At 32.2% G+C, this 144,179-nt stretch overlaps 10 protein-coding genes and 5 long non-coding RNA genes across 21 annotated transcripts in view; 11 read left to right on the top strand and 4 right to left on the bottom strand.

Moving 5' to 3' along the window:
• Window positions 1-2,101, top strand: part of LOC126780425 (uncharacterized) — a 3,113-nt gene extending 1,012 nt beyond the window's left edge. The window contains exons 2-7 of one of the 2 annotated variants that reach the window (XM_050504906.1): window positions 559-657; window positions 1,072-1,271; window positions 1,340-1,427; window positions 1,511-1,561; window positions 1,632-1,751; window positions 1,963-2,101. In XM_050504906.1, coding sequence (XP_050360863.1) covers window positions 1,086-1,271; window positions 1,340-1,427; window positions 1,511-1,561; window positions 1,632-1,705 — 399 coding nt within the window. In that variant the 5' untranslated portion in view covers window positions 559-657; window positions 1,072-1,085 and the 3' untranslated portion in view covers window positions 1,706-1,751; window positions 1,963-2,101. Of the gene's footprint in view, window positions 1-551; window positions 658-1,071; window positions 1,272-1,339; window positions 1,428-1,510; window positions 1,562-1,631; window positions 1,752-1,962 lie in introns of those variants that run through there. The other variant, XM_050504907.1, reaches the window with a different exon arrangement.
• A 14,372-nt stretch (window positions 2,102-16,473) lies between these two features.
• LOC126780424 (uncharacterized) lies at window positions 16,474-17,897 on the top strand. The gene is made up of 6 exons (XM_050504905.1): window positions 16,474-16,574; window positions 16,982-17,105; window positions 17,182-17,263; window positions 17,336-17,374; window positions 17,446-17,546; window positions 17,705-17,897. Exons 2-6 carry the CDS (start codon window positions 17,004-17,006, stop codon window positions 17,780-17,782), a joined length of 402 nt encoding a protein of 133 aa, XP_050360862.1. The 5' UTR covers window positions 16,474-16,574; window positions 16,982-17,003; the 3' UTR covers window positions 17,783-17,897.
• Window positions 17,898-23,596: 5,699 nt separating this feature from the next.
• LOC126780411 (uncharacterized) lies at window positions 23,597-25,719 on the top strand. The gene is made up of 8 exons (XM_050504884.1): window positions 23,597-23,704; window positions 24,393-24,446; window positions 24,520-24,632; window positions 24,708-24,806; window positions 24,886-24,979; window positions 25,066-25,166; window positions 25,245-25,487; window positions 25,575-25,719. Exons 2-8 carry the CDS (start codon window positions 24,425-24,427, stop codon window positions 25,596-25,598), a joined length of 696 nt encoding a protein of 231 aa, XP_050360841.1. The 5' UTR covers window positions 23,597-23,704; window positions 24,393-24,424; the 3' UTR covers window positions 25,599-25,719.
• Window positions 25,720-31,987: 6,268 nt separating this feature from the next.
• On the top strand, window positions 31,988-33,845 carry LOC126780426 (uncharacterized). The gene is made up of 5 exons (XM_050504908.1): window positions 31,988-32,080; window positions 33,217-33,267; window positions 33,352-33,446; window positions 33,529-33,624; window positions 33,715-33,845. Exons 2-5 carry the CDS (start codon window positions 33,240-33,242, stop codon window positions 33,817-33,819), a joined length of 324 nt encoding a protein of 107 aa, XP_050360865.1. The 5' UTR covers window positions 31,988-32,080; window positions 33,217-33,239; the 3' UTR covers window positions 33,820-33,845.
• A 4,362-nt stretch (window positions 33,846-38,207) lies between these two features.
• LOC126780428 (uncharacterized) lies at window positions 38,208-63,518 on the top strand. Of its 2 annotated transcripts, none has more exons than XR_007670494.1 (5): window positions 38,208-38,369; window positions 38,518-38,637; window positions 62,437-62,559; window positions 62,673-62,800; window positions 62,917-63,518. It is a non-coding gene; the product is annotated as an uncharacterized LOC126780428 (long non-coding RNA). The 2 variants fall into 2 exon arrangements; XR_007670495.1 differs by lacking the exons at window positions 38,208-38,369; window positions 38,518-38,637 and adding exons at window positions 61,531-61,680; window positions 62,216-62,335.
• Window positions 38,742-39,815, top strand: LOC126780430 (uncharacterized). Its single transcript, XR_007670498.1, has 3 exons — window positions 38,742-38,855; window positions 38,969-39,096; window positions 39,213-39,815. It is a non-coding gene; the product is annotated as an uncharacterized LOC126780430 (long non-coding RNA).
• LOC126780427 (uncharacterized) lies at window positions 42,723-51,301 on the top strand. Its single transcript, XM_050504910.1, has 6 exons — window positions 42,723-42,765; window positions 45,399-45,500; window positions 49,789-49,836; window positions 49,919-50,007; window positions 50,891-50,986; window positions 51,073-51,301. Exons 3-6 carry the CDS (start codon window positions 49,812-49,814, stop codon window positions 51,172-51,174), a joined length of 312 nt encoding a protein of 103 aa, XP_050360867.1. The 5' UTR covers window positions 42,723-42,765; window positions 45,399-45,500; window positions 49,789-49,811; the 3' UTR covers window positions 51,175-51,301.
• Window positions 63,519-68,830: 5,312 nt separating the features above from the next.
• On the bottom strand, window positions 68,831-71,339 carry LOC126780417 (uncharacterized). The gene is made up of 10 exons (XM_050504892.1): window positions 71,234-71,339; window positions 70,413-70,550; window positions 70,265-70,337; window positions 70,094-70,192; window positions 69,777-69,868; window positions 69,633-69,696; window positions 69,445-69,488; window positions 69,257-69,323; window positions 69,036-69,112; window positions 68,831-68,930 (listed from the first exon to the last, which is right to left on the bottom strand). Exons 2-9 carry the CDS (start codon window positions 70,485-70,487, stop codon window positions 69,072-69,074), a joined length of 555 nt encoding a protein of 184 aa, XP_050360849.1. The 5' UTR covers window positions 70,488-70,550; window positions 71,234-71,339; the 3' UTR covers window positions 68,831-68,930; window positions 69,036-69,071.
• A 7,872-nt stretch (window positions 71,340-79,211) lies between these two features.
• Window positions 79,212-79,966, bottom strand: LOC126780433 (uncharacterized). Its single transcript, XR_007670501.1, has 3 exons — window positions 79,846-79,966; window positions 79,478-79,589; window positions 79,212-79,399 (listed from the first exon to the last, which is right to left on the bottom strand). It is a non-coding gene; the product is annotated as an uncharacterized LOC126780433 (long non-coding RNA).
• A 2,747-nt stretch (window positions 79,967-82,713) lies between these two features.
• LOC126780431 (uncharacterized) lies at window positions 82,714-84,422 on the bottom strand. Its single transcript, XR_007670499.1, has 5 exons — window positions 84,290-84,422; window positions 83,942-84,053; window positions 83,627-83,740; window positions 83,414-83,523; window positions 82,714-83,290 (listed from the first exon to the last, which is right to left on the bottom strand). It is a non-coding gene; the product is annotated as an uncharacterized LOC126780431 (long non-coding RNA).
• Window positions 84,423-88,173: 3,751 nt separating this feature from the next.
• On the bottom strand, window positions 88,174-89,580 carry LOC126780429 (uncharacterized). Of its 2 annotated transcripts, XR_007670496.1 has the most exons (5): window positions 89,441-89,580; window positions 89,151-89,263; window positions 88,963-89,074; window positions 88,574-88,694; window positions 88,174-88,470 (listed from the first exon to the last, which is right to left on the bottom strand). It is a non-coding gene; the product is annotated as an uncharacterized LOC126780429 (long non-coding RNA). The 2 variants fall into 2 exon arrangements; XR_007670497.1 differs by lacking the exon at window positions 89,151-89,263.
• Window positions 89,581-94,135: 4,555 nt separating this feature from the next.
• On the top strand, window positions 94,136-99,167 carry LOC126780416 (uncharacterized). Its single transcript, XM_050504891.1, has 7 exons — window positions 94,136-94,267; window positions 95,248-95,395; window positions 96,131-96,209; window positions 96,295-96,375; window positions 96,463-96,554; window positions 96,662-96,754; window positions 97,111-99,167. The coding sequence occupies exons 2-7, from the start codon at window positions 95,273-95,275 to the stop codon at window positions 97,195-97,197; spliced, it is 555 nt and encodes a 184-aa protein (XP_050360848.1). The 5' UTR covers window positions 94,136-94,267; window positions 95,248-95,272; the 3' UTR covers window positions 97,198-99,167.
• Window positions 99,168-107,116: 7,949 nt separating this feature from the next.
• On the top strand, window positions 107,117-109,488 carry LOC126780421 (uncharacterized). Its single transcript, XM_050504902.1, has 7 exons — window positions 107,117-107,247; window positions 108,135-108,266; window positions 108,358-108,409; window positions 108,491-108,547; window positions 108,682-108,791; window positions 108,871-108,954; window positions 109,041-109,488. The coding sequence occupies exons 2-7, from the start codon at window positions 108,159-108,161 to the stop codon at window positions 109,104-109,106; spliced, it is 477 nt and encodes a 158-aa protein (XP_050360859.1). The 5' UTR covers window positions 107,117-107,247; window positions 108,135-108,158; the 3' UTR covers window positions 109,107-109,488.
• A 12,755-nt stretch (window positions 109,489-122,243) lies between these two features.
• LOC126780420 (uncharacterized) lies at window positions 122,244-124,028 on the top strand. 3 transcript variants are annotated; one of them, XM_050504900.1, is made up of 6 exons: window positions 122,244-122,308; window positions 122,934-123,054; window positions 123,141-123,221; window positions 123,295-123,419; window positions 123,501-123,587; window positions 123,698-124,028. In XM_050504900.1, exons 2-6 carry the CDS (start codon window positions 122,946-122,948, stop codon window positions 123,779-123,781), a joined length of 486 nt encoding a protein of 161 aa, XP_050360857.1. In that variant the 5' UTR covers window positions 122,244-122,308; window positions 122,934-122,945; the 3' UTR covers window positions 123,782-124,028. The 3 variants fall into 3 exon arrangements, with proteins under 3 accessions (XP_050360857.1, XP_050360858.1, XP_050360856.1); XM_050504901.1 differs by having other exon boundaries at window positions 122,263-122,423; window positions 122,916-123,054; XM_050504899.1 differs by having other exon boundaries at window positions 122,263-122,423.
• A 4,996-nt stretch (window positions 124,029-129,024) lies between these two features.
• On the top strand, window positions 129,025-131,024 carry LOC126780419 (uncharacterized). Of its 2 annotated transcripts, none has more exons than XM_050504897.1 (6): window positions 129,025-129,110; window positions 129,988-130,108; window positions 130,193-130,276; window positions 130,360-130,487; window positions 130,572-130,658; window positions 130,756-131,024. In XM_050504897.1, the coding sequence occupies exons 2-6, from the start codon at window positions 130,000-130,002 to the stop codon at window positions 130,852-130,854; spliced, it is 507 nt and encodes a 168-aa protein (XP_050360854.1). In that variant the 5' UTR covers window positions 129,025-129,110; window positions 129,988-129,999; the 3' UTR covers window positions 130,855-131,024. The 2 variants fall into 2 exon arrangements, with proteins under 2 accessions (XP_050360854.1, XP_050360855.1); XM_050504898.1 differs by having other exon boundaries at window positions 130,193-130,270.
• Window positions 131,025-144,179: the final 13,155 nt, after the last annotated feature.

Below are 144,179 nucleotides of genomic sequence, written 5' to 3' on the forward strand. Positions count from 1 at the left end.
ATTTTTAAGCAATTATATGTGTATACTTATTATATATAGTAATAAAATACGTATAGAACAAAACATAACAATATTTCTAAGCCACTAATAAAAAAATTAATTTTTTTTTGTTAATTGTCATTTGTTAATCGTTAATTGTCAAATAAAATTGGGATACCGTTTTTAATAATTAACTCAGCTTTTGAATATTTTAAACGAGAATTATATTATATTATTTTAAATAAAATTTAATTTTTTACCCAATTTGTGTCGTTTTGTATTGTTTTGTTGATATTTTTGTCGATATCACTATTTATTTGAATATATTAATTTAGCATTTTCAATGGGAGTAAGGTTTTACATTCATTGGCTCATCAAAAAAGAGACCAATTTGAAAAATAATAATAGAAAATATTAATATTGATTATATAAATCCCTCACAATTTTCTTAATAGAATAAGAAATAAATGTTTTCATAATCACTTTTGCGAATTAATAAAAAAAATTTTTGACGTCAACCCGAAAATCAATACATCTCGTTGTCCATGTTACGCAAAATAGTCATATTTTTGCATCCAGGCGAGTGCGACGTATCTTGTGATATAAAGCTTTTTCATATTAAAGTGCAGTTTGTATTAAAAGTGAAAAAAAATCAAATTTAGTTTTGATCGCTGTACCGTAAGTAATGAATTTCTACTCAATTTTATTTTATGAATGTTATAATTAATCTTCAGTATTAAATTTGTTTTATTTTATATATTATTGTTTCTATCTGGTCAAGTGATAATATCTTAATATTTTTGTTACATTGGTTGATTCGAGACATAAATTTCTATAATAATGTTCATAATAATGTTTTCCTTCGATAGTTACAACGATTGAGCCTGTGATCTCCTTGATCTAGTTACGAATAATTTATTGATTTCGAGGACGATATAGGGCATGTTATCTGCGCAGGTACCATACCTGGCGAGTGCATTTATTAGCTTGTAATAGCTCACTGTTTCTGTGTGAGAACTTATTATATTAATAAAAATAACTTTTGATTACAGTTTTTTAAAAGAAATATAAAATTGTTTTCCTAATTAACAGAATAAAAACAAACAATGAGCAACAACGACGAGCAAAAGAAGAATGAAGTTTCAGAAAAAGATGAGTCCGCGGAAGTGTCCTCCACTTCCCCGGATTCTCCAGTAGCAGAGGATTCGGAAGAATCCAAAGATACTGAAAAAGCTGAATCATGTTCGTCACCCGATCAAGTTCCGGATCCTACCGTTAACGGCAAAAAAATGGTACGTGCAAGTTTTTATTTACTATAATTGAATTAATATAAGAAATATTCTAATTTTTTTTTTTGCAGAATGACTCATTGATCGATAAAAATGACGAACCGTCACAGTCGCAACTAAACAGAGAATCTGACCCAAGCATGACCAACTCTGGACCTGGTTAGCAATGATTCTTTAAAACATATATCAACAATTCTAAAAACAAAATCGGATAAAAATTAAACTTTAAACTTTCATTTCAGGTGAAATTACTAAGCCTTTTATAATAGAGATCTCAGACGATGAAAGCGATAGTAAGTCTCTTGTACATTATACATAGTGTAATACGCAATTGTATGTTAATTCTCTTATTATTTTGTGTAGCTTCGCCGGAATCTTCACCGGAATCTTCACCGGAACCTTCGCCAATATCAGATGGACCTCAGCTTTTTCAATAAAGCAATTCATTGTATGAAAAAATATATTAAGAAGTCGAAAAAAGAGGTAACTACATTTTTAACTTTGATTATCAAAAAGTAAGTGAAATGATTCTACATTGAATAAGTCAATTTGAGTTTAATGATCAGCTTTACATTACTAAGCACACACAACTCGGATCAGACTTGTAATTTTAACTTACAAATTGTGTTACTTTTTTTTTAAATAGCTTATCATAAAATATTTTTATTCCAAAGCAAATTTTGTCTTTTTACAGAAGTAATTTTCTTGGAGAGATTTCCCTGATACGGTCCTAATGAAACAGATCATCAGACTTTTCATAATGCTTGATATAGCATTAATTATGATTAATTATTTATAGTTTAGGTGCAATTTTAGTTATCTTTATGTCTGCCTACATGGTAACTGTTATTAGTATATTAAAATTAATGTTGTAAAATTTTAATAAATAATTTATGAATATTTCTATAAATTGATTATACAGTATTTATGGTATTTACAGTTTCATTTTGACAATTCAAATAATTTTTAAAATGTTTTGTTAGTGTTAATATTCAATTCGCTCAAATTATTTCAAAATGTTTATTATGTTACGAAACTACATTGATCTTTTTTATTGCATATGTCAAACTGTACCTTATTAATACGATATTAAGTTGTAGTAACTACTTTGAAAAACATTTTTTATTTGGTATCTTTTCTTGGAGTTTAATATAATAATTGATGTATTTATTTTATACTGTAACTGATACCGGTACTTGTAGGCTAATTACTTGTAGGAAATAATTTAATTAATGTGATTAGATTTTCCGCCACATCAAAGATGTCTGTGTAAATAAAATAACTAGAAACATTGTTTCGAATTTGGATATAGGAATTTCGCTTCTTTGGAGATGTCCATTATAATATATGTCTGAATATTAAAAGAAAATATTTTTATCAATATATTAACTATTCCGTCACTGTTTTAATAAATTTCGTAGTACACAACACACTGGAGCGATGTATAATTGATGAAAGATAAGGTTTCTTCACTACAGCCTATTCCAACGTCAAGAGGAGTAAGCCCAAATAAACAACTTTGACACCGAATTGACGCGATAGTGGTCGAGATCTTGAAGAATCTATGATATTCACTATGGATTCGCAAAAAAATGGTATTTTCAATGTCCGCCAAGTTGTACTCGGAACTTCGAAAGATAAATAATCTTTACTCCTTTTAAGGTTGGAATAGGTTATAGATATTTTTATATTTATGTTAGTTAATATAACTAGAATAAGAACGGATTGATGCAAGGTATTTTGAGGTCGTATGAGACCATAATTCGATTCATGAATTGCCAGAGTAAATATTATGCTTTTTCTGAATTAGTGACATCTCAATAAAATATGATAATGATAATCAGCATCACAGTATTTACATCTGAAATGTAAAATGTATCTCTTTAAATTTAAATATGGAAAAAATAAAATGACTTATAAAGTAACCTTGTTTGTGTTCAAAATAATACTGTTAAGATGTAACTAATATTAGGACAATTTAAATTTTGTTTGAACATATGTGGAACAGTGTAGTGTGTAATTAAATGTGTTACTACTACTATCTATCACTAAGTTATAATCAAAGGCTATTATTGTTAGTCTTCTCGTCCCTTAGGTCCCTTTTAAATTGGTTATTAACTCTCGAGGTTGTACTTAATAAGCTTGCTGACTTACTGATGAAACGAATTAATATAGAGAGAGTTCATAACCCAAATTCTCTTTCTATCTTGAATAAGTTTTACAAGAATCCTCTATTTCATTTTTTTTACCGGTATATTATTATGTGTATAACATATAATAATAATGTAATATTTAACTTGAAAACTAAGTTTACTCGGTCTTGTTGGCATATAGAGGTTTTAATGCAGACAATTCCGTAGGCAGATCGGCGAGTCAGCAATTTACTCTCATACCGATTTTTATATCTATACTTCGATATGTTTTTGATATTTAAATAGTTATAAGAAGATATTTTTTTAATTATATTATGTTGCTTGAGTGTACGAGCTTTTTATAATATGAATATTAAAAATTAAACATTATCTTGTACAGTCAAAAAATAGGAGACTGGGAATGTTAGGTTATGTATAAATAAATGTTTTAAATTTTAAATTGTTTCAATCCAAATTCAATTCAATAGCTGCAAAATTGTAATTATTTAAAACAGAAACAAACCAGCGACAATACGTCTTTGTAAACGATCGTAGAATAAGAGCTACCCCGCATTGCGAAAAATACCATACTCATGAATATACACGCAATGGCGATTTAATATTTGCGCAAATAAAAAAAGCAATACAAAATTTAACGCGCTGCGGTGCGGATTTAATAAGCGTGAATGTTTGCGTGGCATATGGCGTTCGTTTCTCAAAGCATTGCGAAAAAAAATAAGCTCACTTGTATTCTACTATTTATAAGAGGATGTGCTTTCCTCTGCTGCTTTGTTGGCGTCAGTACCAGAAAAAAGACTTAAGGTATTGTTTTTTAACAACTTTTTTATGTTATACGTAGGCGGACGTGCATATGGGTCTCCTGATGGTAAGAGGTCACCAACGCCCATAGACATTGGCATTGTAAAAAATGTTAACCATGGCTTACATAGCCAATGCGCCACCAACCTTGGGAACTAAGATTAAGTTATGTCCCTTGCGCCTGTACAAACAATAATATTCATCATTCATAAAACAAATAGACGTCACAGCTTTCTATGATGTGATTTATGCAACGAGCCTTGAGTGTATTACCTAGTCCAGGGAGCTGGCAAGCAAAATGATCTGCTCATGAAACAGGAATTATTAATATTGATAATTGTGCCACAAGGAACATTTACCAAGCATCTACCAAGAATCCTTCTGAAAAATCGAAGAGGATGAAACAAAAATTCAGGGCTCTGACTTTTGTAGTAATCGATTATTCGTTTTTTTTATATGGTCACACTTGGCAGATCAAAAGTTTAATTAGTGATATTCTGAAGGATCACGGAAAATAGTCTGCGAGTTTGTTGCTTCTGTGTTATCAATTGACAGCGCTTTAATACCGAAATTCATGGACTCGTTGTGCACATCCACAGTCCTTCAGATTCCGTGCTGCAGCAAATCCCATCCGTACAGATTATGACTCTCGGTGACCTGAATGCCCACCCTGAATAATTTGGAACTCCTACCAACTTCTCGAATTCAAAATTTTATCCATCTACGAATATAAATATTTTCTAACAAGATTATCGTGCTACAAGAAAAGGATTACATTTATTTGTGTATGTTTTAAAATTTTATGATGACAACACTTTTATTTCATTAATACTTTTAATCAAAGTATAATTTGGATATTGTAATGTTTGTCTTCTACTTTTGAATTAGTTTTTTTTTTAATTTTATGAACATTATTATACCTAAATTGTGAACACGTAGAAATGTCGTTTTAGAATTAGTAAATCCGTTAAACTCCGAATTCAATGATATGTTTGATATAATGTGCTTAGAGTTTTAACACCTAAATTGGTAATTTTTTACTTTATATAATTTATTTCTTGTAAATGGCCACGAAAAAAAAACATTAAAATAAAAGTAGAACTTCCGTTCAAGTATGTTTGCCATTCCGAAAGTTCAAAACCTGGCTTTCAATAATTGATATTAATTGTCGTAGGTTGTCATATGATGTACAGGTGATCATTTTTTTTATTGACTAATTTTTACAACCTTGATATAGATCTTAAAGTTATCTAACATTATAATATTATTTATCAATCTACGTCATTTAATAATATTACTATTTAAAGAAATTCGGTAATTAATACTATATTCAAATCTGCAATTTTGTGATATAAATTATGATATTTAAATAGTTCCGAGAGAGTGAAGTGGACGACTTTTTCGTCTGAAAATTTTCATTAATTTTTAATCAGTTGGATCACGTTTGGATAAAAAATAAAAAAATTAGAACCATTTTGATAAAATGGTAGAATAATAATAAATGTCTCATTTTCGAATATTTTGTTTCAGTTCTTTTTCAATCGTATAATATGAGAATTTTTAGACGACATCCCTATAATTGATAGTCATTGTTGATGCATGCATTCTGTTCTCGCTTTCAGGTTAGAGTGACGTCATGTGAAATTAATATTTTGTGCATATTTTATGTGCAGTTTGTAATAAAGGTAACAAAGTTTAACTTTGTCTTGATCGTTGCTTATAAAGAATATTTGTAAGTAATGCATTTCTGTTCGATTATCTTTTATGAATATTATTTTTATTCGCATTAATTAATCTGTTTTGTCATTTATATTAATAATATAATTATTATTATTATTATAATTAGAAACATCACTTGTTCCGAATAAAATTAGATTTAATTAATAATGTATAAGTATATGATATATATATTTATTTATTATTTCATTGATTCGATACATATATGAGTTTAATAATGTTCATATTCGATGTTGACTAGATTTAAACCTGAAATGAAATTGTTCTCATTCATTTGAGGTTAATATTATAGGAACAGAAAGTATTGATCTGAGCAGATGCAACTTATGTTAAAAATACAAAACATCTAATTTTCAGTAGATGCCTATTTGTGTTTATAAAAAAATAATATAAGCGTTGAATTTGCAATTTTGTATTGTATAGAGGTTTTACCACTGATCATGACATTATCACACATTTTTTTGGAGAAAAATAATAAAAGCAATTTTATTACAACCTCTAATTGAGTAAAATAAAAAGAAATCGTAATTTCATCATCGTGAGGGCAGGAAAGCAAACATAATTTTGTTTAAATGAATTACTGTTCTTTTGCTTGTAATTTTTTTTTTATATGTCCGGGATGGCAAATGACTCTACTCCACCTGATGGTAAGTGGTAGTAGAGTCCAAACGCGACGACGGCCAGTACAGTCGGGAAGAATGTTCTGCACTAGCCGTCACCGCCTTGCCGGCCCACAAGATGCCTCTTAAATGTAAATGTTAAATTAAGATGAATGCTGTCACAGAATCGAATTGGCTGATCTGAATTCCATGTAATCTTCTTTGCACTATCCCTAGAGTGTTCTTTTAAGCCGGAGATGCGGAGTGAAGACAGCCTTCCCACGCACTAATAAACCCAACTTGTTAATTAATCTAGTTTTTACAAACATTGGAATATGATAGAATTATACAGACTAGTTAAGCAGTTTGCAAAAAGGAAAAAATGACAATTATTGTTTTAGACAAAATGTCAATTATTGATTAAGGCAAAATGTCAATTATCACTATCAATAAACTACTTTTTTTTTAAATATAATTGTCTTAAGGCACTAAAGGTGCCTTTATTGGTGACCGGAGGGCTGGCTTATTTTTCGCCCAGAGAATCGCAATTGCGAACCAAAGGAGAAACCCTGCTAGCAATCTTGCCACGGTCACTATTTGTACAGTACTAGTATTTTATAATTTTATTTGTATATATTTAAGTCTTTAATGTCAATTCTGTCTCTTCATAAGAAAAAAAATAACATCTCATATTTATCAATTATCAATAACAACTGATATCATACCTTGAGCAACTAACCTCACGGTAGACAATAATATTTTCAGATTGCGTGTAAATGTTGATATGGTGCGGCTATTAACTTAACTCGATCGTCGATGTAATTCAACAAAGTCTGTGCGCCTAGTACGAGTTTCAAAAAAATATGCCAATAACTTTACTTTCTGACTGGCCCTCTCGACGCACGAACTATTTTCTATCTACAACGGCGATGTGTTGTATGTATTTTTTTCCCGTTGAACGTATCTTAAAATGTATTATGATGAGTATGGTATCGTTCTTTTAATAACAATATGTATAATTATCGATTCAGCTGCGGCTTTACCCGCGTCATGTCATAATCAAAAATCAATATATCAACAAAAATACATACATTTCTATAACTTTTAATAGACTCAACCGATTTTGATGAAATAAAGACTAAACGGAAGCTTGAAATACTTCTTATTATTTAATTATTCATTTATGAAATATTTGTAATTTATGTATGTATGTAAATATTTACTATTTCAAAGATTAACCTGGACAAAGACAAATCTTTAAAAAAATATTGTTTTGTTTTTGGTAACTCGCAAATAGCTCGCTAATATTAAATTTAAAAGAGGCAATAATTTTGAAATCACAGATAGACACTTGTATTTATTTGTACCGATAGTTAATAAAAATTTTAATGCGCTGTTTTTATCATTTTTTCCGTGACTCTCTTCTGAACAGCGACAGATTTAAGAAACGAATGTATGTCTGGAGTTCGAGTGACGAGTGATAGGAGATGTATTTTTTCGCAGATAGAAAATGTACTAAACGCCATAAGCTTTTTTTAAAAATTTCTATAAAAATAAAACCAAAGGGTTTTACAAAGCACTTCTAGTGACAGCCCTAGAATATATATAAATATAATTAATTATCCAGTTTTGTCTCAATACCCATTACGAGCTTAAACCAGAGAAATATATAAAGATTTCGTTTTTTTTATTATCTAGTGTAGTGTAGTAGTTTATTAACTTGTGTTTTCATGTTTATGTTCAGACGCAACCCTTGAAAATATAATGCAGTTTACATACAGTATTTTTAGCTTTCAATTCGGATTTACACATACAAGATCAAATAAAAGATTGCCTTTATACTCCTGGGTAAGTGGTGCAGCCGAAAACTTACATACACATATACACACATTAATAGTTATACATATAATAAAAAAATAATATAATTATTACTATTTATACACTAATAACTATTTTAAAATAATAGAATAAATATTGTTTAGATAACACTTTTTAACCGAATATTGGAACATATAGAATAATTTGGATTTTTATAATGTTTTTTTGAAGAGCTATTTATGGTCTGTACGGTTAAGAAGTTATTAAAAAAACGGTTTTATGCGCAGGCATGGTCCGCGTACATCTTAATATGGAAGGGTAACTAAGAAATTATATATAATATATATTATATCACGTAGAAAAAAAACTTGACACGCCAAAATGGTCACATTGACCCAGCGTCAGCGATTTCGAATTAATAAAAATTATTTGTTAAGCTATCACATTTATTTCGAAATTGAAACCAGTATCTTCTGTTCGATTTACTTTCAAACGTAAGCATTTGGTCATTCTAATTAAATCTATAAAAACAATACCAAATAAGGACTTCTGACAGAGGCATGACAGCAAACCTAAGCGCATAGTATATTTAAAAGAAAATTAATGATATTCATTAAAGTATTTTGATAAGATGCCAGTCATCATTGCTAAACTCAACTGTATTAGCCGTTGGATATGAAATTACAAGCCACAAAAAAAAACTAAACATATATATATATATAAAAAGTTGATCTCTCTTAAAGAACACCTTTTTCACATTAAATTTTTTGAAATTTTTGAAAAAAAAATAATTTACTTTTTCATGGTTCCTGTGTCGCGGTCCATCTCGTACGCGCTCTTCTAGCTACGAAGGATAGCGCATTATTATAATAATTATATAAAGAAATATAAACAAGATAATGATCTCTTTAATATTGTCAGCTTCACGTTACTAAGCTCATACAATTGTGTACATACTTGTCATGCTAATTTTATAATAAGATGCTTGTGATATGCATTTTTAAATGATTTATTGTAAATTAATTTTATCCAAAGCAATGTTTGATTTTTTTCAGAAGGCATGCAAGGGGTGAGATGGTGATCAACGTGAGCATCGCTTACCTAATACTGACGCAGATCAGGCTTACTGTAAGCCGATTGGCTCGTTCTTGTAGACTCAACGCTTGTCTTTGATCACGTATAATTTATTAATATTGGTTTTGAAACCAATTTTAATTATTTGTCATTTGTTATCATTTCATACGTATATATTTTGTTTGTTAGCAAAACAATATCATTCAATAACAATATTATTTAAACAATATTGATTATATTATTTTGCTTAAATTTAGTTTTATATATTGTCATCTTGAAACAAGTTAATCGTAATGTATATTCGTTTAATCTTTTAAATGTAAAATGTGCCATTGATAAATACGTCTCTATAAACACATATATGTATATTGCGAAAAATACTATGATTTCCAATTCTATGATTGAATATTTGCACTATAAAAATTATTATACAAATTTGAGATTAAAGTACAAGTTACCTACATATTGTATTTTAGCAGGTCTTAATCCTTACTAATATTGTAAACGCGAAAGTGGGTCTTTTGTTTTTTTTTCGCTTTCACGTTTTTATTGCTGATAAAATCTTCATGAAATTTTACATACGTGTTGTCGGGAGTATAGCGTTACATTGTACCTTTGTGTTATAGGTATGGTGGCTACTAGCAAGCAGCCTGTTTGCCTGCTAGTAGCCACCATGCCTTTTTTCAATAGAACAACGGCATGTTTGCTACTTATAATAATAATAATAATATCCTGGGACCTTATTCACACACGGCCATCAGATCCCAAACTAAGCGGAGCTTGTACTATGGATACCAGACAGCTGATATAGTACATATATTACTTTACTTTTTTAAATACATAGTGATAAAGATAATTACACCCAGACTCAGGACAAACAGACATGTTCATGCACACAAATGTCTGTCTGGGTGGGAATCGAACCCACAACCTTCGACGTGAAAGGCAAGTATCTACAAACCACGCCGACCGGCCCGTTATTCTTCAAGTAACAATTTTTTTAACGTTTTTATTGAGTAAAACTACACATACTGTTTCTTGTTTTTGTTAATTGCGAAGTAAAAATTACTAACCATTAGAAGTAGTGGTACTTGATTAGTGGTTTAATAATGGTTGTTCCTTTTGCCATGAAAACAAAATATAATTAAATAAATGTAAGAAATAATGTAATATTATATTTTTTTGGAGAGCCAAAATTGAAAAAAAAGAAATGACGGACTGTCAACAGTCAAGGTTCAAAAGAACCTATATAAAATAAACGTATTTTATATAATTCTCCTGTTATTTTGTGCAGCGTCCTCAGAACCTTTTTCACTAGCATCAAATCACCACGACATTTTGTAAAGCGCAACGCTAATATGCAACGCTATGGAACCTTTGAATCATTATTTTTTTCTGACAAAATTGCAATAATTTTTAAACGATTTTTTAACATTGATATTGAATTCGCTCGCTAATTGTTTTGCAATGTTAATACTGATATGAAATTACGTTAATCTATCTTTGTTAATACGATTTAAGGTTATTATAACTACTTTATATGTATGTAAGTACTAATATTATTTAGTATAGTTTTAAATAGCATATACTATATTTATAATATATTATAAAACTGTAGCTGTTTTTAGTAGCATACGTATAAATAATAAATTATACAAATTTCATCAAAAATAATGTGAGTAGATTTTTCACCCAGTAAAGACTCTGTTAATATTAAGTTCTCTTATTCCCTAGAAGATTTCGGAGTTTAGCTGCTGTGTAGATAACTATCCTATATATAAGTAAATATCTGAATATTTATGGAAAATATTTTCTAAGTGTGCCTAAGTGATGTAGGATCAGTAGAGCTATTCGATAGGAATACCGCAAGAAACCAAATTAAAATGTCAGAAATTGAAATGTGACATTGACCATAATGATTATGACATTTCATGAAAATACATCAAGTAGTATATCACCATAAATCGTTGTCAATATATAACGGACGAGCAAGTGAGTTCTTACAAAATAGCACTAAAGATTTTTTTACTAAAGGTAACTTTGTAGCTCCTATTTGCTTTGTAGCTCCTAATTCCTCCTATTCGCAAATATATTAATATGTTTTGTTAAATGTTGGAAGAACCGTTTTGTTATTCCCTATAAGAACGGAGTATTACAAGATATTTTAAGGTCGTATTGATATAAAGCAACATCTATGTAACTGTAATGTAAAATGTACTATGTATGTAAAATGTGTATGTATATCATCACCAGACTCAGAAGTCCGGTGATGATATATTTTTATATTAAACCAGAGTATAATATAAAAATATATTCGTCTTTTAATTCGAAGCGAACTACATGTTGTTCATATAAACAAACAGAATTATGAGAAAACAAAAAGAAAAAACTATACAGTCGTGGCCAACTAAATAGGGACAATGTTTTAATGTCGTCAGCATTACTTAGCTCATACAGTTTTATATATATTTTTTTATACTTGTTATGTTAATTGAGACTTGTGATGTGCGTTTTGAAATGATTTATCGTGAATTCATTTTATTCCAAAGCGTTGTTTGATTTTTTACAGAATTGGAGAAATCAAGGTGATCAAAGTGAGCAACGCTGGCCTAATACTGACAAAGATCACACTCATTGCAAACAAGGATAATAAGATTCTTCGTACGAGTAATGGATGTTTTAAGTTTAAAACAAATATTATATTCATACGTCTTTATGTATATCTAGTAGTTATATGTAATAAACTGGTAGCTATAATTTTTTAAATATTCTGTATGTAGTAGTACTTCTATGAATATATATCTATGGTATGGATTGTATTTATAGTTTTATTTTTTGCAGTTAAAATTGTAATTATTATTTAAACGATTTTTTAATATTAATATTTAATTGTTTCGGAATGTTAATCATGTAATGACTTTTCTGGTTCATCTATTTTCGTTAATATGATTTAAAGTTATTTTAAATACTTCATTTATATGTAACTATTATTATTTGGTATAATTTTAAGAAGCTATACTATATTGCTAATATATTACATAATTATAGCTATTTATGCGCTTAGTAGTATTCTTATAGGATAATTTTTGACGAATAAAATCAAATAAGAATAATGTGATTCGATTTTTCGCTAAGAAAATATGACATTTATAAGCATAATATTTAAAGAAAGTATTTTTTTAAATATTTAAATTTGCGTCATATTGTTCGTTCACTTCTATAATCCACTAGAATAACTGGCAACGAACTTGTGACTAATTAATAATTAATGTCCACTAACATAGATTGTAAGCATTTATTTCTTATTCTTAACCCAATATGGATGCTACTCATCTGAAATAAAGTTTTATTTATTTTAAATTGGAAGACGTTTTCAAGACGCTGGATTGGACTAGGTATGGAGTCAATGTAAATGGCGAGTACATCTCACACCTACGATTTGCCGACTATATCGTCATCATAGCAGAGTCGCTGGAACAACTCACCGAAATGCTGCGTAGCCTAGGCGAGTCTTCCCGGTGTGTCGGTCTCGGTATAAACTTGGACAAAACCAAGGTCATGTTCAATAGGCATGTCGTGCCGGGACTGATATACGTCGAGGGGAAACCTCTCGAAGTTGTTAGTGAACATACCTACCTAGGACAGATAATACAAGTCGGTAGGAACAGCTTCGAGAAGGAAGCCGATCGAACAATTCGCTTGGGATGGGCAGCATTTGGCAACCTTCGTCAAGTCCTCAAGTCGTCTATACCGCAATGTTTGAAGACGAAAGTCTTCAACCAATGCGTCTTACCTGCCATGACATACGGTGCCGAAACGTTGTCCACGTTACTAATTGCGGGACTAGTCCACAAATTCAAAGTCGCTCAGCGTGCTATGGAGCGAGCTATGCTCGGAGTATCTTTGAAGGATAAGATCAGAAATGAGATTATCCGGAAAAGAACCGGAGTCACCGACATAGCTTGCAAAATTAGCAGGCTGAAGTGGCAGTGGGCTGGTCACGTATGTCGAAGGACCGATGGCCGTTGGAGCAGACGAGTCCTAGAGTGGAGACCGCGAATCGGCAAGCGCAGCGTAGGGCGCCCTCCAGCCAGGTGGACCAACGACCTTAAGAAGGTGGCGGGCACCAACTGGATGCGGAAGGCGGAGGACAGGGAGTTTTGGCGCACCTTGGGAGAGGCCTATGTTCAGCAGTGGACAACGATTGGCTGTTGTTTTTTTTTTATTTTATTTTAAATTATCCCGTTCATGATTATCGTAGCAATGACAACAAGTGTCTTGCTGATATAGTATCAGCTTGCTTCACTAGATATAACTTTGTAGCTCCTGTTTTTGATTCGTAAATAATTCTATATGAAATAAGAACTTTCTGAAATCCACTAGAATGAGAACGGAATAATACAAGATATTTTGGACGTCGTATTGATGTGAGGACATTATAACAATACAGAATGTTCGTATTGTATCATGATATTATACGATTAATACAATTTGATTAGAAAATTGATAGAGTAAATATTATGCTGTTTTCGGATTCGTGAAATTTCTGTTAAATATGACGTAACACTATTTATAACTGTAATGTACGTGTATGTACTCTTTAAATTTGGAATACGGAAAATTTTAAAATGACTTTTAAAGTAAACTGTTAAGTCTAATTGTTAAATAAAGTTTAAGTTGATTATTTTAAAAATAGTAAAAATTTACAAATTGCCTACATAAAATAGTGTATCTTTAATTGATTATCTTTAACGAGCTCTTTACGCAGTCCAGAAAATTCACGTAACAAACTTTTATATTGTTTATCGCAGTGTCATACCAGATATGATCATTTTCAGAGGATTTTAATTCATATTCAAGTTCTTCATATATTTTTTTTACTTTACTTTTTTATACTTTCAAATATTAATAATGGATGGGTTAACTAAAAAACTATAAGTAATATTTTTCTAACTTGGTACTTACACTAATTTTGATACGTTTCATTATTTTTAATTTTATATAAATTTAAAATAAAGGGTAAAGGAACGCAATTTTTCCCAGATGTAAAAACTTTTAAACCATTTAAACGGTATTGAAGATCAAGAATAAATAGTCGACACATATTTCATCCGAAATAATGCTGGCGATGAAGTTAAAAATCTTGTAAAGGACATGTTGAAGCGTCTTGTCAGCAAAATCGTTAAGCCCTTGAGACGGGATTTTTAAAATAATATACATAGAATTTAGCTAAGAAAGTCACGGAAAGATGAACAATTTAACTGGGTTTATACTTTTTCAATATCAGTTATTTCAGTTTGGCTTCTATTTTCAGATCTTGCTTCACAAGATCCATTAATGTCATTGTTATGTCGGAATAGATGAGTGAATATATCAGGAGCAAGAGAGGCGCTAGGGTGAGGAATATTATTATATTATTAAACAAAGGGTGATATGGATGTACATGGAGCAGTTGGAAAATAAACAGGGAGAATGAAAATCTGATTGGCAGTTTCTGCATAATTTGCAAACTGGAATTCTGCGAACTTGAAGTGACTGGAAGATCCATTTATGCATCTTACAAGTTACAAGCAAAATAAAAAAATATATAGACAATCGATCATCATAATTACTTTGACAACTGACATTATACATAATATTAAACTATTGTTATTCAAATCATAAGTTTACAAGCAATTAGCAAATTTTTGTATAAATTGAATTTCAACATTAGGTACTTGAATATAATAGTCTTATAATTTTATGTGTCTACTACTTTCTTCATTTTGACGTGTATTATTAAGCGTAAAACGACATTCACCTTCATGTACAGATGTCGTTTCAGAAACAATAAATCCGCTGTCACTAAGGTAAACTACGGCAACAATGACGTTCACTGCGGCTGCGTAGAAGGTAGTTCGGCGGCGTGTATGCTTGGTAAAAATACGTAAATGTGATAGTTTTTTAGTACGCAAAATACCTATAGGCAGTACTCTTTCATAAGTGCTAAGTGTCTTTAAAAGTAAACCTCTATAAAAAAATAGAAAGTAGGATGCCCATTCTTCAAAACATTCTTCACTACTTCAAAACTTTATATTAAATTGCTTTTATATTTTTTCATGACAGATATTTAAAACAACCTTTAGGTGAAATAAATTTAAATGCTTAAAAAAAATTTGAGGCAATAAAATTACTATAATTGGAGAATACAGATCTAATACATAACCTAAAAAATGTCAGGAACATACGAAGAATTAAGTGGTCTTAAAGAACAGTGATAAACCACACTAGGTACCTGGGAAAACGACTGACGTGATTTTGCATATTTAATGTATTTTAAACTTTTATAAATGGTTAACTAATTGGTATAAGTTCTGTCCTGTTCAAGTACAAAAATAAGAACTCTATTATATATATTGATTTTTTTTTTTAAATATTTAGAAGACGAAGATAGAACCTTAGTAAACTCTAAAATTATTAATTTTGTTTCGTAACCCGGTGGCAGTCGAAAAATTTTTTAAATTTTTCAACTTAAGTCAATACTACTGTAAATGGTCACAAATGACGTAATAAGTCTATATTTAATAACAAGTAATTATAAAACATTCTTGTCAATTGTCAGTTGTCATCAGTGGTCAAATAAAGTAGGGATACCGTTATTAATAATTCTCTTGACTTGACAATTTAAGGCAATTTGTTTTATGTTTATATCATGTGATAAAATTTAATTGTTCATGTAAACAATGTTTGAATATAAATATATAATTATTTAAAAACTACATCAACTATCAATCAATATTTATAACAGGTATACGCAAAATTACTGGTGAATTTAGTTAAGCTATTTCTCGTTGGTACATATTAATATTTTTATATTCAGGTAAATATTAATAACATAAAGCTTCGTAGAGACTGAGTTTTGATAAACAGGAAATTTTTTACAATAAATAAAATAAATTACTAAAATCTGCATTTTTTTAGACGACATCCCCAACGAAAATCATTGTTGTGTTTGCAATGCACTCTGGATGTTGGAGCCAGACAAGAGCGACGTATCATGTAAAGTAAATATTTTGAAGATAATAAATTATTGGTGAAAAATTAATCTCAATTAGTGTTGAACGACAATTTATAAGGGAATCGTACGAGTAAGTAATGCACATATATACATTAAATTTCTTTTCTTAATGCTATTTTTAGTCCAGCGTGTTTAATTTGTTTTTCATATATGTGTATTTGCGTTTAGTATATAATGTAATATTAAGGCGAATTTTTTGTTTCTATTATAATAATGTTTACATATTGTAATTTTAACATTTATACATGTCATCCTATGACCTATGATTATTGACTTCGAGGATAATTTAAAAATAGAAAAGGATGTAGCGATCTGCGCAGATGCGAAACCCGGCGAGGTGGGGAACTGCATTTCCCTTGCAATAGCTATGCGCGTAGTTTTATTGATATTGGTTAAATATATTTCACTGTTAGAACTTTTCGTCAACGGAATCGTTTAAGAATTGTAATCAAATTAACATAACATTTTTTTTCTAAGTTTGAAGACGAAAATAAATAAAATGAGCAACAATGATGAGCAAAACAATGAGAAGGCTGGGGGAGCTGAACCAAGCTCTTCACCCCCTCATCTCTCGGATCCAAACATCATCAGCAAGGCATTGGTATGTGGAATTAATGATTTTTTTTTTCAATAACATTAACTTAAAGGAAGAAATATTCAAATGTTGTTTTTTGTAGATTGCCAAATTGATCGATAAAAGTGACGGACCAATGCAGTTACGCATGAAACGAAAATCGCGCACAAATAAAAACATTTCTGGTAAGGATAATAATATAAATAATTAAAATTTTAATAATAAAATCAAATAACAATTGAACACTTTGATTTTAGGTCAACACACTATAATTCAGATCTCTGACGACGATAGCAGTAAGTCTTTTGTGTATTATTGTATACATTTTGTGAAATGCAAAGATATGTAATTATATTATTTTTTACAGCGTCCTCTGGACAGTCATCCCCGGCGCCAAATGCACCTAAGCCTTTCGAAAAGAGTAACGTTTTGTATGAAAGGAAATGTGTAAAGAAATACAAACAAGAGGTAATAAAATATTTAATGTCGTCAGCTTTACTTTTATAAGCTCATACAGCTTTAAGCATACTTGTTATGTTAATTTGAAAATAAAAGACTTTGTAGTGCGTTTTAAAAAAATATAGTAAATATTTTTTTATAATAAAGCAATTTTTCTTTTTGTATAGAAGGAAGATTGGTGGAGGGATGACGATGACGAACGTGATCAACGCTTGCCTCGTACGGACACAAACACAAAGAACTGAATACTGAACTTAACAATCAAACAAGTCGGGGATGTCGTCAAAATTATGAATTTATTTTAAGCCTTAAGTTCTTTCTTGAAGACCGATCGATCCTCGATGGATATTTATATTTTAAAAACCAAACTTAATTATACGTCTTTATTTATTTATGCCTACAGAGTTATTATATGTATATAAAATTGATTGTGAGTTTTATAGAAATATTAGTACATTAAAAGTCTTAAAAAATTTTGAATGTACTAGTATTTTTATAACAATGTTTCAAATGGTTGTTATTACTGCATTTTTTTGGACTTAAAGTCCCAATAGTATGAAATATGTGTTCGATCTTAATAGGTCTATCTATATAAATAACGGAACATTATACTATATTATTGAACAATGTAATTCGAGAACTGACACAGTAAATGTTATTCTGTTTTGTGGTAAGTGACATTTCAGCTAAATATGACGTAAAGACAATCAGCGTCGCAGTATTTATAGCTGTAAAGGACAATGTAACTTTAAATTTGGAAATCGGAAAATGAAACGGATATTTAAAGTAAATTTGTCTGTTCTAAAAATAATATGATTACACAAGATTTAAATAATATTAGAAGCATTATAATATTGTTCGAAACTATGTGGATCAAAGTAGTGTGTAACTAAATGTGTTACTATAACTATCTATCGATAAATTACAATCAAAGGCTATTTATTGAATTGTTTATATTCCAGTTGTATTTCTAAAAGACTATTATTATTACCGGTGAAAGAGTTTTCTCGATCCCCTTTAGATTAGTTAGATCTTCTTGCGGTTAAACTAAAACTCTAGAAAGACAATTTTCCTACTACAAACTCAAATGATCTTCACGGAGGCCCTTCAGGTATCCGCTTTACATATTTTATTTCATTAACGGTTTATTTTTTAATATTTATTATGTTTAATTGACAACAGCATATCCGTTAACTTGTAGTTTATTGTCTTTAATATTAAATATATCGATGTTTTAATGTATCGCTTGTAGTTTTTAGTCGGCACAGTTAGAAAATTCAACTTATGTCTGTATTCGATGTGAGCGTTTAGATTCAGATTATTGAAATATGTCAAAGCTATCATTTAAGAAAAACGATTACATGAAGGGGAAAGAAGAAATGAGAAAGACTTCTTTATATTATTATAAAGTTTTATATGTATATTTATTATTAGAAATAAATATTTTAATATATTTATTTTTTAAATAGGATTTTTGACATTTATATTGTTTTAACTAAAACAATTACTATACTAATTTAATATGTTACTAATAATATTATTTTTCTAGAATGTTATTTTAAACAACTATTTTGAATTTTTTCTATATCTTGTACTTAACTATATTGATGGAATGTGGACAGGGAATAGAATTTTAAGTTTTAATAAATGTGTTACATTAAAATTTGTTTTAATTACAACAAAGTTTTTCAACATTTAACAAGCTCGACGTCAGTTCGATAAATCGATACATGTGACCCAATTTAATTTGACTTATGTAATGTACAGGTAACATCGCGATGTTTCGTTATCGCCGCTTACAAAATGATGCACCCATAATCACGTAGGAGACCAGATATGATTTGAAATGTGACAAATAGCTTTTAATATTCAATTCATTGATTTTCCTATAGCCGATTGCTAAAACTTGAATGAGAATGCCTCAACGATGCTTAAATTGTGCATGACATAGTAATATCTATGAATACTTTACCTTGCAATTCATTATTTAGTTGCATTAAGTGATCTTAATGAAAGTAAAACAATAAATGACGTCATAATAACATAATAATTTTACTCAAGTATGTTAAAATTGTCTAAACATATTCAATTTGTTTCTCTTACTTTTCGTTATCATATATATATCATATATAAAATATATATATATATATATATATATATATATATATATATATATATATATATATCATATATATATATATATATATATATATATATATATATATATATATCATATATATATATTTTCTCATATATATATATATATGAGAAAATAAAGATTTTATCTTGTATTTTTTAATCAATAAAATATAAACTTCTGTCAATAGATCTATTCGCTCATATAGCACAGTGCCAATGGCATATAATAAGATATATGCATAAAGCACGGTATACCACGCCCTTAATATTTTTTCAAGCATTCATTTATTATTATGTTCTTATGCTCTGTTCTATTCTGGCTTACGGTTTCAATGTGTAAGTGGTGGGTCATCATACATTCATTTCAAATTGTGATAGACCTCATGAACGACTTGATCCGTTATTTGTTTTTTTTTTTATAATAGTCGTAAGGTAAAATGCTGTAAGTGTTAACAGTCGAAGGAAACCGGGTTGTAAAAGGAGGGGAACACGTGAGCTGGTAAAGAATTCCATTTTTTAGAAGTGCGACAGTTGCCAAATTTGTGTGCGATGAAATTATGTCACAGTTAGGCGTACATTAGAACATCAATACATCAGTATACGACCAATAATTATTATTAGCAACTCTAATTAGAGCAACTTTCAAATGCAGTTTTAGAAAAAAATATTTCAAAATATATATTAATTTTGCACTTGATAAAATTATAGCAAAAAAACACGTAGGTAGGTAGGTAGTATAAGTAAAACAACAACATTGGAGTGACATTAAAATACAATTTTATTTTGACAATCAATTTTTGTACAGTCAGCCCAAACTAAGTCAATATGGACCTAAGTTATTAATAAGCATGTACAACAACAAATATTAAATCAACATAGGTTGCATAAAAATGAAAATAAAATGGGTGACCCTGACACCCCGAGATGAGAAATGAAAACTATTAAATACAATTTAAATCGATTTAAAAAAAAATGTTATTTTACTTTTTTAGTTTTATTATTTTTACTAAAACAGCTGTGTATATTCGCAATATTGAATAATAAGAACATAATATTTGAATGATAATAAATCAAATTGTTATGAACAAAAGAGAATTGAGCCTGGTTGTAATAAAAAAAATTTAACAGTTAAAATAATTTTAAATAAAGCAATGAACGAATAAAGCTTGCTTTATTCGTTCTTTGAACATTAAATTGTATTTACCTAATATTATCTTTTTATATTCTGATAAGTGTTATGTTATGTTTGAAACATTCCAAAGTTCATGAATGTTGGAGATCTACATTAATTTTTCTATTAGTTCTTCTTATTATAAGTCACTTAAAATAATTGTCGACGATAAGAAAATTCTTGAATATATGATTGTCGGACGGGTTATGTTGTTTATAAAGTCACTCATTAATAAAATGAAAATTAATGCGGTGGCATTATTTTGGTCAGTTGCAGACATGTCTGTTAGTCATAATGGAGTACCATCAAAGAATTTGTAATAATAAAACTGTGCGTTTATAAGTCATATTTATTACGTGTTGTTGAATTGATTGTTCTTAATAACTTGGAGAAAGTTTCATAATTTTGAGTGTTTCAACAATTGTCGAAGCATGTAATGTGTGGTATATTACATTGGCCTCCGAGATAGAATCGAAGTAGATTCTTCAGACGTAGACGTGGAGAAATTTTTGATCCATATTGTTTTTTTTTTATATTTTTCTTCATTTTAACATAAGATTCTCCATAATAGCAGTATATAAATAAATATTCACTGATTTAACTAAAGAAAACGAAGGGTATCGATCTTCTAAATAAAGTAGAAATAATATTATGAGTGTCTTAAAGAAACGGTATACGTTGAGACAAATATTTTACTAAGATTTTTAACGATTGATGTTCTGTCAGACATTATTAATATTAACCATATATATAAATATATATATCATGTTATATTATAAATATTAACAATTACATTATGTAATTGATATGAATAATATTTAATTGTTACTTTAAAAAGGTGATTGTTATACAGTATTGTCATTCTTGTCACTTATTGTTCTATTACTTGCTGTTACTTTTATTCTTGAAAAATGAAAATAATATAAACCTTATATGATATAACACAAAATTACTAAATGAAGAAACGCTGTGGTCGTGGCGCGAAAGGCAACGTTACGGAGGCAGTGCTGGCCGAACACGAGCATTTTTTAGTTACACGTAATTTAGAAACAGTTTCTATACCTTATAAATTATTCATTCCAACGGTAAAGAGTAAAAGACAATTTTAATCTTTATTAAATCTTCAAGGTAACTAACATAATTATATGATTATGTTTATTGATGAATTCGAGTTAATAGCTTCGCAAAAAACCTATTTTTTTTACTTATTTTTAAAAGATAAACATTGTGAGTGAACCATAGAAGGTACTTACACGGGTAGGCAGTGTAATCCCTTGGCTCACACTGGCTCACTATTTACCGGAACATAACTAAGTACTAAGTGTTGCTGTTTGGCCGTAGAATATCTGATGAGTGGATGGTTGCTACTCAAACGGACTTGCAAAAAGCCGTTATTATAAGTTATAAGTTTTTGTCAGTAGCAGTCGAGTCTAAAAGTTGACAGTGCTCACCCTCCCTTGCCTCTGAAAGAACGTAAAGCCGTTAGTCCTGCGACTGAACATTCCATCGGTTTATGAGAGTGCACACACAATTGTTCACTATAATATGTCCTACGCAGCATTACGACTCCTCTATTAAGAGTGGCCGCTGTTGCCGAAATTGGTCAGGAAAAGAGTCTTACTTACTCGTAGTTTGCTTAAGCGACGATTTTTAGAACACGTATATGATGCGAGTACTTTTATTTAAATAATATATATAAATTATATTACAAACTCAAAGCGCTTTCCTTAATGTTTTTAATGACACAATAATCAATTTTGCTTATCACATGAACAAAGCACTTAGAAATTTTGCTCGTCATCAATCAAGTATAATTATAGAAAAGATGCATTGGAGTAATCCCCGCCGACGTTCTTCGACGAATACATAACATATATACATACCAGTATCTATATCAGTATTATAACTAATATTATAAATGTAAAAGTGAGTTTCTTTGTTTGTTACGCATTCACGTATCAACTACTCGTTCGTACTCGTACACGTTGTCAGGGCTACGGAAAAGGATATAGGGTACCTATCACCTGCCCCAAACACGGGAGACGGTCCCGTGCCCCGAACGCTCTCTCCCCTACCCTCACTTGCAGGTAAAACCAAGAAACCAGTACTTAATATAAATATTATAAGCTTATTGTACAGTATTTTAGGTTCGGTTAATTTACAAGGTCAGTTAAACCTTAAAATATCTTTGTAATTAGGTAATACTATTGTATTGTTTGGTTCAGTATAGTTAATAGCAGAGAATATTTAAGCCTATCAATTATTTATCCAATATCTAATATTTATTTCTAAATGTATAAAAAATACGTTATTTATATTAACGAAATAGCGTGATTTTATATTATAGACACTAACCTTTTTCGATAAAAAGCCTAACTTAACAAAAAAAAACTGTGTTCAAACAAAGAAACTAATCAGCTTTATAATCGTAAAGAAACTTTTAAAAACTAAATATATCCAAGTATCTAAAAATACAAGTACACTATTTTAATTTAAGCAATTTGACGCAATCACCCTGTGATTATTATAATTAGCGTACATAATATTATGTACCGTTCGTATTTATTGTTGGACAAATTGAAACGGGGATAAATTGGATGTGCAATGGAACATTCTAGAACTTTCTCGCGGGTTTGATCCTTTGTTATCGATTGAAAGTTAGACATGCGCAGATAGGCGGCCTGGATCTAGCTTGCTGGGCCCGGAAAAATCTAGATGTTGCTTGTTATACAGTACGGTGACACACATATTGGAGCATGTTTAAAATAAAGTGAAAATTATTTAATAATAACATAAATTCAACGAAGTTATCTAATTTAACGTTCTGTGCCGACTGGAAGGGATTTCAAATATTATTGTAAGTAAATATGCAAGACATTGTTTTAAAAATAAATGAAAATTTAATACATATCATATACATATATCTATATAATATATTTATATGTTTGGTGTTTAATATACCATTGCGAATTTTATATACCCATGCAAAAAACATGCGAAGTATTTTTAGCTTTTATATAATATTTGATTTATAAATTGAATCTTTCCACCTGAGGTCTTTATCCAGAATCCTGTTGTATCTAGTCAAAGATCATGATACGCACACAATTTTAATTATCCCAATAACTTACTTTATTATTTTTTATATAAAATTATATGAAGTATATATACTGCTGGGCTAAAGGCCTCCTCTCCTCTTTTTTGAGGAGAAGGTTTTGGAGCTTATTCCACCACGCTGCTCCAATGCTTATATACTTAATATTTCTATTTTTGGCAATAATGTTATTTGTAAAATCGAGTTCTGTTTATACGTGCGCATGCATACTCAATAAAAACAGCTTAGCTTAGGGCACTTGTTGCGTATTTGTTTATATCACTGAACCATATGTATCAGGCAAACTGGCAAATGGACCGTCTGATGCTAAGTGGTCACCACCGTCTATAGATATTACCTCTGTAAGAAATATATTATATTTAACGTTATTATGTGTACGTTATGTTTACGTTACCTCTATGCAATCCTGATTGCAATGGACTTCTTTCAGCAAACGCTACCAAATAGGGTTTGGCGTTGAAGATGGACCCGGCGAAGCCAAATGGTATGTACATGTTTTTTAATAAAGTATTTTTAAATAGGAATGAAACAAGAATTAACACGGATTACAATTTCAGATCCAGTTGCTGGTGCATCGTCTTCATCAGATGGACTACCCCCTGGAATGGGTATTGACGATCCAGCGGACTTACAAAGAATACTCTGTATATTCAAAACTCTGGAAACAATAGTATGGTTCTATTTTTATTACTATTGTCTCAATTAATTATAAGATAATTAATTGATGTTTTTGTTTTTTTTTCAGATTAAGCCGATAAAAACGCAGGCCGATATTATGCGAAATAGGAAATATTATCTTGCCACCCATTTTCATCGATACAAATATATAAGTGGAGTTGCAAAGGTAACTTATTTATTTTATTATCGATTTGATTTTATTAAATTTTACACTTATTTATATTTTTATAATTTTTGTATTACAGATACCAAAGCCTTTTCCGACTTCTGGGACATCTTACTTCTTGCGCCCGTATGGCTATTGGGTACGAGATCCAGATTATAATGCTCCTCCTCCAGGTAAAACATATAATTTTTATTTATTTAGAAGTTTAGATACATATTTACAATAAAACAATAAGTTACCATTATTATCACTGTTTCAGACACCTCAACAGTGCCCATGCCGTTTGAAATAAGAGAGGGGTTGGACCGAACAGTCGCAACTGAAAATATACGTAAATTGTTCAAAGAATTGGATGATATAGTATGGCATATCTTATTATCTCTGTCACATGTATATTAAGATATGGAGATAGTTTATAATATTATGAATGTTTTACAGCTAAGTAAGCGGGGTAAGACTACAAGCGGACCTGAGTCCGAGGCAAATAAAGAAACTCAGTATGACAGACATCCAGAGAGAGTGCAAGACACACCGGAAGACACATCGAAAGACAAACCGCAAGACGCATCGGAAGACACACCGCAAGACGCATCGGAAGACACACCGCAAGATGCATCGCAAGACACACCGCAAGACACACCAAAAGACGGTGAACAGGACTATGAAAAACATTTGGCAAAGGTATTGTATAATGTGGATACGTACACAATATATGTGCGTTAAGGGTATAAAACGCGTACCAATTGAATCAATACATTTTTTTTTCAGTTACTAAAGGGTACGAAGATGTAATTTTTTTGTTCAAGAAATTCTAATTGCTGACAGAAAAGTCGCGAAGAACATCATCACTCTTATTACCATCGATGAAGTTATATCTACTCATGAAAACAATAACGTTGAATGAAACCGAGGAATAAATGGAAAAAAAATATTTTTGTAAAAAAAAAAAATCTACAAAATTTTGATTGAATGAAGTTTACCTTTAACTTTAATAAATGTCTATACAATACTACGACTATTTAAAATATGAAAAATAAAATTACCCGTAAAAAATATTTAAATTTTATCTTATAAATATATTTTACGAAATCTTTCGCAATTATGTAATTTACGTCAATATAGTATTTTATTCTAGCAGATTTGAATGAATGACGTCATCGTTTTATTGAAACTTCGTGCCATTTACTTGCGTCTTGATTCTTGTTAACTTATATATCTTAATCTTTTATCGGTGTTTAGTGTGTAGTTCTAGTTATGTAGTTTGTTCAAATCGATTTTCGTGTTCATATTAGACTAACGGCCAGTTTCTGAAGAGACATTCAATTTGTCTAACACCAAACGCATTTGATTAGACTTTAATATTTGTATTAAAATTAAATTCAATAAATTCTTATTAGTTTCATTAATGCAATAACGTTTGAGAAACGATCATAATATTTTTCTAAGCTAATCGGTGTTTCGGTTACAAATTTTTAATTTTTTAATTTTAAATGATCTTTTCTGAACATGACCATTAGTCAAGAATTATAAATGTCTGTCTTCGATGTGTAATTTGTAGACGTCTTTGTTATTTGGTGACCTTAGATTAGATAAATTTTAATTACCTTAATTATTGTTATTCAAATATGTAATAATGACACTATATTTAAAAAAATTAAAAATACAAAATGCACAAAAAAAAACAACGAAAAAAAAAGTAGTATATCACAGAATTGTACATAGCTATGCGCCATTGAAGTCTAATTTTTTTTAAATGACATATTGTTTAAATTATCTCTATCTTTGCTTTATTAATTTTAATAATTTATTATCATGCCATTCTGTTAAGATATTTAAAAATTTATGATATAGTTTTCTTTTCTACCTTTCTACTGTATGTATATATTTGTAACAATAAAGGTTTTAATCTCTGTGTGTAAATTTGCGTTTCTTTCTACTTTAATTATACCCGTTTCTTTTCTTTTTTTTGTGTAGCGACTATTGAAGATCTTTAATGTTATCAATAAAAACTCGAAAATAGGACTAGAAACAAACTCAGGAACATGAAAATTCATATAAAATCATGTTAACCTCTAATTTTCAGAAATAGTTTTCGTCAAATTTCGACCAGTGGGTGACTAATAGCTTAGTTTATTTTCAACAGTATCATCATCATTCACCATCATCATAACCAACCAATAGTGTTTATTTTAATGATAGTTCGAAGTAACTTTATTGAATCTCATACAAAGAACAATGACATGTCACTTAAAAGTAAGTGGAATTCTAATAAAGTTAACTAATGTAAGTTTTTCTGGCAGTTCGGTCATATCTCACTGATTTGTATATTAATACTATATTTGTTGTGCGACAGTTTTAATTTTACGACTAGCTACTCAAAAATCCAGCTAAACGGTATAAAAAGCTCATAATTATGTCTATTCGTTTTAACTACTTAAGTTAATTTTTTTGTTTTGAATTTTGTAGATTATTACTTTTTACTTTCAAAGTTACCTATTACTTAGTAGTAAGGTTTAATAAAGTTTGCATTGAATTATTTAGTTTTGACCTTATTTACAGTTTATTAGATTAGAAGGGTTATTTTTTCTATAATTTTTAAATATATTTTCTTTATCATTAATTATAATGGTCCGGGAGGTAGCGTTGCATTTTAGGTAGAGATTTTACGCAGATCGATTGCCATCATTTTCGACAGATCTCTCGAATGACTAATAAGTGAACCGTGCGTCAGCTGACGCACCCGCGGTGGGTTTGGCTGTAGGAGGTTGCGAAAGTGGCAAATTAAAAAAAGGGAATAGTACGTCGGTTGAAACTTTCTTCATGAATAGTCAACATCATACTGAGCTGGAAAAATATCGTCAGCTGCACAGTAGAGGGGGTTTTGCGTCAGCTGACCAGCTGAACTTGTAAAAAAATATGAAAAATAAAGTCATAGTATGTCGGATAAAACTTTACTACGTCATTGCTTAAATATTTGAAAATACGAAAGCAATCGTCAGCCGCCTGGGTAGTGGTGGAAAGACCGTCAGTTGACGCAGTAAAGATTTGGTCGAAAGGTAACGATGCAAATACAAAAGTCATAGTAAGCCGGCTGATGTTGATGTCAACGGAGAGTGATCTTATATAGCTAATAAGCAAACCGACCGTGATCTATCTATGAGTCAGAAAGTGTACTGGTGGTCGTTAATAGCTAGTGCTGCAGTGGTGGTGACCTTACTTGGTCACCAAGAGTCGAGTTAGATGCGAATACAGAGCCCAAAAGATCAGTTTTCTTCTTCACGGTAAGGGTTAACGAGTCATCACTTCTGTGTAGAAATGTAAGGGAAGATAGATGGCTGACAGCCTACTAAGACAGATTTAGCGAGAGAGTTCTCGAAGGAATCTATCGTCAACCCTGCCAATATACTCTGACTTCGCCTTAGCTGTTGCCAAGTTTTGAATGTTGTAGAGGCATAGTTGTATTCTTTTTTAAATGTGCTGGTATTTACATCAATTGATTGAATTAGGTTTTTAAAAAATAGAACACCAAATTATACAAATTAGTGTGAAATAAGCACGTAATAACTCGTAAAAATACAAATAACGCATTTAACAAAACACAAGTCGCACCAATAATTAATTAATTACTTTATCTTTCTGTCCACCAAGGAAATAGCGAAATATTTCTTTTAGCGTTGTTAAATATTTATTTAAATTAGTTGTTGGTATAAAATGGTATCTCCGAACTATATTTATATGTAAATAAATACTTAAACACGGTCGTTTGTTCATAAGGTAGGCAACAACACAACAACTTTTATCATATATATTAGGTCCTTACATATGAAATTAGCGTTTTGTCGTACTGACCACTTTGATCTGAAATATCTTCGCTTTGGTTAAGAATTCCAAATTCAAATTTATAAATTCATTTAGCTGGTACATTTGAGTTTTGAAATCAGTCATTCATTTGTTTTTTCCTCATTATTTTTTTCTTTGGCGTCGCTTATTACCGCACAATGGAAAACATGAAATATCGGTATATTTACGAGTACGAGTTCTACCGTGGCACCAGTGCTGCAAAAACAGCTCGAAGGATTAATGATGTGTACGGCGCTGGTGTCGCAAAAGAAAGCACTGCTTGTATAAAGCCCTACCTCAAAATGAAACATGTGCAAAATTATGTATTATATTTTGTTCAACATTGAGTACAATTTTTCTGTGGCAATGTAGCAAGTTCTCCTTCTACCGTTCACAATCTATATAGAGTTTCAAGGCCGTTTCGAGTACTAATGAAGACGACTAATTAAGTGGCACATCTGACAATAATAGAAATATGTTTTATTTATACAAGTTCACTATGTTAGTAAAGTTTTTATAAAAAAAAAGCATTACTTGGAGATATTAATATTAAAAGTTTGTGTATTTTAAATGTTGTTACTTGTACCCAGAAGTATGTGTATGAAGTTGTTTTGGGGAATATGTACATACAAACATTCACTCTTCAAAAAGAAGCAGATCAGACTTATTTTTTCATTTTCATACTAGTGTTTCCACCCCATTTCTCCCGTTTGAGGTTGAATATCTGAAAACGACGAAATACGTATGCTTTTATTTCTTCTCACACGCTTTAATATTAAATATCATTCTTATTATATCAAAAATGGCGGAGTTCCCATACAGATTTTCTACCATTATTTTAACCTTTTAGGGGGCAGATTGTCAAAAACGCTGATATAAATGTTTATTTATTTCTGTTTGTACATGAAATTTCATGCCTGTAACTTTGAAAATGACGGGTTTCCATACCACGGCTTATCCCTTATTTTAACCCTTTAGGGGGTCCTTTAGGGGTGGGTGAATGTGCAGAAATCCTTCCTTAGTGGCTGTTAACTTAAAAAATGCATCAATTGTGTCTATTTATGGGTGCATCACTCAAGTCTAGGGAACTACCTAAAACGCTAGGATTCATTGTTGTGATCAAATGTGATTCTATTGTTCAAATATGCAATAATGCCACACAATAAGCTACTTACTTAAACTTTTACTTAGCGTTTGATGACAGTTAAGAAGATGATGTTATCGAAAACTTATAAAGTTTAATGAATGGCTCTGAATATTTTTATTTATTATAACTGCCTTCTCCACAGATAGTATTAGGACAAAAATTATGTCATGGCATTCAAATGATTTCTAATTACACTCATCACTCACTTACGTCTAAGACGAAGTCAGTGAATGATATCTAGAATAGAATCATACATATATTTTTATACAAAATCGTCATGTTTTGTTAGATTTATGAGTCAGTTATTAAATTTTTGTTTCAATAATGCTGTGTATTTAACCCATTAAACACGATCACTGGTTGCAAATGAAACCCTCTAAAAATTTAGGGACTTCAACGTATACGTATAAAAGCTTTCTAGTGGATAAGTGGATACTTGGACTAAGCTACCTTTTTTATAAGCTAAGATTTTATAGATATAAGATTACATTTTAGTAAACATACTCCGCCATACTCTATACCTAGATCTACTCGCGTATATAATTATAATCAATTACTTCCATTATTATATAAAACTTAAAATAGATAAAAAATAGAAAACATATTTATAATATAGAACTATTTATTTTGTTTTACGAAACATTTTTTTAAATATTTTTAGTTAGATGATAAATTGAAATTATATAGTTTATAAAGTAACGCTGAAGGCGTTATATAAATAAGTACGTATTATTTCAAATATATATCAAAATATATATACATATTCAATCGCCAAGTACACTAGTATTGTTGTATTCCGGTTTGAAGGGTAAGTTCGCCAAAGTAATTACATCTTAGTTTCCAAGGTTGGTGTCGCTAATGTGGTGATGATGTAAGGAATAATTAATAATCCTTGCAGGCGCCAATAGACATGGGCAAAGGTGGCCGATGTACCCTACCGCAGTCCTATTTTATTAAAAAAAATACAGAACATGAGAATGTACTTTTTTATTATTCTCTGTAAAGACACACTAATTTTCGAAACTACTAGACGGTTTTTTTTTGCGTTTTGAATGGATAGATTAAGCTCAACTAGGGACAACATTCCGAATTTTTTCATTGAAATTGGATGACAGTGAAATAAGTTATCATCATTTAAAAATAATTTAAACGTCATTTATAATAGTATCATAATATAATAGATTTATCAAAAAACAAGTGTAAGAGATATAAAAACAGTAGCAGAATATGTTAATGCATTTTTTAATATATCGTAATAAAAGCGACTTTCACGCGCCTCGTAACATATATATAGTGGGTGGTTTCAGTCCAGTCTAGCTTGCAAAAAGCCACCAAGTAAATATTGTACTGATGAACAGAATGCATTGTATTGGGGTAAGACATTATTTTTGACTGTTGTTAAACCGATTTGCTTAGTAATGCATAGCTCTTAACGGGCTAAGATTTGGGACTTAACGTTATATTAACTTTTATTCACCTTAAAAATACCTATCCAACAATGTATTAAATGGCATCATCCTCTTTATAATATTAATATAGATATATTATTGCGCGAGCGAATCCGCGGGCAACAGCTTTTATGTATACAAAATCCGTTCTTAGTAAGCGTGTACTTAGGGGAAGAATTAACTGTGACAAATTTTAAGTTTATCGGGCGGTGGGAAATCTCTTATATATATATATATATTACTAGACTATATATAATTGATATATACATTAGTAATTAATTAAAGGAAGAATAGAAATTAATAAAATTATGTTTATAGTTATTATAATATTAGGATTTTTAAATAATATTTTAGACTCATTTTAGGGTATTTAAAAAGGAAAAACTTTTCCATAACATTTCGCATTCGACATTTTTATAGTTTTCAATTTCCGTTAATTAATAATCAATTTAAAATTGAGAAAATCTATGCAATAACTTGATGTTTGCTTTCATTATACAAGTACATTATCATCATAAATTTGTGCAAAGTACATATTAATATTTATAAATATCACTAGAAAGGGTGCGGGTGGACACACCCACATCCCTACTACTCCCTATTCTCACCCCAATATCCAACTTTATTGTGTATTGATTCTAGAATAAACATGCGCAGATAGCTGATCTGGGTCTAGCTCGCTGGACCCGGTATAAATCTAGGCATTGCATTTTCTGCATTCATCTTATGAGGACATATTTTGCGTAACGAGTTTTGAGATAATTGCATCAAGTGATTAATGTTTTAATTCTTTTCTAAATTATCTCAGTGTGACGTGAAGTGATAGTTAGATATATAAAGTAAGTATGATACATTTAATTTTTAATAAATAAAAATATTTGTAATTTTATTGTATATAATATATTTAAATAAGAATTATTTACATTTTTGTTTATATTATAATTGTTTAATGTTAGCTGAATTGTCGAATGTCGAATTCTTATAACATTTTTGACAAAGCTTCTAAAGTTAGCATAAGCGACTGATTATAATCGTCAATAATCATAATTGCTCTGCTAATCTCGATTTAAAGAAAAGGGTTCCAATGCGAAACAAAATGTAGTTGATGATATTAATATTGATTTTGTATCGGTAGCCACCCTCCCTCCTCTAACCAACTGAGGCAAACAGGAGCGAGGGCAATCGGGACCCCTTGGTGCAGGGGTGCGCTGAGCACATAATGCAGCTTGCGCGCGCATGGCATTTGAGAAGGATACACATATATAATGTAATAGCTTAAGCTTATATGTTCTTGTGCGTAAATTTATGATGGTAAATAATAAAAATAATCTACATATCATATTCGGAATTGCTATTCAGTGTGTTAGAATTGTTGCCCCTATTTCAGGCGGGCAATATTTGTACAGTGGCTATTTTTAATTATCGCATATACCTATTTATTTACTTTATGTAAATAATTCTTATTATTAAAATTTTAAGCTTATTATTAATAAAAACGTTGAGTTTTTCTAATGCTTAGCGAATAAGTAAAGTCATATATAAATTGACCAACTCGCACTGGCGCAGCGTGGTGGAATTCCTCAAAAAGGAGAGGAGATCTTACCCCAAATAGTGGGACATTTACAGGCTCTTACTTTACTTTTTATACTCTAAATATAAATCAAACTTATAAGAACTCCCATCTATGTTACTGGTTTATTTTAGCTTCAGTGAATAATAAATACTTTGAAAGGTAAATGTTCCACTATTGGGTAAAGAATTGCTGTCCATTTAGTAAAAAAATTAGGTATTAATCTATAAGCTCTTCGATGCGATTGTAAAATTAAATGTTGCACAAGAAGGTATTTTATCGCTTTGCATTTAAGCCCGTTATCTCGATTAAGAGGAGTTCTACTCATTGAACCTGTCTATGTTCTCCTCACATAATCAAAAATTAAAATAAAATCATTTCATTTCAACAATTCGATCGTTGCAGGTAACTCCAGTAAGAAGTACATCATGGAAAAGGATAATAAAGAGGAACAATGTATGTATCTACGACTAACAAATTTTATTAAATACAAGTTAAATGTGGAGAGATAAGATCAACAATAATATTTAATCATTGCAGTGTTCCCAGAGGAGGACACTCAACCGCCGGAGCAGGATGAAATATATGAGTGCGTAAACAAACTCAAAAAGTTGTTCATCGCCATAGACGCCATAGTATGTTTCTTTTATTTTGCTTCATTGTGTCCATACTTATATTTATCTATAGATAAATTGAAATATAAATTATATATCACAGGTAAAATCCATAATGGTCACTCCAGAAGCCGGGAAAGAAGTGCCGCAAAACCTGGAACTCACTCTCCAAACATGCAAGGACAGCGTTATGACAAGGGTACGTACGCCATTAAAAAACTACTAATAGTGTGTTAAATAAAACAGTATATACATTTATAACAAGCTAATAGGATGTATTTATTTTCAGCTAGTGGAGTCAGTGCGAGAATATGAAGACTATATTAAGTCGCTTAAAGATGCTGATTCGAATGATCATTCTACTGAAGAAGATGACTTTAATCAACCAGATTAAACATTTGGTGTATAAATTTTTTTTTGATCGACATTTATAATCCAAACGGCTATATTGGCCTCGTAAATTCAAAATACTCATTTTGAATTTACGAGGTCTTGCTTACTTATATAATTTGTATTATCTATTTGGTCATAATTTTAAAGACAGTTCTTTCGAAATAATAGGCGCCGAATACTGATGAAAATTTTAAGAACAGTTACCATTTCTACAGGGATTTTTAAGAACTCTGATATGCATGGAAAGAAAATTTAATTTTGATAGAAAACGTAAAAAAAATAAGGTTTTTCGTCAATGACCTCCGTAAGTCCATGAAGTAAAATAGTAGTTTTGATAAGATAAAAGATGTTTTTGCAAATATATTAATAGAAGAGACTTGATATCTTAATCCATGATCAATCATTTTAAAGACATTTACTTTTTTTAATTAACGTCTTAAAAATGATAAGTTACATTTCACATAATATTTTTACACTACATTTGTATTTAATTAATAATTGTTTATGAAAATTTTGATTCTAGTCTCGGAATTCTGATTGTCTGGTCATTAAATATGAGGTTTCTTCTAGAGACATCTTAATATTTAAGTTTTAATCACTTACAGTAGTGCTTTTATTTTTATAATTACGTTAAATGGATAGAGTAAGAAGTGTCATATAGTTTTGTTTTTATTTGTTTTATATAATATAAAGGATATTATTTAAATATATACTTTGTTTTATGAAATGTATTAATTAACTTGCTTAGTAGGTTGTTTCACGAAATTTGTAGGTTCAGTTTGTTATTTTATTTACTACTTATATACTTACAATTAAAAAGATGGACGTATGACTATAAAACTGTTTCGCTATAAGATTAAATGATAGGGTTGTTTTAAGTCAATGAAAAAGATCAAGGAAATAAAACAGTAGACAGTTTTGATAAGAGAAAAGATGTCTTTGCAAATATATTAATAGAAGAGATTTGATATCTTAATCCATAATCAGATCTTATGTTTCATAAAAAAATACACTTAAATACTTTTGGTAGACATTGGTGGATATATTTTTTTCCATTAAAGTTTTTAAAATTAATATTTACATTTGACATGTTTAATTACACTTGAATCTAATTGATAATTGTTTATCAAAATTTTGATTCTATTCTCGAAATTCTGATTGTCTGGTTATTAAATATGAGGTTTCTTCTAGAGACATCTTAATATAAGTTTTAGCTTAAATTAAAGATTTGCGAACTTTCTAATATGTTTTAATGACTTAAAGTAGTGCATTTATTTTTATAATTAAGTTAAATGGGTAGAGTAAGAAGTATTATTATATATTTTTATATTGTATATTTTTGTTTTTATTTGTTTCATAGAATAGGGCTAGAAAACTGTTTTGTAATAAGATCTTGTGACAATGCTTCATTATAATAGATTAATTACTAAAAATCCTATAATTGGTGTAGGTTTGGAAACTATACTTTGGAACTTCAATTACAATGAAGTTGAATTAAGGGACAGGGTCTCCTTTACCTAATCTACGGAGTATTAAAATATACGAAAATAAAACTAAAATATAATTAAAAACTGCATTTAGCCCATAAGTAAAATTTGTATAAGGTTTACATAAAATTCAATTATGTTATTATTGAATTTAATGTATAGAATGTATATGTATGTAGTATTAATATTAATTAACTTTGTTCACCTGTTCGTTAATATGTTTTATTTATTGAGTCGGTTAAAATTAAAAAAATCATGTATTAAAATATGTATAAAATTAAAAAAATCTGTATTTGACAAGGTATATATCACTGAACTAGTTTTTATTTATAATTTAAAAATACTATGTTTGTATAATTTGTAAATAGAAAACAGGTCTACAGAGAAATGTAAAATAAGTTACTTTAGGGGTGGGTATACTAAAGTCAGGTTACATACAATTCCTGCTCTAATTTTTATAAATATTTATAACTATTTATAGTCATTTTGATATAATGTTTTTGGTATCTAACGGCGATAAGACAAATTTTATTTTTGAAAATTTTTCATCGGCGCTTGCGCATATATCGCCCCACAGGGTAGAGAGCTCACAGTAAACACGCACATATACATCGATTGGAATATTATTATAAAAGTAAAATTATTCAGTATTATTTACATTTTATTAATTATTTTTAAATTTCTCGATTCAATTATAACATTGGTAAATATTAGGATAGAATAAAGAACATTTAAGTAATTTAACGTACCTAACGTAGGTATATTTTAGCTTGATATAGGAATATTACTAGTTATAATAAACTAAGAACACTATTTGAGATCAACATAGTGTTTATATATTTAATCATAATATATTTATATTATAATATTATGTATATTATAATATATAACGTAGTTTACATGCTTCTTATATATAATTAATTACCAATGTATGGTTAATTATAGGATTCAAAAATGATTACTTTACCAACGAATGAAGCATTGTCATTATTTTAGGATAAATAAATATTTACGGTGGTAGGGTTCGCTCGGCCCGCCTGGGGTAGTACCACCCTCCCGGAAAGACCTGTTCCCGAATAGACGCGTTTGTGTGATGGGACAGAGTAAAAGGAGAACCAGATTTCTTACTTCCTTTTCGTAATTTAATGCTCTCGTAACCGTCTTCGTGCATCCTTGCCGCCTGTCCATCAGCTCTCTTATGTTTGGTGTGGTCTTGTTCATCAAGTTATCTATCAATTTAATCTGTTCTTTATTCTATCTTGTCTTTCTTCGAACTTTTCGAACTTTCGTGTTTAGTGTTGTAGTTTGTTCTTGAAACTGATCTTTGAATACAATAATCCAACTTACATCTGCACCCCATCAGCTCAGTTCGACATGCACGATCGGTATGACTCATTTTAAAGACGTTTACAGGGATGATGGGATGAAGATATATAAGGCACCAGCTTGTGGTAGTTCTGGGATTTTAGAAGATTTTTGCGGAAGGAAGTAATGTTTTAACATCTTGGAAAAGTCTTTGCATGAAATGTGAAGTTTGAATATGCTAAATTGATGTCTATGTGTATACTGTATCCGTATTCTCGATGTTTACTATTGATGTAATTAGTGTGTAAGGTATTTAAATTTAAACCATATCCTACTATTTACTTTTAATTTTAACAATTGATTTAAGCATTCGTCCAAAAATACGCCAGTAATCATTTTGTTAGTTGGCTGGATACTATATTTGAAGATGTATGTTACTACTTATTGTAATACTTTTTTCGGCATATTATAAGCCTTCTAAGTATTTTCTGACTAATAAATGTGTGTTTCTGACTGAGTTTTTCATTATTATCCACTATTTCAGAAATAACATATAAAAATAAAGCGCATTCATCAGTTTTAATTTATAAAGATAAACGCAGATGTTATTAGTAACTATACCATTGCAAACAAATATTTTGAAATAAATAATTATAATCCATGTCTTATTTAAAAATATAATAACTATTCATGTGAATTTCTTTAAAATCACCTCATTGTTTTAGTGTGCATATGGGATTGCCGTATAATATCTTCTCGATATTTATCAAACAGGGACCATATTATTAATGGAATGATAAGTATTCTAAATAAAATAATTTTAGAATACCGCTAAAAATTTATCCCACTTGTAACATGGGTATTGCTCCCGAATCCATTTCTTCTATCTTTTTACAAACAAAAAGTTTTAGTGAGCTGTCTGTTCTCCGTCAATGGATAAATTCGTATAAATTTCTAATTCAAAAACTACAATATAAAAAAACTGCCATCCTCTGTTTGACACTCTTAGACGATGAACTTTATAAAAAATATTCCTAGTGCTCAGTGCAAAATGTCATGTTTCTTGATCCAGCCTAGACTTTAAAAGAAATGGATTCGATATAAAAGCTGCGTGACAAATCTAAAGGTATTGAAAATATTAACTTTAAGAGAACTTTATTTTATATACTATTACTACTATTACTATATTGCTGAATAGGTATATTTTAAAAATTGATTTTTTTCTAAAAATATTATGACAAAAATAGGCCGAAGGTTATGGTTGTATTATTCAACATGCTGATGTCAATAAGTTTTGTGGCAGACAGCTTACGACCAAAAAGGAAAACATAAGTTATTTTGCTTATATGTAATACATATAATTGTTTTTATTTTTTTCAGTGAAAATAAAATCCTATAAAATATGTAAATTTACTCTTTTCGATTTATCCAGACGATTACTGAGAAAAAATATTTTAATGCACTCTAATAAGTCGTAGTTTCTGGACGCAGTTCTGTTTCAAAGTAAAAACCTATTGACTGTGATAAAGCTACGCATGCGCAAAGTTATCTGTTCCTAGCTGAACCTGGGAATCTAGACTTGTGCTTGGCTCGACACTGTTAGTACGTTTATTTGGAAAATATTTTTTAAACATTATGCAATATACATATATAAGTGTTTAGCTTAAAAAGTATCTAAATCACAGCTTTTCATCTATTAATTAATTAATTTAGAAAGTGTATAAAAGCAATAACTTTCTTAGCAGTTCTTTAAAAAATCGTAAGTGTATATTTGTAATTGTAATTTAAAAAAAAATAGTCGAAATTGTTACATTCATTCAGCAGACTTTCATGTTAATTTTCACGTTCGGAATTTTTTTATTATTATATATATTTTTCAGCATTTTATAAATTATTATTGATTTCAGGTTTACCCTCCCCCTCCTTCGATCAGGTAAGGAGGGGGAGGGGTGTAAAGCTGCGCACTTGCTGTACCCGGCGGAGTCCGGAGGTGACGCAACAATTAGTGCATCCGGCGATTTTTAAAGGTACTTTGTTAATATATTTTCTTTTTAATTAACAAATTATACTTATGTTATTACCGTGAGTTATCGTGTTTCATTAATGTAATATTATGTTCTCTTCCAAGGTCCTCGGCGCCTGCCGAACCGAACGGGCGGTTCTGCGCTTGTTGGAAGTTTTCACATGAAACTTCAAAGAGTTTTAAGCTCGAACAATTTGCGCCATCTAAAAACGCTGCCCTAAAGTAAGTGTCATAATATTTAAATTTAAAAAACAATGATAACAGAACTTAAGTAAGTAGCCGCGGTCTTAGTGAACGGTTCAGAATATATTTTTACAAATTTTTATTGATTGCAGGATGATCCCTCCCCTTCCTTCAGTTTTAGGTTAAGGAGGGGGAGGGGTCTATAACAGAGTAGCTGCGGAACGCGACGGATTTGGCGCAACAAGTACCTACCAAATGCCTACTTGTAAAATTTTAGAAGGTAATGATAAAATTATATTTTAAATATACAAATAATGGAGAAAACGCATAAAAATATTTCACTGAATAAAATAAATGGTAGTGTTAATAATAATGTTTTATCTTTTCCCTTTCAAGGTCCTCGGTGCCTGTGTCTCCAGTACCGAACGGACAATCCTGTGCGCGTTCGAAGTTTTTACTTGAAGCAGTTATTTAATTCAGAAGCGACTTTGTAACTAGTATAATACGCGCAATCTAAATGCCGGACCTGAAGTTTGTCTCTCTATGATATCTTTCCATCACTTAATTTCAGACCCGCCAACTTAGACCGCGCTTATTGTAATTAAGATAATTTTAATGTTGCTTTGTTATATACATATATTGCCATTTATTTAACAAAGCAACCGGCTAGTGCTAGTGGAAGTTACTATGTATAATGTACCTATATATTATAGATCAGGGCGATTGGGCAGTTTACACTTTAAAGACCTTGTACCTAATTTAACGGTTATGCGTTATCGATAAATGTTTGAAATCAAAACTCTACGAAGCGATTAAACATTAATTATTATTCTAGTTAAGGTTAGCTCAATGTTGGTTTGTTACATATATGCAAATATTTAACAAAACAACCGGCTATAATTACTGTATGTTACTAATTCCGTAGTATTTTAATCAGTAGCTTATGGTCCTTGTGTAATCGGGACAAAAAAAAAAAATAAAAAATTGAAGAAAATGTAACGTACGCTGTTTCATTTATGTAACCGAAATCATTTAATTGTTTATTGCGCTTTAACTGTTTTTTTTTTATTTAGCTTTAATTTAACTGGACTGTTACTGATATATCAATCCATTAATCACAACTATAAAGAAATATTTTAAGCACTTTTCTTACTAATAAATTTATAATCTTACAAATAACAAATATTTGCGCTGCGCTTCATGTATTATATATATTTCTAGCCCAAATTGAAGTTTGTCTTCGGCAGTTAATTAATGAGACATATATTACCCAGACTACTTAAATTTAAAAAGCATTCATTATATAGGTTATTGTAAATTATTCTGTATAGGTTATCTTTCTTTGTGATACTTAGATAATTTTTAGTGCTGAATGTGTTGGACCTTTAATTAATACCTTTAAGTTGAACATGTATAAAATAACGTTATTAGCTATACCATAGGACGTCATATTATAATCGTTTCATTTGCTATAATAGGCTAAACTGCAGACATAGATAATATGTTTATTCACCAAAGAACTGTTAGGGCTTTTAAAACCTCCGAGCTCGAGACACCCTTCAGGATTATTTTATTAATTCATGTTAAAAAAAGCGTGAAGTTAGCATTCGTTAATTTTCATCCAGGTAATTCAATTTTATTTAATTATTTATTTATTTGTTCCTAAGTAGTTTAATTGTCAGAAAAGGGAACCTACTGAGTCTCCTTATATGCTGCAGAAAAGTATTTTATTCCCATTGCTTTTAATTTAATATCACCCGGAGCTCACGTTATTTAATGAACTAATTTATTTTAATGAAATGAATGTTCGCTTTATACATATATATTATTATATACCCTTTAACACTTCAACAAGAATAATGTCCTTCGGATCGATTTCAGCCGCGGCGGCCAATCTCAAGAGATATTATCCAACTGCGCAGTACTTATTATAGTGCACAAGTTTGTGCGCAAGCACAGGTGCACTCTCTATTCCCTAATCTCATAATCCAATGGCACGGCAATACCATCGAAAAGAGTTCGGGCGCAGGACCAACGGCTTTTCGTGCTTTGTCAGGCACTGGAGTGTACACCCTTCCAACTTCCAGACTCCAGGCTACTACTGAGAATTTCCGTCAGAAAAACCCAATTACTTTTTATTGCCCGTTATAGCCCGAAGTGGGATTTGAACCTAGGACCTTGGGGTCTTCGGCCTTATATAGTCTCTAGACCAACGAGGCAGTCACTTAGCACTTTACTGTATGCGCGAATAAATCGATTGGCGAATGTTTATACCTTATTGATTAAAACATCGTTATTTTACCCGTACGACGTCATGGCGAGCAGCAGCAGCAGCATGCAAAATAAATAACATCCTGTAAGATAGAGATAACGAAATTATTACTTTTTAATGTAAAGTTAAAAACAAATATTAATTGCACCTGATATTATGTCATCTTACACGTGTGGACGTTTAAGATAATATCTATAATATACAGTCTAAGATAACATCTTAGATTTGGCCTAAATTGTCTAAATAGTTCATTGCAATAAAGCTAAGCTGCATCTTCTTTTCTCTCTTGAACAAAGATTGCTTGTGGTACATTAAAACGTTTAAATGTTAAAAGTAATTTTCTTTTATAGCTTCAATGACTTTATTCATGTCTTCTTGTGACCAACACTACTGAGTCGATTTTCGTTTGTCAGACATCCTTTAAGCGATAACACAGAGGTCTAGTATGTCATCTTACCAAATGGATAACGGAAGTATCATTAATTTTATGAATATTTGTGCTATATAATTTATCTTTTTTCCAATTATAATTAGTTTATAGTTTACTGGTGGTAGAGGTTTGTGCTAGCTCGTCTGGGTAGGTACCACCCACTCATCAGATGTTCTTACATGTATTTCCAGCACCCAACATTAGGTTGTTAGCGTGAGCAAATTTTTTTTTTTAAATTTTATATCTTGATAACATTTACTACTTTGAAATACGCGTTAACTGTCCGCCACGCTGAATTTCTTACTTCGGTGCTAGCGATATGAAACTTATTAGCTATTAGCTGAGCGCATTCTTTAAAACGTAACGGATTCACCTTTAGCGCAATTACTTAAAACTACCTGTAGTGATAATATATCATATTTTCTGACTATGTCATCTTAAGCACTCAACCCCTACAAATTAATGATATTTATCATTTCATTTAATTGTGACAAAAGTCAGTGGAGTAAATTAGTACGAAATCGTCAATTTAATTCATTATTATGTTAAATAAGGAATTACAACTGTATTTATTATTACAGTTGTAATTCCTTAGAAAAAAAAATTTGAATTTTGTTAAGCTTAAAACTTTAAATTAAAACGTAAAATTGGCTCCTTTGTCTCGTTCTTATTTCCTTATAATTATAACTATATTCTATATATATAAATTTCTAAACGACATAAATATAAGTGTTTGCTTAGTCAAATGAATTTTTAATAAGTTCAGAACGTAAAATTGCTTGGACGTTCTGAACTTATTAAAAAAATTATAAATACAAATATAAATTTAATTCTCTTAAAACAACAAATTCGAATATAATATTAGATATAATATAATATTATGTCCAATTAGTATAATCTCTCTACTGTCTAAAGTGATGTATAAAGTAAAGTAATATAATAATGACTTTTTTCCGATTCAAACTTTACATATTATTATTTATTACCTGTCATCTTCGATGAGTTTCTATATAGAAAATGGTCGTAATATTATTAATACAAAAAATTGCCGTTTATCTTAATAAATATATAAATAATTGTTTTTAAGTTTTATTTTTTGTCTTTAAGTTTTATTTAACTCACTGACAGTTGTATTTATTGCTGGTCACACTGAATGGGCCCTTCAAAATGCTGACTATCAAAAGTTTAAATTTCAAAAGCTTAAGTCGATTGTTTGTTTTCTTAAATACCGTTCCGTTCTTAATCAGGTAAGCCATCGAATTTAAACTTAATATTCAAAATTCCTAAATTAAATATTACGTTTTTGTAGGTGAGTTGTCCCAATAATTCTCTTTATAAATTCGTGGTTGAATATAATATTCAACCACGAATTTATAAAGAGTTTAGTATTAGTGTTTGTATTAACAGATATCTTTTTAAAGTATAAAAATAAGTGATAATTAAACTTTTATAAATATTTGTTTCTATAATTCTTTATTCTTGGCTTTGCTATTATGTATTATTATTTTGCAATTTTAGAATATTCTGGAAATATTTTGTTATATTATTTACATTTTGAATTCATGGAATGATTCTTTTGTTTTCTTTTTTTTTTTGTTATTCTGGTTCTGTTATCATTGAACCAGAATAAATATTGATGTGTATAGGATGTTTTTGTTTTATGAAGAAGCAATTTAACACTTTATCTTTTGGAGTGGATGACTTACTATATCATGTCTAAGGGTATGCAGAATCCAGTGGGAGATACTCTAGGCTTTAAATAGTTATCCCAATATAAATGAAAATTTGTTCTGTATCCAAACTTACCTTTTTGTTTTGTATTGATTATCATCTTGTCTTTGCATCACCATGCTCTTTACATTCTTAGTTTTTACAAGCCTGGTCCGCTAGCTGACCGAATTGTCTTCTAAATTATATTGTTATAATGAATACCACAATTACTATAAGATTGTGTCCAATTATATTATCTATATACAGCATATATTATAAAATTACATTATATGTAATTTTATATTTGTTTGATAATACATAATTAGCAGTATGGAAATACCTTTGATTTATCCAATTAAGATTAATGCCAATAAGTTCTACAATGGGACCGTACATTATGGGTTATTACATAATTGTAAATTTCAATATTTCTTGGACATTCTTGTACGCTCTGATAAGTTAGCTGTAAGTGATCATACAATATGTGTCTGTTGTTTGATTATTGAAAGATTAAAATAAATGAACTAAATAGAAGACTCAGTAATTGTAAAACCTTTCATTCACCTTTGCTAAAACAGGTCATAATTCAATAATGCATGGAACGTTTTCTTCTTTTAATAACATTAGATTATATATTGATATGTTCGTTGGTTTTGTTATTTCGATAAAGTATCATGATTGCAAAAATCACATTTTGCAAATTTCATGTCAAATATTTTCATGAGATCTCCTTTCCTTTTTTTATTTTTTTTATTTATTTCTATTAGTGTTAATTTTTAAAATTTTTATGATCGGTGAGTGACAAAATTAAAGAACTTACTGGCGGTAAGCATACAAACTATTTGTATACATCTTATATAATTTCAGATTATAGTTAGTTATATTATGTCCTTTTGGTTAATGAAAATTCAGCAATCTAGCTTTTACTACAGCAAAAATTATTCGAAATAGGCTTTGAATGCTTTGACAAAAGGGTAATTCGGGATGTATAAGACTTATATAGCAGAAAATATTCAATGTGTGTAGGATAAAGAGTCGATCAGTGATAGGCTGCATTAAAACAATTTTTTATCAGTTATCATATTTTATTCAATCTCAATTAAATAAAGTATATTAACTGATTATAAATAACTATTAGATACAGTATATATTGATTGAAGTTTCTTCAATCACACTTATGGTTCCTGTCATTTAACGTATTGCTTGACTGCTTTATTTTTCATGTTGCAGACACTTGTGAACCTGACTGACGATTGACAGACGTGTTTGGTTTGCTGTCATTTTAGAAACTCATATAAATATTAACCGAAAACTGAGTAATGGTTTGGCAGATAGATTTTATTGTTAAATAATGTATCTAATTATGTTTAGTCTCTTCAAGATAAAAAAAAAAACATAGATCTGAATGTTACATCACGGTAGTATGCGCAAGCGATCCCATGACGTCCCCCGAAAAGACGGAGTGGGTACCGCTGGTTTTTTAGTCAAAGTAGGGCGTTTTAGAGTCAAAGGTATCCGCCTTCAGCGCCGGCGAGTCCCTCATACCCCACATATCATGTGGGGGAAACGCGTAAATGCGTTTGTTCAGCTCAAAAAGGACAATCTTACAGGTGTTGCGCAAGCTATAGTAAATAGGAAGAGATATGTTCATGCTGGTAAGAGAACCAGTGATTTAAATCTATTATTATAAGCTAGGCTTGACCTTTTCTTCAGGTACGGTTGTTTGAAATTTAATCCATATTTTTTTTTAATGAGGACGGCTACGTTATACACACCCCTAGCTACATCATCTCCACTAGACTACGGCATTCAGTCTTGTCAAACATCACACTATCAGCTGTTATTCGTATTACCTTGGCTAGCTAGCTATGCTAGATTCACATGAGCGCCCAACCTATGCTTTTTGGTAGGTCCACATAATCAAAAATAAGTTAAAAAAGCAATCTCAAAAATAAGTTAAATATATAAAGGCGGGTTTCTAAAGTCTTCAATTATTCATTTAAATTTAGTATCCTAATAAACAAAACACATTTATATTACAAAGGAATTTTAAAGTCAAACTTTGATTACATTTGACTCTTCAATAATGGATTGAATTTATGACCTCTGAGGATTAAAAGAACACGATTTTATTTAAAAATATATAACTATTTACTTATTTCAATTTCAGCTCCGATGGTAACGGACCACACGATGCTTTGCGGCGGCGCGGGCGGTGCGGCGCCTGAGCGATGTCGATGATTTTGTGTATTACCACGTAGAAATATTGAAGGTATGCCACACGATCGGGCTCCGCGTCGTACTCACAGTAGGACTTGTAACCCATTTATATATCAGCTTAACTGCTAAAAATTATAATAATTATAAAAGGTACGTTTAATGAGAGCTATGCCACCAACCTTGTCACTTGTGTTTTGTCACTTGTAGTCCTTTTTTCTAAATCCGGGATTTCGGGATTGGTTACTCATGATCCCGGGACCCCAGGACAGACCTGGGCTTATAGACAGGTGATAAAAAACAGAGTATAAATAAAAAATTATATAAATCATATTTTATAATTATTTTCAATGACAAAATAACTGAATATTCATAAAATAATCACTCTTCAGCATGTCAGGCTCTATAATTTTTCTATATTAAAACAGTCTCAATTAATAACGTCATACACAAAGTTATTACACCTTATTCGAGTAAGAACGCAGTGTACTTCCTGTATTGAGTAATGTTACATTGATTTTATTAAAAATAAATTTGTGTCCAAATTTTAGTATATTTATTAATAAGTCTACTTAATATCTAAACTAAAAAGGAGGAGGCGTTATATTTGTAATGTATTACTAAAAAAAAAACTACTAAACTAATATACATAAAACCTTTACCAGAAAGGTTTTATTTAGTAAATAATATTGTAATGAGCTCCGCTTTGCAATATAAAGCTATTGAAGGTATATTAAGGTATCATACTATTTGAATTTCGAACATGTAATAACAGAAAATACAATAAAACAACGTGATTCATTTATATTGTTTTATTATGACTTATTTTGGTTTTCGAGAAATTAATAATATTGTAATTATTAAAATATCAAAATACATGGATGTACCTAATACCTGTAGTAACTTTGAATATTTAAAATTGAACATTTAAATTTCAATTATGGCAGGTAATCTCAGTATAAATATTTTGAAAATAGCAACACTTTAATTTGTTACATTAAATCATAAATTATAAGTTTATTATAAATGTAGCGCTATCAGTGAAATACTTCAATCTCACAATATTTACTATCGATAATGTGTATATGTTAATCTTATATCACTAAAACCCACTCCCACGGATGTCATTTTCAGACATATTTAAGCATTTCATTTAAGGTGTGATTTTCAAGAATTGTTCGTCTACTGTTTTAATATATTATGCTTATGATTTATACTTGATTATACAAGGCGTAGTGGCTACACTCCATGCGCGAGAAGTTTTACTTATCGAAACTTTTGAGATAAGCAAATTCTGAAATTAAAATCATTATAAGATGTGTATGGTAATATATCAGGAACAGAGTATTGCCTTATAATGGAAGACGTAACGAGGGATTGGGAAACATAGCCCTTAGCCTCTTATCTCACCCCTCCTGCTCTAGGATGCTAGAGAGAAAAGGGGTACATTTATATCTTATATATAAACTTACCTTACTTTCGTTTCTGTGTAGTTATCAAATCATCATAAATAATACTGACCGGTATATAAGTGTCTATTTTAAGTACATTACAAACTCGATAAGTTTTCACAATTTCTGATCGAAGACTAAAACATAAATTATTAGTATCTCCATGAATTTATCGTTCATACTTTATTCATGGAAATTTGATGAGCTAGTAAGTCTACAATCATTTACTACCATTGAACATCATGTTGACTACGAAGATATTAGTAAAAAGATGAATAATTAGACGAATAATAAACAGAAATGATCATAAAATTTTACTGTATTATATATACCTGTATTGTGTACGTGTTGCGAGTGCAGACCGCACTTAGGCAAACGTAGTGTAGGACACCATGCGGCAAGGTGAACCGACTATTTAAAAAGGGTGGCAGGTACGGGACGGATGCGGGCTAACCAAGATCAGGATGGTTGGCGTTTTATGCGGGAGGCTTTATTAGCTTCAGTTGTGACATTATTTTGAGAGTAAATTTATGTTTCATTCGAAATCGTTTTTTTTTCGACCGTTCGACTTTGCTCGTCAACTACTGTTATATACTCATATATTATAAAAATATAAGGCACATGGATTCTGCAAGAAAATACTCAAAATTCATCGCGAAATACAATCTTGATAATTTAATGTCAGAAAAAACAGAAAGTCATTCACTATATTAATATTAGGAAAATTCACTCAAAAACTCTTCATGAAAGATTTTCTTTATCAACCAACTCTTTACCAAGAGTAAAGAGTTTCGAGTACCAGTTGTTGTTGCTTGTCGACCTTGGGGTTCCTTTCTCATGTTAAGCTAACGCAAATCGTAGGATAAAGTTCAATAAATAATTAGGTCAATCAACTTCTTTATCATATTCCTATTTATTTGTTTTTTTTTATTATTTTTTATTATGTTAAAGGTTTTATATTTTAATATTAGTATTCACATTATAAATTCATTTGTTCATTGTTAAACTCAAAAAGAATTAAGACCAGAACGATGTATATATAGAATAAATATTTAATTAAACTAAAAGTTCAATTATATAATTAAAAAAAAACGGAAATTTTGTTGTATTATCATGTCAGTTGTATCGTTTTGCATAATTCTTCAATTCCCTATACATTTAGAAATAGGTTACATTAGTTTACGATTTGACGGACGGAGTAATTATTTGATTATATTTGCATACTCAACTAATTTCGAATAAATTGGCCTTGTGCCCCTTTCCCCGGATGCATATGCAAATAAATACGTTAAGGGTTAAATACTAGTTGTATTTCGGTCTCAGTCATCTAAATTTAATAACAGTTACATTACAAAAACATTGCATCAATTTTGAATTTCGCGCCAATCGGTGTTTGAATGACGTAGTTTGTAGATGTTTTCATATTGCACTGTATTGATTGAAATAAATATAAGCACGCGCAAACCTATCTGTTGCTAGCTTAGCCCGAGGTCGGGAATATAGACGTCCTAGTGCTTGTTTTTAATTTTTTAGTAATCTTTATATCAGTGATTCATTTGAAATGTAATGAAAGGATAGTTTGGTTTGTGTTTGCTTTAGAATGTGAATAAAAGCGATAAGTTATTGAGGAGTTGTCTTAAAAATCGTAAGTAAACATTTTTATTGCTACTTGCATTATTTTTACTCTATTAAATTTTAAAGAACAAGGTTTTGTTCGCGGCTTCGCCGCTGGTGAGGAACAGAAAACGACATAGGTCCTTTTCTCTGTACCCTGACGATGTGCATGCAAATTTGGTAGACAGGAAAGCGTAACAAACGAACAAACTCACTTTCGCAATTATAATATTAGTAAGAATGAAGAAGAAAAAACAAATTTGCCATAAAATACAAATAAAAACCTGTAGAACCGATGAAAAAATCTCAGCGGTTTTGTTTTTTAAAAAAATATTTTTACTATTTTCTACATTATAAATAATAACTGACGCATTTCCTTGGTACTATTTTTTTTATAAACTCACTGATTGTATAATCATCTATTGAATATAATTTGGCAAAGTTCGTATTTAGAAGGTTTTGTTTAAATTACAATGTTTGTTTAATAGTTCGTTAGGTTAAGTCTTCTGTACTGTATACAGGTTGGCTACAGACGTGAGAACTGCTTCACGGTCAACTACACAGACACAAAACTTTTTATACGTATTCAAAGTATAATAGCCCGTTCTGAAATCATAACATAACTTTGATGTGTGTTATTCAGTCCAAATTTCTGTAATTATCGGCAAAATATAGTCACGGCACTTCTGTATGTAGAATGTTGCCATAAGAATATATACAGTGAAGGTAAATGAAATATATTAGTGTAACCGTGTCAATATCGGTAAATGACCAATCAATTTAAATGGAGGCCCATTGGGCATCAACAGTAGCGCTAATAAATTCGTACTGTAACTGTAGTTATCGAGTACTATATCAAATTTTACATTTTTCAAATTCGGTTTGTTAGCACTTTACAACTTTATTCTTATTATTTAACATTAGTTTGCCAAAATTTTTGCAAACCCATTTGGGTAGGTACCAACCACTTGTCGCATATTCTAGCAATTGTATTGTAGAACGGCCATTTGAGCCAGTGTAGCTACCACCATAACATTTTAGTTCCCAAGGTTGGTAGCAAAGTGACAATGTTAAGGATGGTTAATATTTCTTGTAGTGCCTATGTCTATGGGCGATGGTGACCGCTTACCATCAGGTGGCTCATTTGATAGTCCGCCTATTTATTGCAATAACAAAAGACATGTTTAAGTTCGCGATTTTGGTCTGGTTAAGACATGTTTCACTGGACCACGCATACACATATAGACATATACAAAAATAATTATACAATTGTTGCAGAGAACTCCAGTAAAAAGTACATCATGGATAAGGAACTCGAAGAGGAATGTATGTATATAAATGACAAGTTTATTATTAAATAAAAGTTAAATACGAAGAGATAGGTTAAAATATTCATTTATCATTGCAGTGTTCTCAGATGACACAGAGCCACAGCAGAATGAAATAAAAGAGGGCTTATTAAAATTCAAAAAGCTGTTTGCCGCCGTAGACGCCACAGTATGTCTCATTTATTTTCTTTCATTGTGTGCGTACTCAGAATATTTTGTTTGTAGGTATATTTTGTTTATTTATTCATTTATTAATTTTTCATCATGCAGAACATACATGAACATATATTTATAAATAATTACTTAGAACTCTAGTAACATTGTAGGTCGTGTCCATGAAAAGACATAATCTTCATTTTTTATGAATTAATATTGCGTATATAAATAAATATGCTTTATATGTTATATTTTTATACATCATATATACTTTTAGTCGAGATGGCCCAGTGGTAAAAACACGTGAATCTTAACCGATGAACTTGGGTTCAAACCCGGGCAAGCACCATTGAATTTTCATGTGCTTAATTTGTGATTATAATTCATCTCGTGCTTGACGATGAAGGAAAACATCGTGAGGTAACTTGCATGTGTCTAATTTCACGGAAATTCTGCCACATGTATATTCCACCAACCCGCATTGGAGCAGCGTGGTGGAATAAGCTCCAAACCTTCTCCTCAAAAACGGAGAGGAGGCCTTAGCTCAGCAGTGAGACATTCACAGGCTGTTTCTGTTATACTTGTAACGTAGTTGTTTCGTCATAGATTTTTGTCAACTTCCATAACGTATATGAAAATGAGTTTGTATTTCAATTGCTAGTTGCATTATATTATTATCAACCCGTGTAAGTTTATCATCGAGTTCTATGACTAATGATCTACTATGTGAACTTTCGGTTATAGAATTATTATTAAATTAATTACTGCGTTTTACTTGCTGTTTTGCATTTATTGTTAGAGATAATATCAGATTTAAAGTTATTTTCACCTAATCAATTTACAATGTCCGTTACTAATCTATATACAACATTTTTAACAAAAACTATATTTCACAGGTGATATCAATAATCACCTCTCCTGGAGCCGGCAACGTGACGCAGGATAACTTGGAACAATCCTCTCAAACATGCAAGGACGGTGATGAGAGAAATGTACCCTTTCAAAAAAACAAATTTACTAAATACAATTGTAAATGTGTAAATGTAATAATGCTTATATAATGTATTTATTGTTCCAGAATGTTACGTCAGTGCTCGATCACACAGATTCTCAAAAGTCGCTTAAAGAAGCCGATCCGAAGAAACATGAAGGAGAAGACGATGTTGACAAACCAAATTAAACAATCGGTATCTTAAACTTTTTTTATGTTTATTTATTCTTCATGCATAAAAGTATTCTTTGGTTTGAACGAAAATTATAATGTTATTGCGTTGTATATTACTGCGTTTCGATTAAGGATATTGTACATTTAATTTATTTAAAAATCAATTGAGTCAAAATTAGGGAAAGTTCTTTGAAATCACAGAGTATTACATGTTCTGGTAAATTCAAAATTACTGTACACAAATACATTTCGATAACCATTTTCAAAGTCAAATATGTTTGGAGAATAAATAGAATTTAATTCAATAAAATAGGTTTTGACGAGGGGACCGATGAGAGTGAATATATTAATAGAAGAGACTTGATATGTTTTTTCATAACCAGATCTTATATTTTTATTGGAAATACCTATTTCCTCTTGTTTAGATGACGTTGCCAAACAAGTGATTAAATACGAGGTTTTTCTAGATATGTCTAAAAACTTGAATTTGATGAATTTGATGAAATGCGAAGATTTTACTATGTTATGGTCAATTATGATTCGTATGATTATTTTCCTAAAGTAAGATTTGGTATAAATAATCGAATTACATTAAGAATTGTCAAATGTTTTGTTGACATTTTTTTGACATATTATATTATTTGAAGTTACGTTTCTATGAGACGTTCCACGGACATTGTTCTTCTTTAAAATACATTACAAAAAAAAAAACTTTAAAAACGTAACTTTAAATAATATAATATAAAATATATTATATAATATTTGTAAAATCTATTTTTTCATTTCCTTATTTTAATTGATTCATGTATACTGTAAAAGTATTTTTCTATAAGGTTTTGTGACAATGCTTCATTAAAATATTAATATACGATGATAAAGCAAAAAAATATTTATTAGGATAAGCACTGAAAAATAAGAAATAAGAAAATAAAAATTTTATCTTTTATTAGGGACAGGGTCCTCTACGGATTATTCAAGTTTACAGAGACATATATATAGATTAGATTATATTTGGCCCATAAACCATAGCCTACTTAAAACATTGATAGTCCAAATTCAATTATAATGTTATTAAATTTGGGATGTATAATTATTGTAGAATTTTACAAATGTATTATTATGTATGTATTGCTCAACTGTGTTAACTTGTTTGTTAATACGATATATTTTTTGAAAGTTGGTTAAATTATTAAAACAATGTTTGAACTCCAAATTCATAAGATATGTATTTATCTACACATTATAAGTAATACATAGCGGAACCGGCATTTATATTTTTTTATTTATTTAAATTTAAATATACTTGTATAATTTGAATAAATAAAACAGGTATAGAGAGAAGTGTAGTAGTAAATTAAGTTATATTAAAGTCACATCAAATATTTACAGTAATTTTGATAAAAATATTTTGGTACATAACAGTTACAAAACGAATATTATTTTTGAAAAATATTTGTAATCGGTGCTTGCGCATATATTGGCCCACAGGGTAAATCACATAGCAAACACGCACATAAACATCGATTAAATTATTGTTAAGAAAGATTATTTATTATTTATGAATCTATTAATTATTTTTATTTATCTTTAATTTTAAAACTAAGAATATAATATGCATTTCATCTTAGTTATCTAAAAAACGTAGCTATAAATTATGTGTGTATACTTTAATTTGAATTATTTATATTAATAACAATATTGAAGATCCTTAAAGCGTAACTATATAAGTCAGTTTACATGCTACTTAAATATACGCTATATAATAATAGATACGCGCTTATGAATCTTATATTTGACATATCGTTAACTGTAAGATTAATAAATGCATTAATTTTAAAGCTAGTGATTATCGTCAAATGAAGCATTGTAGTTATTTTAGGATCAATAAATATTTAACGTGGCAGGCTTCGCTCGACCCACCTGGAAAACTAACCATCCTCCCAGAAAACAGACGCATTCAAGTTTATGCGTTCGCGTCATGTGATAGTGTGAACAAAGAACCGATTTTCTTACTTATTTTCTTATTTCCATTATTTTCCTTACTTTGCGGTTGCTTCGCCTCATCAATAGTTAAGTGTACTAAAAACATGTTCCTTATTAATTTTCCTTATTGAGTAAATTTTAATCTGTTCTTCATTCTATCATTCTTTGAACTCAATGGTGTTGTCAATGTTGTTGTATCGGTGTTCAGTGTCGGCTTGTAGTAAGTTCCGGAGGATGTTCTAATTATATATAATAATAATACAAGTTATAGTTACATTTAAGCTCCATCAGCTCGGTTCGACGTCCACGGTCGGGTATTACTGATATTTAATTGTCATTGTAAGCAACTCTACCAGAATTGAGTATGAGCGGATGTAACAAAGTAAATTACTTATGGTAGTTTTACCCGGTGGGAGGGCTTTGTGCAGGCCCGTCTGGATGGGTACCACCAACTCATCAAATATTCTGCCGCTAAACAGCAATTCTTAGTACTGTTGCGTTCTGGTTTGAAACGTGAGTGAGCCAGTGTAACTACAGGCACAAGGGACATAACATCTTAGTTCCCAAGATTGGTGGCGCAATGGCGATGTGAGGAGTCGTTATTATTTCTGTCATCGCCAATGTCTTGGGTGGTGGTGACCACTTACCATCAGGTGGCCCGTTTGTTCGTCCGCCTGCCTATAACATAAAAAAATGGTAGTTAAGGAGATTTGGAATGTTTTGACGTAGGAAGTAAGGTTTAAACATCTTGCAAAAGTTATTGCATTAAATGTGAACCTTGAATATGTTAAATTGATGTCTATGTGTAAATGTATACGTAGTTTTATGTATAATTAGTACGTAAGTTATTTTTAATTCCAAACAACGGCCTATTATATACAATTATTTTAAACATGCGTCCAAAAACACGCTCGTTAGGTTAGTGAGTTAGTTAAAAATATTTGTTTAATTTTAAACACCTATACATTATATATAGTAGATTTGCTAAGGTAACCATTGTAGTAATTTCATTGGTATGTTTTATACGTTTTGATTTGTTTCTATTAAATAAATGTGTGTTCCTGAGGTAGATATGTTTTCTTTATTACGTATTATTAGCGCGGTGCAATAGAGCTACAAAGCTTGGGTAAAATTCAAATATTAACTCTATGTAAAAATTAGTACTTTAGAAATATTTAAATATTAGCATCATACTAATGTTATAAAGAGGTAGAGTTTTTTATTCGATTCATTTAAATCGTTAAGTCATGTTTATTTGTCATATTATTAACAATTATTAATTCTTAACAAAATAAGTAAACTTAACGTCCAAGTGTTTAAAACAAAAGACTTTTCCCTTGAACTGTCTATAATTTGGACCAATGGTTGAAGAGATAATACGACATAGTATAAGAACCGGTTTTAGACGATTTTTTTATATAAAACACGTCATCTATTCAAAAATAAATTGCTTTATTACTAAAGAAATTTTATTCAGATAAAAATTCATTTTTTACAGTATCTTGCATAGTTTAAGAGATAATTTAAAATATTAATGTTCGGCCAATCGATCACAAGTAAAAATGTTTACCACCCAACGAAGTGGCAACGGGCCAGCTAGTAATAGATATTCGTCATTTGCTTTTAAGCGTTTTCACGCCCGATGTTTGAATACCCAAATTTAAAAAAATCATGAATTTTACTTAAAAACTAAAAAGTATTCTAATAAATTAATTATAAGCTATTCCTTCCAATCTAAGTATCTTTTTGTTAGTGCGTTCGCGCTTTATAAGATATCAACATAATATCCTCAAAAACCATTTTGTATTTATTTTAATGCGTGCAATTTTGACATGTTGTTATTATGTTTAATGCACATTTTGAAATTTCATGAACGATTTCTGCGGTATTTTGAAATTGTTCTTAAAAATTTCTGAAAATGATTAACTCTCAGATTAAAATTAAATTTTCTCTCAGAGATATTGTACCTGTTGAACAATTGTCCCGTCTAGACTGGGCGTGTCATATTATATTGATTTCTCATTAGGGGTCACAGTCGGACACGGAGAGAAGACTCTTTATTATTATAATAGTATAGAACAGTAACAGTAACAACCTGTTAATGTCCCACCGCTGGGCTAAGACCTCCTTTCCCTTTTGAGAAGAAGGTTTGGAGCTTATTTCACAACGCCGCTCCAATGCATTGGAGCAATTATTCTACCTAATATATAAATATAGCAAATATTCTACCAAGAATACACATGTGGCAGAATTTCAATGAAATTAGACACATGCAGGTATCCTCACGATGTTTTCCTTGAACCTACGATCATCGGTTAAGATTCACGCGTTTTAACCACTAGGCCATCTCGACTCTTATAGAAAGAAAACTTCGTCGAAATCATTAAGCGATAGCATTGGACACGCTCTTTAAACATGCAAACAACTGACGGTACTATTGAAAATATATTATGAATTGAGACCATATGATTTACCTGTACTTTATCAAGAAATAGTTAATGTTGGTCATATATTAAAATGATTTAATTATGATTACTGATGCTTTTTCAAAGTAAATGCTTTTTAAACATTAAAATAATAACAAATGCATATTGGAACCATCACTTTTTTAAATACCATCTCTGCTCACCTTGGGTCTCCGGCCCTGATGCCATGTTTACTCACAATCAAGTAAAATATTATTTAAAACATATGATTCTTGCCTTGTAATGATTTTTATATCCTATAAACGTGGTAACGCACCTGTTACAACTTTCTCTCACTACAAGATGTGTGCCGGAGGCTTGGAGAAGAGCTAATGTATGTAGTAACAAATTATCTGCCAATAGCTACCACTTCAGTGAATAGTGACTTTGTAAGGTTATGGAACTGATCTTAAACAATCAACTGATCCGTTACCAAGAATTTCACTGTCTTATTAATGATCGTTCAAAACGGTCGTACGTATGTAACGCACCTCTGGGGTGAAGCTATTGACAAGCATGGGGAATCATTGGCTGTCAGCCTCGATATCTCCAACAGTTCCACCAGAGTCTGGCACAAAAGTCTTGTATCCTAACAGTCTTACTCATTTTTTTTTCATATTATACGAATGCTTATCGATTTTCAACTTACATTTTTCATTTCATTATGATTATTTTTATTTTTCAAAGTAAGTTGTTAAGATAATTCAAATATCCGTTATGTGCCACGGGTTTAGCTAGTATAAAATAAATTTAAAAATGTATAAAAAATTAAACATTTTATAGAAAGTTGAAATCAAAGATTAACGACTGGGCTACGTGTGAGTATATATTAGATTAAAAATGATATAGTTAGTAGCAATGGAATCATGAGAATACCTTGTAGAATATTTTAAATATAAAAATAAGATATAAAATTCACATTTTTGTCAACTTCCATAACGTATATGAAAATGAGTTTGTATTTCATTACCTTAATACCTTGTAGAATATTTTAAATATAAAAATAAGATATAAAATTCTAAATTCAGATGATAAATCCATGTTAACCTTACATGGGATGCAATTGATACTGTTTATTGTTAACCTAAAAAGAAAATATTATCCATTATATTAAACTTAGGAAATGCATAGATATCAATTCAAAAGCAGAAAATGTTTTAAATGTTTCTATTGCTAAAATATCCCCCGAAACGACTTCCCACTTAAATAAGGACAAATTTGCTGATATCCCCGAATTCGTTCGCGTAGTTAACTAAGGTGACAATATATTTTACTTCCAAAAAAACATAAAAATATTTAAAAATACAAAATACTGCTTACGAAGTGTCTTTCCAGCACTGTTTTATGTTTCACCTTCTATATCTGAAATACATAAATGAATTATCAGGGTTTTTGTCAAGAGAGCAAGCGACGTATAGTAGAGTGAGAAATAGCTAGTTCTTAGTTAATTAAAACTAACGGCATTTCGCCCCTGCGATTTGTTAATTATTGGAGAGGTATACGTGGTATACTGTGCCCTTGCGCTTAATTTGATTTAAGTAGTTCCATTGGATATAATTTTAAAAATAAATAATGACAATCATTTTAAAACACGAGTAGTTTAGGTAAACACCTAGTCCTAGGCTTCACCTAGGCTTCGCAGTCTTCGCAAAAATACGTTGACCCAGGTATTTTCCTTCCAAAGGAACAGTATTCGTTTCTGAAATAAAATTCTACAGTTAATTTTAACTAATTTTAAATTTCACTATATCGAAAAATACATTTATAAATAAAATAATTATTTCTTTTAATATTTCTTACTAATTTCCCCCTTCGGCTTCGTCCGCGTTTTTAGGTTGGGGCAGGTGTTAGGTACCCTTTTGTCCATTTATAATAATAGTTAGGACTCACAGACTTTACATGACATAAAAGCTTGGAGTTAATATTTGTTGATTTGTTTTTCGATTTTTCCTTTAATATGTCAATTTCTTATAATTATTATTTATATATATATCAGGCAAGTCAACGGTCAAACGCGGCCAGCGTTTTTTTCTTAAGCATCGACATGGTCTAGAATGTAGCATGCTTGCCTAGAAGAAACCTGTTTACTCTGGATTTGAAGACACCAACCAATTTTGATTTTTATTAAGGATAAATAATACCTAAGAACAATTGCGGAAAAGAGGAACTACTGCGTGTCTTGTCAGTTATTCTCGGTAGAATCTATATTTCGAAAAAATAGTAGCTTTACATTTAATTCAATACAGTAAAATGGGTGATAAATGATTAAAAAATATATATATTATTACATTTACTTAATTTATATATTTGTTAGTTAGTATGGAGAATATTGCGTTAAATTTCCGGGCTGGACAGACTTGTGGGCGAGTGCAGTGGGGTGAGGTATATTGTGGAGGTGTCGCGGTGTATTTGGGAGTGTACTGGGAGAATGGGCAGCTGCCCATTCTCCTGGCACACTACACAAAATTTATGCTATAGACAGATAACATGTTATGTTGATGTTAGGGTCTGGTTAACCTGTTGAACTTAAATTTCTCTTATTATTGTCTATGTGAGGCGTGGATGTGGTTCCACGTAAACAAATAAACATCCAATACAAATTTAATAACAATACTAAATATACTAATTACTAATTTACTGGTGGTAGGGCTTTGTGCAAGCTCGTCTGGGTAGGTACCACCCTCTCATCATAAATTCTACCGCAAAACAACACTACTTGGTATTGTTGTATTCAGGTTTGAAGGGTGAGTGAGCCAATGTAATTACAGGCTCAAGGGACATAACATCTTAGTTCCCAAGGTTGGTGGCGCATTGGCGATGTAAGCGATGGTTAACATTTCTAACAAAGCCAATATCTAGGGCTCTGTAAATGTATGTGACCACTTACCATCAGGTGGCCCACATGCTCGTCCCGCCTACCTATACTATAAAAAAAAATTAAAATCTTAGCGTTTGATATTAGATTTTAGATATTCAAAAAGGCTAATAGAACATCCTATTAGCTTTAATTTTTCAAATGTCCACTCTCATGTCTTTTATATTTAACCATCTAAGGGAATGATTATTTTCAACTACTGACTCGAAAATATACATAAATATATAAACAAAAAAAATAACACAATACAAACTTGGCTAACTTCCCAATGGTAAGAATGAAAATACTATATGTTTTTTCCTATTGTATTTATTGCTGTAAACAATATTAAGTTCAAATAGTTCTTTGCCTCATAACCACTGAATAATTGATTTCCGACAAAAAACACATTTTTTTTTATTTTGACTCAATTTTAAGTTGATTGAGTTATTAGTAAAAACTATTTAACCTATCATATTAACCTATTCTCACTATAATACATATAAAATATAAATAAATCAGTTATTCAGCTAATTTCCTTTTTTTTAGTTTCTTTAATATAAACAAAAAATGAGGAACGATTTTACTCAAAATCTAATCAGCGATAGAATGTGTAATAATGCCTCCAATGCAATTGGTCCCATCTCGATATCATTTTTTGTTCTCAAGTTGACGTGACGAAAAAAAATCATAACGCATCTACTTACTTATTACGCACACACGTAAATAAACCCACACACACAGATATCCTCTTAAAAACTTTAGCTATGGACTCTAGTGACTTTGAATCGTGGAGAAATGTCGAAATTCGGGATTCACAAAATCATTAACCACAACTATAAGAATTGATTGGCAAATTATTCAATAATTTAATTCAAGCAATTAACATTTAAAAATATATACATTTATTAACAATTATTTATTCCCCGATTCCTTTATTAATAGAAAGAATTAATTATGTAGTAAAAATTATAAGATATAGGTACATATTCTATAGATATGTAGATTTTACGAGTTAATTATCACACTTCAATATACAGGGTTACAGGGTAATATGTCACGATCCTTTTAAAGGGTTATAGTTCAGGACAATAGCTATCAAATGACCCCCAAAATGCTTATGCAAAAGTGTATCGTTTTCGAGTTATTAATTTTTTAATATTTTTTTTATTTAAAGGTTTACTTTGGGAACCGCTTAATCGCTTTTTGTGAGGGTTTCCCTGTTCTTTTTGAGACCAATATCGAATATTGTGGTAGTTAGTAATACCATCTTTGTCAAACTTTGACTCGTCTGTCCATAAAATTTTTCTCAAAAAATTGGGATTTTCTGCATCACAGTGTAGCATAAATCGGCAAAAATCTAAACGTCTTGCAGGATCTCCTTCTTCAATCACGTGTACGGGTGTGTAATGATAGGGATACAATCCAGCCGCGTGGACAGTAAGCCAGACTCAACAGAAGGTTTTATTACTCTTATTCCTAAAAGAAATGAGATAAAAGGAAATTTGAAAAAATGACGGTAAATTCAAAGGAATTGATAATAGTATTCCACAAACAGCTCTGGTTTATCTCTCCTTTTTTACCTATTACCCCTATTAAAAATAATCTTTAACTACTTTGCATTGAGGTCCTTTTGTCTTTGATCCAGATTTAATTTCTTAACAATAGCATTTCTTAGAATTTCCTACCTGGTCTCTTTGTTATCTAATTTTCTCCTGAGTTTATGATTGTTACTGTACTTTTTATGTACCGATGGATAGCTAAGGAAACGCAGATGTTTTTAAAATGATCCGCACGATAAGAGCCATAGTGATTTTTACAAAAAAATTGCGAGTAACTTAAAGAATCAAAATTAAAAATCGAAAAGTTGTACAGTTTTGGATCTGTAATTTAAAAAGACTCAACAGAAGGTTTTATTACTCTTATTCCTAAAATAAATGAGATAAAAGGAAATTTGAAAAAATGACGGTAAATTCAAAGGAATTGATAATAGTATTCCACAAACAGCTCTGGTTTATCTCTCCTTTTTTACCTATTACCCCTATTAAAAATAATCTTTAACTACTTTGCATTGAGGTCCTTTTGTCTTTGATCCAGATTTAATTTCTTAACAATAGCATTTCTTAGAATTTCCTACCTGGTCTCTTTGTTATCTAATTTTCTCCTGAGTTTATGATTGTTACTGTACTTTTTATGTACCGATGGATAGCTAAGGAAACGCAGATGTTTTTAAAATGATCCGCACGATAAGAGCCATAGTGATTTTTACAAAAAAATTGCGAGTAACTTAAAGAATCAAAATTAAAAATCGAAAAGTTGTACAGTTTTGGATCTGTAATTTAAAAATGCTTGAAGATTGTTTTTGTTTTATAACTGGTTATTATTAACTAGGATGTACCCTAGCAAGAAATACAAAAAAAAATAGGGAAAATACGTTGATTTTTTTTTTATTGAATTTTAGAATCTTAAACATCCTTTAAATAAAAAAAATATTAAAAAATTAATAACTCGAAAACGATACACTTTTGCATAAGCATTTTGGGGGTCATTTGATAGCTATTGTCCTGAACTATAACCCTTTAAAAGGATCGTGACATATTACCCTGTAACCCTGTATAATTAAATTGATTCACAAAACACTGACGCACAATAGAAATACCATTTTAGTCAACAAACATTATTAGGTGATTTAAAAATTATTACTATTTTTTACCAAACGCTTAATTATTTAATCTTTACTGGAGAAATGGAAAGAAAATAAAGACGACGATAAATTAAAATCTAAATATATAAAAGTAGCAATGGTAACTTTAAGTGAATTCCACTTATTGCTTACTGTTTATATAGCTAAGAATAATATTTTATAAATTGCATTTTTTATCCTCTATTATTTTGTAGTTAGATGTTTTAATTTCAACCTCGTCCCGTTTTATGTTTTAATTTATGTCTGTGTACGCTGCCTTATTAAGTTCCTGTATTGATTGAAATAAAGCTACGCATGCGCGATCTACGAATGTCTGCCTCTAGCTGGACCCGGGACTCCAGACATTCCAGTACTTGTTTCGAAACTGTTAATACGTTTTCCGGATATTTTTTAAGCAATACATAATATAAGTGTTCAGTTTAAAAATTACCTAAATCACAGCTTTTCATCTAATAATTAATTAAATTATAAAGTGTATAAAAAGCAATAACTTCCTTAGCAGTTCTTTAAAAATCGTAAGTGATTTTTTTTGTTACAATATATTTTAATTTCTTTTGGAATTAGATATTTTATTTAAAACTATAAGCATGTAATCGTAATTTAAAAAAAAAAAAACAGTCGAACTTGTTACATTCATTTAGTAGACTTTCGTGTTAAGGTAATCTTGGTAAATGTTCGAAGACAAAGTTTCACTGGTTTTGTGCAAGCTCGTCTGGGTAGGTACCACCCATTTATCTGATATTCTACCGCAAAACAGCAGTACTTGATATTGTTGTGTTCCGGTTTGAAGGGTGAGTGAGCCAATGTAATTACAGGGTCTAGGGAAATAAAATCTTAGTTCCCAAGGTTGGTGGCGCATTGGATATGTAAGCGATGGTTGACATTTCTTACAATGCCAATGTCTAAGGGCGTTGGTGACCACTTACCATCAGGTGGCCCATATGCTCGTCCGCCTTCCTATTCTATAAAAAAAAGACAATTTTCACGTTCGGAAATATTTTTATTACTATATATATTTTTCAGCATTTTATAAATTATTATTGATTTCAGGCTTACCCTCCCCCTCCTTCGGACAGGTAAGGAGGGGGAGGGGTATAAAGCTGCGCACTTGCTGTACCCGGCGGAGTCCGGAGGTGACGCAACAATTAGTGCATCCGGCGGTTTTTAAAGGTACTTTGTTAATATATTTTCTTTTTAGTTAACAAATTATACTTATGTTATTAACGTGAGTTATCGTGTTTCATTAATGTAATATTATGTTCTCTTCCAAGGTCCTCGGTGCTTGCTCCTTCAGCACCGGACGGGCGGTTCTGCGCGTGTTGGAAGTTTTCACATGAAACTTCAAAGAGTTTTAAGCTCGAACAATTTGCGCCATCTAAAAACGCTGCCCTAAAGTAAGTGTCATAATATTTAAATTTAAAAAACAATGATAACAGAACTTAAGTAAGTAGCCGCGGTCTTAGTGAACGGTTCAGAATATATTTTTACAAATTTTTATTGATTGCAGGATGATCCCTCCCCTTCCTTCAGTTTTAGGTTAAGGAGGGGGAGGGGTCTATAACAGAGCAGCTGCGGAACGCGACGGATTTGGCGCAACAAGTACCTACCAAATGCCTACTTGTAAAATTTTAGAAGGTAATGATAAAATTATATTTTAAATATACAAATAATGGAGAAAACGCATAAAAATATTTCACTGAATAAAATAAATGGTAGTGTTAATAATAATGTTTTATCTTTTCCCTTTCAAGGTCCTCGGTGCCTGTGTCTCCAGTACCGAACGGACAATCCTGTGCGCGTTCGAAGTTTTTACTTGAAGCAGTTATTTAATTCAGAAGCGACTTTGTAACTAGTATAATACGCGCAATCTAAATGCCGGACCTGAAGTTTGACTCTCTATGATATCTTTCCATCACTTAATTTCAGACCTGCCAACTTAGACCGCGCGTATTGTAATTAAGATAATTTTAATGTTGCTTTGTTATATACATATATTGCCATTTATTTAACAAAGCAACCGGCTAGTGCTAGTGGAAGTTACTATGTATAATGTACCTATATATTATAGATCAGGGCGATTGGGCAGTTTACACTTTAAAGACCTTGTACCTAATTTAACGGTTATGCGTTATCGATAAATGTTTGAAATCAAAACTCTACGAAGCGATTAAACATTAATTATTATTCTAGTTAAGGTTAGCTCAATGTTGGTTTGTTACATATATGCAAATATTTAACAAAACAACCGGCTATAATTACTGTATGTTACTAATTCCGTAGTATTTTAATCAGTAGCTTATGGTCCTTGTGTAATCGGGACAAAAAAAAAATAAAAAAATTGAAGAAAATGTAACGTACGCTGTTTCATTTATGTAACCGAAATCATTTAATTGATTATTGCGCTTTAACTGGTCTAAGATACGATTTGTGGTTTTTCAAGTCATTAAGCACAACTATAAGAATTAATTGGCAAATTATTCAATAATTTAATTCAAGCAATTAACATTTAAAAATATATACATTTATTAACAATTATTTATTCCCCGACTCCTCATCAATAGAAAGAATTAATTATGTAGTAAAGATTATAAGATATAGGTACATATGCTATCGATATGTAGATTTTGCAAGTCACTTATCACACTTCAATATATAATTAAATTAATTGACAAAACGTAACACTAACGCACAATAGAAATGCCATTTTAGTCAGCAAACATTATTAGGTGATTTACAAATTATAATTATTTTTTACCAAACACAAAGCGTTATTGTTGTAGTTAATTGTACATAATTCATTGTTGCTTATACAAAAATAGCTTTGATTAATACCGGTGAGTTACGTGTATACGAAAAAATAATTTCAGATAGTTTATACCAGTAGGAACAGTTTAAACAGTGAATTTGTAATCTGTATAAAATATAAAGTTCCATATATTTTTGTAGTAGTAACATGTTGCAAATCCGGCTAAAGATATTTTGAATTTTGAAATAATGATTGATTAATGAATTTTGCTTACTTTCATAGTACCCATTATATACTACGGCATATTATTTTGGAGTAACGCTGTAGATATTTAAACTGTTTCATTAGTTTAGTTTTCATTATACTAAAAGGTCGACCAATCTATTTTTAATCTTGCTCGAGACTCCATTTTTGATGGTTTAACGATGTATTTATACTTGAAGTTGCGTCATGTTAATGTTTACAACAATAATATAATATAGAGCAGTGAAGGATATAGATTTATATCCAACTCAAGTCATGTTTGGTATAAAATATATTTAATGTTCTTTTTAATATTCAAAGACATATATACCTTAACTTAAATTATCTAAGCTTAATTAACTAAATAATTTAAAAATGTCGCCAGAATATAATTAAAATCATACAATGCTCTTCGTATCCAGTACAATAACACCTTTAGATTGCTGATAGGGTTGCCTCGCTTCTGTAGTGCTTCAGGTATGTTTGCTAAAGCGAATATAGACATTTTTACGCATTAATGCGAAAATGGTGTGTAGCCTTGGTTCACAGGGTGCGGGCCAGCTTTCACGGTAGAATGCGCAAGCAGTCCCGTGGCGCTCCTTGTTAAGACGGAAAGGGTACCGCTGGGTTTTTAGTGGGTATTCCGATATTCGGGGCTCACTCGGCGCCTTGGACACCGGCGAGCCCCATATACCCCCCACTCTTCCCGATAACCGCGTAATGCGATTTTCCAGCGTTAAAAAGAAAAAAAAAGTGCGGGCCAGCTCTAACAAAATTCTACATGATTGCTAACAGACTGGACTTTATATTTATAAACCGTTGTTGTAAAGTTTCAACTGGACTGGAACTAGTAAATTATATATTTAGCTGATAGTAGATAGTGTTTATTTTATTTTTTTGTAATTTTGTTTGAATCTTGTTACTTGAATAAATAACTTATTATTATTTATTTAATTTGATAATTAATTCTAAGTAGAAATTTATATATTAGTTAAATGGTTTATATAATTATATTAGAATGTGAAACATATATAAAGTATAATAATATCATCAACAGTTGTAATCCTTTTTGTGAGACTAAAATATTTAACGAAATGACTTTGTCATATAGCGAAACCGATGATTATAATGTGATTGATGTCACTATTAATGTTAAGCTAAAACTTGCTTATACTTTTACTTAACTTGCATACATTTACATACATTATAAGATTATTAAACTAACTGTTAAATATGGTAAGGATAATATTTAGAAATATATAAAATAAGGCACACCAATTTATAAAACAAAGTCCCCGCTGCGTTGTTTATTTGTCTGTGTGAACACGATAAAATTAAAAACTACCGAATGGATTTTCATAGTTTTCGCCAACGGACGAAATGATTCATAAGAAAGGTTTAGATATATATTTAAATATGAATGTTATTAAAAAAGACGACACACATCAGTTTTTACCAATACCTACTTTTAATAATTTTCTAAAATATCTGATAAATTAGTTTTCTAATAATATGTTAATAGTTTGTGTAGAAAAATTAAGTTTTAAAATTAAAATTTGTCATATTGTTTAGATATATGTTGTTTATTTATTAAAATTTCGTCGTTTGTCACATAAAAGCTACAAAAAAAATAATTTTTGGTAATATAGTCTACATATTTCCTAAATATTTTTTTTGTCATAAATTGTCTAATAAAATACGAGTAGATTCATGGAATTATGTCAAAAAAATTCCCTTCATTTCCAAACGCAACAATACTTAAAAAAAAAAATTATAATAAGTTTCTTATTAACTTAACAGAATGAAAGGTCGCAAACGCTTCGAATACGAACAAGCATTAATTTTCATATATTATAATATTCGATTGCCGCGCAACACAAAAATTAATGTTAAATTAGTTTTCGCCAGCAACTTCGCCCGCGTTTGAGGGAGAATGGGATGGTGCAGGTGTTAGGTTAGATTCGTTAGTTAGTTTCGGAGTCGGAGTAGTAGTAGTAGTAGTGTAGTAGTCGGTTAGTAGTCGGAGTAGTTAGCGTAACAAACAAATAAATAAACAAACTGACATTCGCATTTATAATATTAGTTTAAAATTGCTCTTGAATTTGTACTAATGTAATGTCCATTGCTTTAATTTAAGATTATTGTTGCATAGTAAATACTCGGAATAATTGGGTAAATATTTAAATGCCACTTCATGGTCTCTTTATACTTTTTTGTTGTGACCGGAAAATTTGAAAAGCCACAAGGCAAAGTTTAATATTAATTGAAAGAAGTTAAATTTATTTATTAATATAAACATTGACACTGGAATTATATTACTAGATACATTCTTCTTTTTCTTCGAGTGCCACTCCGACTAGCGAAGGTTGGCAGTCAGCTTTAAATACTCCTTCTTGTTCTTCGTGAGGCGAAAGAGTTCGGCAGCACTCGCGATTCCCGTCCATTCACGGATGTTGCACAGCCAAGACTTTTTTCTGCGCCCAACAGCTTTCCGGCAACTTTTCCCCTCATAATCAGTTGCAAAAGTTCATATCTTATACTAGATACATTAAGAGACATAATTAGATGAATATAATTAAAATGTAACATTTTAAGTATTAGTTAATCTACTTCCAAAATGGTAAATGTTGTCCTCAACAAAATACCATATTATAACTATCATTACGAAGAAACGACGAGTAAAGATGTAATTCTTAATTAATTGAAAAACTAGATGCTGCACATTCCGCTTGCCCCATTCGTGTACTCCTTAATATTATATTGTTGCCGTAGTTATAAATTAATAGTTATGTGAATGATATTTGAGAAACTATTAACAGAATTATCTTACTAATTTAGATACCTACCAAACAAATACTACAAGCTGTTACTAAATACCGATATATCAATCGACTAAAGACTAATCAATAAAAAAAAATCTACAAGTCCAACAAAGATCTAAAAAGAAAAGAACTGAAGATGTGAAGATAAAACGCTAAGGGTTGAAAAATATGAAGGCGTTTTAGTTTGTATTAGGCATACCTTCTCACCATTACATGACGCCTGTAATAGAACATTATCAACGGGAAGAGCAAGTTACCAACTTGTTAACTTTATCTACTTCCACTTTTGCCTATTCAAAGTTTGATTAGAAAAAAACTATATCTGACAAAACAATTGTGACAGCTGACACTTTTTAATTTTTTTAAATAAAAAATGAGAATATGATACATATATAACCTTATAGCTAGTTCACTACATATTTACAAACTACTCGTTTATTCCATTGATGTATGTTTATATTTTTACTTACATTTTCTAATGTTTTTAATTATATTAATCCATAATCATTAATTTTTAATTAATATCTGTCATATTACGATTTCCTGAATTCTACATGACATACTTATCTACCAAATGAAATTATACAATAATACATTTTTTTATATCCTGGGACATTATTCACACACGGCCATCTGATCCCAAACAAAGTAGAGCTTGTACTATCGAAACCAGACAATTGATATAATTTATATACTACTTTTCTTATGTAAATACATACTTATATAGATAATTACACCCAGACTCGGGACAAACAGACAAGTTCATGCACACAAATGTCTGTCCTGGGTGGGAATCGAACCCACAACCTTCGGCGTGAAAGGTAAGTATCTACCAACCACGTCAACCGGTCCGTCAAATTTTGAAATTTCATTAAGTAGATTATTATAATGTTAATAAGTAAAATTGTATTTAATAAAAGAAGATCGCTTTACGACGATGACGCTACAGTACTTATTCTAACTAATACAGTTAATTTTATATACTAAAGAGGAGCGTCTTCTATTTAAAGTAAGATTATAGTGTCCATACACGACGACCCCCACACGACTTGGTAAACCCTTATATTTCAACTATTCTTTTCTATGATAATAAAGTAGTAGTGAACTACATTTAATCATACTTAAAATAATTTTAGCAAATCACAAATAGAAGCAAAAAACTAAAATATTTAGATATCTCTAGAAGCAACCTGATTGTTCATCAGTTATAAAGCACTGTCGTTTATACGGTGTATAGTAAGACAATGACGAAATATTTTAGATAAATATTGATTGAATTGAAATTTTGAAAAATATATAATTCGACAAATTCAACGATATGAAACAATCAGACTGCTTCTAATTTTATATTTACAGAGAAATCTACTCATATTATACATAATTAATTTTGTCCATATTTGTCTTATTCTTATCATTATCAATTATTATATATTACGTAAAAATATTTTGGATTATATAAAACAAAACATTTATAACCAAACTAAGTACCGCGTCAAAAAGTTATAGTTGATTATATTGTGCAAAGAATATTCGTAGCTGATATTTATTATTAATATAGAAAAAAATTAACTGGGTTTTCTAATTGTCATATTTTACATAATAACCCTTTTATAATAATTAATGTAACGCAGTTTCAACGATGATCATTCGCTTAAAATTAAATTAGTTGATAGCTTTGACCATCGTTTTGGAAACACGAGGTAAGCCTGTATAAGAAATACGTTTCGAATTGGAAAACCTTAAATGACTTACATAAGAACATTTAGTTTTATTATTCTACTAATAATAACCATTATATAGAAAGACATAAGTATAATGTTTTTAAATTAATTTAAAAAAATATATGTACGAGTATATATAAATATCAAAAAATTAGATTTCCTTCAAGTCTGGTAATAATAAAAAAAAACAGAGAGTTAATAAACTTCGTCTTTAACGCTTGGAACTGTTCCATCTGAAAAATATAATAATCATTATTAAGTATAGAATATATATTTATGAAAGATAAATTGTGGCAAAAATATTAAGAAATTGATGTATAATGCTAAAAAAAAATTACTTCTTTCTTTTTATCTGCGTAACAGCCGCTGAACACCTAAAACATAGCAGACTTATCGCGGCGTGTTGCCGAGGATCCTGAAAACATATTATAAGTCATTTCCTTGTTTACAATTTCCAATAAGATATGAATATTAAAATCAGAATTCAGATCATAATTCGAATTTCCATTTTAATTTTAATTTATTAATTATATTTGAGTATCCACAGGTGTTTTATTACCTTTATTTTTCGGAATCTTGCGTTCATAGCTTTGGATGTTTTTGGATTTATACATCAATTCCATCCTCTGTAAAATATTACATAATTATTACTATTATAGAAAATATTATATATTCATAGTAGTTAATTCAAATTATAAAAATATTTTAGAATTTTTTGTCATTAGTATATATATATTTATTAATTACCTTACGATCTATTTTATGATGTTCAAGACGTGTATCGATCGCTCCTGAAAAATTATTATGGAAATTATTAACATTATTAAATTATATAACATTTCATTTGATTGTATACAAATTTTAATAGATATGAATTTTAATGAAATGAAATTTAAAATTAAATTTCTCGAGTAAAATCTCAAGCTATTAATTACCTATCTTTTTTTGAGCCATTCGCTTAGCAAAAGCATAGTCTTCAGACGGGTCTTTGTCGTTCACCTGGAAAACATGATGACCAATTTAGAAAATATGTTCATGGTATATAAAATTAATCGTAACCAAAAATCTTATTTAATTACCTCATCCTTATTGCATATCTTACAAAAGTACTTATGACGACATTTGCTTCCATCGTGCACTTTACGCGCGTAGACGCGATGTGGTCGTTGTCCTGGAAAATATATATGACATCTCATTTTATTGCATGTAACTTTTTATAAAAAAAGTACTTTATTTTAGTAACTCAACAATATGTGACAAAATTTAAGAAGGAACATTATTGTTACAGTAGGAGAACTGTCACAACACTCGTTTTTCCATTAAAACAATTTAATTTTAGTACTATAATTAATGGCAATAAGAAATGAAAATACATAAAACAATAACAAAAGAAAACCTGTTATATTCGTTTGGATGCGTATGTTTGGTGTTTTAATAGGTCCTCCTTCTTTATCATTGGTTTTCTCTGGTTTATCTGGAGCGCCCATTGTTAGCTCTGAAAGAAGATTTTATAGCTTTAGTTTCTTAATTTTTTTGTATTTGTATATTATATATGCTGTTTATTTACCTAATTTGATCTTATTTGTGCAATCGTGAAGACCAGCCATATCGTCCTTACAAGCAATGTTCAAACTTAAGATCTGAATACAAAAACAAATATTTATTTCTTATGTCTGGAGAACTTAATCAGTATTATGTGTTATCAAAAAACAGACATCATTTAATTCCTGTTCAGAATTCTTCATGGCTTCACATACTTTATGATATCGGTATTGCTCGTTGTTGAACATTTTATTAATTAAGAATATCTTTTATTACACGTTGTATACCAACTTGTCTATAAATCTCGTGACCTGAAAACAAAATGAATATCAGTTAATTGTTGCAAAGGAATTGTATCAATTAACTAATTAAAATTCAACATATTCTCTAATGGACACCGAACGATTCAAACAAAAAGTTAGCATTAAGGTTTATTTCGCCGCACCAGAACTAAGTACCAGCTGTAATTCTAATGTCAACCAAAAAACACGATAAAATAAAATAAGTTAAATAAGGAAAATATTTAAATTTATAATTGAGTATGTTTCTTTGTCTTTGAAACAACGGTTCAAATCAACTGAACTAGTAGAACTTCACATGCGCATTGCAGTCAGACAAAGTTCACAGGCATAGCTATCTGATGTATAGGTAATTTGCACCCCTTCCTTTGGGCATCTCGGACAACTTCAACTGCGCATACTCCCACTTCCTCCCACTGGTAAAGGGGTGAAGAGTATGAGAAAATCATTAACTATTTATTACAAGCATCAATCGCATCAGCAATACGGTTTTTTGCATTACTTAAAATAACATATTAGCTTGCGTCAGATCCATGTTATTTAAGTAAAAAATAATAAAAACAATAATGAATGCATCGCTCTTTTGCGTATAAATACTTTTGTATTATAAAATATTCATTCGAGTATTATATTTTATCACGGTCGCCTTATGAGCAAATAAAAAAAAAACAAATAATATTTTTTTGTATACTTACGTAATTAAATTCGGTTTATTGACACACTATTAAATTATAATATTAAATTAATTCACTGATTCTATGTTCAAAATCTCAATTAAATAACATACGTCACTCTAGACTGAATTCCGGAGGTAGACTGCCTGGATTTCCAGGGCCAGCTAGGTTCTGATCGGCTTGCGCATGTCCGAGCTTTTTTAGAATCAATGTTAGCCCAGTCTGGAACCATGGTCTCTGGAACTCGTCTGATGAAATGGTTCGGAATGAGGATTCTACCCAGAAGAATCGGCAAAAAATAGTACTTATTCTTTTTCGACAATTAAGTCAAAATGGAAAATAAATAAAAATTAACTATCTTGGCAATTTTTTTATCAATTCATTTATACTTACTAATATTATAAATGTAAATGTAACTCTGTATGTCTGTCACGCTTTCACAGCACAAATTTGGTAGGAAGGAATTTTACAGTAACAGCCTGCGAATGTCCCACTGCTGAGCTAAGGCCTCCTCTCCCTTTTTGAGGAGAGGGTTTGGAGCTTATTCCACCGCGCTGCTCCAATGCGGGTTGGTGGAATACACATGTCTAATTTCAATGAAATTAGACACATGCAGGTTTCCTCACGATGTTTTCCTTCACCGTCAAGCACGAGATGAATTATAATCACAAATTAAGCACATGATAATTCAGTGGTGCTTGCTCGGATTTTGAACCCACCATCGTCGGTTAAGATTCACGCGTTCTAACCACTAGGCCATCAAACCAAGGAATTTTAATCGGTTGATAAATAAAAAAGTTCTCAATTTAAAGAATCACGTCGAATATTTATTAGATTAACATGCTATAAAATAACTGTTCAGTTGAATTGGTTGAAACTTTAGCTACCTATTAATGATAGTCTGTAAAATGAGAGTGATTGAAAGTTAATAGGAACAAAATAACGTTAAAAACGTGGACGGACGTGTGGACGGTTTTAGAGATTTAAAATCTTCCAAAGTAAGTTGAGGTTGAGGTTTTAGAGATTTAAAATCTTCAAAAGAACATAACAAAAGGTCCATATGATCAATAGTACAATTAACAGGGCACAATTAAACCTCTGTCTATATTCGTTTGTAATAAATTTTGTCAGATTAGGGTAGTAGCTTATTAAAAAAAGCTGTACATATTACGGAAAAAATATAACAATATATGTATTTAATAAATATAGCTATTGGTCGCGGCTTTGATATAGTTAATCGGTAAGTATAGGTAAGGTATAAATGGTTGTATGGAAGTCTGTGATTTTGAAGTAAGAAGCACGAAATATCATTCTTGTTAAAAATATATATATTACGGCGTTTTTTTCATCAGTGAACTTACAGTGAGGAAAAATACACGGTACTTACGTTTTTATAAGCATGCCATAATTATAATAGACAGTTTTTATAGTTTGTACTTTGACATTACTTTTTATAATTTTGACATATTTCAACAGGTAGTTGAGTGGGTTGTTTATATATACTAATATTCATAGTTAAGTATTTGTTTTCGGTTTGTAAATAGCTTTGTAAGTCAAAGTTTATGGGTTGGGTATTTCGTTCCATCCATATTTCATATTTTTTTTATTGTTTTGTTAACTTTATAGTTAATCGGCTAGTTGATAATAAGTCCTTATTTTTAAATACACAGATTTACCCTTCAGTCTTAAAATGACACAATTTCTTATGAAGGTTTCGCTTGCAGTCACAATAAAAAAAACCCAGGGAAAGACATTTAAGTATATCGAAATAGATTTAGGAGAATTCTGTTTTTCTCATGGCCAATGGTTTGTTGCCCTATCTAGATTCGGGTGCGGCGAAAACCAATAAATACTAATACTAATATTCCACAAAAATAAAACTAAAAATGTTCTATATACTGAAATATTATAAGTCTGCTCTTATTAATTTCTGTTATACGCGGGTGAAAAGGCATAGCTAGTTTACAAATATTTTTAATGAACAAAGAGTTGTAAAATCTCTATTAAATGTAACTAGGCTTTTTCTATTGACCATATATCCGAAGTCATTAATTACGACATATTATGCATATGTTTTATTAAAATTCTATTCAATAATACTGCCTCGTATAAAAGATATATATACCTCGTATATTTTTTCTTTTTTAATTTTTAGTATATATCTTTATTTAGTTATTTGCTATTACAGTCAGTCATATTTATAATATATAGAATTGAAATAATAAAACAAAATACGATTTACCAAATCAATCATTATAAAATATTTATTTTTCTACGCTTATACATTAATGCTCACTCGTATAATATGAACGGTAAGGAAAATAAGCATTTTCATTTGAAAAGACAAAGGCTTTGAAAAGACGGTACTGATTAACTTATTTTGTAGTTTATTTTTGTATTGTAAAACTTGTTCGTATATTACTTAGTACATTTTTTAAGGTCTATTAACTTTTTTTATATTTTTATTTTTTTAAAACTAAGTTACACTATCTGTCTACCAATCGGATTTGTTATCCTTTCAGTACGTCGAAGGTCGACTGCAAGAGTTGCAACAACATTATAAATAAATAATCTATACGCGATAACATTTTACCTTTAAATTACAAAAGAGATTGATATAATCTTCAAACACGTGTAAAAATTATGCATTGACTGTTGACAATACTATGACATTGTTGACAATTAACATATCTTGATTTACAATCCATCCTTTATGTGTGAAGAATAACGCTTATCATAAATATATAATGCACATCCTTGGTTACGGCTATGGAAAATGCCACACCCTGTCCGTTAGCGAATGACCTCTCCCGGATTTCAAATAAATTAATACAGCTACCCACGCCTCCCTTGTCTAGTCTAGCTAGCAATACCTTCTCCTTAGAAACACGTTGATTATTTTTATTTAATCTGCGCGTATCACGTGGCGCACCTCCCCAAGCTGGAGAGAGAGAGACGAGCTTATGTGCAATTGCATAGAAATTTCGAATACGAGTGCAGACATCGATTTCAGTGTCCTATTACTACCTATTGCATCCCCCTATTTGGGTATAGAGAAAGGAGGTGGAGGGTGGTGAAATCTGGTTCTGGTTTCACCACCCTCCACCGACCTCCATTGCTCGTTGCCTACGTGATGCACCTACGCAAAACAGCTAAAATCAATACGTCACAGGCTGCTATGCACTGATTTATGTCGGTAATAGAGAACAAAGAAAACTCAAAATTTCTATTCAGAACACGTTTTAAGCATTCTTTTTCTTATTTAATTCAATTACATAATGTACTGCATTTACATAATTAAAAAAAAGTGATATACCAAAATATGTTGAATATATTAACGACGAAATTAATATATGTACGACACATATTCTTTGCTTAATCGCAAGCAGCTTAAAAAATATATTTTAAAACCTACCATAGTATGCAATTTTAGAACACTTTTGCTTCACCTAACTAATGGGAACTAATATAATATTAATGTCCTCCTTTTTATATTATAGGAAGACGAACGAGCAGATGGTAATGGTATGGTATAGTGGTGGCCACCTGATGGTATGTGGTCATCTCCACCCATAGAAACTGGCGCCGTAAGAAATATTAACCATTCCTTAGATTCCCAATGCACCACAAATTTTGAGCACTAAGATGATAAGTGCCTTGGGCCTGTTGTTATATTAGCTCATTCCAACAACACGCGAAATACAACAATACTTGATAAAGAATATGTGATAATATGCGATGATGATACGGGTGGGACCTACCAAGTTATTTTTTAGTGGTGGTAGGGCTTTATGTTCACTGCTGGACATAAGCCTCTTCTTGGCTTAAGGATAATTTTTTAAAGGTTATTCAACCACAGTGCTCCGATTAACGGTTGGTGCATACACATGATTTAGAATATAATTCGACGAATACAGGATTTCTCCTGATATTATCATTATCGTTATCACGAGGTGCCTCAGTTGCGGATTTAAACTACAAGAAAAAGATGACTTAAAAAAAATGAAACTATTGAAGAATTACAAATCCAATGATAATCTTGGATTGTCAAAGCTTAATCATTAATCAAAACGTATCTCGTTTACGACTACTTAGATTTAAAAATCTTTATTCTCAATAAGAATACATGGGTATTTCATTGAGAGCAGAGTTTTACAAAGTTTTAATTTTCATTCGCCATGCAAATACATATATTATATTTATATATTAAGGAATATAACAACTCAAATATAAATATAAATATACACACATATACTCCAATTGATTTGCGTGTGATATATTCTACTTGTATATTTAATAAATTGAATTGATCGAATAATTAATTATAAGTTAAAAATAGAGTTACAATAATATTTACATGTGTATCTAATTGAGGTTACGCAAACAATGCTCATTGTCGAATCTAAAAATTCTTACACACACATACACATTCAACCGCATAAAATAGAAAGAGACAGTAAGAAAGAAAGAGAGGAAACTTCGCTTCGAGGGGGCATAATGCTTTTTTATTACATGACGACTTCTGCCAGTTCACTCTACTGTAAGACGCGTAAAAGAACTTCGTTCGAATAAATATAAGCAACGAAAAAAATATGCAGGGTGTGTGGGCGAATAGATCGATTGGTTATTGTTATACTCTATTGATTAAAAAAATCACGGGACAAAATCCTTACTTAGCCCGTACGAAGTTAGGACGGGCAGCTAGTTACTCGCTGATAACATAGATTTCTGTAGGTGAAAGAATTTTTAAAATCAGTACAGCTGTTTTTGAGTTTATTCATCACAAAAAAACATACAAAACATCAAATCAAATCATATAATAAGAGTATCGATATAGATTACGTGCGAGCGCAGCCGCGGACAATAGCTAGTTCATCAATATAAACATCATGAAATCGGTTACTATAGCAACGGTTACTAAGACAACTGTTACTGATGTTAGGTATGGGCTCTCCTACACAGAGAGAGAGAGTGGTAATATGTGATAAATCCGTTTTGAATAGAGATTAAACAAAATCCGTTCTTAGTGAGCGTCTACGTCGTGGAACGTCATCTTTAAATTTCAAGCCAATCCGGTGGATAGTTTAGGAGATCTCGCGATGAATAGTATTTCACTTATGTAGGTATATAGATTCTGTATTTTGTATTTCGTTAGAAGTATGTATATGGAGTTTTTAAGCGAATACGACCGTTCTAGCTCAAAACAAAAATAAAAAAAATTGCTAACCGTTTGGGTCAAGGTCAGGTCAATCAAGGAACACAAATAGTAAATTTCAAGCAGATCAGACAATTTTTTTATTTTTATACTAATATTTCCAATCCCTTTCTCCCGTTTGGGGTTGAGTTTCAAGAAATAACGAACTACATTTACTTTTTCTCAGAAGCTTTACTATTAAATATCATTCTTCTCACATAATAAATGACGTAGTCCCCACTTCAACACACACACATTCAACCCCCATTGTACCCTCTTAGGGAGTAGATTATCAAAAACGCTGAAATACATATTATAGCTTTAAAAAGTGTTAGTGAGTGTTTACATACATCATAAAATGTATAAATAGCAAAAAAAATAATTTCAAGTTTCTAACCCCTGTAGTTTATGCGTTTATGAATCAGTCAGGAAAAGTCATTATATGTGTATATGACAACAAAAGTACGTATGTTTTTATAACATTTGATAGACTCAACCAATTTTGATGAAATAACTGATTTCAATTTATAATTTTTAGCCCTTTCAAAGAATAGCCTGAACAAACAGACATATAGACGGACAAAAATTAAGAAAATGATTGTTTTGGTTTTGGTACATCGCAAATAGCCATATAAACTTTAAAAGATGCAGTTATTTTGAAATCACAGACTGACCCTTCAATTATATATATATATATATATACATAGAGTATAGATTTGAACAAAAACAGTTATTGTGATTTAACTATAATAGTTATATGTATAGCCTCGCGGACTTACTACTTACTACTACTACAAACATGCAATTGATTACTTTAGGCATAAGAGTTTTCGCAGAACACGCCAAATAATGTCTTTATACAAAAAGTAATACCTTGTGTTACATTATTTTAATTTTCGTAGGGATCTCAAATTAAAAAAATAAATAAAATATAGCCATTGAAATTTAGCTTTCTGTATGTGAAAGAATTTTTGAAATCGGCCTAGTAATTTTTGAGTTTATCCAAAAAAATTTTGTTTTTTTTGAGTAACAACACTACGACTACTTTTTCTGTTCATGTAATTGCGACGCTAGTTTCCTCAAAATCTATTAATTGGGTGCGTCGGCCGCGTGTTTTACAGAGCCTGAAGACTTTCTTAAAGACGTTTTTAAAGACCATAAAGATATTCTAGTAAATATGAAATGATATTAATTGTAAATGGTGTACCGTAACCATAACAGCCTGTGAATGTCCCACTGCTGGGCTAAAGGCCTCCTCTCCTCTTATTGAGGAGAAGGTTTGGAGCTTATTCCACCACGCTGCTCCAATGCGGGTTGGTGGAATACACATGTGGCAGAATGTGAAATTAGACACATGCAGGTTTCCTCACGATGTTTTCCTTCACCGTAAAGCACGAGATGAATTATAATCACAAATTAAGCACATGAAAATTCAGTGGTGCTTGCCCGGGTTTGAACCCATGATCATCGGTTAAAATTCACATATTCTTACCACTGGGCCATCTCGGCTGTTACATGGTGTACACTGGAAGCAAATTGTAACCAGTTTTTATATAACTGAAGAGTTTGCTTTGTTACAAAATATTTAACTTTTAAATATTTATTTATATTTTAACATTTTTAAGAAAATATGCATTATAACAAAGTATGATCGTGAATTACATAATTGGATTTGAAATTTTAAAATTATATTTTTAAAATTTGGAATATAAAATTAGTTAGAAAGTAGAATATAGAAAATATGAATATTAAAAAAAAAAATAAGATGATTGATGCAAAGATGAATTATTTGTTGTTGGGAAGTTTCACACGGTCACACTGGTGATGAGGGGTGAGATGCTAACCTTATGATTGTGGAAGTCGACTGGGACTGTGGTGGTTGGGAAGTCTCACACGGTCACAATATGTGATGAAGGGTGAGGTGCTAACCTTTGTAGTCAATGCTCGCATAATCATTAATGAGGGGTGTGGTGCCAACTTATAAATAGTGGAGGAGGAGGAGCTTGCGGACAAACTTAATAGTCAGAATGGCCGAATGTTATAGATACTTATTTATGTACTTCAAATAATATGTTTAATAAATACATATTTTTATACTGTATTTGATTTAATAAAAATATAATTGGTTTCAGAACGTCATTGGTATTGTTTGGTAAAAAAGTTAAAAAAATAGTTTTCCCGCGCATATATAAAAAAAGGGGAACTGAACGATTGTCATCTAATTAACAATATATGATATTTTGTTTTAATTAAATTTAAAATATCTCATAGTTATTTTATTAAAGATATTAAAATTAGCAAATAATAAAATTTATTACTTCTACTGGTGTATTTATTAAATTATATATAAAAACTGTTATCTAATTAAATGGTTATCTAATTATCATGAAAACAAATAATATTATGTTTCAGTTTTAAAAGTAGATCTTAAAAAATCTTTAATTTAAATATATGTAAGCTTTGTAAAAATAGTTAATCAAGGCAATCTAAGATTGTTTGTTTGTGTATAGGTGATTGTTGTTAGTGCTGACTACATTTGTTCTATGTGTGGTATTTTGTTCTAGAAGTATGTTTTATATATTATAATATAAGAATGATGAATTATTATATTATAGAACTAAGATAGGTATGAATAGTTTTTGTATCATAATGAATAATATATAAATAGTATGAAAAAATGCTGTAATCACTTGTTATCATATTTGCAAATTATATGAAATTATGGTTGTTTAAATATTTATTAGAAATGAATGAAACAACGAAACATTTTTTTTTTATTTTTATTTTGTCATTATTTATGTAAATATTACCGAAGCAAGCGATGACATTTATATAATTATCCTTAAATTTAACTTAAATACGCGCGTCTACGTTTGGCTTCAGAAATAGTACCATCTTTTTATGCGCATATTGTACTATCATAAATGTCTGTCAAATTAAAACTAAAAACTCCCGCCATCCGCCCGGTGCTGAAGAAGCAGGCAGGAGAGAACCTTTAAAAAATTAATGTTAATATACAACACGATCACATTTTAATTAGTAAAATAAATTGAAATAAAAGATTAAAATACCTTCTTAACACTTTGGGAGTATTTGTTGCACCATCTTCGCCACGCCCAGCAGCTGCGCAGCTACACACCCCTCCCCCTCCTTGCCTCAGACTGAAGGAGGGGGAGGTGTTAGCTTGAAATCAATAACATTTTTTATAAATGTTGATAATTAAATATTCAGGACATAATATATATTTTTTATTAAACATAAAAATAGGTTTCAAGCCTTCTTTAAAAATAATATACGAAACTCTACTATAACTATCTCACTAACGAATATAACAAGTTTGAAGAATTACAAGGCAAGATATTTTTATCACAAAATAAATGAAATAAAATTATTTATAAAAAAACGTAATGTAAACGTATTCAAAAAGATGTATACTTACGATTTTTATATGAACAGCTACAGAAATATTGCTTGTATACACGTTCTTAATTAAATAGATGAAAAACTATTATATAGTTATTTTAAAAATTAAATAATCATATAAAATTTTAAAAAATAATATAAAAAAAGGTGTTAACCACAACAAAACAAAAACCAGAATGAATTTATTCCCGGGTACAGTGTGGGCTAGAAACAGGCAACTTTGCGCATGCGTAGGTTCAATCAATACACAGTTACTATGGCAACATCTACACGCTACGATGTTCGAAAACAAAAATTTAACTTAACTAACCTCAAAATACTAGGTTAGGAATAACGCGTAGACCTCTACTGGAAATAATTCGGAATTTGACTGCCTCGTTGGTCTAGTGGCTTGATGCAAGGCTGCAGTTCCGGAGGTCCTGGGTTCAATTCCCAGGTCGGGCCAATAAAAAGTTATTGTTTTTCTGTCAGAAAATTCTCAGTAGCAGCTCGGAGTCTGGAAGTTGGAAGTGTGTACACTCTCGTGCCTCGGAAAGCACGTAAAGCCGTTGGTCCTGCGCTTGAACTTTTTCCAGTCGTGTCGGATTGCCGCCCCCATCGGATTATGAGAGTTAGGAAATAGAAAGTGCATCTGTGTTTGCGCACACACTTGTGTACGCAATATCTAATGCGTAGTTGGCTGATCCCTCTTGAGATTGGCCGCCGTGGCCGAAATCGCTCTGGAGGAAAATAATGCGCATAAAGCTAAACATTGGTATAGGTCTTAAATATACAAAAGATTTTTTAAAGTTTTAGCATCTCCGGCAAAAAATAGTCATGATTCATATTATGTATAGGCTCAACATTTAGGGATGCTTAAAAGAATAAGCATTGATTTTTCCTCAGTCTGTGTAATACACTTTTTTTTCTGAGAATCACAATTCCTAAGATATCTTATTAAATGAAACAAAGTTGAAATGTATCCGCTTGCGTAATTTAGAACAGCGAACTTGAAAAATTAAGGATTTTCATACTCATTACTCATACTTCATCACTATCTTAGCGATAAATTAAAAAAAATCTTTCTTAGACCTAACATGTAACCTAACATATAAAAAAACAACATTTTCATGATGCTAGTAATTTGCGTTGATATGTACGCCAGTCAATCAGTTATTCTTTTGTTATATACAAAATAGGTATATTATTGGGAATATATTGTGTAAATTTTGGGTACACGATACATAAAATCAAGTATATTATCTGATATTTCGGAATCGATGCAAAATATTCTGCAAGTATTAATCAATTAAATGCAAAGATTACAATTCTTATCATGTAATAAGTTACTAATCAGTAGTATTTATTTGAAATCTTATAATATATAAATAAAACGTTCACATGCCAAGTCCTTCACCTACCTACTCCACCTGAAAAACTAGACTTCCTGAAAACTCTGAATTATACTTAGTGTTGAACACTACCTCTTCTGAAACATTGAAAACAAAGACGTAAAATTGTCAAAATGTTTTGCTATAATTTATAATACTAATCCCATCCTATCTGTGAAGCCAATATCAAATACTCGTACGTATGACAAGTAAATAGAGAATTACTTATAATGGAAATAAATTAGAACCCGACTATGGATAAACAGAAGAACTAACAAAAGGAGCGATAATTTCATCTTGTTCAAGAAATAAACCTACTAAAAATGTTCCTTGAAGGTCTAACATTAGCATTGATACCCTAGCTATAGTTAATGAAAAAGAACAAATTTACTAATTATTATAATTGTAGAAGCCCTTACTATAGAAAAGCTTCAAGTAAATTTAAATTTAATTCGAATAATAATATCTACTAAGAATTTAGATCTTTCTTAGATAAATCCTTCTTATTTAAGTTTAATAAGATAATTAAACAAAGATGTTAATAAAATAAATAAATTCTATCTATCTATAATTATATCTATCTATCTATTCAATATATATATATAAACAATAAACATAATCTAATAAGAGCAAAGTGTTTAAAAGTCTATCTGTTTTAAAATAGTTATAATTATTTCCCTATTAAATAAATAGCATTTTTAATAATAATAATAACGGATACTACCAATCTCATGTTATTTCTAAAAAAATATATCATTATTATTTTGAAATATTGCCTTAACATGTAATCCATCTAAGATTACATGTAACAGAAAGATTGACGCAACAAATGTGTTTTACAGTAAAAATTAGAGTCTTGTTTCTAGCATGTTTTCTCATAAATAAATATTTTATAAGTGAAGTAGTTAAGTTGAGGGTTGATATCTCTTTGAATATTAAGTAAGAATATTTATTTCTATAGTTTTATTCTTAACGTTCTTTGGCAGAAATTAACATATTATAATGACAATAAAACATATTATGTAATTAAAGCTATTAGAATAGTTAGATAGATATATTAATATTAAACTCAGAATCTTATATTGTTTTTACTGGTTATAGAGCTTTGTGCAAGCTCGTCTGGGTAGGTACCAATCACTCATCAGACATTCTACCGCAATACAATAGTACTTGGAATTGTTGTGTGTCGGTTTGAAGGGTGAGTGATCTAGTGTAATTATAGTCACAAGGGGCATAGCATGTTAGTTCCCAAGGTTGATAGCACATTGGCGATGTAAGTGATTATTAACATTTCTTACAATGTATTACACTTTTCTTACTAATAAAAAAATATTTGTAATAAAAGTGCTTAAAATAATTATTTATAGTTGTGATTAATGGATTGTATATATCAGTAATTGTATCTTAGTCCAGTTAAATTAAAGCTCAATAAAAAAAAATAGTTAAAGCGCAACAATCTATTAAATGATTTCGGTTACATAAATGAAACAGCGTACGTTACATTTTCTTCAATTTTTTTATTTTTTTTTGTCCCGATTACACAAGGACCATAAGCTACTGATTAAAATACTACGGAATTAGTAACATACAGTAATTATAGCCGGTTGTTTTGTTAAATATTTGCATATATGTAACAAACCAACATTGAGCTAACCTTAACTAGAATAATAATTAATGTTTAATCGCTTCATAGAGTTTTGATTTCAAACATTTATCGATAACGCATAACCATTAAATTAGGTACAAGGTCTTTAAAGTGTAAACTGCCCAATCGTCCTGATCTATAGGTACATTATACATAGTAACTTCCACTAGCACTAGCCGGTTGCTTTGTTAAATAAATGGCAATATATGTATATAACAAAGCAACATTAAAATTATCTTAATTACAATACGCGCGGTCTAAGTTGGCAGGTCTGAAATTAAGTGATGGAAAGATATCATAGAGAGACAAACTTCAGGTCCGGTATTTAGATTGCGCGTATTATACTAGTTACAAAGTCGCTTCAGAATTAAATAACTGCTTTATCTGAAAACTTCCAACACGTACGGGAACGTCCGTCAGGCGCCGAAGGTGTGGGCACCGAGGAACTAGACATAGAAAATATAATGTTAATAAAAAAAATAATTATGTACGGTAAATAAAAATTAATTAAAAAAAGTTTTTGTTTTTCCAATAATTAGTACATTAAAGGTTGAACAATTTTGAAATACCTTTAAAAATTGTGAGAAATATTTGATACGCCATGTTTGCCGCGTACAGCCACTGCGCAGTTTTATACCCACGCTCTCCTTATCTTAAGCCAAAGGAGAGCGAGGAAAGCCTGAAATCAACAAAAAATATTTTTAAGATAGTTATAATAAATTCGTACTCAGTTAAATATAAGACTATAAGGGTATTAAAAAGGTTATACGACTTCAAAATACTTTCAAAAATCATCAGAAATATTTGATACACCATGTTCGCCGCGTACAGCAACTGTGCAGCTTCACACCCTTCCCCCTTTTTATTTTAGACTATAAGGTGGGGGAGGGGAAATCCTGAAATAAATAAATCAAAATTTATAAAAGAAATTATTAAGAACTTAGTAAAATATAACTCTATGCTTGTTAATTGTTAATTATTAAAAATATAACAATATGAAACACAATTTTTCATCTATAACAAATTATCATATATATTGAATCAAAAATATTAGTACGATATTTGTGTTTTACAAAAGTAATACAATTTTAAAATACCCTAAGAAATCGTCTGAAGTATTTGTTACACTATCTCCGCCACGTACAGCAAACTCCGCAGCTTCACACCCCTCCCCCTCCTTATTAAGACCAAAGGAGGGGGAGGGAAAGTCTGAAATCAATGAATCGTAGATTTCAGAAAGTTTTACCAAACACTTTTTTCTTATAATTTATTTACACGACGTACACAGTAAACAGTACTTTTTATAATTTTATTGAATTTAAAAAGATAAACACATATTTAATCAATTACAAATGTCATGTTTTGTTTTATTCAACCACAAAACACAAATAAGATATTTAAAAAAAAAAGGTTAAATAAAATTTCCAATAAAATTTGTCACTTACGATTTTTTATAAAAACTGCTTAATAATTTTTTGCTTTTATACACTTTTTAAATTAAATAGATAAAAAGCTATGAATTTATAGACTTATATTTTAAACAATGCTCTCGGAATATTTAAAATAATTGTCCAAATCAACGAGTGAATAGTCTCAAAATAAGCACTAGAATGTCTAGATTCCCGGGCTCAGTATAAGCTAGAAACAGATAGCTTTGCGCATGCGTAGCTTCAATTCAATCGATGCCCTAAAGCTCATTTAACTGAACTGAACAAACCAGAGCAAGGCTAGTCAATTTGTTAGCTTCAGGAACCGCTTTTTAATGTATCAGACGACTGGAAACTACTTTTTTACAGGAACAATAAAGTAGATATTGGAGCTTTCTACGTTGCTGTGCTCACTTACATACAAATTGTGCAAGGCGTTAGATAGAGGGGTATGTAACCCACACTTTAAGTAGCCCTAAACTAATAATGCAATTGTAAAAAGTAGTCCCTAGCGATATAATCAATCTATTCGAATGCGAATGTAGCTATGTCAGCTACGACCGACGACAAACCGTAAGACCGATTTTGATGAACGTTGATACGAAATAAGCATGAAGAAATCATCAGAAAAGCTATAAGAGAAATAATTTAAGAGAATATTTATATTCAGATTTCCTTAAATTAAAAAAGGTAGATAAATATAATGTTTATATTTATACATTGTCTTTGATCAAACTATTTGTTGCAGGATAATAAGAAAAACATAGTTTGATTAAATGCTATATAACATGTCATCTTATTATAATTTTAAAATAAATTGATACGACAGTTAGTTAAAAAAATAGCATATTTATTTAATAGCTAGAAGCATTAAGCTTGCTTTTTGATTTTCAAAAATCTACTACCGGTTCGGGAAGAAACACCTCTGTAACTACAGGCAAAAGAGACATCTTACTTTCCAAGGCTGGTGGTGCATAGGCAATGTAATGGATGGGTACTATTTCAAATACTGACTCAAAAATATATAATTGTAATCCTGATAAATTTAACTGTAGATGAAAATTAACAATCCAAATTAACGCAAAATGAGACATAGTAGTAAAGTAGACATTAATACAAAGATGACATACTACATATAAAAAAATAATATTTAAGGCCGGAAACGCACCTGCAAGCCCTCGGGTGTTGCAGGTGTCCAGGGGCGGTGGTAGTCACTTTCTATCAAGTGAGCCTACTGCTCGTTTGCACCCATCGTTTGATTTAATGGAACACTATCTTTAATTTAAATCATCATCATCATCATATCAGCCGAAAGACGTCCACTGCTGGACAAAGGCTCCCCCAAGGATTTCCACGTTGGCCGGTCTTGCGCTGGTCGCATCCAACGGCTTCCCGCGACTCGTTCTAAGTCGTTAGTCCACCTTGTAGGGGGCCTGCCCACGCTGCGTCTTTCGGTTCGTGGTCACCACTCGAGAACCTTTCTGCCTTAGCAGCCGTTGGTTCTGCGAGCAATGTGCCCCGCCCACTGCCACTTTAATTTAGCAATTCTTCGGGCTATGTCGGTTATTTTGGTTCGCCTGCGGATTTCATCATTTCTGATTCGATCTCGCAGAGAAACTCCGAGCCTAGCCCTCTCCATTGCCCTTTGAGTGACCTTGAGCCTTCTTATGAGGCCCATTGTGAGCGACCACGTCTCTGATCCATAAGTCATCACTGGTAACACACACTGGTCGAAGACTTTCAACTTGAGACACTGCGGTATTTTGGATGAGAAGATATCATGTAGCTTCCCGAACGCTGCCCAGCCGAGTTGAATTCGACGATTGATCTCTTTCTCGAAGTTGGACCTACCTAGTTGGATGGTCTGACCTAGGTAGACATAGTTGTTTACAACTTCGAGTGCAGAATTTCCAACCTTGACTTGAGTGTTTGCAACATGGATATTCGACATGATTTTCGTCTTGTCCATGTTCATTTTTAGACCCACTTGTTGGGAAACCCTGCTGAGGTCATCGAACATAGTCGAACATAGGTCATGGAGTCGTATCGACATAGTGGCGTTCTCGTACAAGCACTTTTATACCCTGATGTACCGATAATCAATTTGGCACCTTTGAAGAGAATTCAGCACGGCCCAGGTTTCGATCCAATCAAAGGCTTTCTCATAGTCCACAAACGCTAAGCAAAGTGACTGGTTATACTCCTCAGTCTTCTGTATAACTTGCTGCAGCGTATGTATGTGTTCTATGGTGCCTTTAATTTAAATATTCATAGAACAAATTAAATTAATCACAGTCAGCTGTGTGATTACATTTAAATAATATATAACTTTTTTTATGTTGTTTAAAAAAAGAAAAAAAAACAGTTTTATAATATTTATTTTAACCTCAACAACAACTCAACATCAACAACTCAAAAAGGAGAGGAGGCCATAGCCCAGCAGTGGGACATTAACAGGCTGTTACTGTTACAGTTTTTTTATGATATAATTTTTTGATCACATCTGATTCTCCTCTTTACCGCTCGACCGCTTATTTAAAGTTAATATTTGCGAGTTACCAAAACTAAAACAATATTTATTTTTGCCTGTCTGCTAATCTTCGAAACGGCTAAAAATTACAAATTATAATAACTGAAATATTATAAGAAGTAATAAAAATTCCGTTCATTCTTTATTTCATCAAGAGACTATCAAAATATAAAAACGTAGATATTTTTGATGTTGTTGTTTGTTGTTATAATAGAATGTTGCAACCATTAGCCTATAGATGGCGGTGTCCTAAGTACGTCAATTTCTGAATCGTGATGTCCAGATTTTCCGGAGTTGAGTGACCTTCTGCCTTATAAATTATCGTTCAAATTTGAGTTGTCGTTGTTCTTTACTGGTTTCATCTGATTGTTTTATTTTTTTTTTAATTTCATTATTGCATCGATACTATTAAATACTTAGTGGCAATTATTAACTTGGTTGTAGTTAAGTTAATATTTTTGTTCTGAATTTTATTGATTATTACTTTATACTTTATATTTTACCTATTTATTAGTTTTAGGATTTAGTAAAGTTTACAATCAATTGTTTAGTTTTATCCTTAAATAGTTTCATTAAATAAGAAGGGTTGTAATTTTGTTTTATAACTTGCTATTATATATTGCTATAACCCATGAGCATCTATATTGGCATGCTGTTCATTTGTTAGTCATGCCAAAGATATCGTTGTCCGAGCAAAAAAATGGATATTCTACACCTGACATATATATGTCATATTATTAACATATTTTGCGCTTTTTATCCCGATTAATTTGATTTGAAGAAAGGCTGCGAGGGTTTCGACGTTAAATGTCACTGTAAATATATAATGCTCAACCTTTGTCATGACTGTGAAAAATGCCACACCCTGACCTTTCGCGCCTGACCCCTCCCAGACATCAAATAAATCTCTACAGCTCCCCGCACCCCGGCTATCTAGATAGAAGTGTATGTAGAATAATTATTTAGGGATCCAGGTAAATTGAAATGCAACAATTATATTAAGTTATATTAAATAAAACAACATACGTTACATTTTATTTATTTTTTATTTTTTTTGGGCCTTAACTACTGAAGAATACAAGGGCATATCTTAGCCATTGCTTAAAATACTTCGCGCAGGGAAATCCTTGATATACTACACATATAGTGAGTAACATACAATTACGGTTGTTTTGTTAAATATTTGTATATATTTAACAAACCAACATTCAATTAACCTTAATTACTATAATAATTAATGTTTAATCGCTTTGTAGAGTTTTGATTTCAAACATTTATCGATAACGCGAACCTATTATATTAGGTTCAAGGTTGGTGAATTATTTATCAATTAAAAACTGCCCAATCGCCCTGATCTACATATAGGTACATAATACTTAGTAACTTCCACTAGCACTAGCCGGTTGCTTTGTTAAATAAATGGCAATATATGTATATAACAAAGCAACATTAAAATTATCTTAATTACAATACGCGTGGTCTAAGTTGGCGGGTCTGAAATTAAGTGATGGAAAGATATCATAGAGAGACAAACTTCAGGTCCGGCATTTAGATTGCACGTATTATACTAGTTACAAAGTCGCTTCTGTATTAAATAACTGCTTTATGTGAAAACTTCCAACTCGTACAGGAACGTCCGTCAGGTGCTGAAGATGCAGGCACCGAGAACCTTAAAAGATAAAAAAATATTTATTTATAAAAAATGTAAATATAAATAAAAAAGTTTTTACAATTTTATTTTTATATTAAAAGGCTACACAATTTAAAAATACCTTTAAAAATTATGAGAAATATTTGATACGCCATGTTCGCCGCGTACAGCAACTGTTCAGCTTTACACCCTCCCTCCTCCTCATTTCCTTATCTCAGACCACAGGAGGAGGAGGGGTGAGCCTGAAATCAATGAAATTATATTTTAATAAACATGCACTCAGTCAACTTTGAGACTATAAGTATTTTTAATAGTTATTATTTACACGATTTAAACTGTTTTCGAATCTATCATAAAATAATTTAAAGACGAAACTAGTACCTACTGTTTTATTAATGAATTTAAAGTTTGAATGCATATTAATTATCAATTATTATAAAGTGTCATGTTATATTAAATTACAAAATATAATACATTTTTTGTTTGTAAAAATATATAATTTTGAAATACCTTAAAAATCGTCAAAAGTATTGGCTGCGCCATCTTCGCTGCGTCCAGCAACTGCACAGCTTCACAACCCTCCCCCTCCTTCCCGTAGGCGAAAGGAGGGGGAGGGTAACGCCTAAAATTAATAATACATTTCTGAATTTAAGTTTACTTAGCAAAATATAAGACTATAAGTACTAATAACTATTTACTCAAATTGAATTGTCTTTGAATCCTATCCTGCCATGTTCGCTGCGATCAACAACTGCGCAGCATCACACCCCTCCCCCTCCTTATCTCAGATCAAAGGAGGGGGAGGGAAACGCTAGAAAAAAAAAATGAATTTCAATTTTTTTTCGATAATTTTCAAAAGTAACTTTAATATGGAACTAGTACTTACTACATTTTTATTGAATTTAACTAGTTTTAGCATATTTGATCAATTAATAGATTAAACGAATCGTAAAACGATACTTTTAGGAAAAAACAAATGTACACTTACAATTTTTATAAAACTGCCTAGTAAGTTGTAGCTTTTATACACATTCTAAATGCTATAGATAAAAGATATGAATTTGAAAATTTTTATTTTAAGCACTAATCAATTATCTGATATATTTTATCAATATCCAAAGATACGTGTTAACAGTTTTGGAATAAGCACTAGAATGTCTAGATTCCCAGATCCAGTATAAGCTAGGAAGTGGTAGATTTGCGCATGCGTAGCTTGAGTTCAATCAATTGAAACAGGGTGGCGTCCATAAACTAAAGGCCAGGGAGCTGGCGAAAAAATTTCCATATGATTTACTCTTGTGACAGACATTATTAATAGTGAGAATAGTGCCGTAGAAAAATTACGGACCGCGTCTATTATCACGGTAACGCTGCATTGTCAATTAACAGCGATTTTTATTTGTAAAAAAGGTAGTTCAATATTATTTTCTGAAGTTAACATTCTTCATGAAAACGATAAAACTCGGCGAGGCAGACATCCTGAGTTCGAAGTTTAATAGTATTTGTCTATTTTAAAAGTATTTTTTTATAATTAAAAAAATGTTTTTGTTAAGCGCACTTAACAATTGTAAAAGACTACAGAAAATAGTCTGCCAGTATATTGCCTCTGCGTATTTAATTGATAGCGATTCAAAAACGTTAAAAAAGGGTTGCTTTACATTTTGATCATGTCTGCTTTTTGGAGGAATGCTTGCAGGAAAGGAAAGCCATAAGTATATTTTTTGAATAATTGACTGTAGCGCATGCCACGCCGAGCTTTGCTTTATACGGCAAAATTGATAATCTTTTATCTGATTTTGGTATTGTAAATCCAGTTAAAATTTTAAAAATAAAATATTATATGTAAACTGCATTATATTTTCTTTTCTCATTGTTAAATATTAGATCCTTACATATGAAGTTAGCGTTTTGTCTTACTAACCACTTTGATCTGAAATATCTCCTCTTTGGTTAAGAATTCCAAATTCAGTTGTTTTTTCCTCATTATTTTTTTCTTTGGCGTCGCTTATTACTGCATAATGGAAAAATGAAATATTGGTATATTTACGAGTACGAGTTCTACCGTAGCACCAGTACTGCAGAAACAGCTCGAAGGATTAATGATGTGTATGGCGCTGGTGTCGCAAAAGAAAGCACGGTACGTTTTTGGTTTCAACGTTTTCGTTCTGGAAATTTCGACTTTCAGAATCAACCCCGTGGACGGCCGGATACCAAAGTGAAAAATAAAGAATTAAAGGCTATTGTGGAAGCTCATCCATCACAAAGCACTTCAGAGATAGCTGCAGGCTTCGGGGTAGTGTTAAAACTGTATTAATCCACTTGAAGCAAATCGGGAAGTAAAAAAACTTGAACGATGGGTACCTTATGAATTGAGTGAATCGAACTTGCAAACACGCGTCGACTGCTGTGTTACTTTGCTCAACCGACACAATAATGAAAGGATTTTAAATCGAATCATTACTTGTGATGAAAAGTGGATACTGTACGATAATTGGAAGCACTCGTTGGCTGAACCCTGGAGACCCAGCCAAATTTTGCCTTAAGCAAAAATTGATTCAGAAAAAGTGACTTGTGAGTGTTTGGTGGAAAATTGACTCAGAAAAAGTGACCGGTGTCGTTCACTACAGCTTTCTAAAATCTGGCCAAACGATTACGGCAGATATCTATTGTCTAGGCCACTGCTGCTTCACGACAACGCAAGATGACACACTGCAGAACAAACAACAAATAAGTTAGATGAGCTACAATTGCAATGTCTGCGACATCCACCGTACTCCATGGACTTCTTACAAGAAAAAAAAACAAATCCGATGCGGCAGTCCAAACCACCTTTAAAGAGTTTATTGATTCTCGCCCCCATGGTTTTTTTAGTATAGGGATCAATGAACTACGTATGAGATGGCTGTGAATAAATGAAAAGTGCATAAATAACAACGGTGCATGTTTTGATTAATTAAATATGTTTTACAAAAAAAAAAATTGACTTTATATTCCTCCCAAAACGCCAACTTCATATGTAAGGACCTAATATTTATTGCAGAAGAAATTTAAACAAACTTCAAGATCTAGTTATATCAATAGGTTTCGGCACCGACACTCTTCCGACAATTATTATAAAAAACTATGATTCGACCATTCAGACCTCAGAGCCGTAAATAAGCAAATAATATAGTTCTTTTTGTCACAAATTTGAAGCACTTTAACTCAAAAACGCAGCGGCGTAAGACTTTAATTTAATACTAACTAATAACTTTAATCGTTATCGTCATGAAATATGAGCAAATCATATACCGAAGTTCTCGCCAGCTCCCTAGCTATTTGACGCCACAATTCAAAATAGCGTGAGGATTCAAATTAAAAAATATAAGTATGCTAATAAAAATACTTGTAATGTTTTGATAATAAAATAAAACCACATTCGTTAACTTAACCTACCACGATATATTAAAGGAGAAATTATGGAATGGTCAAAATATTAAATTTCTAGCGATGTTAAATTTTTGCTGTTTTCTTTTTCTAAGATTTTAGTTAGATTATTTTGTTTAAATTGAAGTTTATTTTAGTGGTTCCTAATATTTTTTCAGTTAATTTAATTATTTATTTATGGTCTAACTAGGTGTGTCTAATAACATAGCATGAAACATTGCACCATAATGGTATGATCCCAGAGGAGAGCTTCGTCGGGCCACAGCCCGATACAGGGCAAGGGAGTGGCCGCGGATGCGCTTTATCGATCCGATCCGTGTGAAAGGCGGCCATCGCATTTCAGCAGGTAAATGCTCCTCCCCTAGGGCCCGTGTACCTTTTTGAAAGTTTGCACTTCGTTAAAAAAAGTACTACATATTATTTTTTGTGGGAGAGCGCTACACTTTTATTTTTGAATCGGTCAAAACTACTTTGATCATTTTTTTCAACGACTATAATTCTTACTTATATTATTAATGGGAAAGTAAGTTTATTTGTTATTATCACGTCTTCACTAATCAATTCACCTGATGGATGAACGTCACCATCGCGCATTAACATTCTACTTAGAAATAATTAAGCTTTTCTCATATTGCTAATGCGCCACAGACCTGGTAAATTAATATGCTATGTTACTTGTGACTTTAATTACTATGGATACACTTCAAACTGAACTACAATACTAATTACATTGGTGTTATTAAGGTTGGTGGCACATGAGTGATGTAGGCGATGGTTGACATTTCTTACAATGCCAATGTCTATGGGCATTGGTGACCACTTGCCACTAGGTAGCCCATATGCACGCCCGCCTTCCTATACTATAAAAAATAACGTGTCGTAGGTAGGCCTATATCACGCCCTAATCCTTTCCTTCACTCTGGGTTTTCCCAGAAATTACCTATTTCTGATTTTTCAACAATTATAATAGTTATTGAGAAATGCCTCTTTACCCCAAGTGATTATACTCTTGTAATATTAATAGTGGGTTCATTCAGGCCAAGTTTGAGTTTTTGTTTTAGGGTCACAAATATTTGATGCTGTGGTGTACAGACACCACAGCCAATACAGATTGGGTAGGATAAGTGCAGACCCTTTTGTTCTGAGTGGAACGATACAAAAAAACTGTTTCGTAACCCTTTCATTAACTCGTCTCTAACTGCAAGAGATTTTTATTGTAATAGGCTTTTGGCATAACATAATTATAATAAGTAAATATTGTTTATATGAAATTATTACATCAGTATGATACGTCTTTAGATTCTTCGGAAAGAATGCAATATAAGATTAGGTTAAAGTTTAAGATTTTCGTTTTAACACAATTGCAAAACTTGAACTTCCCAAAAACGAGGTTTGAAGTATGTAAATTATTTATTATTAATTAATTTATTGTAAGTACTATCAATACGTGGCTGGTTATAAAAATAAAAAATTCTTTTTTCTTTTTTTTTCACGCATTTGAAACCTTCTTAATATATTCTAGACAGACTGCTATTAGCGTTGGTGTTAACCCTAATGAAAAATCAATATTATGACACACCCTGTCTAGACGTGAATTGTTCAACAAGTACGAAGGCATCTGAGATAAAACCTAATATCCCATCAAAAACATAAATGTGAAATGAGAGCCAAGTTCAATATTATTTCAATATATGCCTTGAACGACAAAAGAAAGGAGATCTAAATGGGTGCCAAGTTCAATGATCAGTCCTGAAATTTATTGATAACAACATAAAATGTTTTACAATAACTGAAAATATCATTTTCTTCTTATAATTTAGTATAATTTATTGAAGCCTTAGGTCTGACTTGGCTAGTTTTCGTTTACGAATTATATTATAGCCTTCGCAAGTTCTAGCCGAAAATTTGGCTTGCTGGTAGAAACTAGCCATCGAATACAAGGCTCTTTCATGACTGTTTTAGTAGGTAGTTAATAATAATTACCTAGGTACCTACTAAATATTAAATATTTGAATTTATTTCCTTATAAAATGAATATTAAGTTAACGAATCTTACAAGAATTATAACAAAAACGAGTACCTATATCAACTAAGCAAAATATATATAGATTTACAACTGTGTATATTTCGCGGAACGATGGATGCTTCTAGAGATTGTTATTGATCGAAGCTTTGAGAGACTTCAGGTCAGACATGCGCACCTGGATTTAGCAACGCCCGGAAAATCTAGCCATTCTACTTCCAGCGTTGACACTATGGTGACGTGTGCCAAAATCAATTATTTTTTTGTGATTTCAATAAAATTATTTAATATTATAATATAATTTTTCTGTGAAAACAAAAATAGTGTTGGTGATTTATTTAAATTGAACTGTTAATAGTGAAAACAGTAAGTATTTTTTATTTATTTAATTTAACTAAAGTAAATAAATATACTCTTATTGTCTTAAGGTAATTTATAAAACTTTTATTTTTATTTCGTGACTTTTTTTGTTTTGTTTGTGCAGATTTTTTATCATTTTTTGCACATCTTACGCAATCATATTGTTATTTTATCCTAAATTAATTATGTTATCTTTAATTAGATATCTTCATGATGAAGGATTTGTGCTGAGCAAAAAATGTAATAGGATTAAAAAACTTGCTGTAAAAAGATGTATTGATTTATGGGGACACCTCGCCTTTTGTCTGTTAGCTAAGAGGAGGTACTTGCGCACTTTGATTCTGCGCAGTTAAATTCTGCGCAGTCTAAGCTAAGCTATATAAAAATATATAAATGTATGCAGTATTCGTAGCTATGCACCCATTATAATTTAAATCTAGGTAGGTATAGTGCGCTCATATAAATTAATATGTTGATGTAACGAATGTCATATTCGCTTTTGCGAATTCTCGCATATTTCCAAACATTGTTATTCGCACTCGCATTTGCAAAATGTATGCGAATATTTAGCGAGTGCATCCTTATCCTTTGTAACTAAGTCCATTATTGTAATTTTTCTGCGAGGCCCTACTGAATTAATATTTATTATTTTCATACTTTTTTAGTTAATTCTTATATTTGTATAGGAATGAATGAAAATAATCTGGCATTGTATTTATAATAAAGAAATAGTATTACAATAATTTATGACAACTATTGACATCTAAAACTGCATAGTCGCATTCGCGAATATCGACGGATTATATCCGCATGCGCTATAAAATATTTTTGATTCATCTCGTTATGTAAATATATTTCGTTTGGATGGTAGGTACATTTTTATTCACTTTCGTTAGCTGTGCGTTCGTAATTTAATCAACTTAAACTTATAATTAAATTAAATACCTAATATCAATATCAGACTTATGATGACAAAACCTTTTCAGTAAAGAAGATTTGAGTGATAAAATCATGAAATTGACAAACGTGCAAATAATGCCACCGGGTGGTGGTGATGACCATAATAAGGAGCGCGCGAGGCGATTTCCAAATCGTAGCCCCATAATTGAAGGCAACGACGATGGCAACATCATGGTATGTCCATTATTTAATATTTTAATTTTATTATTTAGCTTAGTTATTATTTAGTTTAGTTTTGCTCTTATTTATTGATAAATTGGGAGTAGGAATGGAACTGGGGCTGATTGAATTGGACTGATATTTAGACTAAGAGTAGAAGAGAGAATGGTATATGTACTGGCTTGGGAACTGAGCTTGGGCTTGGGACTTGGTCTGGGACTTTTTTCTGGCACTGAGACTAGGACTGGAGCTGGAACTGGAACTTTAACTTGAACTGAATGACACTAGGGCTGGGACTAGGACTAGAAATAGAATTGAAACCGGAACTTGAACTGAAATTGGGACTGGAACTTGATCCAGTCCTAACTGGACTGGGACTAGGACTGACGCTGGAACTGGAAATGAAACTAAAACTGGAACTTGAACTGGGATTGGAAATGGAACTTGAACTGGAACTTGAACTGGGATTGGAACTGGAACTTGAACTGGGATTAGGACTGGAACTTGAATTTGACTTGGAAAGGGACTTGGCTTGGAACTGGGACTGAGAATGAAGCTGAAACCGGAACTTGAACTGGGATTGGGACTGGGACTAGGACTGGGACTAAGACTGGGACTATGACTTGGACTAGGACTACGACTAGGACTGGGACCAGTCACAGGACTGATATCAACATTTTAAATAGTTGTAATTGCGCATATATTAGATTGCAGTCTCAAGAATACTTTTATAACAATATATTATTACAGGCTCGAAACAATATACACCAAAATAGACTGCCGGAAACGGATGAAAACGAACCCTTCAATTTTATAAAATTCTATCATGGTGAGTACACTTGCAAACACTGATTAATTATTTAAATATGCTTTATTTATCATAAAAGTAACATTTCAATTTGAATTTGATAAAGGAAGGGAATGGTCGGAGGTAGAGCATTTGCTTCAACTGCCACCTGATTCGGAAAAGGGTGACGATGAAGAAGAAGAGGATTGTATGTATCTCATCATCTTTATTATTTTATACAATTACAATTTCTAAAGCTACATGGATTAATAACACATGTAACTTAATTGTTCAGGGTCTCCGGCGCCATCACATGCAAGTAATGATTCACAAGACGACCCATTCGCAGAGGACATTCACGATTTTGTTAATGTTTTGGATAACATGGTATGTAACATAGTATAAGCATACGTACATATATCAGATTGCTTTTGATATTTTTTTGTTTACATTTAAATATATTTTATGTATATGAATATGTTTTGAATTTACAGATAAGGTCTCAGTCCAACTTAAGCTATGATGCAAACCGAGTTGTTGACTACCTTGATCTTGACTTGTTTAAATATGAGTCTATATTGTCGAATGTAAGTACTTCAACACATTGAAATAAATTCATAATGTAATGCGCGCGCAAACGAATTGGGATATGACTTTTTGGAAATGAAACAAGCGCGGTCCGTTCAGTAGAGGAAACTTCGGAATACTCACGTCTGTCTTTGCGATACGTTTTTACTTATTTATTAAATTTTGCTCGTTATTTGTTACTCTATTATTTTAGAAACTTATAATAGTACTCTTTTTATGTAATTTTGCTTGAGAACTGTAATTTTCGATAAACTATGATGAAGTCCCTTATTCTCTTACGCGCGAATTATTTTTCTTTTTTTATATACTTGAAGCCAATTTAAATGTATTTTAATTCAATTTGGATTAATTACAGGTTCAAGATTGGACTTGGGAATCGAATGAATTTCTGAACGATGAACCTTTCAATTCATCAAGAGTAGACGCAGCTCCTACTCCTTAAGGAATTTAAATCGACGATGCAAACACATTTAAAATATATATAATTTTTTTTTTACATAGCTATAAGTTGAAAAAAAATTAGAGCTGTTGGCTCTAATTAAATTAAAATATTGGTTTTTACAGTATTGGCATATAAAAAAAGATGTTAAAATCAGTGTTTTTTTTGAAAAAATTGTAATAAAATAAGATTTTAATATAGACACATTGAATCATATTAAGCCTTAATAGTTCGTTCGACATTATGATTATTGATTCTATTACCTTAAGAATTTAAATAGAATAATTCTCTGTTCATGAGATTAGAGAATGTATTATTGTCTAATCGCATGAATTGCTAAAAAAAAGTAGATTTTTGATAAGAAAAGTATATCTCTGTAAATATATACGGTAGAAGAAGGTTGATATTTTCATAAAGTTATCATTGCATATATTTAAATAATAATATATATAATATATAAGGAGAGTTTATGATACAGTTTCACAAAGTCTTGATGGTTAAGTTTTGATCTGCACAGAAAAGAGGAAAACTGAATTTTAATAGAAGATACGCCCTTTAATAGTTTTGTTTTTAAAAATATAATATATTCATTTCAACATGAAGTATCAAGTTTCTTCTAGAGATATATAAAGCTTAAAACTATAGTTTGCCGTTATAATATTTTAGTAGGATATAGTCAGATAAATTAAATATATATGATAAAAATGTACCTAGTTTATATGAAGAAATGCGGATAGTTATAATGGGACTAAGTTGAGTAACTTATCATTTATCCTACCACCTAAAAATACTGATATGTGTGCATGTATTCCAATTTAAAGGACTAGTGTAATAACAAGCATATGACTTTTTTCAATCACATTGTTGGTGGCGCACAGAGCCGTGTGGTTCCGGCAGAGTAGAATAGAGCCACCCAATCTCCACCCGAGGGTGTCGTAATCAGCAATATATGGCTTAACCACCCATGGTGGAGGAAAAACAACCAGAATTCCTAAGGAGATTGGTCGTCAGGTTGGCCGCCAGCCATAAAATTATGCGAAATCTTTTTTCTTGAAATATAAAACACTGCACCAACACCGAACAATTAAAACAACAGCGAGTAAATTGTGATCAACGTATAATTTGACCACTTACCATGTGGTGGTTCATTCGCTCGCATGACAAATCTAAAAAAAATACACACCCCATATTGTTCGTATATCTCGGTATATTAAAGTTTATTATAATATTTAGATATATATTACTATAAGGTACACTATAGGAGTATTTAAATTGCACAGATAAAAAATTGACATATATGTAGTTCTTTTAGATACATTCTTGATATTCCTACAGTAATATCGAAGCTTACTGAGATTAGTAGCTATTAAATTATCTATGGGTAGTTATTTCTACGGACGTGTAATAAATTGGCAAAAGCTTAATGAGTATAAATAAGATATTAAAATATTTTGTATAATTTCACTGTCGTATTTTGTTATTATCCGACTAAATATAAAGGACATAATTAAAATACTAAAAAATAAAGTAACAAGTATCCTGCAAATGTCTCACTGTCGATCTCCTTTTCGTTTTAGGAGGTTAGAGGCTTATTCCGCTACTTAACTCCTTTCCATTGCGGAATTATGGTTATACATGTCACAGATTGTCATTCAACACATGCTACACTCACGATGTTGTATGATAAATTATAAACACAAAATAAGCAAATGTAAATTCAGCGATGATTTTCCGGGCTTGTATTCAAATTTTAATTTAACTATGCTACCTCGGCAATATAAGCATCGCTAATGCGTCTTAAATTAGGTAAAGATAAGTTAGTGTAGGAATGTTTGTTTTTTATGGAAAATATTTTTTGATTATTGACTAAGACACGCATGAGGCAAAAACGAGTAGTTTGTACATAAGTATTTTAAGATATATTAGGATGTAGATATTTATATTTTTATTTGCATTTTATTAATTTTGTGTTGAAATCAATGATCATTTAATTATTACTAGATAAATTTTGTTTAAGTAAAGTTTAAGTAAAATATGTTTTAAAAAACTCTAACTTGTATTTTAATATTGTTTGTTAATTAATTTTTAACTTTATCTACTCTCGGTTATTATTAAATTTGATGTTTTTAATATGTTATATTGTTAATTTAAACATCATTTTATATTAATATTTTTAAATTATTTTTTAGTAATAGAGTAAATATGAATATGCTTGTTTTATACTGTTTAGAAAAAATATATATTGTTAACGGTGACGAAAATGGTTGAATAAATATAAGTGCTTATTTTCAATGATTGGAAAAAGTATTAGGTCTCTTAGAAATTTCACAATAATGATATTCCTTTAATTATAGATTAGTCGTATATTTTATACATTTGTTTGATCCTTTATGTATATAATTGCACGATTCCAAAATGTACTAAATCTACTAAATCATATTCTTAATGAAAAATTCGTTATTTTGTAAATAAGATTCTATAACGTTATTTATTAACGAAAAAATGTATATTTTTTTAGATAAAATTAAAGTTAGTTTATAAATGAATCATATTATGCATAGTTCATACTGTAGTTGTAACAAGTGCTTTTTTTAAAAAGAGCGACCAGCTTCTGTATTCTCATAATTTTTCAAACTCAATTTCAAGCTGTATAACGTACAATAAACGCACACGCAAAGCTCAATAAGACGCACACATGCCCAACGGGATACAAATTAATTTATGAATCATTGGCCTATAGAGGTAATTATAGTTGTATCCTTTAATAGTTCTTGCTTGACGCGAAATAGTCAAACTGTGCTACTTTTCAACAATCATTTTAAAGGGCATCGTTGCTCAGGTTTTGGGACGCTGGCTTAGGCTAGGCAATAGGGAATTTTGTCGCGTTAGTTTACAACCAAAGCAACACAAGTCGTAAGATTTAGAATATAATTAATTATATTTAAATATTGTGTAAGATAAATAATGTACCTATATCATAATGTCGAACAGATAAAATTAAGGTATTTTTTGTTAAAACAAATTCATTCGGAGAAGTGAATTTGAAGGTTTTATAACAATTAATATTAAATATAATATTATTTGAAGCCAATGTAAACTGTGATTTAATATCTAGTTTTATTAAATATTATGTTAAACATAACGGAGAAGACGGCGTGACTATATATTTTCTATATAAAATTAACGCAAGCTCTATTTGCACACTGTCAGACGAGATTGAATTTTTGTCAAGTATATCTTTTTATATTAATATTATTTTTGGGATTATGGTTAATATTGGGATAGATTGAAGAAGGTTATTTTGGTTCGTGCGGAGCAGAGTTTGTTGACGATTACTGTAGGTGGTAGGGTTCACTCGAACCCGCCTGGGTTAGTACCACCCTCCTGGTAAAACCTGTTCCAGAGCAGATGCTTTAAGCATCACATAACAGAGTAAAAGGAGAGCCAGTGTATCTACTTTTTTATCCTATTTTATTTTCACTGTTTAATTGCAGTTGTCTCTCTATCTCTATGTCTATTTCTTTTTAATACCGTAACCGTAACAGCCTGTGAATGTCCCACTGCTGGGCTAAAGGCCTCCTCTCCTCTTTTTGAGGAGAAGGTTTGGAGCTTATTCCACCACGCTGCTCCAATGCGGGTTCTTTTTCATACGCTACTAATAATTTTGATTTCCTTATTAAGGATTGTTTAACAAATCAGTTTGGTACTATTGCGTTATCAAACAATCTCTATTTCTAACTTGTTCTTCTTTTTAAATCATATTTATATTTTATTATATCAATTTTCTGAATCAGCTTGTAGTATAATTTCCTTAGGCATATCCGGCTTTGCTCGATGTCGACGCTTCAGTACGCACCAGACTTCAAGGATGATTATGACATTATTATAACTATAAAAAAGGCAAACCCTACGATTTACGTCAATATTAAATAAATTTGTATAACCACCGATGTGTGTGTCATAATCATCTCTGAAGAGTGACCTTTAGCTTTTAATCTTTCATCTCGGTGTATGTAGTTTAGTTTATAGCCGTTATATACGAGTAGTGGTAGTAGTAGGTTGGAAGTTACACTTCAATTTTATCTTAATAATTTATAGATGTTTAGGAAGTAAGAATTCGAAGAGTTTATTCAATTATTTGTTAGTTGTTTGGTGATAAATAAGTTTATTCGATTCGGTTACAGTTTGTTTTATATAAAGTTAACGTTGTTTTAGCTTTAGGTATCACAGTTTAAAACGTTTTTGTTAATAATACTATGTGTTAGATAATATTTACTTTGATTGTTTTTAATTAAATTAGTTTTATATACTATGTTATATTACATTCCTTATTTAAATATTTAATGTAAACTTTAATAAATGGAATCAATGTCGTCTTTTATTATTTTAATATAATAAATTCTTTTCACAAAAGTTATAGAAAATCTAAAAAGATATTTTTCAAATAAGTCTATATTTACATTTATCATTCATTAATTTTAATAAAATTTAGTTTTATAGATTTATTGTCTTAAAATGTTGTCTTTAAGAAAATGAAGGAGTTATTAGAAAACACAAAAATAACCAAAATTTAAATGATCAGGACCTGGAATTCCGACAGGTGCTACGAGACGAGCAATTCTCATTTCATAATTGGTTGAACGGTACAGAAGTCGATGTGCTCTACTTTATCTCTAAAAGATAGATACGCCGTAGGTTTTTCTATAGATATTATTTGAATCTATTCTCTTCAACTAATAAAACACTACTTTACTACACAGTAAGAGCCAAGAGATGGCCTTGTGGTTAGAACGCGTGATTCTTAATCGATGATCGTGCGTTCAAACCCGGGCAAGCCTTACTGAATTTACATGTGCTTAATTTGGGTTTTTTTAAATTCATCTCGTGTATGACGGTGAAGGAAAACATAGTGAGGAAACCTGCATGTGTCTAATTTCACTGAAATTCTGCCACATGTGTATTCCACCAACCAGCATTGGAGTAGCGTGGTGGAATAAGCTCCAAACATTCACCTCAAAAAAGGAGAAGAGGCCTTAGCCCAGCAGTAGGACATTCACAGGCTGTTAATGTTACCACACAGTAAGGCGCATATTACAATGTTTTTAGATCAAAAAGTAATAAATGCCACGGAAGATAATAGTGAAGAGTTAAGAGGACAAACGTATTAAGTAGCAAATCTTAATTGACTTCTTTGTATATTATTTATAAAGGCTATTGTAACGTCATATCACAACGCTGCGCTATATAATGCCACGCTACATAAGACCACGCCACATGCCAAGACGAGACAAGCAAAGCCAAGCCAAGCCATGCCATGCCACGACAGTTAAAGACTGTACGGTCCACCAAGCCTGTAACCATTACTGGCGTCACATTCGAGTGACAACAAATCTTAATACCCGATCAGCTTATTTTGGAACGTCATTCGTTTTTATACAAAAATATTGTTATGGCAACCAAAAATGATGGATGAGATGATGTGGCCATGACAACAGAAATTAATAGCGGTGAATTGAAATAAATATTAAGATATAAATATACTTTCGATTATTCGTACATTGTTATTATTATTACCTTCCAGTTTCACTATTTTATTAAAAATATATTTTTAGTAAGTTTAACTTAAACTTACTTACTATTTATTTATTATTGATAATATATACACTTATTGCCAGAAATCTGATTTAAGGTTTTATGTAATGCAAAAATTGCAAAAAATATTTAGGACATGAACCACTATATTTATGATTTTTCACAAATTGAAGGATAATTTAAAAGTAGTAACCTATTTTTTATTTGTTATATAAATAAAAAATATATTTCCTATAATTGTACTTTGTTATCAATTAAAAGATAATTCTATTAACATTCTAGAGACAATTTATTTTCTATATAATGGCGCTTACGTGTGTAAAAACGTTAAACGTCAATATTATCATATGATATGATTATTTTAATTATAATTATTATATCAAAATGGCTATATGTCATAAATTAAATAAATGTCAACACTGTCAAGGTGAAGATTATATTTTTATGGCGTTTATGGTTTTTCAAGATAAGTTGTTGTTTAAACATCTACAGTAGTATAAAACATCGGCTTATAGATGGTAGAAAGAGGTAAAAAATTATGTTAAATTGTCTAAATTTTTAATAATGTAGTTTATTAATTTATAATTTTAACATTTGAGGAAACTCGGTTTACTGTGTAAACCGACAAAAAAACAAAGTTCATGTTTTAAAACTGTTCTCACCTTTCTGATTCTAATTATAGCAATAAAAAATATATTTAAATAACTAGTTGTTTAAGTATTTTAAGTTTTATATTCGTATTTATTGATATTTGCTGCAACCGGATCTACATAGGACAACATACTATTGGCCAAGAGAAAAACAGCATTCCCTTAAGTCAACCATTTATCCATTACCTATACTTACACGCGAGCGAAAGCGCGGGCAATAGCTAGTTAGATATATAGTATTAAAAACAAATCTTTTTATATCCGTAATAGGGTTCTACCCTAAAATTTACCAAGGAGGTTTACCAAGGAGCGTCGCTGTACGCTGTGCGTTCGCTGCAAATAACTCAATGCTATAGACAACAGCGCGACAATAGGCGTGCTTTACAAATATGCGTGGGCGCGTTTAACCGACGTATGTCCAGCAAAGCTGAACCTTATTTAATATGATTGATCATATAGATCTGAGCTAAGCTTACATTGGGAAAATTTAAATCTCTGAAACTGTCTATTTTTTAACTTTGTTTTGTTCTTTAAACTTCAAATAATCATCATTTTACCGACTATCATTTATAGGTAGCTAAAGTTGCCAATTCATCTGAACAGTTATTTTATAGCATTTTTATCGAATTAAATGTTCGCTATGATTCTTTCGATTGACCGAACTTTTCTATTTATAAGCTGATTGAAATAAAAGAAACACTAAATCTAATTGAAGTTTGCCACAATACATTAGTGAAAATCGCACCCAAATCAAACAAACAGATAAACAGACAAAAATTCTTATAATCATTGTTTTAGGCCTATTGCACTGATAAAGGCTTGATTTTGCTCATATTACTTATTCAGACAGCGATCATACTACATATTCAGACAGCGATCAGTTACGTTTTTATTATTATTATTTTTATCAGGGTTTCGCCGTCCACTGCTGGACGAAAGCCAAAGAACGCCAACTATCCTGATCTTGGGCAGCCCGCCACCCTTTTTAAATCGTCGGTACACGTTGCCGTAGGGTATCAGGGTACGTTTGCTTTAGCGTGGTCTCCACTCTAACACGTGTCGGCTTCATCGGCAATGAAAGCGCCTAGAGACATGAACAGTCCACTCCCACTTCAGCGCTCTAATTCTACACGCGATGTCGAATGTCCTCATTTCGGATTCTATCTGCCACAAAAACCCCAAGCATCGCGCGTTCCATAGCTTGCTGAGCGATCTTAAGCTTGTTGACCAGTCCTACGGTGAGTGTCCAAGTTTTTCGGTACCGTACGTCATTATAGGTAAGACGCACTGATTAAAGACCCTGGTCTTAAGCGACTATGGGATCGACGACTCAAAAATATATATATTATTTTTAAAAGTGTTAAGTACGAAACATTTATAATGGTTTCTGAAAATAACATATTGTTATATTTTTGTATTATTACAAGAAGCTCAAACAGTATATACTTTTTATACTCTAAAGAAACAAACGCAAAAAATATTGCACGACAGCATACATAGACTGTGTTTTATATGCAAGGTAAGTAAACCTTACCATGTCGTGTAAAAGAAATGGCGTATTTAAAATAGAGCAAAAAAAAGAGAGCTAGTATTTGTCACTTGTGATTATTACGACCTTCTCCTCAAAAGGGAGAGGAGGCCTTAGCCCAGCAGTGGGACATTAACAGGCTGTTACTGTTACTGTTACTGATTATTACGAAGATCAAACAATCAGTACATTTTTCTCAAAGACTAATCAAAACAAATAGACAGAAGATACTAGTATTATACGCGGTAGGTGCTATGCTCTTTTGTTAACAAAAATAACACTTTATTTGAAAACGATGAAGACGGTTATTGTATTATTGTATAAATATTATGTAATCAAATAAAAAATATTCGGTAATCTAATACAATTTTGAATTTCATTAAAATACGTTTATATTTAAATTTCAATTAAATTAATTTATAAATATAATTCGAAATTCGAATCGAACTTCCCTGCGGTATACAAAATGTCAGAAAAAGCAATTAGATCATCAATTACTATTTTAAATGGGATAAGCACTACGAATTAAGATCATATTAAAAATCATATTAATTAAGATAATTATGACGAGATAATAAGATAACGAGATTTTAACAAAAGTAAGTTTCGCGGGTTCAGATCCGAGGGATAGTAATGGCACTCGTAATACAAGGTAACGATTGTCCAAGCTCTCCTAAATATTTTAAGCACATAAAAATATTACTGCAAAGTCCTTATGATATTCTTATCATAAGGATAGATTATTAGTATTAGAAAATTATAGTGATTAAGGAGAAATGATTGTTAAAACGCTTACTAGTAAATAAATAAATAAATAAATAAATAAATAACATTATAATTATATAAATAATGACGTTATATAAAAAGTTAAATTAATTAGATTATTCTAATTTTTATGTGCTTTGATAATTGTACAATTCTGCTCACGATTACAGCTGGAAGTACCTCTTCTAAAACGAAAATTCCTGAATGAACCTTTTGAAATTCTGCCAGTTTGATGTGCAATATTCACATGTGCTACATCCACCCAAACTAAAGAAAGTTAAGGGACTAAGAGAAGATTTGCTTTGAGCTCACGAACTCAGTGGCCTGGCCAGCAGTGGGACATTTACGGGCCATTACTTTTTTAATTTTGAGAGGTCTTGTCAAGTTCTTTAGGATCTGAGTGATAAATTTTATATTATAAATAAAAATGAGTAATATTTCAGCAAAATCCTGTCGTAGTTTATAATATTATTTAAAATAAAATATATTCGTAGCATCTAATCAAGTGACAATCCTATTTATGTGAATTATTAAATATTATCCAAGGCTTTATTTGCGTGTATTATACTCGTATCATAAAAAGTAGCTGCATCACTCCTCAGTCCTAAATCTGCAAAAGAGCATTGGATTTGCTGTTCCGTTGTTGCGCGTAACAAACCGACAAACATACTTTTTCACTATTTATATTCTATCTAGATAAAACATTTTTATATACTATATATAAAAATCGTATAGCTTAATTGGTATACGCATATAGCATAAGCAATATAGGCATAAGCCAATAAAGCTCCCAGAATGCATGATTTGCCAATTTACAAAAAATCATAATGTATACTTATACGCCTAAATCTTCGTCACAGATGCCTACGTCCATTTTTGAAAAACGTAAGTATACGAATCTGTTCGGTAGTTTTTGGGTTTATTTTTATCTCGTTCAGAAAGACAGACAGATGTGGCATGGGACTATGTTTTTTTAATATGAAGAGAAAAGGACATTTTCCATTATTATTTGTAATTGCCATTAATCCTTGAATAAAAGTACCTCGGAATACAAAATTATATCTTGATCTTATATTGGCCACGCCTTGCCGCCCAGCATCAGATTACACGTGGGCAGCTTTGACGTCAACGAATCACCTTTAACATTTAACCGATGACCTAAATTGCTGTATTGATCTACAAGAGGGATGCACTAAATTTTCCTGGGAAATATACCCCCGTGCATCACGCGATGCTTATATTTAAATCATCTATCTCGCTCGTTTTCTCCCGTAAATCAAACCCATTCTTCTCTCAATTCCGCTATCAGACAAACTAGACATGCGCAGTTACCTGAATCTAGCTCCACCCGGCGAAAATCTAGGCATTCAGCTCTCTGCATCGCTACTAAAATCACGCGTGCTTGATAGAAAATCATATTAATAAATCAATTGAATATTAATTAATCTTCAAGTTAATTAACTTGTGCTAGCGTAACAGTAAGTCACGGAAGTGTTTTGTCTGCAGTTTTCATCAAAGGTAAGTTACTAATGATTTATATAAGTAATTAGAAATAGTCAATTACAAAATTTTATTTTTTTAGCAATGTGAATGTTAATAATAAAACTTATATTAAATTTGAGCTGGTCGAATTTGTTAAATATATATATTTTTTTATATTTTTGAAGCAATGCCGTTGCATGTGATATTGAATTCGTTTTGTGCGTATGTTGTTTGATGAATATAAGACAACTGTAGTCATGCTATTTTGTTTCAAAATATAAGGTAGGCGCACGGGCACATCGGCCACCCGATGGTAAGTAGTCGCCAATGCCCATAGACATTGGTGCCGTTAGAAAAATTAACCATTCCTTACATCGCTAATGCGCGACCATTGAGTATATTACAGTACAGTACAGTAACAGCCTGTGAATGTGCCACTGCTGGGCTAAGGCCTCCACTCCCTTATGAGGAGAAGGTTTGGAGCTTATTCCACTACGCTGCTCCTATGCGGGTTGGTAGAATATACATGTGGCATAATTTCAATGAAATTAGACACATGCAACCTGCATGAGTATAATCCTCACGATGATATAATATACTCCATATTATGCATGTATTTAATTTGTTAAAAATTTATCTATGATCTACAGTATCTGATATCCCTCTCACCTTTCACTCCCAACCCTTCTACCGCCACCCCCAACCCTTCTCCCGCAACCAAAGTTGCATCGAGTGGGCGAGGAGGAGTCCACGCATTTCCGATACAACAGCAGCGGCCCCCTCCCGACTTCCACTGCAAATTATTGATTTCAATCAAATGTTAAATGTGAAGCTTTCTATGATAGTAGTATAATATAATAGGTAAAGTTACATGTAAGTAAATACGTTCGCTGCAATTTTGTACAACAAAAATTTGTTTTCAGGTACAAACGACGAAAAAAGTAATAATGATGTATCTTCTAAGCGAGTCGACCTATAAGATCACTATTACCGATGATCACGACATTTTGGACGAGGGACTCCTTTTTTCGAAGGAGTCGCTCGAAACTGGAAACGTCAGTGTCAGAGAGGATATAAATAATATTAACGGTCTAATAATATATATGAAATCAATATGTACTAAGAAGACGCTCTTTTTTATTTTAGTTTACGCAAGAAGAAATTGCTGCGGCTACTAAATTATTCAAGGACTGTTATAGTAAGTATTTTTATATTAGAAAAATAATGTAAGATTTTTTTTTATTTTTGAATACGATTTTTATATTTTAATTGCTTACAGACAGGCAATGGGAGGCATTACAAGGACCGGACTCGGACGACGATGAAGATTATCCTTGTATGTATCTAAAAAATTGAAAAAATCTGTAATAAAGTTTTTATATTTATAATACGGCTTATATACTTATATACTTTAGTAATCAATTATTTTTTTCAATTTTTCGCTGTACCCAATACCAATAACTCTTACAGGGCCTATGCCTTCATTTGCAACACCGGCGATTGATATTGATGAGGCCTCGGAGAACGATTGGATCGACGAAGATGACTACAAAGTATTAATGGAGGTCTTGGACGAAATAGTATGTTTTTATACATTATTTATAATTTTCCTAATCATATAATATTTATATTTTAAATAATATCATTTATGTTTGACAGGTCCATATTAATCCCCCTTTCTTGGAGGTGCCGAAGTATGTCTTCAATGTGAACATATCTAAATATGGATCTTACGATGAAAAGGTGTGAAGTTATTTTTAATATTTTTAGGTATAATTAAGTTATTTTTTGCATAATAATTGATAATTACATAATTTATATATTTACAGAATAATAAGTGGATTGTGCAGTTGGAATATTGCGTGCATCATTATCCAGACGATTCCACTGATTAAGCTGAGGCACTCAAACACGAAAATCTAAGTCTTTTGTGTCTATTATTAAATACTTGAAAAAAAAAATGTTTTCACCTATAAACGGTTGTAGTAGTAGAAATCGATGTCTATGGGCAGAGAAGACCACTGATGTGAGTTCTCTGCTCTCTTATAGGATGAAGTTGTGGATTATGATTATTTCATTCTCAGATTTAAACGATGTATATTAATATAATATTCAAGGATCTCGTAATCTTTTAAAATCATATGTATAACATGTGTACGATTCATCATGCTCATGCAAACTAAATTTACTTGAAGTTAATAAATGTATTTAATATAATTTGCATAACAACCTAATCCTATCTAACCCTAAGTACCTAGTCATACTTAAGATTATATAATTATGTCATATGTAAAAAGAGTTTATAAAACTAAGGAAGAAGAAAAATGTTTATATAATGATATAAAATATAGGTACGCCTCTAAATATATATTTTTTTATAATTTATTGTATAACTTTTGAAATTGAATTTTAGACAAACTAATTTTAAACCTCTATCTTTTGTATGAAAAATATGAAATAAAAAACATTAGGTGTATTGTATTTCATAAATTAATTGTATTTGCATCCATTCCGTCGTAATTTCTGCCTCATTAATTAATTAAGTAACAGGTTTTCACGGTAAAGATATACTCAAGCTTCTTATACTTATGTTCTGCTAAATTTTAAATGTGTGTTATTTAATAATATAGTAATAAGTTTTGTTCTTATTGTAATCATGAAATAAATGAATTTTAATGGTTTCAAGTAATTGAGTTCATAACATAAGTTTTATGCAAAAGAAATAATATGTTGCCTACGTGGGCGGATGTGCACCACCTGGCAGAAAATGGACTTTCCACTATTATTTCTTGGCTGGAAGACAACCTATTAACACTTAATACCAGTAAGACGAAGTATATCTGTTTCAGTAAAACTAAGGCATCACTACCAAAAAACTCGAAGTTGTACACTCAGACATATCCATGTAATAGAATCGACAGCGTATCACGCCCCCATTGTACATGCACAAGCTTATCTAGAGTATGAAACATCAAATACTTGGGTATAATTATAGATGAAACGCTTAGTTGGAATAAACACATAGCATCAGTTTCCAAAAGAATAAGAAAATTAATATACATTTTTAAAACGCTCATGCATATTGCGGATATTCCCCTCTTAATAAGAACGTATAAAGCTCTAGCAGAATGTATACTTAGGTATTGTATTTGTTCATGGGGTGCCGCTGCCAAAACCCATATGTTAATGGCTGAGCGTGCCCAGCGAGCACTACTTAAAGTAATTATGTTTTTGCCATTCCGATTTTCAACAAAAAAGGTTTATGAAAAGGCGGATGTTTAATCTGTGAGAAAACTTTTTGTACACCTATGTATACAAAAAATACCATAAAACAGTTGTCCCACTCCTACCCACAACTAATTTCAGAAGAAGAGATCGATTTCCTTACAATAATGTTAAAAGTAAATTTGCGCAGCAACCATATAACAGTCACGCACTAAATTTTATAAAAAAATAAATCAATTTTTAAGAATAAAGGACATTAATAACTATCAATTAAAAGTCAAAACTAAAACATGGCTAAAACAACTTAATTATGAAGACGTTGAGAAACTATTAACTACCTCATAAATGAACATCCACATCACACGCTCAATTATACACACACACACACACATTTACACACTCACGCACACACGGTTTGGATTTACTTACAGTAATTAGTAATAAGAACCTTTGTAATACTTTTTAATAATTGAATGGGAAGGAACTGACTTCTGACGCACGAGTAACACCAGTTCAGGAGTCAGAGCTACTTTTTATAATATGTATGTATTGGATAACAATAAAGTATTATTATTATTATTTCTATTTAACTTTTAAAGTTTCTCATCTTTCGAAGAGTTTAAACCTAAAACGCGGGCTGCAGCCAAGCGTTAAGGAGTGTTGCTTATATTAAAAACGTTGATGATAAAGTGGGTGATGATATAAACTTTCGGGTGATACGGCAGGTGTTAAGGATTACGGCTTTTTGAAGTATATGGAGGGCATTTGTAAGGTGTTCAGACTTTGTGTCAAGGATTTTGGCACGATACCTGTTGATGATAGGACTATTGGGACTATGTGTACTGTTTGTGTTTTCCATTGCGTTTTAATTTCTATGGCGAGATCTTGATATTTACTTAACTATTCAGATATTGTGGTTTGTATGTTATGTGAATTAGCCGTGGCCGTGGAGTACCGGCTTAGAATAGTACTCCCCCAATCTCATCCCGTGGGTGTCGTAAGAGGCGACTGAGGGACGGGAAAAAGGGGGGATGGGCAGCAGCGTCCCCCCTCCCATAAACATCTTACCCCCCTACTGCGCTCGCCAACACGCCTGCCCAGCGCGGCGAGTATCAGCAAACCCCTCCCTTAATGGCAGATGCGCCCAAAGAAAGGCCCCCAGTTACCGGCAAGCCCGCTAGGCCCGACCAAGGTAGCGGTCGCGGTATCGGCAGGGCAGGGGGTGCTAAGAATCACCGGTTCACGGCAGGCTACCGTATAAAACGACTGAACATGGCAACGTATAATGGACGCTCGATGAGGCTGGACCATCACCTCGCCGAATTAGAAGTAGAGTTAAGTCATATAAACTGGCTTATACTGGGGTTATCTGAAGTCCGAAGACAGGGGGAGGACACGATAACTCTAGAGTCCGGTAACTTACTCTACTTCCGCGAAGGTGATAACCTCTCCCAGGGTGGTGTCGGTTTTCTAGTCAAAAATGATCTCATTAGCAGCATTGTGGAAATCAGTAGTGTGTCGAACCGGGTAGCGTACCTTGTCCTAAAACTTTCCGACAGGTACTCCCTGAAGGTCGTACAGGTATATGCGCCAACTTCGACATACTCTGATGATGTGGTCGAAGCGATGTACGAGGACATCGCAAAGGCCCTCAACGACACCTCGAAGGCCCACTACAATGTTGTTATGGGAGACTTTAATGCTAAAGTGGGAGTACAAGATAGCGGTGAATCGAAAGTCGGACCTTACGGCTTGGGCTGCAGAAATCACAGGGGGCAAATGCTGGTAAACTTTCTCGAAGCGCAGGGGCTTTTTTTGATGAATTCTTTCTTTCAAAAGAAGCCTCAGAGAAGGTGGACCTGGCGAAGCCCCGATAACGTGACAAGGAACGAGATAGACTTTATCATTTCGAATAAAAGGCACATATTTAGAGATGTTTCAGTGATCAACAGGATTAATACCGGAAGTGATCACCGCTTGGTTCGAGGCACTCTAAATATCAACTTAAAAGCCGAAAGATCGAGAATGATGAGGTCTACTCTCCGACCTACCATGCTCCAAGCTGCTCAAGGCTCCGAAAAGTTCCAAATGGAACTTCAAAATCAATTCACCGCGTTGGAAACCATAAGCAGCATTGATGAGAGAACCGACACGCTGGTCAAAATACTGCAAAACACATCCCGCAAGTGTTTTCCGCCACAGAGAAGAGACAACGCACCAAAACTCTCTGCTGAGACACTCGAGCTCATGAGAAAACGACGAGAACTACCATCGTTTTTGTCAGATAAGGCCTTAAACCGAACAATAAAAACGCTGACGCGACGCGATCTCCGACGCTCCAATACCCGTGCCATCAAGGCTGCGATTGAGCAAAATCGGGGATCGAAAGTGTTCGCTCGCAAGTTTGGGAGGCCGCGTCTGACAAAACTTAAAACTGAAAATGGTGGGGTCGTTACCTCTAGGCCTGAGATTGTCGGAGAAGTAGAGAGGTTTTATGGGCAGTTGTTCTCTTCAAGATCGGATAAACCCGTGGGAATCAGTATTGATGACCAGCGCGCCCCTCTTATGCGCCATTACTCCGAGGAGCTCCCGGTCGTTGACCAAGGAGAGATTAGGGCGGCTCTAGAACAGCTTAAAAACAACAAAGCTCCGGGAGATGACGGAATCACAACAGAGTTGCTTAAGGCAGGTGGGACTCCGGTCCTGAAAGAGCTAGCAAGACTCTTTAATTCCGTCATCCAACATGGCAAGACCCCGGAAACGTGGAACGGGAGTGAGGTGGTACTGTTTTTCAAGAAAGGTGATAAAACACTCTTGAAAAACTACAGACCAATCTCCCTCCTGAGTCACGTGTATAAGCTGTTCTCAAGAGTCGTCACGAACCGTCTCGCCAGACGACTTGACGAGTTCCAGCCCCCAGAGCAAGCCGGCTTTCGATCAGGCTACAGCACTGTGGACCACATCCATACTGTTCGGCAGATTGTGCAGAAGACCGAAGAGTACAATCAGCCGCTGTGTATGGCATTTGTGGACTACGAGAAAGCCTTCGACTCCATCGAAACCTGGGCAGTGCTCGACTCATTGCAGAGATGTCATATCGATTGGAGATATATCGAGGTACTGAGATGTCTGTACAACGCCGCTACAATGACTGTCCACATCCAGGACTGTAAGACGAAGGCGATCCAACTGCGCAGAGGGGTGAGACAGGGGGATGTAATATCCCCGAAACTGTTCACCAACGCGTTGGAAGACGTTTTCAAAACGCTGGATTGGACTAGGTATGGAGTCAATGTAAACGGCGAGTACATCTCACACCTTCGATTTGCCGACGATATCGTCATCATAGCAGAGTCGCTGGAACAACTCACCGAAATGCTGCGTAGCCTAGAATCGATCGAAGAATTCGCTTGGGATGGGCAGCATTTGGCAACCTTCGTCAAGTCCTCAAGTCGTCTATACCGCAATGTTTGAAGACGAAAGTCTTCAACCAATGCGTCTTACCTGCCATGACATACGGTGCCGAAACGTGGACACTAACTGCGGGACTAGTCCACAAATTCAAAGTCGCTCAGCGTGCTATGGAGCGAGCTATGCTCGGAGTATCTTTGAAGGATAAGATCAGAAATGAGATTATCCGGAAAAGAACCGGAGTCACCGACATAGCTTGCAAAATTAGCAGGCTGAAGTGGCAGTGGGCTGGTCACGTATGTCGTAGGACCGATGGCCGTTGGAGCAGACGAGTCCTAGAGTGGAGACCGCGAATCGGCAAGCGCAGCGTAGGGCGCCCTCCAGCCAGGTGGACCGACGACCTTAAGAAGGTGGCGGGCACCAACTGGATGTGGAAGGCGGAGGACAGGGAGCTTTGGCGCACCTTGGGAGAGGCCTATGTTCAGCAGTGGACAACGATTGGCTGTTGATTGATTGATTGATTGATTGTGAATTAGGAACGGCTATATTGATAAGATAAACGATTCTATTGATTTTATCATGAACGGTAATATCTGGTCTATTATAACAGATAGTTTTGTCACTTATTATTGTTCTATCTCAGTAAATTTTGTGGTTTCTATTGTCTAATACACTTTCCGGTTTATATTTGTAATATGGATTCATTTCTGTTATAAGTTTATATTTGTATGCTAAATATTGGTGTATGATTGCAGCCACTTGATCATGTCGATGCTTATAATCGGTCTGTGCGAGAGATTTCCAAGCCCCCGTTATGTGTTGAATAGTTTCAGAGGCTGCGTTACAGTGTCTAAATAAGTCAGTAGGTTGATTATGATCCTTCATTATGTACTTCCTATAGTTACGAGTTGCTATTATTTGGTCTTGAATGGCGAGCATAAAACCTTCAGTCTCAGGGAACAGTTCACCTCGTTTGAGCCATTCGTTCGACTTCTCTTTGTTGACGTGGGATTGGTTCAAATAGGCTCGGTGCCTCCCATGCAGTGTTTTTTCAGCCCATGGTAACATTTGTTGTTGTGTACTTATGATATGTTCGTTTACTTGAGTGTTTTTGTCATGTAGGTTTAATGGTGTAAGCTTTTTGTCTATTTCTGTTGCATGTCTATGTAGAGGTGAGTGTTCGGATTTATCATGGAAGTATGCTCTGAGCGAGAGTATCTGCTTATTGTGTAAATTGTGTATGTCTATTAATCCCCTTCTTCCTTCTTTGCGTGGTAGTGTGAGTCTTTGAATACAAGATTTTGGATGATGTTTCCTATATTTAGTGAAGTGAGTGTTTATAGTTCAGTAACAGTACAGTAACAGCCTGTTAATGTCCCACTGCTAGGCTAAGGCCTCCTCTCCCTTTTGAGGAGAAGGTCTGGAGCTTATTCCACCACGCTGCTCCAATGCGGGTTGGTAGAATACACATGTGACAGAATTTCAATGAAAATAGACACATGCAGGTTTCCTCACGATGTTTTCCTTCACCGATAAGCACGAGATGAATTATAAACACAAATTAAGCACATGAAAATTCAGTGGTGCTTGCCCGGGTTTGAACCCGCGATCATCGGTTAAGATTCACGCGTTATTACCACTAGGCCATCTCGGTTTATAGTTCGCTGCAATTTTTTTATGTCACTTTTTGACCATTGTATTATTCCGAAAGAGTACGTAAGTAAGGGTATGGCAAATGTGTTAATAGCTTTTATTGTGTTTTTAGAGTTAAGGTGTGTCTTTAATACGAGATTTAATCGGTGCGAGAATTTTGTAAGCAGTTCTTGTTTTGTCGAAGTTTGTAGTATTTGCCTAGATTGTTTAAAACCAAGGTATTTATATGTGCTTTGTTCATCCATTGGTTCAATTTGTTCACCAGTTTTGAGTGTGTAGCTATTATAAAGGATTTTTCCTTTCGAGATTGATAGAATTTTGCACTTGTCGACACCGAATTTCATATGAATATCTTTTGAGAACTGTTCCGTAATGCTTGCTAACTCAAGCAGCGTGTCAGTGGAGTAAAGTTTTATATCGTCTATGTACATGAGGTGTGATAAGTTATATTGGGTGTTATTATCGTAAAGTGTGAATCCTGTATTGGTTTTATTTAACAAGAGTGAAAGAGGATTTTTTTTTCTCCTCAAAAAGAGGAGAGGAGGCCTTTAGCCCAGCAGTGGGACATTCACAGGCTGTTACGGTACGGTACGGAAAGAGGATTTAAGGCCAAGCAAAAACAGAGTTTGCTCAGAGCGTCCCCTTGAAAAAATCCTCGTTGGATACGAATTGGTTCAGTAGTTAGAGATTTCATGGACGATTAATTTAATTTTAATACAGTTTGCCAGTTTTGCATCGAATTTTCAAGAAATGATATGAGGGTTGGGTTTATTTTATACAATTTTAAGACATACAATAACCAGCTATACGGGACTGAATCAAAGGCTTTTTGATAATCAATAAACATAGTATGTATATCTGATTTTGATTTTACCGCACTACTTAAAATGATTGCATCAAAAGTAAGCTGCTCCTTACAACCTTGGCTATTTTTTCTACACCCTTTTTGCTGTTCGGCTAATATATTATGTTTAGTTAAATGTTTGTATATTTCTTCACTTATGCAAGCTGATAAAATTTTATATATGTTTTGTAAGCAAGTTATTGGTCGGTATTTATCTGGATTTGTGGTATCATGTTTATCTTTAGGTACTAAGTATGTGATTCCATGTGTTATATATTTCGGTAGTAAATGTGGTGATTGAATGAATGTTTTTAAGTACTTAGGAATGTATGAGTGTATGCTACTAAATTTCTTGTACCAATAGTTGTGAATATTGTTTGAGCCTGGGAATTTCCAATTGTGTATTCGTTTGATGACACCTATAAATGTTTCTATTGGTATGAATTTGAACTCCATCTCAGGAATATGTATAGTTGTTTCGGTAACCCAGTTTGCATGTCCATTATGTTCTATGGGGTTTTACCTTGTCTTAGCCCAGAATTGCCAAAATATTTCAGGGAGAGGTATTTCTAGATTTTGATCATTGTCTTTGCAATTAGATAATAAATTTCTATAGAAAATTTTTTCATTGTTAGCTAATGTTTTGTTTTCTATTTTACGGGCAGTACACGTCAAATATCTCTTAAGTCTACTAGCTGCTGCATTGAGTTTCTGTTTTAAGGTATCTAAGAAGTGTTCTTTATGCGTGTTTGTATTTTCATATTGAGCGTGTGATTAATATTGTGTCTTTATGAGTTCTACTGCAGCTACTACTTTTCGGTTTCTATTTCCTCTAATAAATTGTGTTAACCTGCCTATATTGACTCGCAATTTCCTTATTTTATTTTCTAATCTTCTTTGCCAGCTAGGTTTTCTGAATGATGGTTGTTTTGTGTTGAGAATGTCATTCTTGCCCCATTACATTTAACTGCTGTCCATGCGGCACAGTAAATTATTGTCTGTAGAATGATAAAATCAGCATCAGTGTTTACAAATTTTGTCAGTATCATCGTATCTATGTATTTCATTATTAATGAAAACTTTTTAGAAGTCCTTTGTTTAGGAATGTATGGTCTGCTAGTTGGTTCATTATCACGAAAATGTTCTAGAGTATGTACGAATGTGTTCTCTATTTCGGTGTTTACTTCTAAGGTAGTATTAAGCATTGATTGCGTGTTGTTGAGGTGATCCATATCATGATCGTGGGTGATACTTTCTATGTTTTGTTCATCGATAGGGGTTGATGTAACGGAATCAGTGCATGTAACTGTAGTGTTTTGCATTTTCCTAGCTTGTGAGTTTGTGTTTGAATTAGATTTGAATGCATCGTAGTGTGTAATATTACTTTGTTTTGTTGTTTGTAAATGTTCATTATCTGTGTCTTCCGTTAGTGTGTGTGTATAATGTAATTCATCTGCTACTTGTTGTTTAATCAGTGTTAATCTATCTTGCTTAATATATTTATTATTTATTATTGCCCTTCGTTGATCCGCTAATCTTTGCTCTGTAATGTGTGTAAACTTTGGGTATAAGTTTAGAAACTCTTCATACAAACGTTTTCTATAAGCGGTCTTATTAGTCTCTAATTGTGTTACTTTGAAATAAATCCTAATAATTGCTTCATTGCATTCATTTTCTTGTTAGTGTGTTAAGGGATGTTTTAAGATTTGTAGCGTTTTGTTGTATCTGAGTTTGGATTACTTGCAATTCTCATCTAACTTCATCGTAAATCTGATCAATGGTTTCTTGTGATAATAATTTCTTTTGTATAATAGCTCTACGTTGGTCACCAATTCTCTGTCTGCTTACTTCCACATGGATATTTATCTATAAATTTTATATTTAATGAAGAAAGATATTAATTTGTGTCTGATTCTAAATTTGTAAGATATAGGTAGGTACGTAGGATGAACTTATTCATTTCCATACTCCATTTTTTACGTTTTTTTACGCCACTGGTAGTGGGCACATTTTCACTGACAAAATTTGTCTCCTGTGCAACATCCGCCAGTTGAGCACCGGTTGATCATGAATTTGGTGAAGATGCATACAAAATTGGTGATGAAGAGGGTATTGATGAAACGTGAAACGATGGCACGTTTGCCTGTATATATTTTTTTGTTTTAGACATAGTTATCACATTATTCCCACGAGTAGCTAGGGACACAAAAGTCAATCACAGCAGAGCCCTGCATTCACTGTGATAAGGGTAAATTAAATTAGAGGTTCCCTTGTCTCTAAAGTTCGCATACTAACGACTAAGCACCCCCTTAGTCACGGAGCCCTCGGCGTACGCTGTTCCACCTTGGCTTGGGTTGTATCTCTCTTGGTCTGTCTTCTCATCTTAGGCCAATCCAGCATGAGTAGCTCTATTGGCATAGCCCTAAGAATCATTGAAGCGCACAAGCCCCACCACGTCGGCAACGTAAAGATACGTCGGTGGGGTTATTATTGTCATTATGATTTTTATTTTTATTTTTATGAAACCTTGCCATTGATAAGGTTGACGGAAGTCTGACAAAGTGTTTGAAGATTTGCCAGTGCCAGCGAAATTCGGATACATATTAATTCTCCTATTTTTTTAGAATTAAATACGATAAATTTATAACATGAAATTAAGAGCTTTATATTTTACTACATTCACTATTTTCTTTCGCAAAACAAAGATTTTTCTTTTACTGCCACACACACAACAATAAACGGAACCAATTCAATATATATTATTTTCATTATATAAGTAGGCGGACGAGCAAATGAGCCATCTGATGGTAAGTGGTCACCAACGCCCATAGACATTGGCATTGTAAGAAATTTTACCATCGCTTATATCTACTAATATGTTATGTCCCTTGTGCCTGTAATTACACTGGCTCACTCACCCTTCAAACCAGAACACAACAATACCAAGTACTGCTGTTTTGCGGTAGATTATCTGATCTGATTATTGGGTGGCCCATATGCTCGTCCGCTTACTTATAATATAAAAATAAAAAAATATCATCATACCTAACATAGAATACCTTCCACCAAACCAAATAAATTACCACTATTGTTTAATGTCTTAATCTTTAAAATGTAGATAATTTAATGCACATCTCAAGTATTTTGTCTAGGCAAACTATATAAAGAAAATCACCAAGTATATTTCAAGCTTTTTTTATTATTAGGCTTAGGCATTCGATCAAATTGTCGACTGTCGAAGTCTTTATTCTTGCCTTGCCTTGTATTTCTATTCTTCCCTGGTATAACAATTTAATTGGATGATGCTTCAGCCGTTTTTCGTAAGTGCTTAAACAAAACCTGACTATCAATATATGTACATATATAAAGGTATATTTTATACTATATATTTCATAAAATTAGTCCATAAGATGTTCTATTTAATGAATATAACAAATTTGTAACAGGCCGATGTCTGTACATTAAAGATATTGAAAAAAAAAAATAATTTGGGTTCTTTATTTATGGTAAAAGAAGCCAAAACTATTTTTTTTAGAATTTTTGTCTGTCTGTCTGTATGTTTGTACCCGCGTCACGCAAAAAATAATGCACGGAATCGAATGCGGTTTTCACTGATGTACTCGTATTGCTGGAGGTCTAACTCAAGATTAGGCTCCATTTTACCTACCGAAGGAAAATGTGTTATTTCAATAATTTTTAACTGAATATTACCCGGAGTTTACGTTAGTTGCGTGAGGTAGGGGTCTCGCTTGTCCTATTTGAGACGGTCCGTTCCATACAATAATAACAAAACAATATTTAGCATTGTTTCATCGATAACAAAAGTCGAAAAAATTGTAAAAAAAAGAAAAAAAAATGTAGCCATAAAATCGAATAGAAGACTGGAATAGAAGTGTCCTTCAATAAACTATTCCACAAAGTTAAACAGAAATTACAAAAATAAGATGGGACCCTTTTGCTAGCGGTAGATTTTCCTATATAAAAATATAATTAATATTTATCTATGCTAATATTATGAGGAAATAAATTTTGATTTTTTGTATGGTTGTTTGTAATGGATAAACTCAAAACTACTAAACCCATTTTAATAACTCTTTCACCAACAGTAACATAAATTATCACTGAGTAACATAGGCTATATTTTATTTAAAAAAATGAGATCCCAACAAAAATTGCAATAATGTAACATAAGGTATCATTTTTTTATATAAAAGTTATTATTTGGGGTCGTATAATGTATAACGTATTCCATTCTTGTCATGTGTACCACTTATTTGGTAGTCTCGAAGCTTCACCTCAATATGACCCTCATTCCAAGAATACCATCCATGTGAATATATCATTCGAATTTCAAAATATATAGTTGCCTTTAAAAGTGTGCTTCTCCATGACAAATCAAAAGTCCCATTGCCTGTCGTTGAACATGGCCCGCACTGATTTTAGTGAGAACTGTTATAATATGGACAGTTTTTATGTTGCATGCTACAGAGTGAGCTCTCCGAGTAAATTAGTAATTTTAGCTCCAAAGGAACCCACCGCAAACGTCGTTTTTTATATTATTGTAAGGTGAATGGGCTTCCTAATGTTAAGTGATCACCACCGCCCATAGACGTTGGCGATATAAGAAATACTAACCATTCCTTAGATCACTAATGCGCCACCAACTATGGGAACGAAGATGTTACGTAATTTTTGCCTGTTAGAGTTACACTGGCTCACTCATCCTTCAAACCAGAATGCAATAATACTAAGTAGTAGCGTCAGAATATCTGATCTGATGAGTGGGTGGTACCTGCCCGACGAGCACAAGGCCCTATCACCGTTTACATAAGAGGTGCTTCGTTTATTAATTATAAATAAAGTTTTCAGTGAGTTGAATTTTATTTGAGTTTGGTAGAATTAAAAATATATATTGGAGTGCTTGCTCATTTACAGTATTAACTATATCCAACGGCGAGGATATATGCCGGGGTATTTGAGCAACAGAACCGTAGATCGAAAGATTGGTATAATTTTTTTTTTCTTCAAGCCGTTTAAGTCATTTTCAAATATATTAAGTGAAACTACAGGGATTAACAGTTAGTATACATTGATGATTATTAAAAGAATAGTCATCAATGTAAAAATAAAAAATACCCCTAAATATACCCTTATAAAAATAGGCTTTTCCACACCTAAGCCGAGTACCGGTTTAAAAAAAAAATTGACCCAATATTTTATTAAATTCTTGGAATATAGTACATTTTTAGTTTTAACTAACTCAATTAATGCATTTTCCATGATAAAAAGGTAAATAAATAAAAATATATTTAACATAAATTTAAATGTAACATGTTACTATTTTACATGTTTGTTTTACGCCTTTACATTAAGCCGCGTTTGTTATAATAATTTAGCTTACTATCCCGAACGTCATTCCTCGGCCTTACCTAAACTCTCCTGTAGACTGTTGTAGGTCTACCTACCGATAAAATTTGAAGTATCGAATACATAGTCCGGTAGGACTACCCTTAAGATCCTTGTCTATTGACATTGTGTCTATTTTGAAATTCGTAGCATCTAATTTGATATTTTATAATATAGGTACAGGTTACCACTTACGTCTTAGCGTCCCGTCTGGAGATAGTGGTGTTATATATTAGATATTACTTATAATTATAGATAGATCATCAGTTAATTACGATAGAAATATTGAGTTAATATTCTTAATATAAAAAAAATATAAATTAAAATATATCAACCACAAAGCTTATAAAATAAACATTACTTAGATTTTAAACTTTGCCACGCGCATTTAAGATAAAATTACGTCGTTGTGATACAGTACAGCACCTGGCTGGGTGATATTGATTTTGCGTGGGTGCAATTCAGACATGCGCAAACTTGTCTGAATCTAGCTGAGACTTGTAGTACCCGGTCCTTGTGAAATCGAAACGTACCTTCTGTATTAGTAACTGTGATTAGGTATTTATTTCACATTAATTGTGCCTGTTTTTTAATTCATTTTATAAAGAAGTTTTGAAGTACTTGTTACAGTGTTAAATCTTTGCGATCTAGTGACCAGCATATAAAAGCGTCTGTATGTATAAAAAATATGTAAATATATATTTAAAAAAACATTTCGAACTCTTAGTTGATTAGTATTAACCGCTGCGAATAACTTGTATTTTATAAGATCGATATAATGTTGCATTTACGCGAATATATTTTTAATATATTATTTTATATAACTTTATAATAGATGATGTAATTTAGCGTTGCTTTTATGAATCGTATTTTTTTTCAAATATATGAAAATTAGTTACTAAGGCAGCTGAGCTATAATTTTTAATATTAGCTTTTGATTTTGTCCCTCCTATCCTTGCCCTAGGGTGAATAGAGGTTAACAAAGGACACGCGAACGTGTCCGCGCAGTATTGTGACGAGGGAAGGTAGAACTTTTGCAGCCGCGCACTAATCATAAAATATTTTCCTACTATTTTTTTAATACGATTATTTGGGTAAAGGATACGTTTACGTTGTTGTCAAGCTACAACTTGACAGACTTGTTAAGTTAAAAAAAAATAAAAAGTGATAAATTTTGTTTTAGTGTCGCAGAATAATGAGTGATGCAACAAAACAGGAGGTCAGCATAGAATCAGACTCCAGCAGCGAGTCGTCGTCAGAAGATGAATCGGCTCCAGTTGAAAGTATACACAGATATTACTATGGTGAGATTATTTACATCTACCTCACTTTAATTTAGGTTATTCAAGCGATTTTATTAATTTTAAAATGGATTATGTTTTTAAAACAGATAAAGTCGTTGCGGAGTCCCTTGCGGAGAATATGTATGTTCTATCGGTGGAATCGGACCTCGATGACGACGAGGATGATTGTATGTAACTAACTCAAAACTATATTAACTTGTCCCTAACAATTGTATAAAATGAATAAAATAACTTTAACAGCGAGCCAGTCAACCTCTTGTAACTCACCACCACAGCCGTTTGAGTTAGAAGATTATTCAGAAGATGATTCCGATAACTCTGAAAACGAAGATAATATACCTGTAAGGGTGCACCGCCGCGGCTTGGTATTGTTTTTCGTTTATCAAGGCTATTTACTACTAAAATAGTTTTTTAATACTTTTAACCATAATCTAAAAAAATTACAGTTCCCGAATAGTCCACAATGGTACGCTTACTTTAGACGATTCTTGAGTGAACGTCAAATAGAGGACTTGTGGAATGTTACCGATTGGGTGAGTTTTTGTTTGCAATTAAAATTTAATTTATGATATGATAACTGAAATTTATTTCGATAAAATTTATTGATTTATATATTAACGCATATTTTACTTTGTTTTTACAGGTAGACAAATGGTATTGGGATGACAGCACCGAAACTGAACCTCCAGAGCGTCCGTTTTTTACGGACTCTTTCGGTCTTTTTTAAAAACACACTTGGCTAAATCATATTATTCAGTATTTTCCCTTAAAAATCATTAACAAACTCATAATTTTCTTTAACGTCAACTGCCTGATTGACCAGTTGCAATTTGCGAATTATACAATAATGTTATATATACCCATAAAAAGTGTTCAGTTGTATACTTTTTAAGAGGTTAGGTTATATTATCTAACTGAATTTAAAATATTTGTAATGAATTAGAAATATTGTGCTTAGGAAAATTGTCAGAACAGCATTTATTTAATAATTTTTGTATGCCATATTGAAGTATAACACTTCATTTGTTTAGATTTAGTCATTTATATTATATAAATGTTTATGAAACGTATCAATGAAAATTGTCAGAACAACTAGCGTTCTCCATGTATGGAAAATATATAGAATTATAATATATTTTATAATAATAATATATACACAGGGCTTGAACCCGATAAACACAGTGATGACGGTCATAATAGATAAGAGTAGAATTTTGTTAAGAAAGAGATATCTTTGTGAATATATAAATAGAAGAAATCTGATATTCCCATGAAAATTATTGGAGGCACTACAATAATGAAAATTTAATGTTCATTTTATTTCATACATTATTTTGTATTTGATACTAGAAAATAACTGGGAGTAAATATTTATTTACTTTATTTAATTTCTAAATTTTATAATTAGAATATACAACATAAATTAATACAGTTAGTGCTATTATACAGTGAAATATGAGGTTTCTTCTAGAGATATCTCACAGTATGAGTTTTTAGCTTATCATTTTGAATTGCAAGTATTTCGTTATGTTCGAGTAAACGTAGTCGAGATAAGCTCTCACGAATATGTAGAATAGAATTTGGAAGATCAAATATGGCGATTGTTTGTGTAGTTTATAGACAACGAGTAACATCATAAATAAGATGATTACAAAGTATATAAAATGTTCATAATTCTTAATACCAAAGTAGCGTGTAAATAAGAATATATGTAATTCTTAGAAATAAAGTATAACTATATTCTGTGTTTCTAATTTGTATGTGTAGTCTAACATTAAATTGATATTATTAAAAGCCAAAATATGTAGATGATGCGAAATGATATAATATACACCTATCATGGTAGTATGTGAGTAAGAAACATATATACTTAATCGTTAGAAGAAAATATATGTGTCTTCTACCTCTTTAAATTCATTTCATGTTTATTTATTTAAAACCATGTACTACTTCTTTTAATTATATTAATATAAAAAATTCAATAAAATAAATTAATATACTTTACAATTAATTCGCCTGTGAAGTTTTAGTATCTCTCAAGTTTAGGTACATTATGTAATATATATGTCTCACAATAGAACAGATATGTGACCTTTAATACCATCTTTCAATATTGTAAACGTGGGCACTACTCCTTAAACATTCCAGTCGGAAGATTATCAGCTAATAAAAAAGGTATTAGATAATTTGCCTCGTCAGTATTGTTTTATGTTTACTTTAATAAAATAAAATGAGTATAACTTAGTTTTAGAATATTGAAATGTATTACAATATACTAAGAACATAAATATTGAACTTGAAATAAAAATTAAGTAAATACACATTTATTGTTTATTTCATATACATTATATATAACTAATTTCATACTTCTTAGTCGACGCATGACTACCAGCAAGCTAGCTCTAGCTCTATGCAATAATATGACATAACTTATTTGTATATGATATACAAAGATTGCATTAAAATCCCATATCCAGCATTATTGCTTTATCCTTCTTTTTTCTTTTCTTTTAATAGTGTGGTGATACATTTACGATAAAAATCATTCGTGCTTGAAGAATTAGTTATATGTTGTTGTTCTATTAATAAATAAATACACCACATCGTGCCATCTCTCGCAAAAGCAAGGTTAGAAGTGTCATGTCATTTTGTTTATTATTTTTAACTTGTTAATCATCTATCATGGTTTTTGTTTGATTCAATGTTTTTGTTTGACATTTAAATTGCTGATTTGAATTTAAATAACTAGAAATTAATCAATAGAAAATATACGGGGGACATGTTAACGCCCACAAAGGTTCGTAAAGCCTCAAGCTTAGTCCCCATAGCCAAGCCGTCCACGTCGTTTTCGTCACCTACGTCGCTCGCATCTCCGTAAGAGTGGAGCAAACAAATTCCAAACTGCCCCCACCTATATTCATCCAAGAAAGGGCAAGATGGACCACAATATCAGATATCCTCTCGGTGAAGCGTATTCACTATACGCATGTCGAAAATACCACCGTAGACTCACGGAATTCCTGAAGTGCGATGACACCTCATTTATAATTACGTGCTGGACGATGAGCAGTTATTACGCGTTTTCATTAATAGGGGCCTGCCAAAGGAAATTCCCAAGGCATTTATCAAGGCAAGCTTGGAGAGATCCAAGTTGCTATTCAAAGAGGTATACCGTATGTACCACCCACGCACAAAAGAGCGCTTCGGCCTAGTGCTGGCCATATTGCCTCTTACACCCGAGGATAAGAGAATATTCAACGTCGAAAAAATCTGTGACCTTTCCGACTTCACAGTTCAGTGACAACGTTCGGGAACATTTTTTGAGTCTGCAGTTCCTTGGAAACCCAGTTACAAATAATTGTGAAAGTCATAGCCCGAATTTCACAATCGATTAAAGCAAAGTTGCAATTAATTGTGAAACTTGAAACAACTTTCCGAACGTTTTTAAACAAAAAAGACAATAAAATCTTTTAGCCTTACGAAGAAAACAGGATTTAATACTATTTTTTGCATATGGCTAAGTGACTACAATCTTGATAATATAGATGCGTAGCTGTACCTCCTAGGTCCTGCTGTAGTCTAGTTACTTTATTAAATAAAAAATAATTATAACAAAAGAATTATATGTTATACATCATATTTAAATAATAATATTTATTTATTTATTCAAGTAAAAAGACTCATATACAAAATTACAAAAAAATTAAATAAATACTACTATCTACTACTTATACAATTTACTGGTCCCGCTGAAACTTTACAACAGCACTTTATAAATATACAGTCTAGTCTGTTAGCAACCATAATTAGAATTTTGTTGGAGCTGGCCCGCACCGTGTGAACCAAAGATTTACATTTTTTTCGCATTAATGCGTAAAAACAGTCCATTTTCGCTTCAGCAAACATCCCTGAAGAAATAATAATAATGTTATATATTCATTGTGAGTAAACATGGCATCAACGGTGTGCGATGATGCTATTTAAAAAGTGATGGTTTTATAATGTTGAAATTTAAAATGTATCAATTATCGTTATTAAATCATTTTAATATATGACTAACATCAACTATTTCCTGATGAAGTACAGGTAATACAAATGTTCTCAATTCCAAGTGGGAGTATGAAGATCCCAGTGTTGTGGCTATCCTATATAAAAGATAATCACCCAACACGATATTTTAATACTTTTTTATCTTTTTCCTAGGTTTAAGGAATTACGAAATTATAGAAGTTTGCTTATTTCGGTTCCACTCGGAAACTTTAAATTGTATATGCAAATTGTATACTTTCATATTAATTGAACTTAATTTTTTTAAACGGGCTATAATACTATATTGTTCATTAATATGTTTCATATTCTAGACATAGCTTAATACGTCGACGTAGTCGAAGAAAAAATTATCGGTCTTGATTGTTATGTAGTAAACGTGAAAACTATATAAGACACTTAAAAAACTTTCGAAAAGAGATAAGTAAATCTTCAAAATGTCTACAAATCAGTTAATAGCAATCAGTTAATATCAAATACTTATATTTTATAGATACATCATTGTAAAAACTATATATTTTTTGTTAACTGTAATGTTTAAAAAAAGAAATAATAATGACACCTCTAACTTAGTTTAATTGTTATAATAGTAACAAATCCTTTTTTTTACGAGCATATGGGCCACCTGATAGTAAGTAGTCACCAACGCCCATAGACATTGACACTGTCAGATATGTTAACCATCGCTTACATCGCCAATGCGCTACCAAGAACTAAGATAATATGTCGCCTGTGCCTGTAATTACACTGTCTCACTCATACTTTAAACCAGAACACAATAGAATATGTTATTAGTGGGTGGTACCCACCAAGATGAGCTTGCACAAATCCCTACCACAAGTAAAAGTAAATTTACAAATATCACGAGATATTTAAATAAACCCATAAAAAATACGCAGGGCGTGTTGTACTATACTTTAAGCAAAAGTCTATATATACATATATGCATAAATATAGCTCGCAATAATCAAATGTATACATACATAATTTTCAGCCCTGAGCAAAAAATTAAAAAAAATTAAATTAAATTAATTGTACTGTATGGGTGAATAGATCGAAAGCAACTGCATTGTAACTCATTGATTAAAAAACACACGATAAACACGAGATAAAGTACTTATTTTACACGTACAACGTCAGGACAGGCAGCTAGTAATAAATAAATAAATATATAAACAAATCAAGGGTGCACCAACCATTAAGGTTTTAACATACATGAGGCGCAGAGACTAAATTACAAGAAGGTCCTTCTCATAAAATGTGTGACAATAACTCTTTGGAATGACGATCCATAATTGAGATGACCCTATCATGGGCAAGCTGACAAAACCCTATCCAAGCCAGTCTTCCTAGACTCGAGTATCAAAAGATAAAAACAAGAAATGTCATCCAATAATAAATCCAATTTTGATTAAGATGCTGCATCTTTTCATTTCCAGGCACAAAAAATGCCAAAATATAAACAGAAGGTAAAACAAAGGCAAGGACGAAACGTTTTCAGAGACAAAGATAAAATAGTTACATCTCAAAAAATATGCAATATATTAAAATACTATATAGCCGATGATCGATCTTATACTAAAAATTAAAATTATACGAAACTAGCATGTCAATATGATATGATATTTTTTCGTTACAAACAAAACGTAAATCTACATTTTAGTAAGATAATTGCCTTGAGACATTCATCACTCTCTTTAAGTGTAATGTCAAAAGTATATAAGCCCTAATAAGCTATATAGCTTCTAGTAACCATAAAAATTATCCGCGATTTTAATAGATTTATATGAAACATAATATAAATGAACATTACTGACATGCATTCTTATTGACCTTTTCATATAAATATAGGTACGTAAGTGCAATTGCAGTACGGACATGCGCAAACTAAATCTAGCTGTGCCCGGGTAAAATCTAGGCGTTGTAGATCCTGGTTTTGGCCTGTGACGACGTATATTGCATATAAATTGTGACCGAAATATTGTGATCTAGTTACAGATACGGGAACGGTATGTATGTTCTTTACTACTTATAAGACAAATTTGATGCCTGGAATTCATGTTATTTTTAAAATTAAAATTATATATCAATAATTAAATTGATAAATATTTACCGCTGTGAATGACTTGGCGCAAGCGAATTGCGTAATATATAATAGTTGCCTTTCTGTTATGCGAATATTTTTTTTTAATTTTTTAAAGAATTGTCTAATATATAACATAAATGAGCATTGCGTTTATGTATTTAATTACTTTATCTGACTGCCTCGTTGGTCTATTGGCTAGATATAAGCCCACACATCCCGAAGTCCTCTGTTCAAGCGCCAGGTTGAGCAGGAAAAAGTCATTAGGTGTTTTTGTCGATGACTTCTAAGAAGTAGACCGGTCTCTGGATATAGAAAGTGTGTAGACTCCTATACCTCAGAAAGTACATGGTCTTATGGAACTCTGCTTCAGTCGTGTGGGATTTGACATCTCGTACAAATCGGAGAGTGAAGGAAAAGAGAGTGCTTGCGTACATTTTTATGTCCTATGTAGTTGGCTAACCAGGCGTGAAAATGAATGCCGAGGCCGAAATCGGTCCGGAGGACATTATCCGTTTTCTTGTAAAATGAAAATAGCTGATATAAAATTTTTAAAATTGATTCACCACCCATCTTTCCTCACCCCGAGGGGTGCGAGGGAAGGTTGACAAAGGATGCGAGGACGAGTCCGTGCAGTTTTGTAATGAGGGAAGGGATAATTTATGCAGCTGCGCACTAGTATCAAAGTATTTTCTACCATTACCTACTAATATGAGTTGATTGATTTTATACTTGTATGCGTTTGATGTAGCTTAACAGTTTTGAACAGCTTAGAATATAAAAAGTGATAAATTTGATTATAGTACCATACAACAATGAGTGACAAACGTGAAAAAGAGGTCAACATACAAGATTCCAATAGCGAGTCGTCGTCTGATGGCGAATCGGCTCCACCAGCCTCGAATACAACAACATACGTTGCTGGTAAGATCTTTGCCACATCCCATTTTTATTTGGCTTATTTGAAAGATTTTATTAATTTAAAAAAGGATTATGTTTTAAACACAGACAATTCTACTGTGGATTCACTGGTGGCAAAAATTTATTATTACCTATCGGTGGAGTCGGATCAAGACGATGAAGAAGGTGATTGTATGTTATCAACATAAAAAATATTATCGTCTAAATTAATTTGTTCCTAATAATGTTGTAACTAAATTAACTAACTTTTACAGTGAACTCCTCACCTACCCCCCCTGACGCACCACCAGAGCCCTCTGATGAACAGGATGGCAATGCAGAAGATGAAGTCGTCGGTGATATCGATGATAAGATAAGCAAAATAGAAGGCTTAGAGAATTTGGTATAGTTATTCGTTTATCAAAGCTACTCATATCTTAAATATTTTTCAATATTTTTTAATTTAATGTAAGAAAACAAATCACAGGTCGTGAATAGTCCGAGCTGGTTTTTACACGTCAAGCCACACTTGACTAAAGAAGAACTTAAGGAATTGTGGGAGAGAACTCCTTGGGTGAGTTTCTGTTTAGTATGAAAATTTAATTTAATAAAATAAAATTATTAAAAATCAGGTTTTAAAAAATATTGACGCATGTTTTCTTTGTTTGCAGGGAATAAAATGGTTTTGGGATGAGAACGGCGACGATGATGAAGATGAATATGGAAATCAGGAGCGGGGAAGATATATTATCCAAGCACCCTTTTTTTAATTGAAAATCATATTACTTTATTTGTATTAATTATACATAAACATTTTTTATAACATTTTACTTTTAACCAGATATGATTTGTTGTGCCCTTTCATGACTATCTTTCAATCAAGATGAAGCGAAATTGAAGTATTAAATGTGTCTAGATTTGATCTTCTAAAAATTAGTACAATTAGGTTATATTTTTTCTAACTGAAATTGAAATATTTTTAATATCGTATATCAATTTTATGAAACTTTTCAGAACAACTATATTTTTTGTAAGAAATATATAGAGTAATAAAATATATCATAGACTTGGAAAACCAGATGAACACAGTTTAATGATTCTAAATCATAATATCAAGGTAATATGTAAATAAAAAATATATATAATTCAAAGGTATAAAATATTATTATTTTCTATGTCTATGTCTTATTTAATAATAATTTATTTAAAACAATTTACTATGATGCGTTTTTTTTTAATAATTAATTAAATATCATTTAGAAATCTTTGACCTAAAACGTTCTTGTATTTTTTATTGTATTAATTGTAAGGTATATTATATAATGATATGTATATAGCACAATAAAAAAGATATACGACCTTTAATACTAGCAGCCATTATGGCTTACATGGCGCGCAACTTCTCAAACGTTCCAGTCGGTAGATCATCCTCTAAATGGCATTAGAGTAGAGTATACTTTGTTCTTACGAATGTTGTATAAGTAGCTTAGAAACAGTCATACATGTTTATTTATTTATCTTGTGTAATCATAAAGTTAATCAAATTGCTAATAAGTAGTTTTAGAACATTGAAATGTTATAGTTATAAAGACATATATAATGAACTTCAAATAAAGATCAAGTAAACCCTTGTTGTTTATTTTATGTATATATAACTGTAAGTATAACTGCTTAAAATAAATACGCTTTCTTTTTTCCTTGAAGTGTCGAAAGTTTACTTAGATACAGCATCCATCGAAAAGACAAAAACAATGATCCTCAATCGTATTCAATTTCATTTGCCTTCGATCATCTCTAGCTGTAGCTTTTTATGTTAAAGTGTACTTAGGAGGCGGACAGACACATGGGCCACCTGATGGTAAGTAATAACCATCACCTATAGACATTATCGATGTTAGAAATATTACCCATTCCTCACATTGCCAATGCACCATCAACCTTGGAACCTAATATGCTATGATCCTTGTGGCTGTAGTTACACTGGCTCTTGAGTGATCGACTGACATCGACAAACCAGAACGCAAAACTGTTAAGAGTTTCAGTTTAACGGTAAATATCTAATGAGTGGTTTATGTAGATCTATTGACATTTATTGTTTTAAAACAATCATTTTCTCTTGTAATTTAATTTAGAAGAGAAAATCTCTTCGAATTTGTTATACCATCACAATTGTAGGTTTTCGATTTAGTTTTCTTTGACGAATGACATTTGCTTTCTGATGGACAATGGCAATGTCAAGTCATTCATTTGATCTGTTTAGCAAATAATTCAAATCTTGCCTTTAGATGCAAGTGTTCTAACCACAGGCTCTTCTAAGCGCGGCTTATATAAATATATGTAGGTGGAATTCAGACATGCACAATTTAATGAGTAAAATCCAGGTATTGTAGTTCATCGGGACTGTAAATAATTATATTCCACGTTAATTGTGTCTGAATATTTTTAAACATTTATTATAAAGTGGTTTTAACTCTTTAAAATTATAACATATTGTGATCAAGAGATCGGCTCCGGAAACCGTACGTATTGTTTTGTTATTTTATGCTTAATTTATATGTATGTATGTTAGAGAATAAATTATAGTAATTAAATACATACACGTGCACGACTAATGGCAATACTGACAGTGACATAAGACGCGCTTTGACAGTTACATGACTTATCGTGAGTTAGTAGAGCGGGGTTGGAAATCATTGTATTGGGAAAATGCACACACACGTGCACACTGAGGAAAAAATTACCCAAAGTACCTCGGCTTCTGCAACATATATTAAGTACATATTGAATGAAAATATAAATCATTTAATTGATATATATTATTACTGCTGATAATAATTTGGTGCTTTATAAGATAGGTCGCATTCGTGTTACAAATTTTGCATTGAATTGTTTTTTTTTTTTATGAATGAGTATGAAAATTAGTTATAAAAGTAGCGAACTTTAATCTTTAGAAGAAGTATTTATTTCCTCCTTTCCTTACCCGAAGGGGTCAACAAAGTGTCCGCAGTTTTGTTATTAGAGAAAAAGTAAGAAGTGTAGAGAAGAAGTGCACTAGTACTTATTAAAATATGTTCTTCCATTACCTATAACGTTTTGTACTGAATTGATGGATTTTATGCGAAACGTACGTTAGATTGAGCTCAACCGACCTGAACAGTTAAGAAACCATATTTTTTAAATTTAGTTGTAGAACTGCAGAACAATGAGTGACAAGAGTCAAGAGAAAGACAGCGTACAGCAAGATTCCAGCATCGAAGCCTCGTTAGACGACGAATCGGCTCCTCCAACTGACAATATGATCAGATATTATTATGGTGAGATCATTTTCATTTACATTATTCTAATGATTTATTAATTAAAAATATATTATGTTTTTCACACAGATAATGTCAGTGCGGAGTCACTCGCGAAAAATATGTACAATCTATCATTGGATTCGAATCTAGATTATAACGACGGTGATTGTAAGTAACGCAAAAATATTACTATATTTTATATATTCGTAATAATTGTATAACTAAATGTTATATCTTTTACAGTCAGCCCATACATACGCTTCTTCCCGTGAACCACCACTTCCATTTGTCTTCAACAACTATATCAATGATGAAGATGATTACGAAGAATGTGGTATAGTTTATAAGATAAGCAAAATTGGGGTTTTGGATCACATGGTATTGTTTTTCGTTTCTCGGGGCTATTTATAATATAAAAACGTTTTTAAATGTAATAAAAAATGCAGGCCGTGAATAGCCCTCGCTGGTACGCAAATGTCAGGTCACATTCGACTGTTCTAGAACGAGAGGAATTGTCGGACAAAGCTCCTTGGGTGAGGTCTTCTTTAGTAAATGACTTAAACTAATGAGAATGATACGATTAAAATTGGCTTCGACAAAATATATTTACTAATACATATTTATTTCGTTTATGCAGGCAGTAAAATTGCATTGGGATAACTCAAACAACGCTGGTGCTGATGATTTTGGTCCTGCTATTCCTCCGCTTATTTAAGGATGACTAGAATATCTCACTTATTTAAAAGTTTTTGTTCGAGAATATTTTGCTTAATATAAAATCATATCATTTTGTAATTTTGATTAAACATCTATTATAAGCTACTATTTTTTCTGAATGTTGGGCTTCTTCAATTGTTAAAATCTTTCGAGCTGGGTGATGAGAGTTTTTTTTAAATTATAAATTGTTTATGAAACGTGCCAATGAAACTTGTCAACTGGCGTTTTTAATTTATGCAAAACATAATATATACATACAGTAATTATGGTCATAATATAAGAGTAGAGTTTTTGTTAAGCAGGAAATGTCTTTGAAAATATATAAATGTAAGAAGTTTAACATTCAAATGAATTATCATCAATCATCGGAGGAACTACAATAATGAAAAAATATTTTAGTTCATACATTATTTTGTATTTGACACTAGAAATTAACGGGGTAAGAATATCATATTGATGTCAATTTGAAATGTTGTTTCTTGATTACAATTAAATTTTACAATAAGTGAGCCTCGTAGCTGTATTGATAGTGCCAGATCATTTCACAATGAAATGTAAGGTTTCTTCTAGAGATATCTCACAGTATGAGTTCTTAGCGTATCATTTTAATATATTCGAGTAAATCGTAGTCCAGACATTTTTTTATACATATAAGTAAAAGATGACAAGCTCTCAGGAATATGCGGGATAGAATTTGGAAGATGAAATATAGCGACTGTTTGCATAGTTTATAGACAACGAATTAATAAATAAGATTATTAGCAAATACAGAGAATTTTTGCCTTATCATCTCGTCTTTTTTATGTTCTGGAAAATTTTAGATGGGAATTTCTTTTATAGATTAAAGAAAAATAGTATAAGCTGTGCATATATAAAATTTAAAGTGGAAGTAATCTATAGGTAACTTCCACTTATTTATTATATGTATAAATATGTACATATATCGTATAATGGAACGGACGAGTATGACTTTTAAAAAATAATTCAATATTGTAAACAAGATGTGTTAGTTCTGAAACTTAGAGATTTTTTGTCTCGTCAGGTAAATGACGTTGTAATACGTTGAATGTTTTATTTGCAGTTTAGAAATAATCGTACATGTTTAGTTACTTCTCTCATCTATATATATAAGTGATATACCACTCATCACGAGATCTCCTAAACTATCCGCCTGATTGCTGACGCCCACTAAGAACGGATTTTACGCAAATTCCATCCAAAAATACATTTTTTTTCTTATCTACTCGTGCGAAGCCGGGACGATTAGTTAATGTAATCATAAAGTTAATCAAATTATTATTTAGTAGTTTTAGAACATTGAAATATATTACATTATAGTTATAAGGATAATGGACTCATACACTAGGATAGGATAGGAGGAAGGATAATGGAATTATAGACTTAACAAAAATTGTGTATATTCATATATCATGTTGTTTATTTCATGTGTTTATAACTAACACCTCATAGTCTTCACGGAGTGCCATCAATTATTCTAACTCAATTTTTTTGTTTTTAAAATATGTCATAATCTATGCTCTATACATATAAATAAAATTGAAGTGTCTGTCTGTAATTTCAAAATAACTGCCTCTTTTAAAGCTTATATTATATAGGTGATTCTCAATTTATCAAAACCAAAAAAACATTTTTAAATTTTCTGTCTGTTTATCCTGACTAAAACGATTTTAAACAGCTAAAAATTAAAAATTGAAATAACTGAATTATTAATAGATGTATTTCAAGATTCCGTTTAGTCTTTTCTTCATCAAAATCAGTTGTCTATCAAAAGTTATAAAAACATACGTGTTTTTGTTGTTATCTATGCACATATAATGACTTTTTCTGACTGATTCATCAACGCAGAGCCAAAACCACAGGCGCTAGAAACTTGAAATTGTGGCAGTTGATACATTGTATGATGATAATGTAAATAAAGACTTATTTAAAGGTTTTGAAAATTTACCCACTAAGAGGATAAAATAGGGGTTGATAGTGTGGCGTCCACCACGTGTACATTACAATCATTTATACGGGGAGTCCGTTATTTTTTCAGTAAGGAAATTAGAATTTAATATTACAGCTTCTAAGCAAAAATATGTATTTCGTCGTTTTAGTAAAAAATTTAGTATATTTATATATTAATTAGAATGAGAAGAATTTCCTCTACAGTTCTGTAACGTATTAGTATCACCTTTTGGTATTCTCTTTGTTGCGCTAATGTTTGTGATGCTTATAAAGTAAAACTACCCACTTTAAAAAATAAATTGTAAGTTAATAAATTTAAAACTGTAAGTGAAATAATATTGAAATAGTTTTATTATAGCAAAATTATTAATTGTTATAAGTTGGTCTATAAGTTTAGTGTTAGTGAATATTGTAATTCTTTCGAAACAATAAATATCTTAAGCCATTTTTTGTTTTTTTTTACGCTGGAAAAACGCATTACGCGTTTCCCCCACGGGAACAGTGGGAGGTATGTGAGGCTCGCCGATGTCCGAGGCGCCGAGTGCGCCCCGAACAACGGAATACCCACTAAAAACCAGCGGTTCCCTTTCCGTCATAACGAGGAGCGCCACGGGATCGCTTGCGCATGCTACCGCGACGCTCTGACGGGTGGCCTGCGTAAGCAGGCCTCCATTCTCTATGGGGATTACCAGGGTACTGAGAACCCCCTAGTCCCAGCGACGCCTATTGCGGCGGAGGGAGAAGGTGCGCATAGCGCCTCATTCTTCTCCCCAGTCTTCTTCGGCGGAGCAGGTTTGCAGCGGCGTCCTCTTCCTGCTTCCACTCCGCGGCCTCTTTCTGCGACATTACATTTTCACAGAAGGAGACCATTTCCGACCAACACTCATCGGTGTGTTGCGCCGTGTCGGTTGGCGCACCACACTCGTGGCAGGAAGGTGACATTTCCCGCCGTGCTATCTTGTGCAGGTACTTACCGAAGCAGCCGTGCCCGGTAAATACCTGCGTTAACCTAAACGAGAGCGTGCTTCGTTTTCTATTGATCCAGCGATTTAAGTGGGGGCGTACCGCCTCCACTGTCGCCAGGCCCGCTGTGGGGGACCTCAGATCTTCCTCCCATCGGGCTATCAGGGCTTGCTGGGCTAGAGCCCTGATCCGCCCGACATCCGCCGACACTGGACGGTCGCCGCGGTCTCTCGCCTCGGCCCGGAAGCGGTACACCTCTGCGAGCACCTCCGCCTGGAGTTCCCAGGGCGGATCGCGCGAGGAGCGTCGCCGCTGTCCAAGACACCGTACGATACCCTCTTATCGCTCTTACCGCTATGACCCTCTGCGGCCTCCGCAGGAGGGCCCGGTTGTGAGCAGTGAGCGCATCGACCCATATCGGGGCACCGTACAGTGCCATCGACCTCACTACGCCAGCACAGAGGCGCCGACATAGCGATCCCGGTCCTCCCACGTTGGGTAGGAGGCGACCTAAGGCGGCAGCTGTGTTGATGAGCTTCGGGCCGAGTTGCACGAAGTGCTGTCTGAAGCTCCATCGCCCGTCCAGGATCAAGCCCAGATACTTAATCTGGGCCTGCACCTTGATCGCCGTCCCGTGGACGGTGATACTCGCCCCCCGAGGGGGGCCTCTCCGTGGACCGTGGAAGAGGAGAGCCTCCGTTTTGGATATAGAGACTCTCAGGCCCAGCATTTTCATTCGGTCCACGGTCAAAGTTGTTCCAACTTCGGCCAGGCGGGCCGCCTCCCCAAAGTCCCGCCCCGTCGCGGTAATGAGGGTGTCGTCTGCGTAACAGAAAATCCTCATACCGGGAAGGACGGGTGCCTTCAGAAGCCAATCAAAACCGACGTTCCACAGAATTGGGCCGAGGACCGACCCCTGTGGAACGCCGCAGCCTACCCGATGCCGGACCAACTTCCCGTCGCCTCCTGCCCATACGACCTCCCTGTCCTGGAGGTACGCCTCCAACAGTCTCCTCAGATAGATCGGCACCCCTTGGTATCGGAGTGCCTCCCTGATCGTCTCGAATGGGAGACTGTTAAAGGCGTTTGCAACGTCTAACGACACCGCCAGGACCACTTGCCCCTGGGCCACTGCTTCCGTGGTCCGAGTCTTCAGGGCGTTCAAGGCGTCGATCGTTGAACGGCTCGCCCTGAACCCGAACTGAGCCTCCGAGAGACCCGGACCGGCCTCGTCGAGGTGTTGAACGAGACGAGCTGCGAGAATCTTCTCAAACAATTTGCCCGTCTCGTTCAGCAGCACTATCGGCCTATATGCCGAAGAGGAGCCTGATGCCCGCCCCTCCTTTGGCAAGAGCACCAACTTCCCTTGCTTCCAAGGCTTCGGAAATTGCCCACTGCGCAGACATTCGTTGAACAGCTCCCGAAGCCTTGTACCTAGGTATTCCAGGGAATCGCACAGAACACGTCCTGGAATACCGTCCGGACCCGGCGCCGTGTTTTTGGTCCTCAAGCGGCCTAGGGCCATCTCCATTTCTCGCTCCGTGATCAATGGTGGAGCCACTAGGTCTTCTATCACAGAGCGAGGGGCCATCTGTGGAGGGACAAACTCGCCTGGGTGGGGAAACAGTTCCCCGATCAGGCGCAGAACGAGTTCCGGCGGCAGAGTCTCCGTCACGGGGGTAGTTTGGGTGTGGAATTTTCCGCGAACCCCTCGATATGCTCGCCCCCATGGGCTTCGGTTGAGGCTCACCAGCAGCTCTTCCCTCGCCTTCTCTTTGGCCCGACTTATTGCCAGCTGCAGGTCCTTTTTTAGCTGGCGGTAAGCGGCCAAAAGCTGTCCCTCCAGGTCCACATCGAGGCCGTTGCGTCTTCGACAGCGGACGTAGGCCCAAATATCTTAAGCCGTAAAAAAGTTTTGCTCAAAAACTTTTGCTGTTAACGCATGGCAAATGGTGAGACGTCCTTCCAAATTAAATCAAATTTCAAAATATTCTTTATTTAAGTAGGCTCGTCAAGGCTTTTGAATTGTCATATTACAGTAATGAATTAAATATAAAGCTATCGGAAATCGGAAGAGCCGACAAGAAAATCACCGTGGAATACCGGCTTAGAATAGTACTCCCCAAATCTCATTCCGTGGGTGTCGTAAGAGGCAACTGAGGGACGGGGAAAAGGGGGGATGGGCAGCAGCGTCCCTCCCATAAACAGCTTACCCCCCTACTGCACTCGCCAACACGCCTGCCCAGCGCGGCGAGTATGGCAGGGCAGAGGGTGCAAAGAATCACCGGTTCACGGCAGGCTTCCATATAAAACGATTTCACATACAACGTACAATGGACGCTCGATGAGGCTGGACCATCACCTCGCCGAATTAGAAGTAGAATAAGTCATATAAACTGGCATATACTGGGGTTATCTGAAGTCCGAAGACAGGGGGAGGACACGATAACTCTAGAGTCCGGTAACTTACTCTACTTCCGCGAAGGTGATAACCTCTCCCAGGGTGGTGTCGGTTTTCTAGTCAAAAAGGATCTCATTAGCAGCATTGTGGAAATCAGTAGTGTGTCGAACCGGGTAGCGTACCTTGTCCTAAAACTTTCCGACAGGTACTCCCTGAAGGTCGTACAGGTATATGCGCCAACTTCGACATACTCTGATCATGTGGGAGACTTTAATGCTAAAGTGGGAGTACAAGATCACCGCTATCTTCTAATCGAAAGTCGGACTTTACGGCTTGGGCTGCAGAAATCACAGGGGGCAAATGCTGGTAAACTTTCTCGAAGCGCAGGGTCTCTTTTTGATGAATTCTTTCTTTCAAAAGAAGTCTCAGAGGAAGTGGACCTGGCGAAGCCCTGATAACGTGACAAGGAACGAGATAGACTTTATCATTTCGAATAAAAGGCACATATTTAGAGATGTTTCAGTGATCAACAGGTTTAATACCGGATGTGATCACCGCTTGGTTCAAGGCACTCTAAATATCGACTTCAAAGCTGAAAGATCGAGAATGATGAGGTCTACTCTCCAACCTCTCAAGATCCATGCTCCAAGCTGCTCAAGGCTCCGAAAAGTTCCAAATGGAACTTCGAAATCAATTCACCGCGTTGGAAACCGTAAGCAGCATCGATGAGAAAACCGACACGTTGGTCAAAATACTGCAAAACACACCCCGCAAGTGTTTTCCGCCACAGAGAAGAGACAACGCACCAAAACTCATCGAGCTCATGAGAAAACGACGAGAACTACCATCGTTTTTGTCAGATAAGGCCTTAAACCGAACAATAAAAACGCTGACGCGACGCGTCGGACGACGACGCCGGAAGATGACAGAATCACAACAGAGTTGCTTAAGGCAGGCGGGACTCCAGTCCTGAAAGAGCTAGCAAGCCCTTTAATTCCGTCATCCAACATGGCAAGACCCCGGAAAGGTGGAGCGGGAGTGAGGTGGTGCTGTTTTTAAAGAAAGATGATTAAACCTTCTTGAAAAACTACAGACCCATCTCTCTTCTGAGTCACGTGTATAAGCTGTTCTCAAGAGTCGTCACTAACCGTCTCGCCAGACGACTTGATGAGTTCCAGCCCCCAGAGCAAGCCGGCTTTCGATCAGGCTACAGCACCGTGGACCACATCCATACTGTTCGGCAGATTGTGCAGAAGATTGAAGAGTACAATCAGCCGCTGTGTATGGCATTTGTGGACTACGAGAAAGCCTTCGACTCCATCGAAATCTTGGCAGTGCTCGACTCATTGCAGAGATGTCATATCGACTGGAGATATATCGAGGTACTGATATGTCTGTACAACGCCGCTACAATTACTGTCCACATCCAGGACTGTAAGACGAAGGCGATCCAACTGCGCAGAGGGGTGAGACAGGGGGATGTAATATCCCCGAAACTGTTGACCAATGCGTTGGAAGACGATTTCAAGACGCTGGATTGGACTGGGTATGGAGTTAATGTAAATGGCGAGTACATCTCACACCTTCGATTTGCCAATGATATCGTCATGATAGCAGAGTCGCTGGAACAACTCACCGAAATGCTGCGTAGCCTAGGCGAGTCTTCCCGGTGTGTCGGTCTCGGTATGAACTTGGACAAGACCAAGGTCATGTTCAATAGGCATGTCGTGCCGGGACCGATATACGTCGAGGGGAAACCTCTCGAAGTTGTTAGTGAATATACCTACCTAGGACAGATAATACAAGTCGGTAGGAACAACTTCGAGAAGGAAGCCGATCGAAGAATTCGCTTGGGATGGGCAGCATTTGGCAACCTTCGTCAAGTCTTCAAGTCGTCTATACCGCAATGTTTGAAGACGAAAGTCTTCAACCAATGCGTCTAACCTGCCATGACATACGGTGCCAAAACATGAACACTAACTGAGGGACTAGTCCACAAATTCAAAGGTGGCGGGCACCAACTGGATGCGGAAGGCGGAGGACAGGGAGCTTTGGCGCACCTTGGGAGAGGCCCATGTTCAGCAGTGGACAATGATTGGCTGTTGATGATGATGATGATGAAAAGAAAATTAATAGTTACTCATTACCACCTTTTTAATTATAGAATCATTCAAATACAGTAAAAGGATGATGCAAGTAAATGTATGAATTTTGGTACCATAAAATAATCATAAAGTAAAAATATGCATAAAGCATAGTTCCCTTAGAAGTAGTAGTCGTAGCAGTAACTCGTAATATTTTTGAACTGCTGGTTTGAATTCTATAGTATTAGTGTAAGTTATATTTAATAACATGAAGCGTTTACAATTAATATGTTTTTTTTATATATAAGGATTTTTATTTTGTAACAGTTAATATTAGCTCTTTTCAAATTCAAAAAAATTTCAAAAAATTCAAAAATAAAAATAATCACAGTCGTGTAACGAGAGTTATCTATAAAAGAAAGGTACACGGTATCGTAGACTTTATTGTAGTCATTTTGGAAACCTACTTTCTTTTACAAGATCTTTATGTATTTTTTATAGTTTTGCTGTTCGCTACACGTCGGCATATATCTAAAAAAATATGCAACAAACTGTATATGTTTGTTTTAAAACTATATGTTAAATTAAAATTAAGGTTGCGTATTCATTTTGTAGTTCTGAGTGGAAACAAAAAAAACTAATAAAACTTATGAAATAGGGAAGATGTACAAAAATAAATATTTTGCAATCGGAGCGATTTTTCAAACGCAGTCTTAACAATATATATCAATATACTAGGAGACATGGACATAAATATATACTGTAATAATTATAACTTTTGATGAAAATTAATTATCCAAATTAACGCAAAATGAGACGTGGTTAGGCAGTACAAGTAAGTAAGTAAAAAAAACAAACATTAAATTCACATAGATTGCATGAAAATTGCAAATTTAAGATGATTATAAACCGCCGCTGACTTATCCGTTATCGCAGCGCTCTCTGCAAGAATATTTATAATCTCTATTGTATAGAGTAAACAGCAAATATGTTCTAAATTAAATATAATAAATCAATATATAAATTTATATATTTTACCGCTTAAACAAGCTTCACAAAAATAATTAATTATTTTCGACCAAAATTTTCATATAAATCCCATTAAAAAATACCCGTACACGGCTTGCTTGTTAATAATTCAGAGGCTTCTAAAGCAGACGAATGTAAGTGAGAAGTTGTATTGGTAGGTATTTTACCTAAGAAAATTCAAAAGCATTAGATGTGTCCCATCATGAATTTACATATTTCTTTTCTAAGTTTAATTAAGCGGGCAAAATTTTCTTTTAAGGTGTACAGCAAACAATATTAAATACATTTCAAGTACTTTTAATACGTGTGGATTCAGGGTTCAATGGAACTGTCAACACAATAGTTCAATACAAGTAAAATAAATTTAAATAAAGTATCTTTGCGAGGAAAGTCCAGTAGAGGGAAAGAGAGAGAAGAACTTCTATGGGCCATCGTGTTCATCGGGAAGAAACTCCGAGCAGTTCTCGGGAGTTGACCCTTTGCTATGCTCGTCAACGCTCACTTTGAACAGTTCGGTAGGTAAGTTCGTTTTCTGGGCAACTATTGAGTTGAGATTGTTGTATTTTAATATTTTCATTCATCATTAGTGATGAAGAAAAATTTTTTTAGAAAACATGCTTGGGTCGAATTGAATCAGCAATATGAACAACTAACGCACTTGGACAGCGTAATCAAATAAGTTTCATCGAATTTAAGAGGATATAAAGCAAGCCCATCAGTAGCACATTTAGGGTTTCCTTTCTTATTATTAACGATATTCAAAAATAGAACTATAAACATAAAATTAATATCACGACACCAAATTTGATATTTAGTTTTCACAAAACGTTTACATAAAAATTGTTTTGTAAAAATAAACTTCAGATGAAAAACAAATTTCTATGAAAATTCTTCATAAGAAAACGAAAGCTTTTCGCAATCATGATTTACTTTTAAAAGTTTGTATTTCAAGAAATATTTATCCGCCGCCGCTGTTATCCATACTAAAGTGACCGTTGCGCAAAATTAATTAAAATCCCATTTCTAGTACTCCATAAAATATTGAAATTTCCAAATGAAACCAAACAATGACCTTTGTTGAGACAAAACTTTCAAAGAATAAGTTTTGACTCAATTCCTTTATTTTGAAATGATGATATCAGATCTCGCACGTTGTTTCACCAGCTGCCTTATCTAAATTTATATAAGTCCAGCTTGTTTTAAAATATTATTTATACCAACCAATTTTAAATAAAAAGTTTGCTCTATTTTTGCAATATTGGCGAAGGTAATCTCGCCCCCCCCCCGCACTCCTCGCTAGTGCCTACAGCAGCCCGAGGCCATCCCGGCTGCCGTCTTCCTCAGGGAGGTCTATTATGCAAGTAACATGTGAGCAGCAGCCTACTGAAACTACGACACAGTGACAATAAAAGCCTCTGGCACTTCTCCCCTCTAGTCTTCTATCAACTGCAGTTTATATCTATATATCTAGATTTAATTCTACCACGTAAAATAACAGGCTGTCATCAAATCACCGTATATTAATGGAAATATATTATTTAAATCTAGGTGCATGGAATAAATATTATTAATATGGTAATCGTTTGAGGCCCCAGGTGAACATGTAGCGCACCGTACAAGGGATGCGTAGGTAAAAT

This window comes from Nymphalis io, chromosome Z (assembly GCF_905147045.1).
Source record: "Nymphalis io chromosome Z, ilAglIoxx1.1, whole genome shotgun sequence".
In the NCBI taxonomy this organism is placed as follows: Eukaryota; Metazoa; Arthropoda; class Insecta; order Lepidoptera; family Nymphalidae; genus Nymphalis; species Nymphalis io.

What these genes read in the sequence shown, in the direction of transcription:
- LOC126780424 (XM_050504905.1), top strand. Translation starts at nt 17,004, where the DNA reads ATGAGCAACAATGATGAGCAAAACAATGAGAAGGCTGGGGGAGCTGAA. An exon ending in ACATCATCAGCAAGGCATTG is followed by an intron (nt 17,106 to 17,181) that starts GTATGTGGAATT and finishes TGTTTTTTGTAG; the next exon opens with ATTGCCAAATTGATCGATAA. An exon ending in TAAAGAAATACAAACAAGAG is followed by an intron (nt 17,547 to 17,704) that starts GTAATAAAATAT and finishes CTTTTTGTATAG; the next exon opens with AAGGAAGATTGGTGGAGGGA.
- LOC126780411 (XM_050504884.1), top strand. Translation starts at nt 24,425, where the DNA reads ATGGACCCGGCGAAGCCAAATG. An exon ending in ATATAAGTGGAGTTGCAAAG is followed by an intron (nt 24,807 to 24,885) that starts GTAACTTATTTA and finishes TTTGTATTACAG; the next exon opens with ATACCAAAGCCTTTTCCGAC. An exon ending in TTATAATGCTCCTCCTCCAG is followed by an intron (nt 24,980 to 25,065) that starts GTAAAACATATA and finishes TCACTGTTTCAG; the next exon opens with ACACCTCAACAGTGCCCATG.
- LOC126780426 (XM_050504908.1), top strand. Translation starts at nt 33,240, where the DNA reads ATGGAAAAGGATAATAAAGAGGAACAAT. An exon ending in TCATCGCCATAGACGCCATA is followed by an intron (nt 33,447 to 33,528) that starts GTATGTTTCTTT and finishes TATATATCACAG; the next exon opens with GTAAAATCCATAATGGTCAC. An exon ending in AGGACAGCGTTATGACAAGG is followed by an intron (nt 33,625 to 33,714) that starts GTACGTACGCCA and finishes ATTTATTTTCAG; the next exon opens with CTAGTGGAGTCAGTGCGAGA.
- LOC126780427 (XM_050504910.1), top strand. Translation starts at nt 49,812, where the DNA reads ATGGATAAGGAACTCGAAGAGGAAT. An exon ending in TAAGGAACTCGAAGAGGAAT is followed by an intron (nt 49,837 to 49,918) that starts GTATGTATATAA and finishes TTATCATTGCAG; the next exon opens with TGTTCTCAGATGACACAGAG. An exon ending in TTGCCGCCGTAGACGCCACA is followed by an intron (nt 50,008 to 50,890) that starts GTATGTCTCATT and finishes TATATTTCACAG; the next exon opens with GTGATATCAATAATCACCTC.
- LOC126780417 (XM_050504892.1), bottom strand. Translation starts at nt 70,487, where the DNA reads ATGTTCAACAACGAGCAATACCGATATCATAAAGTATGTGAAGCCATG. An exon ending in CATCCAAACGAATATAACAG is followed by an intron (nt 69,869 to 70,093) that starts GTTTTCTTTTGT and finishes TATATTTTCCAG; the next exon opens with GACAACGACCACATCGCGTC. An exon ending in AATGGCTCAAAAAAAGATAG is followed by an intron (nt 69,489 to 69,632) that starts GTAATTAATAGC and finishes ATAATTTTTCAG; the next exon opens with GAGCGATCGATACACGTCTT.
- LOC126780416 (XM_050504891.1), top strand. Translation starts at nt 95,273, where the DNA reads ATGAAATTGACAAACGTGCAAATAATGCCACCGGGTGGTGGTGATGAC. An exon ending in TTTTATAAAATTCTATCATG is followed by an intron (nt 96,210 to 96,294) that starts GTGAGTACACTT and finishes AATTTGATAAAG; the next exon opens with GAAGGGAATGGTCGGAGGTA. An exon ending in ATGAGTCTATATTGTCGAAT is followed by an intron (nt 96,755 to 97,110) that starts GTAAGTACTTCA and finishes GATTAATTACAG; the next exon opens with GTTCAAGATTGGACTTGGGA.
- LOC126780421 (XM_050504902.1), top strand. Translation starts at nt 108,159, where the DNA reads ATGATGTATCTTCTAAGCGAGTCGACCTATAAGATCACTATTACCGAT. An exon ending in AGTCGCTCGAAACTGGAAAC is followed by an intron (nt 108,267 to 108,357) that starts GTCAGTGTCAGA and finishes TTTTTATTTTAG; the next exon opens with TTTACGCAAGAAGAAATTGC. An exon ending in TGGAGGTCTTGGACGAAATA is followed by an intron (nt 108,792 to 108,870) that starts GTATGTTTTTAT and finishes TATGTTTGACAG; the next exon opens with GTCCATATTAATCCCCCTTT.
- LOC126780420 (XM_050504900.1), top strand. Translation starts at nt 122,946, where the DNA reads ATGAGTGATGCAACAAAACAGGAGGTCAGCATAGAATCAGACTCCAGC. An exon ending in CGATGACGACGAGGATGATT is followed by an intron (nt 123,222 to 123,294) that starts GTATGTAACTAA and finishes TAACTTTAACAG; the next exon opens with CGAGCCAGTCAACCTCTTGT. An exon ending in TGTGGAATGTTACCGATTGG is followed by an intron (nt 123,588 to 123,697) that starts GTGAGTTTTTGT and finishes TTGTTTTTACAG; the next exon opens with GTAGACAAATGGTATTGGGA.
- LOC126780419 (XM_050504897.1), top strand. Translation starts at nt 130,000, where the DNA reads ATGAGTGACAAACGTGAAAAAGAGGTCAACATACAAGATTCCAATAGC. An exon ending in TAGAAGGCTTAGAGAATTTG is followed by an intron (nt 130,488 to 130,571) that starts GTATAGTTATTC and finishes AACAAATCACAG; the next exon opens with GTCGTGAATAGTCCGAGCTG. An exon ending in TGTGGGAGAGAACTCCTTGG is followed by an intron (nt 130,659 to 130,755) that starts GTGAGTTTCTGT and finishes CTTTGTTTGCAG; the next exon opens with GGAATAAAATGGTTTTGGGA.